Source organism: Malaclemys terrapin, chromosome 2 (assembly GCF_027887155.1).
Source record: "Malaclemys terrapin pileata isolate rMalTer1 chromosome 2, rMalTer1.hap1, whole genome shotgun sequence".
Classification (NCBI taxonomy): domain Eukaryota; kingdom Metazoa; phylum Chordata; order Testudines; family Emydidae; genus Malaclemys; species Malaclemys terrapin.
The window spans coordinates 20,165,819-20,309,997 of NC_071506.1; the positions used below are offsets into that span (position 1 = coordinate 20,165,819).

A 144,179-nucleotide genomic window follows, 5' to 3' on the forward strand; every position below is an offset into this window, starting at 1 on the left:
CGCGCATGACGTGCTGCTGCTGCCAGGGCCGGCTCTAGGTTTTTGCCACCGGAAGAAAAAAAAAAGATGGCTGGAATGCTGCCCCTGAAAATGTGCCGCCCCAAGCATGTGCTTGGTTTGCTGGTGCCTAGAGCCGGCCCCGCGAACAGCATAACCAGGGCCTCCTGAGTGTGACCCTGAAAGGAAGTAGAAAGTCAGAGCTTCTGAGGCACAGAATTTTCTGGAGTGGCAGTTTCTGAGCAAGGAAACTGCCTGCTGTTTGTTTCTACTGTGTTCAGGAAACCAGGACTTTGTGAATAGTCTTTGTAAATAAACCAGATTATACTGAGATTACACCTCATTTGATATGATCAATCTCATCCTAACAGAAATGACCCTGCAAGCCCTGAATATTGGCTAACTTGTCAGGCCTTGGGGACAACAATATGTATAATTCTCTGCCCAATCATTTGGTTTGTGAAAATGGTACTTTTCCTTCTACAAATTCTTATGCATCTTATGCACCTACAAGTTACAGCAGGTACAAGTTTGCATGGCAGGGAAACCCACATCCAAAGAGAGGAAACTATGTGCTGCTTGTTTCATGATCAATCTATCTACTGGAAATTTTAAAATGTTTAACCACCATTAGAGTTGAGACAACTACAGTCTGTTTCTCAACATTCAGCAGGTAGGAACCACACAACAGGTGTGGCTTAAGTTCCAGTACTTCTCAGACCACAGACAGACATTCCACCTTCAGAAAAAGAGGGTAGCTATTTTCAGTAAATTAGTCACTGTGAATTTTTCATTTGGCTCCCATGAGAAGGTTAAGGCTTGGGGACCCAATCTGATTCCTTGTGTAATTCAACTTATTTTGGTGGAGTTACACCAGAGAAGAATTTGGCCCAGCCACTTTGGCTGTCTGTACACGACACACAGAACCCCCAAAACATTTGACTAACTACTCATGTCAGTTGTTCCATCAAGGCTCTGTTGTATGATTCTGAGCCAGCCATATAGGGACTATTCACATGCATAAAGTTTCTCAGGGCATGTTTACAGGACTAAGCCTTGTGTTTCCTGAAAAACCCCAGATAGGCAGTCACTGTTTCTTTTGAAGCATGCTGGTCAAACCAGAGAACATCTCTAAGAATAACTATAATTTGTATTCACAGACAGTTACAATGGCAAACTTTTGTACAGTGCAAAAAAAAAAAAAATATAGAAATAAGAGTGTTTAGTCTAAGTACATGTAACAGATTCTGTCCAATACAGAGCTAAGGCAATGACTTATTCTCACATAACAGAAATCCATTTATCACTCACACTGCCTTTACATTACAGCAGCAGTGACTCTAATCTAGTGCCAGAGCATTCTCGGTCTGTCAGTGAAGGTGCTAAGAAGGAACTCACAGCAAGGGTTAACCACTAGCCTTCACTCAGTTACATGTCTTTATAGGCTTATCTTTATTCTTCCTATCAGAAGTCCCTTTTAGCACTTATAAGACCTCAAACAATGGTGACCTTTTCCACTTGTTTCTCATGTCCTTTGAAAGTTCTCCTCAATACATGGACCTTCCTCGTCGTTCCTTGCTCTTGGATGCTGTTCGCCATATGCTAAATGTTAGTCTTTCCCTGCTGGAAGTTCCTGTCTCTATACAATACAATTTCTCTCCTGTTTTATGTTCTTTAGTCATGTAGAGCCTCTAGTTTTAAAAAGCGTGCACACCATCGTATGCTGTTTGCACGTGAATTTACCATAAGTGCAATAGCCAGTTAGAGGCATAAGTGACCCTTTGTACATAACATACCCATTTATAGGGACAATATGGGTAATTACATATGCCAATTAGCGGTAGGTTCTCTGGCCTGTTCCCTGGCCTTTGTGCCACTCAGGAAACAAAGACTGACTGCATTCCCCTAACCAGAGGTTCTTCAGCTTGGGGAATGCACCAGTGGGCTTAGTGCTGGCATGGCAGGCTCTTAGACCAGCATCCTGCCAAACCAAACAGAGTCTGTCTAGGGGTGAGGAAGGTCAGGAAATAGACACGCCGAGGGCACGCAACTGTAAGGATTTTTAGGGATCCTATCTGACCAGAAGACTTCGGGGAGCCGTACAATATACCTCCCACTGGGTCCCCCCTTAAGCCCATCTATCAGAGCTGGAATAAAAGAAACCACCACATGGATATGAACTCACAAGAACACTTTATTTATTAAAGGAGAAGGAAGGAAAGAGAGGAGGATGGATTAAGGACACTGGAGATTTGGAATATAAGCAAGCACATACTCAATAAAGCAAAGATGTTTTTCTACCTCCTTCAGATACTGCCGGTAGTGAGGCTGCAGAATCCAGACTGGTGAGATCAGCGATGGATACCAATGGTGGATCATAGGTGTCGAAGACAGGTAAGTAACCCTATCTCAGACCCACCCTATCTCTTTTTGAGTCGTCAGAGTGAGTGTCAGATCTAACTAACCGGATCTAGTCCAAGCGTGCACGTCTGCTTCCCAAAAGAAAAAACTAATAAACCCCAAGATGACAACTTTGTTCAGTGAGTGGCTACTGCAGGCCAGTAACCAATGTGGGAGGTGTACCACACCGCAGAGAGAGAGCTTTTGGACACCTGAGCACCAAAGATTCCAGCACTCAAGTGCCCCTGGCCGCTCCCTTCATTTGTTTATATAGAAACTGGTTACTTAGCAATAACTGATTCCCGCTCTTTTCACTTTCCCGCCTTTTGCCCAGAATAGGGGAACAAGAAACTGTCACAACATGGAGGTCACCTTGTTCTTATCCAGACCAAGATGGCCACCTAATAAACAATGCCCTAAAATCCAACTGGGTGTGTGCCTTGCCCAAGAATTTGGCAGGGCTGTAATTAACACCACAGCTATCCTCAACTGGTGGATGGTGCCTTGGGAAACATTGTCCAACCTGCATTTGGGGCTGGAGCCAAACAGAGAATCAGGATGCTAGAGCCAGCCCCTCCTCTCTCTCTGCACTGCCTAGTGCAAAGAATCTGCTACGTGTGTGCAATTATGCACATTTTGTCCCTACATACTTGAGTTACTTGTTTATATTCATCCTTTGTAATTTGACCTAGTTTCCACTTTTTGTAGAACTCTTTTTGAGTTTCAGATCATTGAAGCCAAGGAGGTCTCTTGCCAGACTTCCTATCTTTCCTAGGCAGTGGGGTAGTTTGCTCTTGTGCCTTTAATAACGTCTCTTTGAAAAACTGCCAACTCTCTTGAACTGTTTTTCCCTTTAGACTTGCTGCTCATGGGATTTTACCTACCAACTCCCTGAGTTTGCTAAAGTCGCCTTCTTCAAATCCATTGTCTTTATTGTGCTGTTCTCCCTCCTACTATTCCTTAGAATCCTGAACTCTGCCATTTCATGATCACTTTCACCTAAGCTGCCTTCCTCATGAGCTTTCCATGTTTTGTGCACCCAAAATCTTTTCTTGTCTAGAAAGTCCAAAGGCTTTTTATAGAGGCAAGTCCCAGCCTGCGCCCAAAGTCTCCCCAGTTCAGTACCTTGTTTTCTAACATTTTGCTTCTGTTCACTCACTGGTCTCATGCCATCTGCAGAGCTCCCCTTTCAGGAGCTGTTGTTTCACCCAAGATACTCCCTAAGGGTACATCTACACTACCCACCGGATCGGCGGGTAGTGATTGATCTATCGGGGATCGATTTATCGCGTCTAGTGTAGACGTAATAAATCGATCCCCGATCGCTCTGCCGTCGACTCCGGAACTCCACCACGGCGAGAGGCAGAAGCGGAGTCAACGGGGGAGCGGCGGCCATCAATCCCGCGCTGTGAGGATGCGAAGTAAGTGATTCTAAGTCGATCTAAGATACTGGGACAAACCCCAACATAACTATTCTCGTAGCTGACGTTGCGTATCTTATATCGATCCTCTCCCCCCCCTCCCCCCAGTGTAGACCAGGCCTTAGTGTTTCCACCCTGAATATTGCTTCTCCTCTTGCTACCCTTGGAATGAGCTGGATCTGATTTATATCAGTCTCAGACCTCTCCCACTCCCAGCAGAGAGGATGACTAGAGCTAGATGGACCACACCCTAGTTCTCATTTTCAGGGGTTGTCTACTACCTACAATTCTTTAGTTTGTGTGTGTTTTTTCACCCAGGTGACAGTACACTCTGTTACAGGACATGTGTTGTAGAGGGGAAGCTGGGACTGGTTGGGCAAAGAGACTGGGAAGGGGAACTGCAGGGAGGGAGATCTGGAGCTAGCTGAGCAAGGAGATTGGAACTTGAATGAGAAGCCTGAGGCATGGAGACTGGGACTGAGATGATGAGTCAGGAGTGGGGATGAGACTGGATGGATACAGGGGACAGGATAGAAGGGATAAGGTAGAAGGGTGTCAGGCTTCAGGGGGAACAGACAGAAGGATCTGTGCCTAGTAAAGCACACTCCATTCCAGAGCTAGGAATGGAACTCAAGATTCGTGAATGTCACCATTCCTCTGCTGTCAGCAAACATCTGTGAAATCCACTGGCAAAGTGTGTGTTTCATACCCTCTAGTACTGGTCCCCATCAAAGATGATAACCTACTACTGCTGTCAGACACTTGGTTAGTCACTTAAACCACCACACACACTAATTGTGTGTTTCTCATTTTCTGGGTGCCTTACTTGAGACCCTAGGGTCTGATTTGCAAATGTATTGATCTCTCACAGCAGCAACTGACATTGGGGGTGGCGGAGAGTGGTTGGAATATATAATGCTAAGTATTCTGAAAAAAATCAAGTCTCAAATTGGGCACCTAATAATTTGACTTATCTCTCTGTGCTAAGCTTTCCACCTGTAAAGTGAGGATAATATCAGCCCCTCACCTCCCAGTGGGGTTGTGAAGATAAATAATGTTTGCAAAGCCCTTAGATACTCTAGTGATGAACGCCCTCGAAAATGAGGAAATTAATAATTCTGTCTTCAGAGCAGGGTTTGAACTGTGCACAGCAAATGAGGCTTGGGGCCATACACTGAACAATGAGGAGGAAATAAAATATTGACTAGCTGCTTATTAATTAAGCACCATCCATCATGTGTGGTCCCAAGAGGCAGGGGTCCCATGGAAAAAATAGTATGTGATAATGTAATTAAAGACTGTAGCAAAATGCATAGGCAACAGAGGGATGAATTATCATAGAATCATAGTAATATAGAACTGTAAGGGACCTCAAGAAGACATCAAGGCCAGCCCCCTGTACTGAGACAGGACCAAGTCAACCTAGACCAACCCTGACAGATGTTTGTCCAACTACCTTTTTAAAAGCTTCCAGGGGTGGGAAGCCTATTCAAAAGCATAACTACCCTTATAGTTAGAAAGTTTTTCCTAAAATCTAACCTAAATCTCCCTTGCTATAGATTAAGCCCATAACTTCTTGCCTTACCTTAAGTGGACATGGAGAACAACTGATCACCATCCTCTTCATAACAGCTCTTAACCTATTTGAAGACTGTTATCAGATCCCCCCTTCAGTCTTTTCTCCAAGACCAGTTTATTTAACCTTTCCTCATAGGTCAGGTTTTCTAAGCCTTTGATAATTTTTGTTGTTCTCCTCTAGACTCTTTCCAAATTGTCCACATCTTTCCTACAGTGTATCACTCAGAATTGGACACAGTACTCCAGCTGAGGCCTCACCAGCACAGAGCAGAGCGAGACAATTATCTCCCACTTATATACAAAACTTCTGTTTATACACCCCAGAATGCTACTAGCCTTTTTTTTTGCAGCTGCAACACATTGTTGACACACATTCAATTTTGATCCACTAATCCACAGATCCTTATCAGCAGTACTACCTCCTAGCCAGCTATTCCCCATTTTGTAGTTGTGCATTTGATTTCTCCTGCCTAAGTGAAGTACTTTGCACTTGTATTTATTGAATTTCAGCTGGTTGAATTCAGACCAATTTTCCAATTTGTCAAGGTTGTTTTGAATTCTAAACCTGTCCTCCAAGGTGCTTGCAACCCCTCCCAGCTTGGTATCATCTGCAACTTTTATAAGCACACTCTCCACTCTATTATCCAAGTTATTAATAAAAATATCGAATAGTACCAGACCCAGGACTAACCCTTGAGAGACCCTCCTAGATATGCCCTCCCAGTGTGACGGTAAACCATTGATGACTACTCTTCAACTATGGTCTCTGAGCTTTTGTCACTTGTCCCCTTTGAACCCAGTTTAAAACCCTCCTCAGCAGGTTAATGAGTTGGTGTACGAAGATGCTCTTCCCCTTCTTGGTCAGGTGGATGCCATCTCTTCCCAGCAGACCTTCTTCCCAGAATATCATCCCGTGGTCAAGGAAGCCAAACTCTTCCTGTCAACATCATCTGCACAGCCATGCATTCATCTACAGGATGCACATGGCCCTGCTTGGGCCTTTACCCTCAACTGGGAGGTTGATAAGAACACAACCTGTGATCCTGGCCCTTCACCCTAGCTCCCAGAGTCCTGCAGTCGCTGTTGCTCTGTTCAGGGTCAGACCTGACAGTATCATTAGTGCCCAGATGGATGCGCAGCATGGGTTAGTGATCCAATGGATGGATGAGCTTCGGCAACCTTTCTGTAATGTCTCAGAAGTGGGATCCAGGCAGGCAGCACACCTCCTGGGACACCACATCAGGTCAGCCGGTGGATGCCCCCGTTCACCTCTGAAGGAAATCCCCAACCACCAGCACTCTACGTCTCCTCCTGTCGGGTGGAGTGGCTGTGAGCTTTCCAGCCTTGGGGACAAATAGCTTCTCCACTTCAGCCATCGGAGTCAGCTCCTCAACTGCTCTTGCCAGTACAGCATACCATTCTTCACCTGGATGGATGGGGGACCTGGGGTGGGGAGTGGAGCACTGACTACTGTGCAAGGTGGCCAGCAGTCAGTCTCCTCCTCAGAGAGCAGCCAGTTCTCCTTCCTCTTGTGGTCCTGCTGTAGTCATCTGTAGTCAGCTAGCAGCCTCCATCCCAGATGTCTCCATGTGCATCCTGTTGATAAAGTCTTCGCACTCCACCTCCTCCTGCAGCTCTCTTATCTGCTTCCTGAGGGACTCCACCAACAGACACCTCTCACACATGGCAGTTCCACCTGACTGACTTTCTTTGGTGGCAATATGCAGGCCACATTCCCAGCAAGTCAAGACCCAGGCCTGGGTGGAAGCCGCTGGGATCAGAGTGCCTGTCTGGACAGGTCCCCCACAGGTGCAGGCAGAGGAAAAGGTAACAGTGATGCGGGTGACACACCCTTTTCCTCCCATGCTGGGTTCTTCCTTGTAGAGTACCTGGAAGTTAAGGAAACAAAAAACAATACACAACCTTACCTCCCTGTCTCCTTCTGCTGGCGAATTTAGCTGTCTAACACCCGTAGTCACCCAGCTGTCTTTGTCTTATCAGCCACATGTCTGTTGGCTGTGCAACCTTAATTCTGGCATGTCCTAAATTTTGAATACTTGACTGTGCATCCTTGATACTGTTCTATAACATCCTTTTTGGGCATCATATATATTTGATCATTTTCTATGGAGCAATATTGCCTGACACTGTCATTTGAGAAAACAGAAATTTCCTGATTATCATCCTCAGTGAAAGTATATCCCTCCTCAAATGTGACATCTGGAAGGGACATTATCTTTGGACTTGAAACCATCAAAGACTCTAGACAGCTGTCCGAGACACACCACATTAACCCAGAGACACTAATGATGCCAAAAGGAAAGAAAGCCATGGCACATAATACATTTATACGAGCGCTGTTAAATTATTTAACTTAAATACACTTGCTGTCCCATATACATAGTCTTGCAGTGGAAGTAGAAGCGAAGCCAGGAGCTGCCTTTGTGTAGAAGCCTCTTGGGTTACCCTATGTATGAGGGTGCAAGGAATATATTGGAATCCCAAAGTCATTTACCAACAGACCTGTCCCAAACTACTTTTTTCTGTCTATGGAAATTCAGGCCACAATGCCCCAGTTCCTACTTCTGGTCAGTCACATTTGGGTTTCACATGTGCACCCACATCTTTGCCGCTGGCCACCATGCTCCTATGTACCTTAAAAATCCTACAGCAGTTTCTGTAATAGTAGGGGTTTGCCCCTGTATCTTGATGATTGGTAATTTCCCCTCCTTTGCACTGTGTTGTCCAACTGGCTGCTGCTGTATGAATACAGTTCATGAAGTGCTTTTGCATTCTTCAGAAAGAAAGGTACTCCAGCAGGAAAATATTATTCATCACTAGTTCACATTCACCTTACCCACTCTGCTGACATTCCACGTACCCTATACTCTACTTGAGTGGAGGGCTTTTTAAAAAGCAACACATTCTTTAGCAAATCATCTGTGGAATGTGAGAGGAGCACTTTATGCACATGCTGTTGTGGAATGCAGAGGGAACCCACTGGTCAGCCCTTAGCTAAACAAAACACTCCACTGCACACACAATTCTCCCCCTGAAGAGAGGATGAGAGAGAGGACAAACCACATGACAGATTCAGATTAGTCCCATTGCTTAATGAACTACTGTAAGGTGCTCAGATATTCCAGTGATAAGGACTGTATAAGGACCTATATAGGATAAAATAGAATAGTGCGTGTTTCATGTCCCATTGGTGCCCAGTTCACAAAGATGTGAGTCTGTTATAGCACTCACTTGGAGAGTGGGGCTCTTGAGCTCACTTTATAGACATTTCCTGCCTTTAGCTCTAGAGGACCCCTGGTCAGTCTCTGGCTGCAGTTATTACACAACATTTTCCATGCAAAGCATAAAAAAGGAGGGGAAATAAGACCCTTACAAACAGGATGTTAGGGATCATTAAAAAGGGGATAGAGAATAAGACTGAGAATATATTATTGCCCCTATATAAATCGATGGTATGCCCACATCTCGAATACTGCGTACAGATGTGGTCTCCTCATCTAAAAAAAGATATACTGGCACTAGAAAAGGTTCAGAAAAGGGCAACTAAAATGATTAGCGGTTTGGAATGGGTCCCATATGAGGAGAGATTAAAGAGGCTAGGACTCTTCAGCTTGGAAAAGAGGAGACTAAGGGGGGATATGATAGAGGTATATAAAATCATGAGTGATGTGGAGAAAGTGGATAAGGAAAAGTTATTTACTTATTCCCATAATACAAGAACTAGGGGTCATCAAATGAAATTAATAGGTTTAAAACAAATACAAGGAAGTTCTTCTTCACGCAGCGCACAGTTAACTTGTGGAACTCCTTACCTGAGGAGGTTGTGAAGGCTAGGACTATAACAGCGTTTAAAAGAGAACTGGATAAATTCATGGTGGTTAAGTCCATTAATGGCTATTAGCCAGGATGCATAAGGAATGGTGTCCCTAGCCTCTGTTTGTCAGAGGATGGAGATGGATGGCAGGAGAGAGATCACTTGATCATTGCCTGTTGGTCCACTCCCTCTGGGGCATCTGGCATTGGCCACTGTCGGTAGACAGGATACTGGGCTAGATGGACCTTTGGTCTGACCCAGTACGGCCGTTCTTATGTTCTTAAAGCGGAGTTATATTTACAGAAAGTTACATATGCATTAAAAGTTCTGTGGTGTCAATGGTGATTCTTCCAGATTCCTTCTGTCTCTTGATATTTACTGGGAAACACAGATCAAGAACCACAGAGTGAGGGGCCCTTTCCTGCAGCGTAGATATAAACAAAAGTAAGTAAGAGAAATTCTGGTCTGGCAACTGACAGTACTAATAGCTCATAATAGAAAGCCTAATGGTTTCCTATACTGTTGGGATAGTCAAATTATTATTAATAAAAAAGTAGAACTGATCAAAACTTTTCAGATACAAAACTGTGAATTGTGATGAGATAATGGAAACAATGTTGAAAATATGCTTCATGTTTTTTTGTCTTTTTTATTTACCCATTCAAATAAAAAGGCTAATCTGTTAGAACATTAATATTGTTGAAATATTAAAGGCCAATCTGTTATAAAGTTCATGGAGATAGGTCCTTCAATGGCTCTTAGCCAGTATGGGCAGGGATGCAACCCCAAGCTCTGAGTGTCCCTATCCTCTGTTTGTCAGAAGCTGGGAGTGGATGACAGGGGATGGATCACGTGATGGTTGCCTGTTCTGTTCATTCCCTCTGAGGCACCTGGCATTGGCCAGTGTCAGAAGACAGGATACTGGAGGACCATTGGTCTGACCCAATATGGCCATTCTTATATTCTTATAAAGATACTTGGCCAAGAAGATTTATTGACAAAAGTTTCCTCCTTCACCTCAACTGTAGAATTATTCCCTCCCAAATTAAACTCCCCCAAAGCCAAAATTAATCATATTAAACTATGTGTCCATCACAGACTTGAATCTTTCAAGCCCTTAAGCATATTCATTACTTCCCATGTGTGATTAGTTCTACTCACTTCTCTGATTTGTTTTTAAGCAACTATTCGGAGAAAATCTCCTTCCTTAGAGGTTTTTAAGGTCAGGCTTGACAAAGCCCTGGCTGGGATGATTTAGTTGGGAATTGTCCTGCTTTGAGCAGGGGGTTGGACTAGATGACCTCCTGAGGTCCCTTCCAACCCTGATATTCTATGATTCTATGAAAAACACCAAGATATTGCCCAGCCTACTACAGCCTACTGCATGTTTTTGGGGAAATACTAATATATAAATAAAAGCTACCAAAGCTGTTGTCTAAATATACATTGGATCACAGACATTCAAGGTGGAAAAGCCCTGCTAGGTTATCTAGTTCATCATCTTGCATCCAAGTTATCTGTATCATACTGAGTTAGGCAGACATGGGATCCAACCTTTACAACTGATGACCTAACTAGTCAAGTGCTGTCATGGCAACTGGGAAAGGAGATTACCAGAAGTCAGTTGATAGAATGACAGGTAATGTCACCCACTACACTTCAATCAAACGACACAAGGAGAGGTTGAAAAGAAACCTTCTCTCTGTTTTGTAGGGAACTGATAGTACATTTGTACTGTTATGTCTGTCTGTTCCAGATATGGAGGTTTATTGTATTCTGCTAATTCAGTGTCCAGTCCTGTGAGTCTGGTAACTTAGAAACCACTGACTCCTGCACATCGGAACAGCAGTTTTCATTCATGTCCTTTATTTTAAGCATGAGATCACTGACTATATAACATAGCTCATTGTCATTAATGTTGCTTTTCTTTTGTTTTACCCTGCATAAGATCAGTATCTAGCTTACTCAGTGTTGCTTCTACAACATAGTATAGTCTAAGGTCGAAATGGGCTTAATCTGTAAAGTTCACATATGGGAATAAACTTCTCTATAGTCTAGGCGTGTCCTGAATCTGCAGCTCTGACTGGCCCATTTCAGCGAGAGGGGCTTGTGACGTTGCACTCCATATGCTTTATAAAAATATGTTTATAAGTGTAAATATGATGTAACTGGAATATGCTTTATGCAAAAGGTCTCTTGTAAGGTATCATTACAAAGCTTATAATCTACTGAGTGTGTTCAACCTATTTGTATGAATGTATCATTCTTGTATCTGAAACTAGGAATAGGAAGTATAACTCTGAAGTCCTATTGTAATTATGCAAAGTGTGGTCCATTAATGGTGGTTTAGAATCTTGATGGCTCCCACTGACTAGGACAATTGGTTGTAAATGGCTCTGTTTACCTGCAAGCCCGCCTGTGTACCTGTAGACCAGCCCATGGGTAATGAAAAATTAAGTCTTGCAGTGACATGTGACCATGTTACATGATACTGGAATCCATCTTAACCTGGTGCTTTTCCATTTAGAAGGAGGGTGGGGACCCAGAGAGACAAAGGATTCCTGCCTTGTGGCAAAGCTATAAAAGGGGTGGAGCAGGACAAAGGGGGTCCCAGTCATGAAGTCATGAGAAAGCCCCTGCTTTCACCTAAGATGTCTGCTGGAACTAACAAGGACTGTACCAGGAGAAAGGATTGGGCCCAGACTAGGAAGGAGTCTAATCTGTGAAAGAAGCTTATTGGAACATCTCTGAGGGTGAAATATTATCTGTAATCAGTTTCTTAATGTATTAGGCTTAGACTTGAATGTTTTGTTTTATTTTGCTTGATGACTTACTTTGTTCTGTCTGTTATTACTTGGAACCACTTAAATCCTACTTTTTATACTTAATAAAGTCACTTATTTACTGATAAACCCAGGGTAAATGATTCATACCCAGAGGAGCAAACAGCCGTGCATATGTCTCTATCAGTGTTATAGAGGGTGAACAATTTATGAGTTTACCCTATATAAGCTTTATACAGAGTAAAATGGATTTATTTGGGGTTTGGATCCCATTGGGAGCTGAGTATCTGGGTTCTGGAGAAGGTAGCCTTTTGAGCAGATTTTGGTTAAAGTCTGCAGCTTTGGAGGCATGGACCAGACCTGGGTCTCTGTTGCAGCAGGCTAGCATGTCTGGCTCAACAAGGCAGGGTTCTGGAGTCCCAAGCTGGTGAGGAAAACAGGCTCAGAGGTAAATTCAGCACATCAGATGAAAGTCCCAAAGGGGTCTCTGTGACCGAACTTGTCACAGAGCTATTTGCAAACTTTTTATCTGGATCCAGTTCAGGAAATGAACTTCACAAAGTCCTGGGGTATTATTTATTTATAGTAGGTAAGTCCTTCACAAGTTAGACCTCAAAACTAGATCTGGTTGAAAGTTTTTGCTCAAAACCTTTTCTCATCAAAATGGACATGTCCGTTTTGGATAACATTTTGGGGGCTTTTTGTCAAAAAACTGAAAAATTTCATACATTTGTCAGTTTTCACCAAACGAAAACTGGAATTTCAGTCAAAAATAAAATTCCTGATCAGGTCTATTCACAACCCCTCCAGGAGGAAGAGCAGTATTGTCTCCATTTTACTGATAGGGAAACTGAGGCACAAAGCGTTAAAGGGACTGTGGAACCCAAGACCTCTGACTCATCGCCCTGAGCCTTAACCAAAAGACCCTATTTCCTCCCTATTCAGAGTCGAGGCTTTTGGCTCTGGAGAGGCACATCACAGAATCTAGTCCACTCTCCACTTGTGTTATTGATAGTAATAATAATAATAATAAATACCAATATTATCATTTAATATTTCTATTCTGGGAGCACCTAATGGCCTCAGCCAGGCTGGCCCCACTGTGCTAGGTGCTATACAAATGTACATGGACATTCCCTGCTCCAAAGAGCTTGCAAACTAAAGGAGAGGAGGGGCTATGAGGGGACTTGCCTATGTTTAAATAAAATAACCTTTGTGAGTGACATGCAAACTATGTCAAGTAGGTAGAATCTGATGGTGCAGCTGTCTAGCCTAGAGGAGCTAAACACGGTTAGTTTACCAGCTATTTGTAAGAGAGCTAGCTTTCAATAAGCACATTTAACATTCTGCCTCCAATAGAGCAAGGAGCAAATTAAAGGCAAAAATTATTAACTGCACTTTTTCTGCAGAACTTGCAACACATTACCACATTTGCATTAAATTTGTTAGTCTCTAAGGTGCCACAAGTACTCCTGTTCTTTTTGCAGATACAGCCTAACACGGCTGCTACTCTGAAACCTCTATAACATGCTGCATCTGCAAAAAAGGACTGCATTCAGGGTTGCCATAATTTCTCTTTGCTCTACCACAGCTGTAGTAAAGGGGTCATAGAGTAGGGATGTGGGCTCCCTAGTGAACAAGAGTGACATGGGGGACAATTATGAAGGCAGCACAGATGCCCCCGGTACACAGAGTGTTCTGGGGAAGGCTGGGGTATGTTGAAGGCAGTCTGGGAGTCAGCCAGGGAAGAATAGAGTAAAGGTGAAAGGAATCTTGCAAATGGGAGATCCTGTACCCTGGCAATTCCCCATCAATGCAAGCCCCACAGGCACTATATGGCAGCAGGCACGTTAAACTCTACAGGGGGCCATACAGGCCCTAGCAAACCTGGACTTGGGGAAACAGACTGTCTCCCTTCACACCTTGCATCAGCCCTTGTGTTAGCTCAGGGATGAGTTTGGAGGATTATGGTAGTTGCCTCTGCAACAGAGGAAAAACTTCCCTCAGTACAGAGAAACAACTCCTAGCAGATACATACTGCACACAGCAAAGTGAGGATTCAGTCTATCTAACCTGCTTGGAACTGATGGCTAGGAAGACTGTTTGCTGGAGAAATGGTCCTTACCAATTCAGCGTATAATTGTTAAAAAAAAAAAGACAAGTTCACGCACACACACCCTCCCCAAAAACAAAACAAAGAGGTCATCATCTGTATAAAGTTGTATCTTGCTGTGTAATTGCCATACCAACCACACAATGCCTATTCTTCCTGGAGCTGGAGCTTCTGAAATTCTTTTGTGGAGAAACTTTGTGAAAAACAACGGCAAACCCCCTCTCCCCCCAAGAGCTGCTAAAGAAACATAAATCCTTCCATTTTATATGATTCCATTACAATGCCCTTTTCTTATTTTCCTTCTTTCCTCTCCCTCCCCTCTTTTCTTTATTGTGTACCTGAAACTGGGTTTTCATTGGATTGGCATTTGGGAACAGTTTCCCTGAGCAATCGGATTACAAAGAAACCCCTGCACAGCAAACCCTGTCACACATTGAGCCTTGTTTCCCAGGGAGGTTGCCTGAGCAATGAAACAGCACTTGTGGCCTCAGGAGACCAGTCAAAAGTTCTTTTTAAATCGATACTCCACATCAGCTTCAAAAACAAAGGGACAAATATCTTCCTCATTCTGAACCCCACACCTTGTTTGGTACATGATGTATTTGGCCTAGAAAAGAATTTGAACTACCATGGAAAATAAACTTAAGCAAGCATGTAGACCTGAAAACTAAGGCCAGGGCATTCATAGGTGGTGTGCACCTAATTTCCTTTCACTCTTTTGAAAATCCCAGCCTGTTCTTTCCATTGGGATTTATCGATCAGTGTTTGTTACAGGCCCCCCTCTGTGCTCAAGCCACAGAAGATATGAATGCAGTACATGCCCATTGAGAGAACTATAGTTTAAGCTGCAGCAGCTCATGCTTTTAGCCTTGGAGGTCCCTAGTTCAATTGTTGGTGTGTCAGTCAAGATGACAGTCATCACAACATAAGAACAGCCATACTGAGTCAGACCAATGGTCCATCTAGCCTGGTATCCTGTCTTCCGACAGTGGCCAATGCCATGTGCTTCAGAGGGAATGAACAGAACAGGCAATCATTGAGTGATCCATCCCGTCGCCCATTCCCAGCTTCTGGCAATCAGAGGCTAGGAACACCCAGGGCACGGGGTTGTGTCCCTGACCAGCTTGACAAATAGCCATTTATGGACCTATCCTCTGTGAACTTATCTAATTCTTTATTGAATGCAGTTATCCTTTTGGCCTTCAAAACATCCCCTGGCAATGAGTTCCACAGGTTGACTGTGTGTTGTGTGAAGAAGTACTTCCTTTTATCTGTTTTAAACCTGTTGCCTATTAATTTCATTGGGCGACCCCTAGTTCTTGAGTTATGTGAAAGAGTAAATAACACTTATTCACTTTCTCCACACCAGTCATGATTTTATAGACCTCTATCATATTCCCCTTTAGTCTCTTTTCCAAGCTGAAAAATCCCAGTCTTTTTAAACTCTCCTCATACGGAAGCTGTTCCATACCCTTAATCATTTTTGTTGCCCTTCTCTGTACCATTCCAATTCTAACAGGGAAGGGATAGCTCAGTGGTTTGAGCATTGGCCTGCTAAATCCAGGGCTATGAGTTCAAGCGTTGAGGGGGCCATTTAGGGATGAGGGGCAAAAATCTGTCTGGGGGTTGGCCCTGCTTTGAGCAGGGGGTTGGACTAGATGACCTCCTGAGGTCCCTTCCAACCCTGCTATTCTATCTCTTTTTTGAGATGGGGCAACCAGACCTGCATGCAGTAATCAAGATGTGGGAGTACCATGGATTTATATAGTGGCATTATGATATTTTGTCTTATTATCTATCTCTTTCCTAATGATTCCTAACATTCTATTAGCTGTTTTGACTGCCACTGAACATTGAGCGGATGTTTTCAGAGAACTATCCACAATGTCTCCAAAATCTCTTTCTTGAGTGGGAGCAACTAATTTAGATCCCATCATTTTGTATGTATAGTTGTTTTCCAATGTGCATTACTTCGCATTTATTAACAAGGAATTTCATTTGCCATGTTGTTGCTGAGACATCCAGTTTCTTGAGATCCCTCTGGGACTCTTCGCAGTCTTCTTTAGACTTAGGGCATGGCTACAATTGCAGATGTAGAGCGCTGTGAGTTAAACCAGCCGTTGGAGAATGCAGTAGGGAAAGCACTGCAGTGTGTTCACACTGACAGCTGCAAGCGCACTGGCATGGCCACATTTGCAGCACTTGCAGCAGCATTGGAAACAGTGCATTATGGGCAGCTATTGCACAGAACACCTCTTCCCACTCTGGCGCTGTGGCTTGTGGAAAGGGGATAGGGAGGTGTGGGGCATTCTGGGTCCTGTCCCAACGCCCTGTGATGCATTGCTTCGCATCCCAGCAATCCCTGTGCTTCCATCCACATTTGGCGCCATCTTTCAACCGTTTTTGTACTGCGCGCTCTGTCTTCCCTTTCGGTCTGTGGGAATGGAGCCCAAACTGCTGTGGAATATGCTGATGAGTCTCGCCAGCACATCACATTTGGCAGTCGAGTTACTCTTTAAGCTACAAACTGACAGTGAGGAGTCCGACGATGATGTCGACTCGCGTAACGCATATGAGACGAGATTGCTTGTGACATTCACGGACATACTCACCACTGTGAAACGCTGCTTTTGGGCTCAGGAAACAAGCACTGAATGGTGGGATCACATTGTCAAGCAAGCCTGGGATGACGAGCAGTGGCTGCAGAACTTTCGGATGAGAAAAGCAACTTTCATGGGACTGTGTGATGAGCTTGCCCCCACCCTGCGGCGCAAGGACACAAGATTGAGAGCTGCCCTGATGGTGGAGAAGCAGTAGATATTGCAATCTGAAAGCTGGCAACTCCAGACAGCTACTGATCGGTCACTAACCTGTTTGGAGTGGAAAAGTCGACCGTTGGAATCGTGTTGATGCAAGTTTGTAGGGCCATTAATCACTTCCTGCTACAGGTGTTGGAGGCAGCTGGTCGCGATAAGAACCGGGATGTGGGGGAAAGTGGGTTGGAGGTGACATGGGGGGCACAAAGGAAAGATTTTTGGGACAAGGGCTGCAGGGGGGGTGGGCGCAGTAGTGCTCCGCCTGCATGGCTACGAGCGTCTGGATCGAGTCCGCTTGGCGCTCCATGATGCTTAGCAGCTGCTCCGTGCTTTGGTGCCGGCGATCTGCATTCCGCTGGCAGACCCTCCTTTCACTCTCCTGCCACTCCTGTACTTTTTGATTTTCATTAAGGGACTGCTGCACTACTTCATGCAGCATGTCCTCTTTGCTTCCATACAGCTGCTTCCTAATTCTTTGGAGTCTTTCGGCCAGTGAAAACACGGACGGCTGAGATCTCAAGGTTGCATCTGTAAAGGCAAAATGCAACACTTAACAGAGGCAGCATTGTTCATACCAGACAGAGCAATGATTCCCCCATACTTAAAGACAAGCACAGTCTACACAATAGCAGAATTTGCCCATCCCAAAGTGAGCACACACAATCCACAGGAGCCCCAAAATGGTGAGTAAGCACAGGGGCAAGGGGGACTGATTGTTTCATGGCCGTACTGTCCTCTGGGGTTCTGTGTCTTGGGGAGAGCTAACAGCTGCAGGGGGCCCCTACACTGAACACTGTCCCCACAGTAGTTCATCCTGGAAGATATCTCGCTGCTGAGGGTGACCTGGGAAGCAAGGGAGGGTCTTCTACTACAATGCGGCTTCTGCCCTGGCCCATATGCAGTTTGCCTGTGTGCAGCAATGGTCCCCCTGCCCCTCACGGCACAGTGGCATGGATGTTTTAGCCTGACTGGGACAAGGACCACAGTGGCTTTCCCAAGGAACCTGCGCAAGTGAATTGCCCAGCTTCTGCATGAGACCTTTGAAGAGATCACTGAGGCCAATTACCGTGATGTGAGAGAGCACATCAACGCCCTATTCTGCATCTAGGCATGCATGCAGCCCTAACCCTCCTCACCCCAAGAACCCACACCGAACAACTTCCTTCCCAAAATAAAAGCCGCTTACTGGGCACCTCCTCTGGTGTTTGTCCTTCCCCAAGCACTGGCCGCCGCGACTGGCTACCTTCCTCCTGGCTTGAGAACAGCTCCTGGCTGCATGCATCTAGAGATTACAGGGTGTCTCCCTCCTCCTCAGCTCCCTCGCTCCCGCTTTCCTCCTCCTCCTGCTGCCTTGTTGAACTGGGCTCTAAAGTGTCCATGGTGATCTTTGGAGTGGAGGTGAGGTCGCCCCCAAGTATTGTGTCCAGCTCTTTGTAGAAACGCTAGGTCATGGGGGCAGCACCGGAGCGGCGATTTGCCTCACGGGCTTTGTGGTAGGCATTCCGCAGCTCCTTCACTTTAACCCTGCACTGCAGTCCCAGTTATGGCCCCTTTCCATCATGTCCCTTGATATCTGCCCGAAGGTATCATAATTCCTATGGCTGGAGCACAGCTGGGACTGGACAGCTTCCTCCCCCCAAACACTGATAAGGTCCAGCACCTCGCGATTGCTCCATATTGGGGATCGCCTGGCACGTGGAGGCATGGTCACCTGGAAAGATTCGCTGAGAGCACTCCATGCCTTGCTGAGCAAACAGGAAGGGGATTTTCAAAATTCCCAGAGAATTTAAAGGGCGGGTCTGACAGTTGGTCACCTGAGGGCAGGGTAGTAGAGTTCAAAGTGATGACCAGAGTGACTAGAACAGGCATTGTGGGACACTTCTGGATGCCGATCAGAGTGCATTAACAGACCAGGGCATCCAAACTGGAGCTGCGGTGCTCCAGCTGGGGCATAGCAAGAGTTACGCTGCTCATCGAGGTGGATTACCAGGAGCGCTCCAGCCACGGAGTCTGGGCGCTCTACGTGCCTTGCCAGTGTGAACGTGTCGTGAGTTAGGGCACCCGGGGCTGCTTTAATGTGCTCTAACTCGCAAGTGTAGCCAAGCCCTTAACTATCTTCAGTAGTTTTGTATCATCTGAAAATTTTGCCACCTCACTGTTTACCCCTTTTTCCAGATCATTTATGAATACGCTGAATAGCTCTGGTCCCAGTACAGACCCCTGGGGGACACCACCATTTACCTCTCTCCATTCTGAAAGCTGACCATTTATTCCTACCCTTTGTTTCATGTCTTTTAACCAGTTAATGAGACCTTCCCTCTTATCCCATGACTGCTTACTTTGCTTAAGAGCCTTTGGTGAGGGACCTTGTCAAAGGCTTTCTGAAAGTCCAAGTATACAATATCCACTGGATCGCCCTTGTCCATGTTTGTTGACCCTCTCATAGAATTCTAATAGATTGGTGAGGCATGATTTCCCTTTACAAACGCCCTCTATACTCTTCCCCAAAAAATCATGTTAATCTCTGTGCCTGATATTTCTGTTCCTTACTGTAGTTTCAACCAATTTGCCCGGTACTAAAGTTAGGCTTATTGGCCTGTAATTGCCAGGATCCCTCTGGAGCCTTTTTAAAAAATTGGTGTCGCATTAGCTATCCTCTAGTCAACTGTTACAGAAGCTGATTTAAATGATAGGTTACAAACCACAGTTAGTAAAACTACAATTTCACATCTGAGTTTCTTCAGAACTGTTGGGTGAATACCATCTGGTCCTGATGACTCATTACTTTTTAATTTGTCAGTTTGTTCCAAAACCTCACATGTTATTTAGAGTTTGGAGCCTTCCTTTATATGATTGTATAATGAAGGGTTTTGAAAAAAACATTTACATACGTGCAATGAAGTCTTTACTCATTCCTTGAAATCACTGGGCCAGATTCTCAGCTGGTGAAAATTTACATAGCTCTATTGACCTCTATGCCAATTTGCAGTATCTGAGAATCTGTCTCAAGAGGAATTTTGCACAAGTTAGGATTGAGTAAAAACTTGATTTGGCCCCCAAGAAAGGGAAAATAACCTCTCTTGGTCCTTTTTCAAAGTTCTATTTGAAGTATTAGGTTAAGAAGATAATCTGGTTACCCTCAAGTTACCTCTCTCCTAGTGAATTTGAAAGCAGCAGATTTAGACAGGTGGGAATTTGGCCCATTAGACTTTCCAAGTGCTTCCCTTGTGTTTTGTTCATAACTGGGGCTAATCCAAAGTGAGCCTATTATAGAAGGGTGAGGGTTCAAGTTATTCAGCACAACAAATTTTGTCTACATGACAAAGCCCTCACTGGACACAGGGGAAACTCCAAATGTTATAATAATGTGACACTATTCCCCCCACATAACAGAAAACCAAAGAGAATCTATTTCAACAGACTCTGTACAACATGAAGACAGAAAGGCTGGGGTAGATTGAACAGGCCCTGTGGAAAGAAAGAGCTGGAAGCTGTTCTACAGTTGAGTGACAAAAGTGGCTAGGAAGTAGTTGCTCCCAGATGCCCTGACTGCTCCTCCTCAAGGCCCCTGTTCATTTGTATCATGGAGAATCTGTGAAACCCACTCTTCCTCTACAGCTTCTCATATCCATCTCTCTTCTCCCCTTGCCGTCCAGAGGAGAAAGCATGAATGATACTGAGCTTCCTCCAACCCTGGTGAGAGTAAGGGAGGCTGGGTACAGCTGCATCTACTGCCAGGCTCAGGTCTTACTTTAGAGGTACCTAGACCTTGTGCTGGCCCTTTGCAGAGACGTGAATTTCACCTGTATATAAAATATAACTAAACTCCTGTTTGCATTAAGTGGAGTTAAAAAACATGCATGGAGGAAAGAATAACTTACCACACCCCTTTGGGGAGGGGGAGTGTAATGTGTAGTGATTCTATATAGCCTGTTAAAGAGACAAAATATCCCATGTAACATTTGGCTCCAGCTCTCACTAAACTCAATGGAAAGACTTCCATTGACTGTAATAGGAGTTGGATCAGGCCCTTAGACAGAAAGCTGGGCTTTGTCCTCCCTCCTAGCGAATGCTGCTTCTTTTTTTGCCCATGGACACATAAAACACCCATTTTTGTTTTTCTAAATGCTGTAGACTGTCATTCTCCTCCAACGCTGGCAGAAGACCTAGATTTGGTAATTTGAAACCATTTGGCTTGTTTATGTTTCCCCTCAAAGTCAAACAACACAAGAGCTGTATTTTTCAGATGTAAAAGCCACAAATGGGAAAAAAAAAATCCTTCAGATCATGCCAAGAAATGGAGCTCTTGTGCTGATCTACCATTCTGACTTGCCTTAATCTCCTTGTTATGTAGAGTGAGCGAGGAAGGCCAAAATCTACACAGAAGAACTTAGTGTACCAACTTTTTGCCGATAGCAGCATTCCATAAAGCCTCCTTATTCTTCTGCAGAACCAAACTGTTGCTTTAGGAGCTGCAGGCTTCTGAAATACAAGGTTCTCACTTTGCCCATAGTTTATCCATAACATTCCTTTAGGTTTTGCACACTGCTGACAGAGCTTTGGAGAATGTAAACAGACAAGATAGGAAGAGACTGAAGGAGGTGGAAGTTGCCAATTATTTTTTGGAGCCAGAAGACCTTCGTGGCACAAGGGGATTCTATTCCAATACAAATAGCTTGAGAGAAATGGACTATTTCAGTGCACTCTGATGAGTCAGCTGGGTAGGACACACTGGCAGTTTTTGCACTCCCCTGAGCACAAAGACTGTTTCAGGCAAGCACTCCTGCTGGCACCTAAGAGATAGGTGGGTAAGGGATAAATCCATAGCCCAGCAGAGCTGATCACAGATTAAGGGAATACATTGCTGCATCCTCACCATGGTGGCACCTGGACCTATCCTGAACCTATCCCACGGACTCTTAGACATTAAGGCCAAAAGGGACTTAGCCTGACCTCCTGCATCTTGCAGGCCAGAAAACCTCACCAACCCACTCCTGTAGTAGGCCCATAACCTCTGGATAAGTTACTGAAGCCCTCAAATCTAAAATCGCAAGTGGAGGTTGTGCCAGAAGCTATGACAACAGCACAAGAGTGCCAGACAGCCATAGCCTGATCCAGGCTCAGTGAAGGACTTGGCCTCAAGGTAAAGGGAAACATGGGAATAATGGACTCAAGGAATCCGACACCGGCAATTTGTTGTTGGTGCAGTTTCATGTTAAGCTGTGTGTAGTGGTTTTAAATTGATATGTGTGCAAACCACTGAGCAAGTGTACAAAGGCCAAGGACCAAAAGCTGCTGGTAAAACAGGCTGCTCTTGCTGTCATCAGAAGTTGCACATGTGGATGCCTGTTGAATTTGAATAATTGTAGTCATTTTAAAGATTCGTTTACCAGCTATTTCTCAGAGAGCTAGTTTCCAACAACCACATTTAACATTCTGCCTTAAATAGAGCAATGAGCAAATTAAAGGCAAAAATTATTAATTGCACTTTTTCTGCAGAACTTGCAACACATTACCACATTTGCATTTAGCTCATTTTTGATTGTTAGTTTTCTATGCACAAAGGGCAAACAAATACATTCAGTCATAATCATCTTTACTTCATACAAAGGAGCAACAACACAAGAAAGAACTAAAATAAAGCTGCCATGAGAAAAAGCAAACAATCAGTGTGTGTATGTATATATTCTGTAACATGCTATCTATAAGAATTATCACCCATAAGCACATAGGGGCCAATTTTCAAAAGAGGTCAGCAACCATCTTTGGGGCCTGACTTTTGGTTTCTTCCCCTCCAGGGAAAAAAATCAAGTTTCTGTCAAAAAACGGAATGGCTGAAAACTCAGAATTTTCTGTTTTCAGCTGAAAAAACAAAATACTTTGATACTGAAATGCTGCCATGGGGTCTTATGGGAGTTGTAGTTCAGGTGCCTCTGGCTCCCATCCTCCTCTATGGGTGCGGATCACCAGCTGGACTACCTCCCCCATGATGCATCATGGTTTTCCCTCTTGGTGAGGAGAGGCAAAACACCATGGCAGTCTCAGGACCACTCTCTTCATAGGCGCCGGCTTCCTCTGGGCCGGGGGGAGGTGGGGTGCTCAACCCCCGGCTCCACCCTAGGCCCCATCCCCGCCCTTCCTCCAAGCCCCCACCTGTATCCCACTTCTTCCCACCCCAACCCCATCCCCACTCCTGCCCCTCCTCCCAGAGCTCCTGCACACTGCAAAACAGCTGACTGTGGTGGGCGGTAGGCACTGGGAGGGAGAGGGAGGCACTGATGGGCTAGGTAGAAGGCAGGTGGGAAGCATTGGGAGGGGTGCTGGCTGCCAGTGGGTACCAAGCACCCGCTATTTTTTTTCCGTGGGTGCTCCAGGGCTGGAACACCCACGGAGTTGCTGCCTATGACTCTCTTCTTTCATGTGACTAGTGTCATTTACACTAGCTCTGCAGGAATCATAGAGGCTTCCAGCCGAGACAGGACCTGAATTTCTAATGTAATAAAACAGTCAAAAAAAACCCCTCAAAACAAAACAAAATCAAAGAAACCCTCTTAAAAACAAACAAAAATAAAGAAAGAAAATAAAAAGCCCCAAATAGCTAAAGAAAGAAAATATTTTCAGGTCTTCTTTATCCATCATAAAGAAGTACAAAAGGGCACAAGGCCTTTTTTCTTTCTTTCTTCCTTTGTAGGTCATCTTTAAGTGCTGATGGTACACTTAATGATATGCAAAACAGAGAAAAGGATATTGTCTCCAGAATCATAGCATCTAAACAGAAGGATAACAGCCCCTACTGAGATCTCCATAGCAGCACAGAAATAATTTTTTGGGGAGGGAGTTAAATTATTTTAGTAACTGTGACAGACCCAGACCAGTGGGGTACAGGAGACTGGTAGAAGGCAAATATACTGGTCACTGGATGAGTAGTTTTCTGTTCCCTAAGTGACCAGAGCAGGGGCTGCACTAGAGTAATCAGGAACCTGCTAGAACCAGTTAAGGCAGGCTAATCAGGGCACCTGGAGCCAATTAAGAAGAAGCTGCTAGAATCAATTAAGGCAGGCTAATCAGGGCACCTGGGTTTTAAAAGGAGCTCATTTCAGTTTGTGGTGTGAGTGTGAGGAGCTGGGAGCAAGAGGCGCAAGGTGCCTGTGCCTGTGCCTGTGCCTGTGCCTGTGCCTGTGCCTGTGCCTGTGCCTGTGCCTGTGCCTGTGCCTGTGCCTGTGCCTGTGCCTGTGCCTGTGCCTGTGCCTGTGCCTGTGCCTGTGCCTGTGCCTGTGCCTGTGCCTGTGCCTGTGCCTGTGCCTGTGCTGCTGGAGGACTGAGGAGCACAAGTGTTATCAGACACCAGGAGGAAGGTCCTGGGGTGAGAATAAGGAAGGTGTTTGGAGGAGACCATGGGGAAGTAGCCCAGGGAGTTGTAGCTGTCATGCAGCTGTTACATGAGGCACTATAGACAGCTGCAGTCCACAGGGCCCTGGGCTGGAACCCGGAGTAGAGGGTGGGCCCGGGTTCCCCCCAAACCTCCCAATTGACCTGGACTGTGGGTTCTTCCAGAGGGGAAGGTCTCTGGGCTGTTCCCCAACCCACATGGTGAATCTCTGAGGCAAGAAAATTCGCCAATAAGCACAGGACCCACCAAGATAGAGGAGAAACTTTGTCATGTAACCTATTAGTGACAAAAAACTATTAGTGACAAAAACCTCAGGGATGGGATTTTTACTGAAAAGGCTTCTTAGTATTGGTAGGTTTTGCAGTACATCATGGAAGAAAACACAACAGTGGCTGTGGAAGAAAGATGCAAAGAAAAGGACAAAGGCGAGGGAGAGGGAGATGCAGTGAGCTGAGACCAGAGAAGTACTCAGAGGCAGAGCCTTCAAGGAGGCGGAGTTTGACACCAAAGGGGAGAGAAAGATGATGAGGGATCTGTAGAAGATGTTGAAATAGAATGGGTATGAGTTGGTAAAAGGAGAGAGAGGATCTAAGACTTATAGCAAGGTTGGGAACCAGTGAGGATGGTGGTGGTGTCGATGGCAAGGGAGAAGGGCAGGAGGGGAGATAGAGTGAGGAGGGGGTTAGATCACCCAGGATTCATACCAAAGCAAGTACACCACATTTTAGCAAATTACCTAAATTCCTTACTGTTTCAGTTACAAGGCTATGCCATGTTTCCATCTAGAGCGTCCTCTGAGCCTCTGACAGATGTCAAGGGCCCTACATGTTCCACATTAAAGAGGGCTATAGAAGGTTTCATTTCAATGCCACCTTTGCATAGGCAAAAGGGGGGTCACTAAAGAAAGTTGGCCAGCATCTGAGTGTGGTGCCACCACATACTATGCCAGCCTGGGAACAAACAGAACCTGGCCACCAGCATTTGGATCTTCCACATGGCAGCGTAACCTAGTCAGACTGGGCCATCCCATCAATCAGTGATTTGGGTGAAATCCACCCTAGAGCAGGGTCCCTGCAACAAGCCTATGTACCCTTTGAATGTGACTTAACCCCCATGAGGAGAACTTAAGTGTGCATAAGATTTGTGCTGTCCCTATGAACAAGGGTGAATTTCACACTGTGTGTGTAAGGTTCTGGGTTAGCACCCTGTGACTTTGCCTTGCATCTAGCAGCCTACATAATTATCAACTGTGAATGGCATGCTAGTCATAGTTAATGGCACTGTAAATGGAATACGGGCCCTAAAAGCAGTGTACAATAGAAAGCAGCTAGCATGAAATAAAGCAGATTACTTTTTTGCCTACTGGTATTAAGTAGAATTGGTGTCAGCCAACTGTAAGCACGTATTGTGAAAGACCCGAGTTCCTCAAAAGGGATTTTTACTGTTAAATCCTTTAGTGGTTATGAAATTCCAGTCAGAAGTAATCCCAGGCTAATATGTGATTCTATTTTGGACTTTAAAGCAGCATATGTAAATTTAAATTAAAGAAAGGCAAATTCAGCAGTGGGAAACCCATTTCTACTTTTCTGAATATATCAGGTTTTCAGTTCTGTTCCCTTATTACAAGTGTATTGTAGATGAAGCTGAGAGAATCCATATCATCTATGACTAAATCTTGATGACTATACAGCTAAAAATGAGAGTTCCGTGATGACTTGTGAATGAAAGGCCTGTTTTTCTCACTTCTTTATCAAATAACATGTTCGTAGTGCATTTATCAATTTTATTTTATACTTAGTGAGCAGCCAACTCATGGAGAAACTGAGATATATCATAGATCACAGAAATGTCAGGCTGGAAGGGACCTTGAGAAGTCATCAATTCTATTCCCCTGCGCTATGGTCAGACCAAGTAAACTTAGATCATCCTTGACAGGTGTTTGTCCAATCTGTTTTTAGGAACCTCCAATGATGGGGATTCCACAACTTCCCTTGGAAGCCTATATGTATAAATATATTTTTTTTAGAAACAATATCTTTATTTACCATCTGTCACCATGGTATCATGGTATTCTCCTTTTGTTCTGTACCATGAACATTAGTGGATCTTTGTTACTTAAAAGTTCACTAGCTCCTGTTGCTTGAGGCCATCTAGACTATACTTAAAGTCTCACGTGTAGGAGGGGGTTTAGTGGGTCAAAAAGTGAGAACATGGTGGATTGGTGGATAGATGAGTGAATCAGAAAAATGCTTGAGTGGGTTGGGAGGGAGAAGGAAGAAGTGTAATGGAGGGAAGAAAAAGGGAGAGCTTAAATTATTACATATTTTGTCTGTCTCCTGGTAAATATCTAAGCTTTGGATGGAAAAGGGACTTATCTAGATAGAACCTCCAAATCTTTTGTTGTTGATCTATCACTAATTATGATTTCAGACAAGGAATAAGCAGCAACTGGGGCTTTGCACTCTTAAAAAAACAAAGCTCCCCTTCTCATGAAAATCTTCTACAGACAATTTTTCATGAGGCACCCACTGATCATTAATTAACCCATTTGCTGCCATTGGTACCAACTTGCATTTCGATGGTCACCTGGTTTAACTTATTTCAAACACTAGTAATTGTATCTTACCTTTAAGATACTACAAAAACTGATATATTATAGTGTTCGGAGGTAGCAAATGCTACACTAAAGTAACGCAGACTTGGGCCACAGTCAGATCATTGGGGGAGAATCCTTGCATCTGCATGGAATTCATTTGAAGTCAATAGGATTGCACATAGACACAGATCAGATTTCAGGATCTGGACTTTTCATTGTAAACCTGTGTTTTACAATGGCTTATAACCTTCTCAAGCACTTTCCCTTGGGGCTGAAATATTCCGTTGTTGGTTTCAGCCAAAGGGTGAATTTAGTGGAAAGTCTGAGTAAATCCATTCAACTGATTCAGTGCTGTCAGAATTTACATAAACAACCAAAGTAAAATAAGCACCCCTTTTCTTTTTTAAAATCATTTAAGATACTCTTTTCTCCACCAAGAGAAATCAAAAACAGTGGCGTGTCCCAAACCACCACTAAATCTGAACTCTCCGGATCCTTCCTTGTACAGTATCAGCCTTGTCCTTTCTGAAAGCAAAAGCAGTAGGGGTACAAGTCACCCCTATGCAGAAAGCAAGCACCAGGCTTATGCACCACTTCTATCCTGCTGAGGGTTCAAGTGGGATCTAAGTGATGAATAGGCTTTGTTCTAGCCTTCTCCAAAGAGGTGAATTTCACCCTAGACGAACAAAGGCAAATGTTTCTATTCACCGTAAGAGAACACAAAAATCCAGCTTTTATAGATCTTGAACTCACCCTGTTGTTGTGTCATTTAAATAATAGTGACCCTTTTGTAAGAAAAAACAACATCCTGTTTGAAAGAGGAGCCTCAATATACACCTCTGAATGCAGTAAAAGTCATCAGTGTCTCTCTCACGTGACTTTCTCCCGGTCACCTTGAAAATCTTTCTTAATCTGGGGAAACAAAAGCTTCTTTTTGGAGCCCTATATTATTGTTTACAAAGGAAGCAGATGTGTGTGGCTTTGTTCAGAACTCTCATAGTGATATTTGACTCTTCCCTCACAGAGCTGGATAAACATATTTTCAGGTATATAAAAGGGTGTCATAAGGAGGAGGGAGAGAACTTGTTCACCTTAGCCTCTAAGGATAGAACCAGAAACAATGGGTTTAAACTGCAGCAAGGGAGGTCTAGATTGGACATTAGGAAAAAGTTCCTAACTGTCAGGGTGGTTAAACACTGGAACAAATTGCCTAGGGAGGTTGTGGAATCTCCGTCTCTGGAGATATTTAAGGGTAGGTTAGATAAATGTCTACTAGGGATGGTCTAGGCAGTATTTGGTCCTGCCATGCGGGCAGGGGACTGGACTCGATGACCTCTCGAGGTCCCTTCCAGTCCTAGAATCTATGAATCTATGAATCTATGAATACCCTGCTTTTGGTCAAAGGCAGCAGCCAGTAGATCAAGTAGCAGATGCTACTATGTTTGCGTACTTCCTCTGTCCAAAGGAAGCATAACCCGAGCATCTGAAGCCCACAGAAGTTGAGAAGAGCTCCCTCCTATGGGACAGCTGCCATCTTGGCTGACACGGTGGGTATATCTAGGGCAAAAGGCATGAGCTGCTATAGCTTGAGCTAAAGAACCAAGACAGTCTTTGGCCCGAAACAATCTTTGGCCCGAAACAATCTTCTGTCCTCTGCAGATCAGATGCAGAGGGGAACCTATAACATACTCAGTGGGTTACACTTATTCACATGATATTCTTTAGGACAGATGCTGCTACTCTTAGTCAAATAAGGCATAGTTTGCTCCAATGTAGAGGGCCAGCAAAAGGCCTGGAGCTTGAGTGGTGCATAGGCCTTTGCCTTGGGGGTGAAATTCACTCAGAACATAATGCCTTATTCTGTGAGTAGTCCCAAATGAAATTCTATTGATGGGACTGCTCATGGAGTACAACACTATTCTGCATGAGTAAGGGTGGTAGAATTTAGCACTTTATGCATAAATCATTAGCCACACAAGTACTCTTGACCCTGGAGAAGGAAAGCTTCATGGTTAAAATGGCCCTTCCATCTTGTATTTCCATTTTGAAGCCACTCCAATGACTCAACCTCCCCCACCTACCTAACATGTACTTATAGAAAGGCTGGCCACTGAAAGAGGAAGCTTGTTTGTGCATTCCTAAAACATCAGCTGTGACTGATTTTAGAAGCTACCATGGCATTCCATAGTGCATCCATTCTTTTGGCAGCCTCCCTCTACAGCCTTGTGTTCAATGTGTCACTATCTCACTCACTCCTCCGGGCTGCAGTGTTGGGTGTTTTTGTAGGATTCCTTCCAGTCACATAGAGCAGAGCTGGTTGTTTCTAAGCATTTGTCTAAAGGGAAACCTAGCTGTGAGAGACAGTTGTTTTCAGTGAGCTGAGTGAAAAGTTTCATACATAAACGGGAATTGGCCGATTAGGACATTACTGATGGCTTTGTAGTTGAAAACAAAATCTTTCTATCTCAAAATCTTTGTGTTTTTCCCACTGCAGTTTAGCATTAGCATAAGAAAGTTTTCTCTGGGAAAAAGCGCTTGAACACTCATAAGGGCCTGATCCAATACCCACTGAATTCCCCTGTAGTCTTTCCATTGACTTCAATAAGCTTTGTGTCAGGTCAGTTATGAGATGAATAAATAATCAAGTATCATGTCCTATGTTGCCTTATCCCTGCTCCTGCAATGGACAGATTTCAGGTTCCTTGGGATAAAAAACAAACAAACCAAAACATGGATCCAAGGGTCAGGGTACCACGGATCAAAAATGTGGTGCTTTACCCTGAGGTAAGGTCAAAAATGTATAAGCACAGGATTTATGAGACTATGCTGTTAAGTGAACTGAAAGCAAAGTAGTCACTTTAGTAAACAAAATAACAACCAGGAGAAAAAGATTTACAGACCCACATTTTATATATCTAATTTACAATATAGCCTCTTCAAACCAATTTATATGACTCTATAAAACTTTTACTACAAGCCTGAACTACAACCAACAATGGAAGGGGAATATTTAAAATAATTCTGGGATTGTAAATAGCAAGGGAATCCTGCTTCTGCCTGTGAGAGAACTAAAATCCCAGAGCACACCTCCTGGTTCTCAGCAGGCTGGATGCTCAGTACTTTCTGAAAAACAGGCCCCTCTAAGCTGTCTCAATTTGGGCAACCGAAATCACCAGTCACATTTGAAAATCTCTGTAATATTAAAATAGTGAGTTATTGCAAACAAGAGCAGCATTTATTCATTGTATTTATGTAATGTGAATGATCTGAGCTAATGCTAACTTAGTGTGCTATGTAACGATGAAGCAAACTCAGAAGACTGCTCTCGATATGAGTTCAGAAATCCATTTCATCTAATAATTTATTGACTGATTAATCTGCCATACAAAAGAGGAAGTTGTGGACGCATGCTGTGCTGTTTACAGAACTGTCACAAAAGCGGCAAGAAAGGATGCATTGGCTGGTGATGAAGAACTATAGTAGAAGAATGACTTATTTGCCTTGCACAATGGACTTTTATTGATGTAATACACTCATAAAGGCACAAGACATAGATATTTCAGTCAAACAAACATGAACGGTGTCTCACTTGAGAAGTCAATGATAAGAGTGGAGAAAGTGTTGTAACTGTGTCGGATGTTAGAGAAACAAGGTGGGTGCGGTCCAATCTTTTATTGGACCAACCTCTGTTGGTGAGAGAGACAAGTTTTTGAGCTGCACAGAGCTCTTCTTTAGATCTGTCACTCTCTCATGACCTTTCCCTTTGTCCTCACCCACAACTATTTCACATTTGGGAACAATATATACCTTCAAGTCATGGGCACTGCAGCATGCAGGGGGTCAGACCAGATGATCATAATGGTCCCTTCTGACCTTAATGTCTATGAGTCTATGAGTCTATGGGTACCCGCATGGCCCCACAGTATGCCAACATTTTTATGGCTGACTTAGAACAACGCTTCCTTAGCTCTCGTCCCCTAAAGCCCCTACTCTACGTGTGCTCCATTGATGACATCTTTATCATCTGGACCCATGGAAAAGAAGCCCTCGAGGAATTCCACCATGATTTTAACAATTTCCATCCCATCATCAACCTCAGCCTAGACCAATCCACACAAGCGGTCCATTTTCTAGACACTACTGTGCTAATAAGCGATGGTCACATAAACACCACCCTATACTGGAAACCTACTGACCACTATACTTACCTACATGCCTCCAGCTTCCATCCAGGACATACCACATGATCCATTGTCTATAGCCCAAGCTCTAAGGTACAACCGTATTTGCTCCAATCCCTCAGACAGAGATAAACACCTACAAGATCTCTATCAAGCATTCTTAAAACTACAATATCCACCTGCTGAAGTGAAAAAACAGATTGACAGAGCCAGAAGAGTACCCAGAAGTCATACCTACTACAGGACAGGCCCAACAAAGAAAATAACGGAACGCCACTAGCCGTCACCTTCAGCCCCCAACTAAAACCTCTCCAGTGCATCATCAAAGATCTACAACCTATCCTGAAAGATGATCCCTCACTCTCCCAGATCTTGGGAGACAGGCCAGTCCTCGCTTATAGACAGCCTCCCAACCGGAAGCAAATACTCACCAACAACCGCACACCATACAACATAAACACTAACCCAGGAACCTATCCTTGCAACAAAGCCCGATGCCAACTCTGGCCACATATCTATTCAAGTGACACCATCATAGGACCTAATCACATCAGCCACGCCATCAGGGGCTCGTTCACCTGCACATCTACCAATGTAATATATGCCATCATGTGCCAGCAATGCCCCTCTGCCATGTACATTGGCCAAACCAGACAATTTCTACGCAAAAGAATAAAAGGACACAAATCTGACATCAGGAATCATAACATTCAAAAACCAGTGGGAGAACACTTCAGCCTCTCTAACCACTCAGTGACAGACTTGAAGGTGGCAATTTTGCAACAAGAAAACTTCAAAAACAGACTCCAAAGAGAGACTGCTGAACTTGAATTAATATGCAAATTAGATGCAATTAACTTAGGTTTAAACAGACTGGGAATGGTTGGGTCATTACACTAATTGAATCTATTTCCCCATGTTAAGTTATCTTCACACCTATGGGTCATCTTGATTATCACTTCATAAGTTTTTTTTTCTCCTGCTGATGATAGTTCATCTCAATTGATTGACCTCTTACAGTTGGTCTGGCTACTTCCACCTTTTCATGTTCTCTGTCAGTATAAATATCTTCTTTCTGTGTGTTCCATTCTATGCATCCAATGAAGTGGGCTGTAGCCCACAAAAGCTTATGCTCTAATAAATTTGTTAGTCTCTAAGGTGCCACAAGTACTCCTGTTCTTCTTTTTGCGGATACAGACTAACACGGCTGTTACTCTGAAACTTGTTGTAGGAACAATTGCCTGGATATATAGAGAAAAAGAACTAAAATTTCTTGTACTAAAATATAGTCTGAAATGTCTTTAGGAACCAACTGAAAGCACCTTTCTATGGATGCGACAGATAAGAACATCATCCGTGAATGTTTTCCACAGTTATCTTAAAGAAAACCCACCTCCCCATCAGCATTATTCTTGGCCCAGACTTTTACAGACAAAAATTAGTTGCATCAAGTTTACATACGTTCCTTTTTTATTTCTAAAACTCCAGGTTGCAGTTGCGTCTGCATTAGCAGCAGTATTGACTGGTTTACTAAGGATGAGAAGTTCCAGAAAAGCGTATGGTCTGTGAAGAGCCAGGGAAATGGAGGCAACCGGAATTCCTGCAGGAGTTCTTTCTATGGCACAGCTACTCCTCAACTGCACAATGCTCCCACAGTTTAAGGGCAAGATCCAACTCATAATCTAGAGCATGGGTCAGGTTGGCCCAGGTCATCTTGAGTCAGTGACCTGCTACTTCTCCCTACCCAAGTTTTCAAAGTGGTCTCAAATTTGTGGGGCCAAACTTCTGAAACTTAGGCTCATATTTTCAAAACTTGATGCCCAAAATCAAAGGTTACCTTTGAAAATTTGAGCCTGACACTCTCACCTTTTTGGTTGCAAAGATAACTTTCTAAATATGGCAGGGGAGTGCCGGCAAGAGTCCGTGGGGTGCTCCTCAGGCAGGGGAGTGCCGGCAAGAGTCCGTGGCACTCCCCTCAGGCAGGGGAGCACCGGCAATAGTCCATGGCGTGCCCCTCAGGCAGGGGAGTGCCGGCAGGAGTCCGTGGTGCACCCTTCAGGCAGGGAAGTGCCAGCAAGAGTCCGTGATGCACCCCTCAGGCAGGGGAGCACCGGCAAGAATCCGTGATGCACCCCTCAGGCAGGGGAGCACTGGCAAGAGTCCGTGGCATGCTCCTCCAGCAGGGGAGCGCCGGCAAGAGTCTGTGGCACGCCCCTCAGGCCAGGGAGCGCCGGCAAGAGTCCTTACCACTTTATCTGGGTTCTGCCACCCCGAGGCAGGGTAGCAGGGGTAGGGGAATACAGGCCCCCAGAACTGCACTGCGTTCCAGCCCAGGGCCCTGACAGTGGCGGGGGGAGAGGGTCCCACCACTGGGTCAGTGGGGATCCATCCACAACACGCTGATCAAACACTAACTCACCGCATTGTCCAGTCCACCCCAGGCTACTTCCTACCCGGTCTCTCGAGTGGGTCCCTTTTGTTCCTCCAACTCATCGGGGTATTCAGCTGCCAGTAGCCCCGATAGCTCACCCTCAGTGCGGGCTCACTTGGTTTCGGGTCACTGCCCAGTTCCTCCAGTTCCTCGGGGTACTCTGCCGCCGGCAGTCCTGGTAGCCCGAGTCCTTCCTCTGGGTCAGGTTTCCCCTGGTCCAGGGTGTCCCTGGCTCGGCAGGAGGGTCCACAGGAAGCAGCCAACAGCCTGTCTCCCTCCCTCCCTGGTCCTCCTCTCACTGGTCTAAGGGACCCGTCTTCTTTTGTATTTCCTGTTCCACCCCTCCCCTTCCAAGGCGTAGAGTAGGCTTGGCCTGGCTCCTCCCACTCCGGCTGAGAGAGTGGCTCCTTACCCTCTGGTTTGGAGGGAAGCCACCCCAGCTCCCTACAATACATATTTAGATAGAACAGTGACTTTCAGCAGATCATAACCTTTCCCCTGATACCTCACATGGCCTGCTTTATAAGCAATATCACAATTATACATAAATGAGGAATATTGGGGTTACAGGATGCTCCCCCAAGCTATAGAATGCCACAAGCTGCTACTGGTTTGAATGGCAGAATATTTAGAACCATGGATTGAAGGCGCTATATAAGCATTGGTATTTCTCAAGCACCAGTGACAGAGAACCAGCGGTTCTCAAACTATGGGTCGGGACCCCAAAGTGGGTCGCAACACCATTTTAATGGGGTCACCAGGGCTGTCTTAGACTTGCTGGGGCCCAGGGGCCAGGACCAAATCCCGAGCCCCGTCACCTGGGGCTGAAGCTGAACCCTGAGCCTAACTACAAGTGGAGTATAGTGGAAAGGGACTGAGACTGACTCTATGCATATGCTACGGCTACACTGCAACAGAGGTTTGATACAGCACTTATCAGCATACCCATGCTACTTTTGATGCAGTTAGCTTGCTAAAAATAGCCGTGAAACCACAGCAGCACAGATGTCAGAATGGCCCAGCTGCCCCAGTTCAAGCCCATCTAGGATGCTAAGTACATACTTGGGCAGGTAGGCCATGCCACCATGGCTTCACTACTATTTTTAGTGAGCTAACTCGACCAAAGCTAGCTCAGGTATGTCTGCATGTGCTGCGATCTCACCTGCCAATTGCAGCATAGATATACCTAGAGAGTGCACTTCACAGATATCATCTAAGGAATCCTCACAACACTCAGTGAGTTAGCTAATTATTATCATCCCCATTTTACAGATGGGAAAACTGAATCACAATGGCCTTGTTTCCACTAGCATTTTTTTTTTAAGATCTCCCACTGCTGCAGCTCCAGCAGGGCTAGCAACTGTAGTGCCACTAGGCGGCCTCTCCTTTTAACCACCAAACCAATCAGACCTGGTCTGAGCAGGGTTAGATAACACTATGGTAAGAACACGCGCTCATCACTAGGGCTCCCAACAGTGGGAGATTTGAAGAAAAAAATCATAAAGGAGAGGCAAAATGGAGTGCCCAAGGCATAGAGGGAGTTGGGCTCAGAGAGAGGATAACAACTCAGTAATGCTTTTCTTCCAGCTCCAAAAGGGCTAGCCGGTATACAGAATGGCTTTGCCTTCGGTACATCTACCAGATGGAGTTCACATTCACTTCTGCAACATAGGCAAATCTCACCAATGGAAGAATCCCCTCTCTAGGTCACATCACAAAAGCTCTAAGGAAGTAAGGGGCCTGCAATGTGCAAGCAAGTCATATGCCTCCAAAGTATTGGAAAAAGATTGTCTTGTGAATGATATTTTTCCTTATGCAGGGTTCTTTCCCCCTGCAGTATCTGACAATGGCACCAGCCATTGACCTACTCAGTGAGGTGTGACTATTTAAGTGATGATGCACCATTGTTTTCATCTATATCTTGGAGTCTCTTCGGGTCTGACTCAAAGTCACTTGAGTCAATGGGAGTTTTACAGGTTACTTCAATGGGCTTCAGATCAGGTCCTTTTATGCTTAGCGGCAAGTTTTTAGAAATTTCTAAGGGCTAGTGTGAGACACAACATAGGTATATTTTCTTGTAGCATTGAATGGGATCTGGGTTACATCTTTCACCAGCTGCCAACTTACATTAGCAGGATCTTGGAGGATACATCTTCCCGAGAGCGTCCGCAACTCAACTTTCAATTATTGCTTGCTCATACTTACTGTCTGACCATAGCACTGTCACATCACTGTATGTCAATATAAACATTTGACCGGTGAAGTGCTTACTGTCGGCACCTGAGGAGGATGTGAAGCAGAAGTTATTCCATTAGTATTAAGAGGGACATGACCTTTGCTTTTCACAAATACTGAGACAGGTGAGTGTGGATGATGCAGTGAGATAAAAATGCCTCCTTGGGGACAGACAGAGAGCCATTGGGGGCAGCTAGGATGTTGTGAGATGGTTTATGGAAATATCTATTTGGAACATGAAAGCATTAGCAGGTAAGTTGAGTCAACTAATCTGTGTCTGGAAGGGATGATGAGAGGATACACTCTGTAACAAGTTTAGCCAGGAAGAATAAACTTTGAGTGTTTAGCTGGCTCTGTCATCTTGCTCTCAAAGAAACCTGAGGAATAAGAAGCCCCTTCGTTTCAGGCTGAAATCCCAAAATACTCTTTCTTCCCATGAGAGCTGCTCACTATGTAAACAATGCTGGCTAAGGACACCATTTGTTCCATATGATTTTTCCTGCCTTCCCTTGAAAGCTAAGTCTGGCTCGCCAGAAATTAGCATTCCATTCCCATATTGTGCTCTGTAAAATGTTAAATAAATTAACCAAGTCATCAGCATATATTTCCAGCTGTGCTACTCTATAGGAACCAGCTGGCCTGATGAATGTATTCACATCCATATTTAAAACTCAAAACAGAAAAACCATCTTTTAAATATAAGCAAATAGTATCACCTTATCTCAGCGAGACACCTTGAATGCCACCAGTGAATTTTACTTCACACCCACCGAAATAACTAGATGAAACGTCACACCCACTTTTTTTTTAGCATCTATAATGCAAGATATATTGTATGTCTATTCTGTTCTGATTGAACAAACTAGTGAGGATATCCCCATAAGGAGATTTGTCACAAGGACAAAAATATTTATGTTGGGGGAGAAGCCCTCAGTTCTTGTGAGTAATCCTTAGCATTGCCAAGTTACTAATCATTTTCCACACCATAAGAAAAAGTAATATTTGAAAGGCAACCCGAATTGAGTGATGCTTTAGCATTTGGTGACAGATACGTTTTAAGAAAATAAAATAGGTTGTTTACATTGGAAATGTGTAATTAATATTTTCATGCATCACACTTTGAGGGAGGGGGGATTATTGAGGCGCTAGTGAGGCAGTCAAGCTGTAGAGAGAACTGTACCCAAGTGGTTTCATAAGCCTGTCAAGCATGGAGGTATGGAGGATCTCATTGAGCTTGAATAAACATTCCAGAAAATGTGTCTGAGATGGATAAGGCATTTCCCCCAACAACATCAGCTCAATTCAATGCCTGGTTTTCCTCCCTTTCATTTTAACCCCAGAAGTACCAATGGCGCAACTGACACAGTTTCAAAAGGGGAGGTAGAAGGTCCATGCAGGAACCACTGCATGGATGTTAAAGCATCATTGGTCCCAACGTAATGGACAGTAGTAGCATAGGTTCTGCCAAACTGGAATCCTGAAAGCAATAGTTGCGGGAATTATTAAGTGTAACCCAGCAGCCCTCAGTAGTGCTGTGGCAAACTCAAGTTAATGTATGTGAATAGGATGAGACAAAATTGCATTTAAACTCTGCACCCTCTTAATTGTTGCCTGTTTTTCTTCTATGAATGATTCCCGTATGTCTCAGAAGTCTTCCTTATCTGTCACTTCTGAGAGAGTCAAAGCCCGGGTCCTTCAGCTGATGATCAGGGTTACATTCACCCAATGAGGAAACAGAAGCACCACCATGTGACTTACATGACCAGTCACAAACTAACCAACACAACTGCATTTTCAAATAGGTGAGTAAGAAATCCATGCAGTGGATTGTTCATGATCAATCCATAAAAAGGGGGTGGGAGTGAACTTCCCCATAAAATTTGGTAATTGTATTTGTATAACAATTAAATTTATGATCTGCCCATGGCCAGAAGGCTTTATGATTTATGATCTGCCCATGGTCAGAAAGCAGAAAAAGAGGTGTTAAACTCAAATTATTCACTTGGAATTACTGGCGCACTGGTGTAAATAATTGAAAACAAAATCACAATAAACCAGTCAGAGGAACTGGCTTTTCATTATAAGCCTTCTTTACACACACACACACACACACACACACACACTACCCCCACCTGCACTAAATTGACCCGAGGAGAAGCAATCTAGCGCCTTGTCACAGGGGAAGTTACTTTCTGTGAGCTTTGTGCATATCTGAGACAGGAGTCAGAAAATATCAGAGCTTTCACTTGTGCTGAATTGTTCTGAAGTTTTGTGGAACGTCAGCTTAAGCAAAGAGCGTGGCCTAGAAACTCCACGTTAGATGGATTCTGTCATCTTCTGTGATTTTTGGTGTCTGCCTAATTATGGGAAAGTTAGATTTTTAAAGTTACTCAGTCCTTTAGAAACGTTAGCTTCCTATATACATAATGTGTGCGAGGTCTAATTCAGGCATTAAAGCATCCATACGTGCAGCTGGAAAGGATCGTCATGTCATGAACCTAGTTTCTAGGCAGATATTAAACCCTGTATACACAACATGTGTCAGATTTTCTGCTCTACTGTAGGTGGTGTAAAGGGACTCTAATCTGGCTGCAAATGCCCAGCAGAGAAAAAGATGTAAGCATGCTGAATCCAGGCCCAGTTCTGTGGGCTCAGTCTTGAAACCAGTTAGGTTTTCTGCCCCCACTGCTCCCCTTGGAGGGCTGTTACAGAACTTCACTTTTCTGATGGTTAGAAATCTTAGTCTAATTTCAAGCCAAACTTGTTGATGGCCAGTTTATATCCATAACCTGAATTTAAGTATGTAATTAAATGCTTTGCTGGCTTGGGTCCATACCAAAATTCATTTCCTATGACTCAAACTATGCCAGCTTGCCTGTCAAATGGTGTCTTCCTGTTTGGTTGTTCATTATTCTTTTTATTACAGTTTAGGGCCAAGTCAGTGGAAATATTCCCGTTGACTTCAATAGGCATTTCATCAAGTCCTTCAAAAGATGATGACTTCCATGGGAACGGAATGTCTTAGCACCTTGCTCAATCAGGAGCAGGAGAAAAGGTGCAAAATAACTTCTCTTTGGAGTGACAGTAATTTGGAATAAATGGATCCGAAATTAAAAGAATACGATAGGTCCTCTTCCCTCTGCTGTTATATAGCAAATAAATGAAAGCTCTTTTGAGTGATATGATGGTAAATGATAAGTGAAGATACTGTAGTTTCTATAAACCATGACTATGTACTAAATAATCTTCCACTGTGTAACACCTCTTGATAATTTATGTTAATAACAAATCATTATAATATCTGTAGCAGGCCATAATTAGAATAATTAATTTTCTATTGCAAATAGAATTTTTCTGCTGCATTATGACAAAAGAAAAATTGTTGCAATCTAATGAGATGCCTACACATCTGAATGATAATTGGGCGTATGTGTCTCCTTTAAATGAGTCAGTTCATCTACAGTATTTCACATGAAGGGTTACCATTACGTTCAGCATAATGAAGAATGGTAATTCATTGAAAATACGCCAGTTTATCTTCCTAACCATGCCATTTTCTACATTTGTTTTCCATATATTTTCTATCAATCTTTGATACCAAACTAAAATCGAACTTAAAAAAGAGAAAAACAATGGAAACAAAGCAGTGTCAGGGATAACAAGCCCCAAAATATAAAACACAATTTAAAATGTCCTTGTGCTCCACACAACATTAAGAATTTGTGGAAAACACTCTGGCACAGCTGGATTCCAAATAACCATATTTATTAACAAGGTACAGATATACAAGACCTAGCTACCAATTGTGCACTGCTGCTCTGACAGGGTTCTAATGGCTTCTATAATAGAAGACAGGGAGGTACACTATTTAAAGGGATCTTACCCTATTCCTATACATTGCAGGTGACTTGATATTAGAGTGCTCAATTTGAGACCAAGAAGGGGCCTGATTTTCAGAGGATGAGCATGCCAAGCACATTCTGAAATTCAGCCTCTTGAAGTTGAGCGCGCCAAAACTTGACACTCAAAACCACTAGTCAATTTGCAGGCCTGAATAGCCATTGCATTACTCCAGTTACATCGGTGTAAAACCCAGACCTCCCATGAAACCTGGGACTGTTCTGCTTTGACCCCCCAAAATCCCATGTCCCGAGGGGTTGGCTTGGCTAGACTCCCCACTCCAGACATCGTGGCCTGGTCCCTAGCACACAAGGTCACAAACGTCACTCATATTTGGCCCATCCTCCCCTCCGTAGATGGAGGCGGAGGGGTGGATGGGCCCAATCTGAGTAATGATGCAACCCCATGCACCAGGGGCCAGGTCGCAACACCCAAGGTGGGGAGCGGAGCCCAGCCAGCCCTGCGGGACAGGATCTATTGCTGCGGGGTGAGTACACTGTGGGCTCACTCTTCAGGCGCCACCGGAGGGCCTCCACCAGGGCCTCCCAACACCTGGGGACAGTAATTCAAATGTTGTGAGGTATGAAAACCCCAGCACAACAGGGTCCTTAAACTTGTGCCTAATTATAAATACATGAGCTTGCAAACACATCTCACACAAATGGGCCTATTGAAGTCTACTCATGTGGCTACAATTATGCATGTGCTTAAGTACCTTGCTGAATCAGGACCTACCACTACAGTACCATAGTGCTAAATCAGGGCCAAAGTCGTGAAGAGGCTACCAACCCTCCTAGATGGACAAGGACTGCCTCACAGATAAAATCCCAGATTCTCAGCAGCGTGGCCTGCTAGAGGGCTTTCCCTTCACCCTCTCCACTGGTTCTTGTCACACAGACTGAAAGCAAAAGACCAGAAGTCCAAGGTGCAGACATTGTGATGTTTATTGGGGTTAGTTTCCAGCAAGCATGCAACCCATAACTCTGACGACACAGAGTCTTGTTTTCCAGTGTCCCATCCACCCCCTTCCTTAGCAGGCATAGATATACCTGTAATACATGCCCCTAGTCCCACCGCTTACAATTTATGGTCATGTTCCATTTTGGAGGGTTGTGAGTCTGGGGTCTTCGTCCCACAGCTTTTGTATCCCATAGGAGGGGTAAGAAGTGAGGTTGTGCTATGGTTGTGGTTGTGGGTTGTGGTCAGGGACAGGTACTTCTTTGACCTTTTAGTGTTTTATACTTTCCCCCCCAAACCCTCTTGCCCCTCCTGACTGGTTGCTTGACCTTGCCTTGAGATAGGAGTCGAGGCAGTCTTCAAGTGCGTATATTATACTCCCACCATGCCCAGTAACATTAACTGTTCTTATCTGTTCCAATTATACTAACAAACCCATCTGGCTAGGCGGAAGCAACATACACTGTGTCTTTGTCCTTTGTTCACACATATTAGTAAGAATATAAGTGTATCAAGAATCAAATGGGCAAACAAGACCTAAAATTCGATTTCAGGTGAAAATGGAGGCCTGAATCCTACATTATCACTAGCACTCCTAACATGGCCTACCAGCAACCAATACAGGCAACACAGCATTGCAAATCTTGTGATTTTATTATGTGTTTCACAATATTTGGTCTTTTTTTTAAAAGCCCCAGCTTCTGGAATCAGGTGATTACATGAGATTCTCAGTGTTTATTTTAAAACAACTGACCTTCTAGCAGCAGTGTAGTTGAGAAGCTGACCCAGTTCTCATTTGAGGAATATAGAGCTAAATTTAGATTAGTTTACTCACTTATTTTTTTACCACTGTACCACTGCTTTGTATTCCTCATGGCTCAGAATAAAAGCTTGAAGACATGAACTCAATACTCATACACCAGAAGGCAAATAAAGGGAGCCCAATATTTATATTTAAATATATATTTATTTAATATTTAGGCATATCTCCTGGATGGAAAAGAAAATGAACACTTCTCTTAGGAATATTATTGGAGAGAACAAACTCTGCTTTCAGAAATCAACAGGTGCAGAAGACATATGTACTTTAGTTCAATCAGCTGTAGACATGGAAATAACTTACAGACAGTTATCATGGAAGGCATGGTGGCAGGTCATCTTAGGAGGGGACAACCAGCGAGGAGATGGATAGATGGCATGCTGGGAGGTCAGCCTATGTGTGTTCAACATTAGAGATGGATAGAAAATACTTTCAAATATTCTGCTAAGAGGTCACCAATATTCAGACTGGAATAGATGGACTTTACTTAATATTTATTACAATTATTTAAAATCTCATACTTTTCAAGCCAACCTCACGATGGGCTGGTGGCAGCCTCATGATTTTTGAGCACTCGGGTTTTGCCAATCCTGGCCATGCTATTTTACTATGAAAAGTCCTCAGTGCAGAAGATAGAATAAGAATTAATCAATGAAAATGAGAGGGGAAAGGGTAAGAGTGGAATCACCGACATTTTACATGCTTGTTCTCAGACTGAAGACATTTTAAGAACAAGAGACGCTGACTGAAATATAGGTAAGGTAAGAAAAATACAAATTCTGAAAGGATGTCAGGCAGGAGGGATAGCTCAGTGGTTTGAGCAGTGGCCTGCTAAACCCAGGGTTGTGAGTTCAATCCACTTAGGGGTCTGGGGCAAAATCAGTACTTGGTCCTGCTAGTGAAGACAGGGGGCTGGACTCAATGACCTTTGGGGGGGAGGGATAGCTCAGTGGTTTGAGCATTGGCCTGCTAAACCCAGGGTTGTGAGTTCAATCCTTGAGGGGGCCACTTAGGGATCTGGGGCAAAATCAGTACTTGGTCCTGCTAGTGAAGGCAGGGGACTGGACTCGATGACCTTTCAAGGTTCCTTCCAGTTCTAGGAGATGGGATATCTCCATTAATTTATTTATTTAATTTATTTATGACTCAGTGCACTGCACAGCTTCCTATTGATTCATCTGAACAACCAGACTAGGTGGGTCTCACTGGCTCCAACTCAGAGGCTGTAAGTAGTAAGAGAAAACCCTTTACTGATTTTAAGAAACATGTGTATATATAGAAACTTGGGCTCAGTCCTGCAAACTCTGTCTCATGTGTGCAGACCCATTGATGTCAATAGGACAGTTCATGTGAGTAATCCTTATTCATGGAGATGAGTGTTTGCAGGGTCAGGGTTCTGCTCTGGATTCTTGTCCACATCAATACCTTGTCTAGCTCACAAGAGCTAAGGGGACCAGAATAGTAGAAAGTCAGAACACCATGTATGCAACTCTATATATACCAAACCCACTTCGTAGGTCTCATTCAGAGTCTACAATTCTTGATAGTTCCCCTTCATCTTTGATTCTGGACAATACACTGGACAATTATTTTATTGATGGTTATTATTGTTGTAATACAGAGCTTCCTGTAACCAGAGAAGGGAGAAGAGCCGAAAGTTCCATGAGGTACACTAGGAATCTTACTCCTGGTTAATAAAGTATCTCAGATACTACAGCAATGGGCAGGAGAACAAAATCTTAAGATTTTCATTTTGTTCTGTGTTTGTACAGCGCCTAGCACAACGGGGTCCTGGTCCATGATTAAGGCTCCTAAGTGGTACTGCAATCCAAATAAATAATAGATACTGACGGATAAATAATAACTAAGCCTCAGCTGGAGTCGATCTAGCACAGGAGATCCAACTAAATTACATATTGTCATTGTCTTATGAAAATTTCATTCAAGGATTAGGTTTCTCTGTGCCCCAAAGTGTCTTTCATCTATAAAGTTTCCAAGTGCTTTTTAAACTGTGCATATACAGGAATCACTCTCATACATTGAAGAGGCCCTGTCTTTTGACTGGAGCATGAAAGTGGTGCTACAACGTCATGCAACCGGATTTTAGAAGTGCAGAAAATCCTTTTCACCTGATGCCTCAGGGGGAAATTTAGGCAAGTGGAATTTAACTACCCATGATGCAGTTAGGTTGATAGCTAATATGTCCTAGCCATATTCTTGCAGAAAAGTGGGATCTCACCTAGTGATAGGCATATTAGAAATGCCTAAATTATACTGTATAGAGATTGTACATCTCAGAAGGCTCTGATCTAGTGGAGAAAGGCATAACAAGAACCAATGGCTGGAAGTTAAAGCCAGACCAATTCAGATTACTTTTTTTTTTTAAATAGTGAGAGCAATTAACTTTTGGAGCAAACTACCCAAGGGAAGTGGGAGAGTCTCCATCTTTTGAGGTCTTCAGATGAAGACTGGAGCCTTTTCTGGAAGATATGTTTTAGTCCAACACAAGCTATGGGGATAAATACAGTGGTACTTATATGAAATTCTCTGGCCTGTGTTATACAGAAGATCAGACTAGATGATCTAATGGTCCTTCTGGCTCTAACATCTATGATCTAGCAACTGGAAAATGGTGCCTTGAGACATGAAATACGCTGACACCATTCTAGGGCATTAGCAATGTCCTTATTCTGAGGAAAGGGTTCTTCCTACTGAATCACTAACCTAAGTTTCCACATGTTGTGGGTGCTTCAGGGAGACCTTCCATAAAAGCAGTGGTTTGGCCTGATTAATTCTGAAATCTAACTAATTGCTTAATGTCATTGTTCTGTGAAAAACATTTACTCTTGGCTATCCATTTTTTAGCCAAGGCAGGAGACCTGCTTGCTGACATGCTAAACGCAGGACATTCAAATAGTTCGGGTCTGCTGAAAAACATGATAAGAATCAATGGAACCATTTTTCTGCAATTGTAAACTTTCAAGAGAAATTCACAATAGTTCAGCGAGGCCATTAATCCACCTGTGATTAACAAGCAATTTTTACTGCTGCTCGCAGGCTGAAGCAAGTAGATGCTAATCTCAATCTCAGCACACCTGCGTCATTCTGTGCAGACACCGTGCCGATAGAAGTTAGTGCCACTTTAAAGGTGTGTTACCTACCAAGGTCGGTGAGCCCTAACTTTGACCTCTTCCCCAATACTTGTTTACAACATGCATGTTTTTTCTTTAAAGTTTTATTTCTAAACCAATGTTTCACTACTATAAATAAAAATCACTGCCAACAACCCCTCCATAAAAAACCACGATAGTGGTAGGTACGCATGTGACAGAGTCCACAAGAACCAGCAAGGAAACCACATCTAGCTTCAAGCTTCTAAGGAGTTATGTTGTGTTAATTTCAATGGAATAAGTAGGCCCAGAAAGTCAAAGGTGTTAAGTATTTAATGTTGTGCAGTGACAGGGTCATGGTCAGCCTGGTTTAGGGTTTTGAGGACAGAGACATTAGCCTGCTTAGTCCCCTGGCAAACATGCTAGAAAATTCATGCAAAAATTGTATTCAATTTATACAGTTAATAAAAGAAGTGAGCAGAGATGATTAAATAAAAATCACAGAACAAATTATCCAACAAATGGAAACATTTTTCAAATATGTTTTTGAATATTATTCATTAAGTGATATTTGACCAATTTTAAGAAGGGAATCTTAAAGAAAAATAATTAAGTTTGCGTGCATTTGGGATAAAAAAAAATCTTTAAATCATACAATATATTCTCTTTCACATGTATAAGATTACTTTATTTTCATTGCTATAGACCTGAAAATGAGCTAGATGCTTTCCAAATACAGATGACGTGACCGGCGATTGGGACGCAGAGACACTCCTCAAAGCTAGGGAGGAAAGCCAGGGGAGAGAGAGGATATGTAGAGGAATCACTGCAGAACAGACCCAAGTACTCTTCCCATTATTATTTGTATTAGAGTTGTCCCTAGAAACCCTGCCCAAGCCTGAGGCCCCATTGTGCTAGGCAGTTTACACATTTGTAGTAAGTCCGGAAGAGCAGAGGGTGTGAGGGGAAACAGAGGCAGAGAGCTGACATGACTTGGCCAAGGTCATGCAGTGGGTCAGTGGCAGAGCTGAGCTTAGAACTCAGATCTCTGCGGAACTGCTCTTTCCGTCTCAGCTTTTATTCCCTCCAAACATTATGGTACATTTCAAACTCGGCATCATTTCCAATGGCTTCAGTGAAGCCATGTGTATATTGTGGTTCCTTTCAGCAGAAGGAAGCACTCAGCTCCTACTCCTTTACGTACAATGTTGAGTAGTTCTCCCTCTCTCTAGACTCAGCTACAGCTCAGGGCTACTTTCCCAGTCCTACCAAATGATTAGAGAAATAGAACTCCAGCTCCCAACACCCCCAGATTATGAGGAAGTTTGAATCGGGAGCCCAGTTCTGTGGCTCTTGTCCTTCTCTACCAGTTATAGAAGAGTACATACAGGGCCACATCTTCAGCTGGTGTAAATGAAGTCAATTGGGTGTTGCTGATTTACACCAGCTTAGGATGTGGCCCATGGTGTACAATCATACATTATGGAATGGTTCTATAGTGCGGAAGAAACAGCCATGAAGAGCTAGTACAAGACTACTGAATTCATTTTAAAAAAATCACTTTTAAAGCAATTTCTGATCTTCTTTTGTTTCTAACTATAAGTCCCACAGCTCATCACTCACCTTTTCATAATGCCTCCAGTAACTCCCTTGTTCCACCTAACCCTGGTATATGTCAGCAGTTTTGCCTCTGTTCAAAGGCCCTTCCTCAGCTGGAAACACCTTTTAAAACAGAAAAGAAAGTTGTTTGATTCTAGCTAACTAAATACAGACAGTTCCCCCGAAAAACGGGAAGAAAAACAAAGATTACTTCTTAATCTTTACCCAGGCTGAGTTCCTCCTGCATGCTTGCCTAGACAATACTTTTAAATAACTTAGATCCTTCTGGAAGCTGCATTGGCCGCAGTTTGCTATGGAATGTGTGTCAGGATGTCTGGATGAGGGTTCAATGTAATACATAAGGACCATCCAATCAATAGAGACTGGTTAATCTTCCCAACCAGTGAACTCCAATCCACCATCTCTCTCTCTCCTCCCTCCCACACTTCCTAGGCTATCACCTCAACCATCTTTGTTGCTTCCATTATAGGAGCCAGCAACATCTCTGTTGGACTCTGGTTGTTAGCCAATTCAAATCATGCTCACTCTGGGATGCACAGTGTGCTCTGGGGGGAGGGGTACATTACCCCCACAGCAAGTGGGATTTGAAGTAAGCAACATCAGAGGCGACCCAGAGCCCCTGGCAGAATTGATGGGCCCCATGATGGGAAACTTCAATAGCTGCTTGCAACCCAGCTGCTTTTGAAGGTTTGTGGAAAGGGAGGAGGGATAGTCAGGGTTTATCGATGTGTTGGAGAGGAGAGATAAGCAAAGTAGCAATTGGAGGTTTTCAGTAGGATGGAGGAGCTAGGAAATGATTGGAAGGTTGGTAAAGAAGAAGCCTCATAAAAATTCAGATTAGAGATGGGCCTCGGCCACAAAGCTCAGATCCAGATGTTGTTGCATCTAGTGTCTTGATCTGGGTCCACTTCTAATTCAGAAAAGGCTTCAGAAAAGGGAAACTTCTTATCTGAGGTGAAACAAACCTGAGGCCAGTTTAGGATGCACCAGGCAAAGATATCTCCATTCCAGCCCCTGAAGACTTTGCTGACTATACCTGTTCAATAATGAGTTAAATCTCAACTAGAACAACAAAATAAGGGGCCACAGCTGCAAGCCTTACCCAAGTTGCCTCAGCAAAGTCAACAGGCCTACTTTTGAGAGTCAGGCTCACTCATGTGAGGATTTGCAAGATTGAGCCCTCTTGCTTCTGTACGTCTCTGAACAAACAGAAATAAAATCAGAGAAGCCATGGTGGTGCTCCTCAGAGGGAAAAGAGTTTATCCCTTACAGAAATACAAGCCTGGTTAGAATGCCAGCGCGTGAGCATCTTTCTAGACAGGGAAAGCAACGAATTTTGTCTTTTCATCCGTTTGCAACAAAATGAAATTTCTTTATTTCTGCCACCACTACTTTATGTCACTTCGCTAAGGTGAACTCACCCTACCCCATAGCTACAGTACAACTCTAGCACGGCATGGAGACCAGCAGTTGAGAGAGATTTGTAAAGACACTTCGGTGGGGGAGTGGAAGGGGAAATAGGGACGCGCGTTTTAATAACGCTGAAATGCACTCAGCTCAGCGAACGCTTTGGAGAGGGAGCATAAAGACGAAAAATTATTTGCCTTTCTCTATCACCTTTAATTTGAGAATCAGAAAATGATTCACAGATATTTACTAATGTAGATTTATCGGGATCATCCTTTTCAAAGAAAAGAAGTGGGATATTTTCAGGCATTAACGAAATACAGCAGCTCTTCAACGGGGCACAGCAATGCTATGCAGGGGCCTGATTCAAAGCCCAAGCCAGAGTCTTTCCGTTGATTTGTATGATCACAGGATCATACTGCAGGGCATGATGTGAAGACAGGTTCATCTGCTTCACCACTGCATTAGTCTAATTTTATACCAGTAATTCTCCTGGAAGTCAATAGAGTTAGTGTCATAAAACTGGAGAAATGCAGAAATAAATCAGGCCCTGACACCAACTGAAAGTGGAGGGGGAATTAAAGCACTTGGATGAATGTTCATAACCCCCTCTTGGACACTGGGGTTAACACCCCTATTCTTTTCATTGAGGGTCAGATTTTCCAAAAAATGAAGAAGAAAAAAACTTGGAATATTGGGTGCCAAACTCTGATCATGTGGCCATAAGTGTCACAGTCAGAGTTACTGCATGCTGAGCTCTTTTGAAAAACCTGGGCTCAGTTCTGAGTGCTGAGAATTTGGAAATATGGCTCCACATGAACATACATGGTCAAGATATTGGTTTTACCTCTCATCTGAGAGACACCTTTCTATGACCATGCTGGCCCATGGAATCAGAAGGAAGAATGCCACCTCCCAAATCACAGACACCACAGAGATGGTTCTGGGAAGTCTTCCTATCCAAGCAGTGATCCTGAATAAACCCACTTAGTTTTTGATGGCACAAGATCACAATACAAGGTAATCAGAATGCCGGCCCTTTATTACATTTTTGTGCCTGCTAAGAATAGGACCTTTCCTTTCCAACTAAGGACAGATGGTATGATTGTGATGAGAAGCCTTGGCACAGATCCATAAGCTTTGAAGGCACCAGACTGAAGCAAACAAAATTTTGGCAACTCAGACACTGGTCATGTTCACTGCAGGCACAAAGTCCACTGGGTATTGGAAAGCTGATGAGGCAATCTCACCATCTTTTCCTCCGCCTACCCCATTGCTCTTGGTCTGCACTTCCTTTGCAGAATTAACACGCACTCTTCATTCCCTGCTGGTGTGGCTGAGAATTACAATGATCAACATTCCTTCTGATCTGTACTCTTCTGCCCTGTCTGTCCCAGACAGATAGTGCAAAAGACTTCTAAGCTAGTTTAGAAAATGCTGGCATGGAAGTTGTTTTTTGTTTAATAATAATTCAGATCAGCGCTTCAATTGAAAGTAATTAAACAACCACCAGTTATTTCTTAGGGGTCTCAGTCTCCCAGAAAGTCCAGTGTGACAGCCTTGCTGGGCAGGAGGGATAGCTTAGTGGTTTGAGCACTTGGCCTGCTAAAGCCAGTGTTGTAAGTTCAATACTTGAGAGGGCCATTTAGGCATCTGGGGCAAAAATCTGTCTGGGGATTGATCCTGCTGTAAGTAGGGGGTTGGACTAGATGACCTCCTGAGGTCCCTTCCAACCCTCACATTCTATGATCTTCCTGGTGGCTAGTGGGCAATCTCAGCCAGACCAGGCATTGTTTTCACTGCATGGCTAGTGCTGGTTTGTCAAACACCAACCTGTTGCCAACTCACCAGTGCCAAGTTTCCTTTCCTGCCAGCTTCACTATGTTCATTTCTTAGTAAGTGCTGTGAAATGGGCTACAAAATGCTATTTTTTACAGTTATAGCCTTATGGGTTTTATGACTTCAACTCTTGGTGTTGATCCGGCAATGCTTACCCATGTGGGTAGTCCCAGTTACATCAGTCATTTGGCCCACTCACAAAGGTAAGACCTGCAAGACTGGGCTTTTACCGTTTCCTGCAGACGGGTCTAATTTACCAGCCATTAAAACCTACCAAATGCACAGGGCTTATTTTCTAGTACTATGTTTCATGCTATTTATAAACAACTCAAGCTGAGATTTAGATTTTAGTCCTGCTGACTGAGAATACTTTCTTCTGTCCACCCAGGAAGACTGACTTATTAATGCTGCTAACCAAGTCGCAGCCTGCATCAGGAGGCTCAGGCATGTGGACTAGAACAGGGCGTGCAGATGCTTGTTTTGAACTCCCCTTTTTATGTAAGTGCACACTGCAGAAGAGAACTCAGTGCATAAGTAGAGGCAGCATTTTTCAGATTTGTTCCCAGAGCCCACACACCAGCACTTTGCAAAAGACTTCCAAAGCATTCTGGGTAGCCACAGGCACTGAGTTTTTAGATTTGTCATGTCAGTCTCCAGTAAAATGATATTTATTACAGTGAATTACAGTGTCTTGAGTCAGGCACTGGAAGACTTTTGGGCACCTAATAAAATAGAAATGTTTGTAAGTATGTCATAGCAATGCTGGTGTCAAAGTCCTGAGAACTAATACATTAGAAAGGTCCCCCATGTCCTACACAAGATAACCTAGTAAACAGATATTGCAGGTTAAAAGCAACATGATTCAATAAACATCAATATTCTTCTCACCGCCACCACCTTCACGTTCACTCATGACATAAATTAAACAGGGCTTGTCACAGTTCCGGTAACTGCATTTGTATTTCCCCTCAGTGGTCCAGCAAGGACATCCACTCTCAGGCTTCAAGCTCTAGCCTGCCTTTCTTAGGTGGATACACACATCCCACTATGTTATGACTGGGGTATTTCCAGGCTGCACAGTTCCCTGCCTACCCTGTGTCATCCCCAGCAGAGACATGCTGCCCAGCACTTCCTATGCAAGTCTACTTTATTCTTAAGGTAAAAAGCATTATCAAGAAAGTACATTAAAAACAATAATAGAATCTGCACACAGGCTAATAAGCTTATCAGAGTTCACTCTAACATGGGCTCTGGCAGGATAAGTCCTTCAGCCACTCCACCCAAGGGGATTCCTTGTGGTTACAAGTTCATCAAAGCTTCAGTTCAGAACAAGAACTCAATCTTACAAGGCCTCAGTAGGTCCTGTCCTTCTACCCTTACCTTAAGGACTGGGGCCCTCTGTAGACCAGAGGTCCTGTCCATTTGCTGGACCAAGAAGGTTGCAAGCCAGTTTAAAACCAGGCTGCTTATCCAAAAATATTTCTTTGTCTGTTTGTCCCTAGAGAATCCAGTTTGATCTAATATATGCGGATCTCTCCAGGGGGCTGGCTTCAAAGAGCTGATAATGGAGGAAGTACATGAGCAACCCCCTCCCTATTAGAGAAGGTACATACAATGCCCCCAAAACACATACACAACTGCATTTGAATACAATGTATGCCACAGGTATTAACCCTGATTTGATGAGATTTAACTTAATTCAATAAAGTTTATCTTAATTCCATAAGGGTTGCTCCAGATATTGTCAGTCTGTCAAAAAGCTTTCCAGACAATAGTAACTAAACATATTAAATACCTAGGAGTAAGTGTGATTTGGTGTACAGACTAGGTGAATCAGTATCCACCACTCCACTATATGTCCTAGGGTAGAAATTCTACAACACAATCAGGGAGATTTAAAAAAGCCATCAAGAAGAGAGGACTAGGCCTGTGAAAAACTGCAATGGACAATGTAGTAAAAATCATAGAATCATAGAAGATGAGGGTTGGAAGAGACCTCAGGAGGTCATCTAGTCCAACCCCCTGCTCAAAGCAGGACCAATCCCCAACTAAATCATCCCAGCCAGGGCTTTGTCAAGCCGGGCCTTAAAAACCTCTAGGTAATGGATTCCAGTGCTTCACCACACTCCTAGGAAAATAGTGTTTCCTAATATCCAACTTAGCCCTCCCCCACTGCAACAGGAGACCATTGCTTCTTGTTCTGTCATCTGCCACTATTGAGACCAACCGAGCTCCATCCTCTTTGGAACCCCCCTTCAGGTAGTTGAAGGCTGCTATCAAATCCCCCCTCACTCTTCTCTTCTGCACACTAAATAACCCCAGTTCCCTCAACCTCGCCTCGTAAGTCATGTGCCCCAGCCCCCTAGTCATTTGCATTGCCCTCTGCTGGACTCTCTCCAATTTGTCCACATCCCTTCTGTAGTGGGGGGACCAAAACTGGATGCAATACTCCAGATGTGGCCTCACCAGTGCCGAATAGAGGGGAATAATCACTTCCCTCGATCTGCTGGCAATGCTCCTACTAATACAGCCCAATATGCCGTTGGCCTTCTTGGCAACAAGGGAACACTGCTGACTCATATCCAGCTTCTCATCCACTGTAATCCCCAGGTCCTTTTCTGCAGAACTACTGCTTAGCCAGTCGGTCCCCAGCCTGTAGCGGTGCATAGGATTCTTCCTTGTTGAACCTCATCAGATTTCTTTTGGCCCAATCCTCCAATTTGTCTAGGTCACTCTGGACCCTAACCCCACCCTCCAGCGTATCTACCTCTCCCCCCGCTTAGTGTCAGCTGCAAAGTTGCTGAGGGTGCAATCCATCCCATCATCCAGATCATTAATAAAGATGTTGAACAAAACTGGCTCCAGGACCGACCCCTGGGGCACTCTGCTTGATAATGGCTGCCAACTAGACATCGAGCCGTTGAATACTACCCGTTGAGCCCAATGATCTAGCCAGCTTTCTATCCACCTTATAGTCTATTCATCCAATCCATACTTCTTTAACTTGCTGGCAAGAATACGTGTGGGAGACCGTATCAAAAGATTTACTAAAGTCAAGATATATCACACCAACCGCTTTCCCTATATCCACAGAGCCAGTTATCTCATCATAGAAGGCAATCAGGTTGTTCAGGCATGACTTGCCCTTTGTGAATCCATATTGACTGTTCCTGATCACCTTCCTCTCCTCCAACTGCTTCAAAATGGATTCCTTGAGGACCTGCTCCATGATTTTGCCTGGGACTGAAGTGAAGCTGACCAGTCTGTAGTTCCCCAGGTTCTCTTTCTTCCCTTTTTAAAATATGGGCACTATATTTGCCTTTTTCCAATCATCTCTGACCTCCCCCAATTGTGATGAATTTTCAATGATAATGGCTCTGCAATCACATCAGCCAACTCCCTCAGCACCCTTCGATGCATTGCATCCGGCCCCATGGACTTGTGCATGTCCAGCTTTTCTAAATAGTTCTTAACCTGTTCTTTCACCACTGAGGGCTGCTCACCTCCTCCCCATACTGTGTTGCCCAGTACAGCAGTCTGGGAGCTGACCTTGTCTGTGAAGACTGAGGCAAAATAAAGCATTGAGTACATCACCTTTTTCACATCATGTGTCACTAGGTTGCCTCCCCCATTCAGTAAGGGTCCCATACTTTCCCTGACCTTCTTCTTGTTGCTAGCATACCTGTAGAAACCCTTCTTGTTACCCTTCACATCCCTTGCTACCTGCAACTCCAGTTGTTCCTTGACATTCCTGATTACACCGCTGCATGCTCTAGCAATATTTTTATACTCCTCCCTAGTCATCTGTCCAAATTTCCACTTCTTGTAAGCTTCCTTTTTGAGTTTAAGCTCACCGAAGATTTTACTGCTGTTAAGCCAAGCTGGTCGCCTGCCTTATTTGCTATTCTTTCTGTACATTGGGATGAAATAAATAAAAATAAATACATATATGGAGATATACCTATCTCATAGAACTGGAAGGGACCTCGAAAGGTCATCAAGTCCAGCCCCCTGCCTTCACTAGCAGGACCAAGTACTGATTTTGCCCCAGATCCCTAAGTGGCCCCCTCAAGGACTGAACTCACAGTCCTGGGTTTAGAAAACTAATGCGCAAACCACTGTAGCAGAGGCAAGAACTGAAGCTAGATTTCCCAAGTACACACTTAACATTACACACTACATACACTTGACAGACAGCCTCCTTAAGTGGCTATCCAAAATGTCTCCAAGGATTCTAACTAAGGATTCAATGTAACTAGTAAAGTCCAACTCTACTAGAGAATGCAATTTTACTGGCTTGATGGGTAGTTTCTTAAGACTAAATAGTCTTTGTGCTGTATTCTTGTACACCTAAGTTTTTGTACTAGGATGGGGATGGATAGAAATCATCACAGTGATTCCACTGAAGAGAGAGAATAAGTAGATTCCACCTTAAGGGTTGGTGGCTCAAACCCCAAAATCTTTATTTTTAGGCTACTTTTTGAAGCTGTGCCTCCATTTTTAGCACATTGAAGTTCACATTCCTCCTCTTTTCCTGCAAGAGCATAAATTAACTTTAGACCCAGCAGGCAGTATCTTTTCTTAAGTGACAGCTGCTCCAGCAGGGAAAAGAGAGGCAAGTAGTTCAACTCTGAGCAGCACTGTCCAATCCAGCCAAAACAGCATGTTTTGATGCGTCACTTCTCTCCCGTGGTTGTTTAGTCTCCTCTCTCAGAACACAAAGGAATAGTACTTATTTATCAGTAAATCAGACCTCTGCATTTCCTACTCAAGATTATGCTCTGTGAGACAATGAAATATTTCCCCATGTTTGGCAGCAATGTGAATTGTCTTGCGGGGGATGTCAATATGCCTTTATACAGTTTGCCCACACAGCAAGTTCTCCTTATGAATCAAGAACTATTTGGACAGACTGTAGGCTCTGAATATTTATTATGTGAGCCCCCACTGAAGTCAGTGGGAATATTGCCCAATTAAAGACTGCGGGACTGAGCTGTGTGTATACATTTTAGCCATTTTGGCCCAGATCCTCAAATGTATTTAGGGTCCTAACTGCCACTGATTTCAGTGGAAGTTAGAAGGCTAAATACCTTTGAGGATCTGGGCCTTTGTGTCTATGTTATTGATGAGTCTATACACAGAACTTTGCTAACAATACCTCCATGATCAGTTGTCTCAAAAACAGTGGAGAGTACATTTCTATATTATTTTGCTATGCATAAAATGTTGTGAGGCTGAATGCATTCCTGTTTGCCAAATACATCAAGATGCTTTGGACAAATTGCTAAGGACGAGTACAAAAGAATAGCACAAGCATGTAGGGACAATATCAGAAAGGCTAAGACACAAAGAGTTACAACTAGAAAGGGACATAAAAAGCAATAAGAAAAGGTTCTATAAATACATTATGAACAAGAGAAAGATGAAGGACAGTGTAGGTCCTCTACTTAGCTGGGAAGCAGAGCTAACAGCAGCCTATGTCAAGAAGGCTGAGGTTTTCAATGCCTATTTTGCTTCAGTCACCACTAAAAGGGTTAATTGTAACCAGATACTTAACACAATTAAGATTAACAACAAGGGAGAAGGAACAGAAGCCAGAATAGTAAAAGAACAGGTTAAAGTACATGTAAATATATTAGATTAATTCAAGTCAGCAGGGCCTGATGAAATTCATCCTAGGATACTAAAGGAACTAGTTGAATCATTAGTTATTATCTTCAAGAACTCATAGAAGATGGGTGAGGGCCCAGATGACTGGCAAAGGGCAAACACGGAACCTATCTTTAAAAAAGGAAACATAGAGGACCCAGGGAATTATAGACTACTCAGCCTAGCTTTGATACTTGAAAAGCTACTGGAACAAATTATTAAACAATTTGTAAGCACAGAGAGGATAATAGGGTTATAAGGAATAGCCAGCACAGATTTATCAAGGACAAATCATACCAAACCAACCTAATTTCCTTCTCTGACAGAGTTACTAGACTAGTGTATAGTGGGGAAACTGTAGATGTGATATATCTTAATTTTACGAAGGCTTCTGATGCAATCCCATGACATACTCATAAGCAAATTAAGAAAATGTGGTCTAGATTAAATTATTATATTGTGGGTACACAAGTGGTTGAAAGAACAGTCTCAAAGAGTAGTTATCAATGGTTCACTGTCAAATTTGGGAGACTTATCTAATGGGGTCCTACAGAGTTTGTCCTGAGTCCAGTACTATTCAATATTTTCATTAAAGACTTGGATAACGAGTGGAGGATATGATTATAAAATTTTCAGGTGACACCAAGCAGGGAGGGGTTGCAAGCACTTTGGAGAACAGGATTAGAATTCAAAAGGACGCTGACAAATTGGAGAATTGGTGTGAAATCAACAAGATGAAATATAATATAGACTAGTGCAAAGTACTATGCTTAGAAAAGAAAACAATCAAATGCATAGATACAAAATGGGGAATAACTGGTTAGGCAGTAATACCGCAGAAAAGGATCTGGGTATTATAGTGAATTACAAATGTAATGCGTCAAGAATGTGATACAATTGCAAAAAAAGACTAATATTCTGGAACATGCTAACAGGACTGTTGTATGTAAGACATGGGAGGTAATTGTCTTGCTCTACTTGGCACTGGTGAGGCCTCGGCTGGAGTACTGTGACTGTGATATATCTTGACTTTAGCAAAGATTTTGATACAAGTTAAAAAAGTATGGACTGGGTGACTGGACTATAAGGTGAACAGAAAGCTGACTAGATTGTTGGGCGCAATGGGTAGTGATCAACGGCTCAATGTCTAGGTGGCAGCTGGTATCAAGCGGAGTGCCCCAGGGATCTGTCCTGGGGCTGGTTTTATTCAACATCTTCATTAATGATCTGGATGATGGGATGGATTGCATCTTCAGCAAGTTTGTGGATTACACTAAGCTGGGGGGAGTGGTAGATATGCTGGAGGGTAGGGATAGGGTCCAGAGTGACCTAGACAAATTGGAGAATTGGGCTAAAAGCAATTTGATGAGGTTCAATAAGGACAAGTGAAGAGTCCTGCACTTAGGATGGAAGAATCCCATGCACTGCTACAGGCTGGGGCCCGACTGGCTAAGCGGCAGTTCTGCAGAAAAGGACCTGGGGATTATAGTGGATGAGAAGCTGGATACAAGTGAACATTGTGTGATCTTGTTGCCAAGAAGGCTAACTGCATATTGGGCAGCATTAGTAGGAGCACTGCCAGCAGATCAAGGGAAGTGATTATTCCCCTCTATTCGGCACTGGTGAGGCCACACCTGGACTATTGCCAGGACTGTCTTTACCCATACACAAACTATGCAGCTGAGTAGGGCAGGAAATTTGGGGCACCTGCTGCTCCAGCCTCCAGCAGCCAACCTGATCCCCCCGGCCGGCTGAGCTGGCCATGAAAGCTGTCCCCACCCCTGTTCTGCCCCAGCCCTGCCCCCACTCCACCCCTTCCACTGAGCTACGTCCCGGGGGACAGCAGCAGGGGTCGGGTGCACTCTGCACTCACTGGGTAGCAGGAAGTGGAGCGACCTGGCCATAGCCCGCTCCACTCCGCCGAGCTGAGACGATGGTAAGTCCTGGGGGATGGTTCCCTCTTACTCCCCCAAGTCCCAAGGCTGGGAGCCAGGGGAGCAGAACAGAGCAGGCTGGGGCCGGGTCGCTCCACTTCCCACCGCCCCATGAGTGTGGAGTTAGGCCTGCCCTGCAATCATGTGGCGGCCGGAAGTGGAGCGACCTAGCCCAACCCGCTCCGCTCCACCGGCTCGTGCTGGGGGGCGGTTCCCCCTGTCCCCAAGTCTGCTCCTGCCTCCCACAGACTTTGGGTGCAGCCCCCCCCCCTCCGCGGAGGCCTGGGGCTAGCTCCCCCCATGGGGGGGCTGCGTAGGGCACCACAATGTCTAGGGACGGCCCTGACTATTGTGTCCAGTTTTGGTCCCAACTACAGAAAGGATGTGGACTAATTGGAGAGAGTCCAGCAGAGGGCAATGAAAATGATTAGGGGGCTGGGGCACATGATTGATGAGGAGAGGCTGAGGGAACTGGGATTATTTAGTGTGCAGAAGAGAAGAGTGAGGGGGGATTTGATAGCAGCCTTCAACTACCGGAAGGGGGGTTCCAAAGAGGATGGAGCTCGGCTGTTCTCAGTGGTGGCAGATGACAGAACAAGGAGCAATGGTCTCAAGTTGCAGTGGGGGAGGTCTAGGCTGGATATTAGGAAAAACTATTTCACTTGGATGGTGGCAAAGCACTGGAATGTGTTACCTAGGGAGGTGGTGGAACCTCCATCCTTAGAGGTTTTTAAGGTCAGGCTTGACAAAGCCCTGGCTGGGATGATTTAGTTAGGGTTGGTCCTGCTTTGAGCAGGGGGTTGGACTAGATGACCTCCTGAAGTCTCTTCCAACCCTAATCTTCTATGATTTTGTGATTCAGTTCTGGATGCCACACTGAAAGAAAGATGTGGACAAATTAGAGAGAATCCAGAGGAGAGCAACAAAAATGATAAGAAGTTTAGAAAAGCTGACCTATGAGAAAGGTTAAAAAAAATGAGCATGTTTAGTTTTGAGAAAAGAATACTGAGGGGGGAATCTGAGCAGTCTTAAAACATGTTAAGGGCTGTTATAAAGAGGACAGTGATCAACTGTTCTTCATGGCCACTGAAGATAGGACAAGAAGTAATGGGCTTAATCTACAGCAAGGAACATTTAGGTTAGAAATAAGGAAAAACTTTCCAACTTAAGGATAGTAGGGTGACCAGACAGCAAGTGTGAAAAATCGGGACGGGGGGTGCAGGGTAATAGGAGCCTATATAAGAAAAAGATCCAAAAATCAGAACTGTCCCTATAAAATCAGGACATCTGGTCACCCTAAAGGATAGTTAAGCTCTGGAATAGGCTTCCAAGAGAGGTTGTGGAATCCCCATCATTGGATAGGATTTTAAGACTAGGTTAAGCAAACACCTGTCAGGGATGGTCTAGGTTTACTTGGTCTTGCCTCAGCACAGGGGGCTGGACTAGATGACCTCTGGAGATCCTATCCAGCCCTACGTTTCTATGACTCTCTGCTATTATTAATCATGGCAGTGTGCATTTTGCAAAAATGACTTTATAGAAACTTTATTGAAGCTCAGTACAATTCTTGGCATTCCAGCAGAAATGCTCACCTGTGACCCACAGCAGATCAGCAGTTCTACAGCTGACAGCCCCCCTTGCATTCCTCAGCTCCCTATTGTTGTCATGATTACTGGAGAGAAAGGCAAGGGGTGAATCCAGCACAAAATGGAAACCATGCATTTCACTTACTATTGCCCCTTCCCCAAAGGAAAAAAAAAAGGAGTGTAGAATAGGAATTACACAGACCAAGCACATGGCTTGAAATACCACAATAATGCAGCAGCAACAGAAAGCTGCAGGGGCTCCGGCTGTAACACTGAATGTTCCACATACCAAAACAACAACAAAAGTGACTTCCCCAAACTTATATATTGCCAAATTTCCTTTATAGCCAAGATTTTGCTTTGTACACGAATTGCACTAGTCTGAAATTCACTCGCACAAGATACTTTTCCTGTGGGACCAAAGACCTGGTTGGTTGTTAGGGAGTCACTGTGGGTTTCTGGGTCAGTAAAGACTTTCCCTCTCATGTTATGTTTGTAATATTTCCACCACGAACAGACAAACAGATAATGAGTTCTCTGTTAAATATGATCTTAGTAGCAGTTGTACCGTTTCCTGACCACTGGGTCTTCTTTGCATGTTTAGTTAATTATTTGCATAGCGGTACAAATATATCTACATTATGTGACCTTTGTCTATGCCCATCACAGAGGAAAAAGCCCTTGAGTCATGCCTGGTGGGAGGACAACGAGCTTTTGAGTTGGTTATATTTAGCTGCATGCATATTATCTGGAAGGCAAAGCTCTGTGTAACCAAGAACACGGGCTATGAAGCACTGATTTAAAAAACAAGTTGACATGTTAATCATAGACATTAGAAATGGGAGACTTTAGATCCACTAGTCCATCTACTATCAATTATCGGGAGGAAGGATGGCCTTGCAGTTAAAGACCTGTGTTTTATTCCCAGCTCTGCAAGAGTCTTTCTGCTTGACCATGAAAAGCTACTTAATGATTTAATTTCCTCATCTGTAAAATTGCAGATAAAATATATGCCTACTTCCCAGGGGGCTTGTGAAACTCAGTTCAGTAAGCTTTGTAAAGCACCTTGAGATAATTCATTGAAAGGTGCTGTAGAAATGCAGAGTATTATTAAAAACCAAAACTCATTATCACATACCCAGAACTACAGAAATCATGGAACCCACCACCCTTCTTGCCTTACATCACCTCAGTTTGCTTTATGTTGCATCTCTATGCCCCATCTTTTAACTGCTTTTCGTCTACATTAGCTCTTCAGATCAGGGGCTGTATCTTCTGTGAGGCACATAAAGCAGTTTTGGGCAGTGAATAATTTTTAAAATTAATTGATATGGCCCAAATTCAGCATGCTGGCAACCACAGTCCTCCCAATTCATGTCTCCTCTTTGGTCTTTTTGGCTTCTTCCCTGTCAGAGTACTTTGTAGAACACCTTAACGGGAGAGGACACCTGTGTCCATGCCCTGTCTGACCATGAGTAAGAGCGTTAAGTTCTAGAACTCCTTTTAGCATGTCTGCAAAGGCTGAGGAATTCACATCTCTTTCGGAGAGGTCTGTGTGAAGCTACCCACTACAACAAAAGTGTTAAAGACAAAATTAAAATAGAAAGCAAAAATGGTAATCAAAGATATGGTTTGCATAACATGCCAAATACGAATACTTTGCAAAGCCTGGTGAAATAGGCTTCCCTTAGCCACTTTCTTCTAGAAGCTAGTTTCTCTCTCTGATGTGCCCCAACAGACTCTCCACCCTTTGTCCCAAGAAGTCCCTTGCCCTCGCCCAACCTGCTTATCAAGTCCCAGTTGTTAGAGTTCTCATCCTGGTATGATAGTGGATACATGGCCATTTCCACAGAATAGTATCTGATCAGGCAAACCATCTCCTTCAAATACCACAGCTTTTAGCCCCATACAAAGAATACTGTCCCCACATTACTGGAGGAGGTTCCCTCGCTTTCCTCTTTGCAGGACATTCCCTAGGCCATTTTGATTGCCACCTCCATAGACTCTCCCCACCAGCCAAGGTGATTGGCTTTTGATTTGCATATCCTTTGATTTGGGATGGAGGAATTAGATCACAGCCTCATGCCAGCTGCATCCACTTCTTATTTTAGTGACTGTAGAGGAAGCATGGATTTATTAATTTGCCATCACATATAAATGGCTGAGAACCCCAGTCTCTCTGTCACACACATGACTCACTTTACCAATGTGTGTAGTTTGCAGTTAATGTATTAAAGAGGAAGGATTATCCAATTGTTAGCATGCTAGCCTAATACTCAAGAGACTGGTGTTCAATTCCTCACTCTACTAGGGTCTTTGCTGGGGAACTGAGGCATAGACTAACTAAATGACTTGCCCATCTTTAAAATGGGGATAATAGCACTGTCCTATTTTGGGGGAAGGGGGCAGTTGAAGGAATAATGATTGTGAGGCACTCAGATATTATGGTAATGGAGCTATATAAATACCTTAGATAGGTAAGCACATGCCTAACTAATTGTGTGATTAAGTAAATTGCCAATTCAGGACCTATTATATAGCATTATTCTCTGCCAATTAAGCATAGCATTTTATGAACCATAGTTGTTTTAATGTTTCCTTTAAAAATGGAACTGAAAGGTGGCAAGAAAGAGCTTCTGCTAAGTAAATAGTTGACTAATACAATTTATCCTGTGTTACTGCAGTTGCTAGAGCAATGAGTCTAACAATATACTCAAAAAAATGAGGAGTACTTGTGGCACCTTAGAGACTAACAAATTTATTTAGACATAAGCTTTCGTGGGCTAAAACCCACGTCATCGGATGCATGCAGTGGAAAATACAGTAGGAAGATATATATACACAGAGAACATGAAAAAATGGGTGTTGCCATACAAACTCTAACAAGACCAATCAATTAAGGTGGGCAATTATCATCAGGAGAAAAAAAAAACTTCACTTCAGCAGGTGGGTATTGTAGTTTTAAGAACACTTGATTTGTTAGTCTCTAAGGTGCCACAAGTACTCCTCGTTCTTTTTGCTGATACAGACTAACATGGCTACCACTCTGAAACCTAACAATATCCTGTGGCCTCTACAGGAATATTCTGAGTCTAGGGGACAGTATTTCTATTACTCAAATTTTTATAAATATCTGGAAAGCTCAATGAAATTATAAATTACCCCAATTCAGAAAATTACTATGTGACACTGGTAAAGAATATAATAGCATTTTAATACATAGCATGTTTAGAAACACACTGTACATTTGACTCATAAATGGAATGCAATGATGTAAAATAAATTGATATATAATTTTCATAATAGAACTTTCCTAAAAATAGGATACATAATAATGCCCACTTACCACTGAAAAGAGTTTTCTGGGTTTTTTTTTTATTATTATTATTATTATTGAAATGGGGGAGCTTTACAATGATCAAAAGTTTGAAGTTCTGGCTGGTTATCTGAACTGAGCTTATAACCCATTAGTCAGTCACCCACTATCATCAGTTCTTGCTTTAGACTTGCCCACTGCTACCAAATGCAAGTAGGGGCTCAATAGCCAAAATATAGGATAACTTAATGAAACAGTCTAATACAATAAGCCAGGACTTGGTATCAGAAACTCAAGTTCTAACCTCAGCACTGACACATAGTCTGTGGTCATGGCCAAAGACTGATTTGAGCTGGCCTACTGTGATTTAGCACTTCTTTTGTGGTGGGTGCCATTTCGTGTTTCAGAATCTAAGGTTTTAATTCTTAAAAAATATAAGTTTCGAGCCTTTATGACTGCTGACAGAACCTTCACAATGAGAACTAAGTACAAACACATGCAGTGATGTTTGCCTGAGCCTGAAACAATAACTTTGACAGGTGTGACCTGCTTCCATTCCTCTAATTAGAGGGTTAATTATGCTAATTTAAATGTCTTCAGAGGAATTACTCTCAGAGCAAGACATTACTCAATGTAAGTAAAGGTGCCATTAATGGCCTAGAATTTGTAGGCAGCAGTCACAAAGGGTCAAGAACAAATTCCATGGAAAATGTGAAGGAATATTTGGGGGAAATATTTGCATCACTGCTGTAGACAGAGGAACTGTTGCTTCGGCTTTAGCTCAAGGGGTTCATGTTTTCTGGAGCACAGCATCCAGCTATCACTGTCAAGTTCCAGGAGGCCATGGCATGTAACATAGCCACAGCCACAAAGTTCCTGGATGGCTCCGGATTTGTTACAATATTGTGTGCAATAAAATACAGGCAGAGAATCAGTTGCACCAAAACAAGGAGCAACCAACCACAATCACTGTTCCTGCTACAGCATGCCAGCAGTGCCTGCATCCAGAGTAAATCTGGGATGTGGCCAGTTCCTGGTGTGTGAAGCCCGTTTCCTCTGTTGTGTTATTAAAAGTTCTGCTGGTGAATTCTAGGCTTCAAACAGAAATGACCACAACTTCTAGGAGTCAAGACATCTTCAGTGTTAATCTACAGGGTCAAAGACTGGTTGAACACATAAGTACATGAGTTATTAAGGGGATGATGTGGCGAGTTATATATAGTGAGATGAACTCCAACGACTTACTGCAAAAGATCCAGAATCCTACTGCAACGTTATTGGTTACCTACTGGAATTGTTAGGGAGAGCAGGGAAGCTTATTGCCTCTTACAATGGCTGCCTAATTAATATACGTTTTACTTCAGCAAGGATTATTTTCTGCTGTTCGTTTATGTAAATTGAGCTGCATTTTGCGCCAAGATTAACGGGTCCCTTAGACAACCAGGTTTTTACTGCCTGAGCTAAAAGCTATGAGGAACCATTGTTGCTTTTTTTTTTTTTTAAACTAGATCATTTGAAGCAGAAATATCAACTGGATCCTGCTTTAGAGATGATTCTGTAACTGTTTTTAGATGTAGTAATAATGTCACGTAAGGAGCTGTCAGTAGGAAAGGAGCCATTAGGGTCTCTCACTGAGTGTGCATTGTACATAAGAACACTTGATAGAGATCTTGTAGGTGTTTGTCTCTGTCTGAGGGATAATCATTCAAAGTCATGTTTGATATTAATCATAATAATCTCTTATTACAAATTGAAAACTCCACCATTTATTGCATACAGCATGCATCTGGCCCATTTTCAATCAGAGGAGTGTTGGTTTCAGTATAAGTTAAAGAATAGAAGGATAGTATTCCCATTGATTGATAATTTTGATAAAATGGATATTACCGATGAAAAATTATGTATATTTATAAGATGGAAAGATGTCTCCAGAAGTTTGAGAACTGATGAGTAACAGGCAGTACTCAATTTCCAGTAGAATTCAGAGTTACCCTCCAGTATAAGACTGTCAGATGTTAAGGGAGCATGAGTATTCCCAGTGGTAGCAACCATGTTACCATCAATTGCAGGCTGTGGGTTGAGACTTGGAAACTAGTCACACTGCGACAGAATAGCATGTTTGAAGTCACATATGGATGTAGCCTAATAACCCACCAAGTGAGAGGCAGGACTGCAAAATGGACAGTAATAGAGGCATATTTGTCAGACTTGTTAATTCACTGTTCTCATAACGGATATGAATATGATAACAGGCAAACAGATTTTAAACAAACCTGCTAGATACATCCTTCAGAATGGAGAAGATGAAGGTTGCTGCCTGAAAATTTAGACAGACAGAAAAAAGTTTGGGGATATGTGAAAAAAATGGTAGAAGGCGTTAACAGGCTCAGCTTACTAAGTTTGGCATCAGGCTGTCCATACCTCAGCTTCCCTGCCAAAGAGGGCCTTCCTCAGGCTTGTAGGTGATTTGGCCAAGAGCCAAATCAGAAGTCCTTCCCTCGAGGGCAAGGAAAGTCCAAAGTAAAGCACAATGAATAGCTGCTCAAGGCAAATCCTTTGCCCTCCTTGGGGTCACTGCTCCCTCCAACCTATAAGTCCTTTCCCTTGGCTGCAGCCATCTCCTTCTCCCTTTACCTTAAGATCAAGTTGACCTCCCTCCTGGGACCACACCTTTCCTCTCAGTTCTTCCCTTTAGTTACAAGGATTTCTCCCCACCACCAGTAGATGGCATCATTGGGTAGAGCTCAAGCGCTGGACTCCTCTCTGAAGAAGCTATCTGTTCTCAGCATCAAATTGCTTTGTTTTGCAATTCAAAGGGCTACCTCCTACTTCTGCTTTCTTCTTATTCTCTTCCACAGACATTTTTCAGCCAAACTCCTTGCAAGCTCCATTCCTAGCTCTTTCTCTCTCTCCCTCTCTCTCTCTCTTCATAGGGAAGCTCTCACTCTTTGTCTTAGCTTGGAGACCCAACTCAACCACCAGTTGCTGCTCTCCTTCCCACTGAGAACAGGAAGATTTTCCCAGCAGGCCTCAGTTATTTGAAACTCCAGGGTCCAGAATTCCCAGGGCCCAAGAGGAAGCTAGCCTAACCAACATGCCTAATAGGGAGATAGCTCTTTCAGAGATCTATTGGGAGGGTGGATAGGAATGAGTAGTGTCTGGGTCATCATTGTTGCTAGGCAGATGCACAATTAGCTCTCCACACTCAGAACCAGAAGTTTATGGAATTGGGTGTGGTAGTTTTGGGTATGCTCAATAGGTTTCCTGTTGCTAGACTCAGAGTCCATAATGGCAAGTAGTCAGGGCAGCTGCTTTGCAAAAGGCCATGTGCAGTGGGTGGGTTGGGAGAAGCTGAGGCCAGGAGCAGAAAGCAGGCTGTTGTCCCTAACTTTGAAGCATTTTGCAGCACGTTAGTGATATTGTTAACCCTCCACCCTGGAAGGCCAGACAGTGTTAATTATAGAAAGGGAAAATTGGGAGGGAAAAATAATTTATTTTAATTGTATACTTTGAATGTTGTTTGATTTTAGCCAAACTGTTTTAGTTAAATTGTCTCAACTAGTCTGAGTCACCAACTTTTCTCTCATTTAAATGTGTTGAGGGGGAAAGAGTCATTGACATTGCTGTTCTCAGTTTTGTATTGTTCTTGTAACAGGATTTTAAAAAAGCGACATCAGGATTGGCCAAACCATGGTTCGTGAGCTGCATACGGCTCTTTTACAGTTAAAGTGCAGCTCCCATAGCCCCCCCCCACCCCACCATTGTCCGTCTACCATACTGGAGGGAGGGAGCTTGGGGATTCTGCCCTGTGGTGGGGTTAGCCGCGTCTGTCAGAGATGACCGGTTCTCGCTGAGAGTGGGGAGGCCCACAATTTAAAGGTTCACCCCCGCCACAGCTTGAGTCACGTCCCCCCACACACACCACTCTTACCATCAGTGGCCCCTCCCTGCACCTCCCAGCTGTTTGCTCCGCGTGGAGAGATAGCGGCAAACAACTGGGAACTGCAGGGAGGAGCTGCTGCTTTAGCTCTGGGAGGAAAGGAAGCAGCAAAAGCAGCAGCGCTCTCTGCAACTCTCAGCTGTTTGCCACTGCCTCTCCCCATGGCCTCAGCTCCCGGCTTGCTGGCTCCAGCAGCTGCCGTGTAGGGAGGGAAGCCCAGCAGCACCATGTGACCAAGCAGGGCCAGCAAACCCTGGTAAAAATCGGGGTATGTGACCCCATGTGTCCTCCTAATGCATCCCAGTGGGGAGGGAGGGGTCTCAGGGCTTCAGCCCCATGGGGCGCATGTGCCAAGGCTCGGGGCTTCAGCAGGTGCGGGGCAGAAGCCCCAAGCCCTGGCAGGTGCACCCCAGCTCTCTAATTTCTGACAATTGCCATATGTGGCTCAAAGGGGTCAGTAAGTTTGGCCACCCCCGATCTATACACTTACCTGAGTGGTTGATTAATTGATTAGCTGACTAGCTAACTGAATGATTTCAGCAGAGGAGGAAGAATCTGCATGGATTATAACTGAAGATTTCTGCTAGCAAGTGGAGGGAAGATGTTGCTTTTGACACAGCAGACTGTATAGATTTGATGATCAAAGACTCTAACTGAGACAGATGAACTCAACCTAAGCTTTTGGGAACTCTGAGTTTCTTCTCACTGTGTTTTTGTGGGGACTGACCTGTTAAGATGTAATTTGTTTTCTTATGTTTATGTATAACTGTGAAGATAATGAATGTGGCTTATAAAGCAGCCATATTATGTTGTAAAAATTATTATTATTAATGTTTCTTTATCATAAGATTTTATAAAGTTGATACTTTAAAAATAAGTTAATTCCTTTTGTTCTTCTGGACCTGATTGTGGTGAGGTTGACCCTGTGCAAACCTTGCTGAACATCCTCAGTGACTGAATTCTGGGTCTCCAAGTGCTTTTCTATGAGAGTTGGGTTTTTTCAGGCACTGGAGAAGCACAATGAAGTAAATTCTAGCCAACCCAAAGGTTGCACTAGGCCCAGGTCATAACTCAAACTTGAATCTGGCTCTCCGAGTGACAGTAATTGGGAAGATCCAGCTCTCCCTGTGACAGTAATTGTTGTTTCTGGGTTGTCTGTAAATAATTGCCCAATCTACTCCTTTACTTAAACTCTAAATTATATTATTTTTGTCATTGCGATTCACAGGCATTTTCACATCATTTTTAAGAGTGTCAGCAATTGGTCTGATTATATTGTTGGTGTTTCTGTAATGGCTCCTGCTTTCAGAAGTAAACTCCCTTCCAGAAATCACATAGATGCAGAGACCATAACCCCAAATCAAATCAGTGCCCTTTAAAAATTTACATAAAGAAACAGACTTGAAAAAGCAGGATTTTGAAAGCACAGTACTTTACTAGATAGCAAGTGGGGAAATGGATGTACTTGTTACACTTTGTTTAGTATTAAAAGGTCATATATACTGAATGAATTTTAGGGCCTGGGCTTGCATTCCTTGTATACTTAAAATATTAAGGCAAGGCAATAGGAATTTTCTATGTGCGTAAAATAGAACTCATTTAAAATTTGTACACTAAAAAAATTAGGCACTAGGAAATACCTAGAAGAACCTAAAACTTATCTTGCAATCATTATTCTGGCAAATTGACTTAGTGATGAGCAAACCTCAAAAAGCTCACAGGTTTGGCACAGGTAAGCTTTGAGTAGTTCCTTTTAGGTATGCAAAATCTCCTGAGAAGAGGCTTTCCCATGAGATTTTTGGTACTTCCTCTTTGCAGTAAGGCCTTCAGAAGTGCATGCGGTACTGTCCAGCGCATGTAAGGAAGTGCAGCACTCTGGGGAGGGGACTAAAAATAAATGAATAGGGGAAGAAAACAATGTAACAAACTTTTTCAAATAAACAAACAAAAAGGCTTAAGATTAAAGTGAAAAGTTAGGTTCTGATGTCATACAAAAATATTTGCCCATCACTAATTTAAAATGCCAAGTACTGCCTGGCAGGATGTCTGTCTTCATTTTTAACAAGGTTTGCTGTTTGTTTCTTACAGCAATTAGGTTTAGTGATGAACAAACAAATCTGTTCTCTTGTACTCAATCCTGTATTTGCCTTATCCTGCTCAGTTGACTCAGGTGAGAATTCCCCTTGAACTCAATAATGTGTAGGCACTGAATCACGATTTTGCCCATAAGCAGTGACTTGTCAGAGGGCATCAAAACTCTTCAAGGGAGCCCAGGCCCAAACAATAAGAAGCCCTTCAGGGATGCTCCTAAAGATAAAAGACTCCTCTGGAGGAATGCTAAAGAGCTCTTCAGAGAGCCACTCCAGTCACATGAAGAACTTGGAGAAGAACCTTTTCAGCAATTTGCAGACCTTCAAAGGTGACCCCTATTAACAAGAAACTTCAAATGTTGGATGTGATATGATGATAAAATCCTCTCACTATGTGAAGTTCTTTAAAGGCAGTCTCCCCTCAAGCGACATTAAGTCTTTGAAGTGGCGGTATAGACATAGACAGTAGAATGATGCAGGAAGGTGTAATGTGTAAGCGGTTAGTGCAGAGGGGTTACCAGGAACAGTGCAGGGGGCTCAGAGTGATGTGATCCTGCTTGCTGTGGTTCCATAAGCCGAAGGCCAACCATGAGGACAAGGAAAAAGAAAGACCATTTAGTTGACTTTAAAGGACCTCTTTGTGCACCAGGAAAATTGATTGGGAGACATCAAAGTAAATGTCTTGGGGTTTGAAACAGAAGGGGTGAGTAGGTAAAAGGGGCCCCTTCCATCAAGCAGTATTTGTACAGGATATTGTTTTGAGGTGGGGGGAAGGGTTGCCTTTCTTTCTCTCTTTGTTTTGCATCAGTACAACGCACAGAATTGATGGAGGGTTTTGTTAACATTGCCTCATTTATTCTGGAAGGGTCTGTATCTGTGATTCCAAGCTCCTTGAACTCCTTTAAACAGAATAGATTATGATTTTGCTGGGAGCCAATTCCTCAGATGGCAGGACCACAACAAGCTTAAATCCTTTCAAACCCTGAGCTGGAAAGAAAACAGGCAGTGTTTGATTTTGTTCAGATAATAAGAGTTCACGGTTACGGCTTTATTTTAAAATTGTAGGAAAGGACTAGGCGGGGTTTCATGGGAAGGTGCAATGTGCTTCCTGCCACAAAGAAAAAGAGATAGTAATGGCCAGAGTGGAAAGAAAAGAATTTCCCCTTTAGGTCTGCACTTGAAAGTTGTACATGTGTATCTAGTTTGATGAGGGGAAATATTTTTTACTGGAATCTCTGTCGGGCTGGTGGAGGATGTACATTCTTCTACTTCAAGTCTGGACAGCCTCCAGCCTCTGAGCCAATGGTGCGTGCTCTGCAAGGTTTGGAGGGGTGGCAAACAGCCTCATGGGCCCTCCTTTCTGTGCTGGGAGGAGGGAGAGGGGACGCTTTATGGGCAAATGCGGGGGAAATTATCCCAGCCAATAGTAGGGAAACAATTTTCAGAGTGTAATTTTTGAAGTTCACAACAGCCATTTAAATCCCCAAATATCTGTCCCTGAACTACAAACAGCAGCTTAGAGTGTGACAGAATTTAAAAAATCTTATTTACTTCTCTCACTCTTAGGCCCCTTTCCTTCCAGCTGCCATACATCCCCATTGACTTCAGTGGGGCTCCATGCAGGGATCCATCCCTTCAGAGCAGACTGCAGGGTTGGGTTTTTTTGTGTGGCTTGTTTACATCTTGCATTTGATTTAGCATGTAACAATGGAAAGAGACTATTCAGTTTTTCTCTTTGTCTCTCCTACACTCACATAGTGCTGCGATGTTTGGTTGCACATACTATGAGGGGAATGTTTAAATCTAAACCAAAAACTGTTTTCACAGAAATTTCAAAAAACAAACAAAACCTTAGAGACATTTCCATTTCCAATTTAGTTTTCACAAAATCTAAATGTTGTGCTTAAATCCACCTAAGTTAACACAACCTAAACGTGCCCCTTAAATAACTATGATGCTGAACTGTAGAGTAATCAATATGCATGTTAAATTATCCTACAATTTCTACAACCTTTTAAAACCCTGACTAGGATGCTACATAATTGCACAATTACACGTTAGACAAGAATGGGTTTATCAGATGCACAATACCAATCCAGAAACCAGATTTTGCAATTACATACAGTCAAGCGGCTGGAATTACTTCATGTAAATCATGTGAGGGTTTTTTCCGCTCTAGCTACATGTTTTAAGAATAATAGCCTAACAAAGATCATTTTAGCAAGAGATTATATCTGCTCCACAACACTAAATAATGTTAGGGTTATTTTTGGTGTTGATGTTCCCTAAGAAATAATGACTTTGGTTATGGTTTTGCGACCCTTACTCAGCAGTACACTCTTCACCCTCACAATCCTGGTGAAGTTAATGAGTCAAATTTGTGACAAGTTCCTCCTGGGTGCATGGAACTGGGGTACCACTGAGCCCTCTGGTTTACAACCTGGGCTTCCTCTCACGCTGTGATCTTGTGACAAGCTGTAAATCTCTTTTGCCAGCCACTCATGAACCAGCAATAGAGAGGCTCCAGGGAATACTTGCTTGGATAAAGTGACCTCCCTCCTCTTCCCCCTCCTACAACTCTCCGCCTTCCCTTTCACAGAAACAAAATATCTCCTCTTAGGCCGACCAGCTAGCAAGTGTGAAAAATCAGGACAGAGAGTGGGGGGTAATAGGAGCCTATATAAGAAAAAGCCCCAAATATCGGGACTGTCCCTATAAAATCGGGACATCTGGTCACCCTATCTCCTCTGCTCTCCTCCTATAGCCCTCTACTTGCTCCAGTGATCCCATTCCAATGCCAGATCTCCCTTGTGCCCACTCTCATCCCCTCCCTTTCTCTTACCTATCATCTCTCATTTGCTACTGGGATGTCAACTTCCCCCTCCAATCAGCCCATCATGCCGGCCTCCGCTGCCCACATATTAGATTTTCAAACAAGCTCTTTCATGCTGTCTTCCATGCTGCCCTTCATGCTTGTTTCGGAGGAGCTCCCTCTTACCATCCACAAAACTAACTCATTATCCTCCTTAAAAACCCTCCTTAACATTCACCTTTACCGCAATGCCTGTGAAAAACTGGATAATGGCTAGGCTGTTGGTGTAATGAGAACACTGCCCATCACGCTGGTCAACACTGTCTCGTTGTTTCCTTGTGTTTTCCTGTCTCCATCTGTTGTCTTTTGTCTTATATTTATGTAAGCCAGGCATGAATGAGCTCTCCACTGACATCTAGTGATGAGCTGTGGGAAAAGACTTCAGGAGCAGATCTTGTTTGCATAGACACACCCACTCTGCCTAGGTGCACAGCACGATGGAGTTGCGTTGCCAAAATGATCACTTTTGGCTGGTGTTGGGTTACCAATTGGCAATATGAGGAGAGATGAGCTGGAGTGCCACTGAGAAGTGAAGTCGGGAAAGTAACTGAAATACTTATCTGATTAATTGTATTTACTAAGGGACAACATATCCTAAATTCTCAATTACTGAGGGACAATTACACTCATTGCTACATTTGCTTTCCACAAGCTACTCTTAAGATAACCTTTTATGAGTGATATACCTGAATATTTGGATGCTAATATCTAAACTGTATCAATTTATTAACCTAAATTTCGGATTTTGCAGATTATGTACTATATGTCTTTTATGACTTTTAAACCAAATTATGTTCCTTTAGATAACTTAAACATTATACCCAGTTGTATAGACACTCTTCCCTAAACCTGTGTATTAGATCATTTTAACATCAGCTGTAATAAAAAAAAAATAAATCTGTTCTTGAGTGCAGGGGTAAATAAATGTTACCTTTATTGTAGGAGTATAGAGCAGCAGAACTGTACTCAGCCTGCCCTGATTAAGGGAGTCACCCAAAACTGAAACTCAGTCACTCAGCAGGGGATAGGGATGCCAAATCACAGTAAAGGGCGGGGGGAAAGGTTCTGGTGGTATGGACTGGACTGTGTCTAAGGAGTCTTAGATGCCATTTGACCCCTCCCCTTCACTGTTTAATGATAGCTACCTAGGCAGGGCCGGTGCAAGGAAGTTTCGTGCCCTAGGCAAAACTTCCACCTTGCGTCCCCCCCAGCTCCCCTCCCCGCTGCCCGGGGAGCCCCCCCCCATCAGCTACCCCCACCCAGGGAGACCCTGTGGCAGCTAACCCCGCCCGGGGAGACTCCCTCCTTCCCCCCCACGGAAGCTAACCCTGCCTGGGGAGCCCACCCCAGCTCACCTCGGATCCGCCTCCTCTGTTGAGCACGCCGGCGCTGCTCTAATTCTCCTCCCCTTGCAGGCTTGTGGCGCCGATTGGAGGAGACTTAGAGTGGGGGCTGTGTGCTCAGCGGAGGAGGCAGAGCGGAGGTGATCTGGGGCAGGGAGCGGTTCCCCTGTGCGCCCCCCTCTGTTACTGCAGATGGTCCTACCCGCACCCCCCTCCCGCCCCAGCTCACCTCCACTCCACCTCCTCGCCTGAGCGGGCTTTTAGGCGCCCCCAACCACTAGGCGCCCTAGGCGGCTGCCTAGTTTGCCTAAATGGTTGCACCAGCCCTGTACCTAGGCTCAAATGAGGGTCTTTGTTTTGCTGAGTGATCACTAGAGCTGAAATCACAGCCTGTGCTAGCAGTGAGGTTCCCCACTACTCACTGAAATAATGAGAACTGGGTTATGTGGGGCAGGGCCGGCTTTAGCAAGTGTGGGGCCCGATTCCTGGGGGGGCACTTCGGATTGCTGGCTGGGGGAGAGGGGGCCACGGGGCTTGCTGCGTTCCGGCCAGCGGTCCAGCCGGGGTCACGGGGCTGTGGGGCTGCTGTGTTCCAGCCAGCGGTCCGGCCGGGATCGCGGGGCTGCGGGGCTTTCCGCGCTCCGCCCGGAGCTCCAGCCAGGAGAGTGGGGCTGCGGGGCTTGCCGCTCTCCAGCCAGGGTCACGGGGCCATGGGGCAGCCACGCTCCAGCCGGGGTCACGGGGCTATGGAGCAGCCGCGCTCCGGCCGGGGTTGTGGGGCCACGGGGCTGCCATGCTCCAGCTGGAGCTCCAGCCGGGAGAGCAGGACCATGGGGCTTGCCGCGCTCTGGCCGGCGCTCTGGCCAGGGGAGCGGGGCCCCCGAAGATGAGCGCCGCCGGGGTGAGTGCGCGGGCCCTCTTAGGCACGGGGCCCGATTCCAGGGAATCGGGCAAATCAGCCTAAAGCCGGCCCTGACGTGGGGGGACTTCAGACAGTGATGTTGCAGCAGAGAGGCAGGGGTAGCAGAGGGTTGCAGCAGCGGATATGATGGCAGCAGAGTGAATGGCAGCAACTGTGAACCAGCTGCAGTGGTGGCATAGCAGCTGAGGCATTCCTTGACATTCCCCCCCATCCGGCCCCTTGAGTGGGAGATGAACTCAAGTGAATGCACCTCTGAACTCTGGGTCTTCGCTGAATGGGGTGCAGTGGAAGGAGGGAGGAGTGGCAAGTTAAAGGATCATTTGTTTGTTGGAATTTCACACCGAAAGATGAGAAACTGAGGCAAAGGACGGGTGTTTGTTCTTGTTCATTTGCTTCCAAATCATGGTTGTATTATTTTCCCAAATTAATGCTGGGTTCTTTCCCCTTTTTATTAAAAGTTTTCTTTGCTATATACAGACTCCGTGCTTGCGAGTGGGGAGGTATTGACTCTTTGAGGCGCCTGGGGTGGTGGTTAATTTTCCCAGATTACTGGGTGGAGGCTCGAGCCGGTTCTGAATTGTATTGTTAAGAGCAACCCCAAGAAATTGGACCCGGACCTTGTTGCTGCCAATTCCACCTGGCAGAAGGGCTACACTTAGATTGTAAGATCCTTAGGTAAGGGACCGTATTTTTGTTTTGTGCTGTCCGGTGCCCAGCACAATGGGGTCCTGGTCTATGACCGAGGCCCCTAGGCACTACCAAAATAGTAATAATTATTAATAATAGTCAATATGATTTGCGGTGGCAGAATAAGGCCATTTGTTTTAAAGAGGTACAGACCCAATTGACACAGCAAGAATGTTTAGTGTGTGTTTTCTAACCGTCAAGATAAAAATATTCTGTCTTTCCACAAACAGCATAAAGGTTGTGATACAAACTGAATTTTAAAAAAGCAGTGAAACAAAAGAATGACACTTCCTGCTAACCTCCTACTGATATGTCAACAACTCCGGAGTGCTCACAGCAGAGCGCGATCAGTGTGTCTATGTGTGTGTTGCAAATCTCCAAGGACAATGGAATGTCAACCTTATAGTTTTCAATTTACTATCTTGTGTCAGTTGTGTCATACAATACTCACATACCCGCAAAATGAGGTTATTATGTAATGGGATGTTTTTTCCAGCTCTTGTTTAATCTGCATGCTAGTACTGACAGCCCTGAAGATGAAGCCAAAGAATAGATGTGTGCAACAAAGGCAGTGGCTATATTAGCTTCCCTATGCAACTCTGCCTCAACCTTTACCCAGAGGGACCATGTCGTGTGTTGTTCAGTCTCCACAACCTTTCAGTCCATGGCATCTCTATCGGGCTTTGTGTCTGGCAATAAGGATAGCAGTTGTGGTTAGATTATAAGAACTTCAGGGCAGGGATAATCTTTTTGTTCAGTATTTGTACAGTGTCTAGCACAATGGGGCCCTGGTCTATTATTGGTCCCTCCTAAGTGCTACTGTACTATAAATAGTAAATACTAAAGAAAAATTTCAGCTAAAGTTAACTTTCAGTTAAAATTTCAAAAAAGTTATAAGCAACTTAAAATAGGGTCTTATAATGGGAATTGTCAAGCAACCTTCATAATAAACAGTGCCATGAGCCCCTCCTAGAATAATGGTTGATTTTGTGTGTTATGGATATGTCCACAGGGAATTGGTCTAACAATATCATGATGGGCATTTTGCTATCAAGCCAATGTACTTTCTAAAGGGACTTCATGGACTCATTGCCATATCTATAATCCAGAGATTGGCATGAGTAGTTGCTATTTTTATTTATAATTATATATAATTATTATTATTATTATAACCTGCTCCTGCACCATCAGCTTTCTGGAGAAGGTTTCTGTCATTTATAACAATGCGACCCGCAGCCCGAATTGTGTATGTTTCATTTTTTCTTCTTCTATTTTCCCACCAAGATCATTGTTTAGTCTTTTACCTTGTGCATTCTCTATAACCTGCTTAGATTCTACAACTTCCTCAACCGAAATATAACAGTCTGGTTTCTGACTTAGGTTTTTTCTCCATGTGAAAATATTACTGTGTTGGTTGGTTGGTGCTATTGCCATTGTAATTTAATTTACTGAAGGTGAAAACAAAACCTTGAAAATTAAGACCGAACATACTCTGGAATTTCAAGAAAGGATGTAGCCTTCAGAATCTTCAGCATCCATTTTGGAAGTAGTAGGACAATTATTTTTATATAAAATTGCAAGAGGATAAGAAGAAAGAAAAATAGAGCCAAACTGTCTAATCCTTTCTCAGCTCAACTTCCCACTGAAGTCCTGCATAAGGGCTGCAGAATTGGGCCCTAGCACAGGTAATGAACATTTTTAAACTGAAGAACAGCCACTGTCTGGGAAGTCCTGTTCTGAAAACTCCTTTTGCATCCCTAGGTTGTTAAAATATTAGTGCTCTGCTGTTACAAGATTAGAGCACTGGTGTGCTTATCAGAGACCTGTTCCAAGATGTAAAGTAGTAGCCGTGTCTTGGATTGGTATATACTACTGGACTGGTCTGTTCTGCTAGCAAACTTGACTGTCCTGACCTTTACAGCACAAAGAGCTGGTCACCTTAATGCTGAATATATCGCTACGGGCGAAAGGCATTATTGGAAATGTGGATCTTCTAGTTTTACCTGAACACAGTTAAGCTTGGAATTAGGATCCTGCCTTAGCGCTTGAGTCTCAGCCTGAGTTTCCCCTAACTGCATCGTGTCTGAGGAGCACAAGTGCCCAGATAAATCAGAGATGGACAAAGAGTATCTGAGGGCATCTAGATCTTAAACCACTAGGACTAGGACTTTGAATGTGGAACAGAAACAAATAGGGAGGCAGTTGAATTTGCAGACCACAAGGCTGATTTGGTTGCAGCAGCTTTTATTGGCAGAAATGGGTTGACGTTTGCTGCAGCAGCTTCTCCTTCCAGAACTCGGTTACATTCTGCCCTAGAGGCAGTGGCAGCAGTCTAATTTGTAGGGGACAAAGGCAGGATTATGGTGGCTAACCCCTGATCTGAAGGCCACGTTGGAAAGAATTGGGTCATGTGTAGGTGAATTAGAACCAATCAAAAATGGGGGGGGGAGGGAAATTGCAAATAAATTGTTAAGATTTGATTGGTTGCTATTTATAGAGTCCTATTGTTTGCTATTTGTGAATATTCGGCTCATCCCTGGGGATTTATGAAAATGTTAAACTCCCTAAAACATCACAGGCTTGTACCAGAAGTGTGTTAACGCTGTTTGTTATGTGCTATTCTCTCCTGTTTAATACCATTTTATACACCACAAAGCCAACAGTTTACACATATCCCGTCGTCCAAAAATTGCTTGTTCAAACTCCTCACTCAATTCTCACAAATGCTGAATTAATTGTCAACATCAGGACTGGATTTCAAATCATTCACAAATCAATCAACAAAGCCAAAGTTTTTCAGTGTTTTGGTTTGACAAATACACCTCTACCTCAATATTACGCGACCCGATATAACACGAATTCGGATATAATGCGGTAAAGCAGAGCTCCGGGGTGGGGGGCAGGGCTGCGCACTCTGGCAGATCAAAGCAAGTTCGATATAAAGCGGTTTCACCTATAACGCGGTAAGATTTTTTGGCTCCCGAGGACAGCGTTATATCGAGGTAGAGGTGTACTCTTCAACCCACTCCAATATGCATCAGACACAAATGGAAAGAATTCAAACTGCCCAAGTCTGAGTGTCACAGGTCAAACAGTGATTTTCCATAGATGAAACAATAGAGGTTTGTGCTTTGGGGGCAAGAGAATCCCAACATCATCATGGAATTCTGAAGGATCGTGGTGTCTAGAATAATGATGAATGTGAAGTCCTATGGGACTACGGATTTGTTATAGTTTTCTGTTATGGTCTGAATTTTATAAAGGTCTTTATCACCAATGACTACAAAACTTTGGTATTAATTCAGTTAGTGATATCCTGGGAGCCATGTCTTTCATATCAGAGAGTTTGTGTCATCTTCATGTTTTCTGTGGGGAAAATTTTTATGTTTGATTTGTGTTTTTAAATGCTGCATTATTTACTGAATCTTAAAGGGGACATGTCACTTCCCAAAAGAGAGGGATAGCTCAGTGGTTTGAGCATTGGCCTGTTAAACCCACTGTTGTGAGTTCAATCCTTGAGAGGACCACTTAGGGATCTGGGACAAAATCAGTACTTGGTCCTGCTAGTGAAGGCAGGGGGCTGAACTTGATGACCTTGCAAAGTCCCTTCCAGTTCTAGGAGATAGGGTATCTCCACTAATTTAATTTTTTATTTAAATTTTAAAGCCTATAGAATGAATATCAGTAAAATAAATGGGAATCTTTCAATTGAATTCAATAGGCTCTGGATCAGGCAGCTAGTGAATTTGCCGTTTTTATTTTTTAAAAAAGTGATATTACAAAATAGCCACCTGATATTGGAACCCAAACCCCATCCATCCGTTTTTCATTATTTCTACTTCCACGCTTGCAGAAGGCGGGGAGGGGGGAAAGGATGGAATATAGCCAAAAAAAAGTTAACTTTCCAACCTCAATACATTTTCAGGTGCTGCCCAAAATCTGAAGAGAGGTATGAGACTTTTAAAGTTTTATTTTCTCTGACCCAGTTGCCCACCCTTAGTCTCAAGATGCATATTAAAATATTTTGGTTTTTTTTTATTACTAATAAAGCAGAAACCCAAATGTGCTAGGTGCTATACAGACATGTAGGGAACCACAGAGACTTTAAGAGTTTACAATCCAAAATGAATAACCAGACATACACAGGGGTTAAGAGGTATGTATGTCTTGAAGTTTTCACTATTCTCAGCTGCTGCTCTATATTACTATTATTATGCCCTGATCATGCATACAGCTATGCACATATTTAACTTTACTCCTCTAAAGACATCACTGGTAGTTGGGCGCCCCTGAGGATCTGGGCCTGATTGACTTCAAGGGGACTACCCAAGCTTAGAGTTAAGCAAGCACATGTTTGCAAGATGAGGGTAATAGCTGGCTAATTTCTTATAGGTGTTATGATAGCAAGTAAGTCTTAAGGAGGGGAAATGGTATCACTAGCACAAGACAAATATTCTCTTGTATTTATGCAACACTGAAATTCAACTTTCCCTCCCTCTTTTTCTGCCCTTCTGTTGGTGGCATTGAAACCAGAAAGGAGCTTTCCTCTCTTGAATGTTCTTACAGAGCAATTCACTTACAGACAAAGCACACAGAAAGCTCTGTCATTGAAGAGTGGGAATGGATCTTATCTAAGGTATTTAAATGGCGCCCCATTACTGCAGTATCTGAACACCTCATGGTCTTTACTGTATTGAATTATCCTCACAACACCCCTGTGAGGTAGGGAAGTGCTATATCTTATTTTGCAAGTGGGGAGCTGAGGCAGAGAAAGACTTAGTGACTTGTCCAAAGTCTGTGGCATCAAACCTGCATCTCCCAATGCCTAGCCTAGCACCCTAGTTGCTCAAGCATCCTGCCTCTTGTGTACTAGGGGAAAAGTCCCTATTAGAGAGATTTTATCTTCCTTGTTATTAATATAGTTAGTTTTAAGTCACAGGTGATCTTTTTGCAATTGACTGCTATGATCATTTCATTAGGCAATTTCAGATTCTGTTTAAGGACATGGAGGCATATTCAACCCTCTCTGTAAGGCACCTTCTAGATTTATGGCATTGCATTAAATATGCATCTTCATCTTGCCTGGTATGGCCCATTTCTGAAGTTACAGGAATCTGGCCCATTGGACCAGGGGACCCACACTGTCCTTGATCTTTCTTTCTTGTCTGACATGCTTGAACAACCTCTTCTTCTTGTGTCTCACATCCTTTGCCAGATATCACTCATTCTTTGCCTTGGCTTTCATGATTTTGTCCCTATATGCTCATGCTATTCTCATGTTTACTTCCTTGATGACACGCCCCTCCTTCCATTTCCTGTATGTATCCCTTTTGGTTTTTAGATAGCTAAAAAGCTCCTTGTGCAGCCACATTGGCCTCTTGTGGTCCTTCTTACCTTTTCTCTGCATCAGAATAGCTTGATGTCAAGCCTCTGGTATTACATCTTTTAGGAACTGTCAACCCCCTTTGACTCCTTTTCTTCCTAATTGGTCTTTCCATGGGACCTTGCCTACTATTCCTCTGAGTTGATTAAAATCTGAAGTCCAGAGTCTTTGTTTTGTTTTTTCTCACATCCTCCTTTCCATGGGATCTTGAATTCTATCATATCACGATCACTTCCTCCCAAGTTCCCAACCACCTTCATGCAACTAATTCATCCCTGTGGTCCAAACCAGATCCAAAATCAATGACCCCCTAGTTGTTTCCTCAACGTTCTGAATCAGAAAGTTGTCCCCCACACGTGCTAAGAATTTACAGCACATATTAAGTTTTGCTGTAATAGTCCACCAACAGATAATCAGGGAAGTTAAAATGCCCCATTAATACTAGCTCATGTGTATTAGATAATCTTGTTACCTGCTTGTGGAATGACTCACCCATTCCTCTGTCTGATTTGGTAGTCTATAACAGACTCTGACCATGACATTGCTACTATTCTTTTCCCTCTTTTTCCTCACCCAGAGCTCTCAGTAGGTCTGTTGCTCACTTCCTCTTGCATCTTGAAGCAAGTGTTTACATTATTGACATACAGCGCAACACCTCCTCCTTTTTTCCCTTACCGAGCCTTTTGAAACAAGCTATACCCCTCAATGCCGGTATTCTGATCATGGGAGTTCCCACCAAATCACTGTAATGCCAAGTTAGTTATAATTTTCTTCATATACCATGACTTCCAGTTCATCCAGCTTCTTCCCCATACTCCTTGCATTTGTATACAGGCCTCAAAGATATTTTTGCAGATTGCTTTCCTTCTTGCCTTTTTAATGCAGTTGTGATTTCTAGTCCCCTCTCTAGAAATTAGCCCCTTCCCCACTTCACTATTCATTACATTTTTTGCTTCCTTGTATGATGTTTTCCCCTTTTTTAACTGCCATTTTGCACTCCTCATTCCATCACAGAAGTGAGTTATGGTTTTGGGGTACTTCAATAGCTTAGGAATGGCTACAGTAGCTGCTGCTATTATCCCCTTTATTACATCATCATTGAAATTCTCTATGTTATCACTCACACGAAACAGTCACAAATTCAGTACATTTACTTGTAAATAGCTCCCAGTTAGCTTTCTTAAAATTCCAGGTGGGTAATTTTCCATTACCTTCAACCTTACTTTGTCCTTGAAAAGTAATAAGTTTAGGGAAATGATCACACCCCATTCCTTCTTCCATGTATATGTCCCAGTTGCATTTGCTTGCAATATCTTCTATTATAATTCCTCAGTCTAAGCAAGAAAACCTTCATCTGCTGCATTAAATCTATTTGTGGTGCCATCATTTAAAATCCCTAGGTTGTTTTCATCTATGAGCATTACTAGGCATGCACCATTAATATCAGTTGTTGTCCTACTTCCCCACAACTTATTATGATTGTTTAGATCACTGCATATAATATATGTTCTTTAGCATTCTTCACTGTTTCTTGTAATTCCGAGCTTTCTGATTTCCCACACAGGTTATAGATATAATAAATCCTTAGAGAAGTTTTCTTCCACATGTGGATCTTAACAGCACTTATTAAACTACATAGAAGTAGAGAACACTATCCCTTATGAAAGTACAAACATCTCTACCTCTATCTAGTTTTTGGTCTTGCCTAAAGGCAATATATAATAGAATTTTAACAGCAAGCTTTTCAACAAACCATGTTTCCAGGATACATAAGTTATCAGGTTTAGTTCTCATTTCCACTATATTTTCTTTTAGTTCTTGCCCATGTGCTATCAAACAGTACACATTCCAACCAAAGACTGAGATTCCCATACTAGTCCTATTTCGCCATTACCCTCATGCAAGATTGCATGACAACCCGCTTCTTTACTCAACTTCCTTTGTTTATAGTCCTCTCACAGCCCCTTCCCAGCTGGGCTTCATCATCAGTTAAACCTGGCTACCCCTTCAGATGGAGCCTGGTATGTTAATTGGCTTCTTAGGCCCACAGTAACCCATTTCTTGCTTGTATGGGATATACGCAGCATCGTAGTCTGTCTGTCTTTAAACTGCATGATTGTCTAGCAAGGATCATCCCTTCTTGAACCTCTGGAAAGGGCCCAGTAGATTATGGGTTTCCACATAAACAAATAATAACAACACGATCTAACACTGCTGCTGTAGTTTGAACGAGACAGGATATACTTCTTCACTTCCTGCCTTTGCTGAAAGGATGATGGTGATGTGTACAGTTGTCTACAGTTGGAAAAATCAGTGCTGGTTCAAGCAGATAGTTTTAGATGATAGTAAGCAACTTTACCAAAGACATTAGAGTCTAGTGTACTGCCTGTGAGGCTTTCTTGGGGTGTCCAGTACTGCAAGTCACCTTGTTATCTGCCTACCTCCAGCAAGACGAAAATTTTCTTGTGCTTAACTGGGTGTCAACTCCCTGACATCACCAGTCTGTTAGTTACCCATACAATTTCCTCAGGGCTCTGCCAGCCCTTCCTTTGTGTTGCAGGTTAACAATAGATCACCTTGAAGTGTTCCTCTGCAGTGTCTAGCCTTACCCACTGGACATTCACAGAAATCACCAGATAAGCTGTCCCCAAAGGAATAATGCACACACCAGCTTGTTCGATTCAACTCTGGATCAGAATATATCTCACTGCACTGAGATATATGTATAGTGAAAACCATCATACATTTATTATCAAAGATTAAGAATGAAGAGATACTGAGTAAGGATAATAATGGAAACAGAAATGATTATATATCTAAAATAAACAAAAAATAACATGCTTCCTAGTTTCTCCCACTTAAAGCCATCTCCCAGCATCTCCAACCAACATGGTTGGGATCCCTCTTTCATCAATGCAAAAGCACAGCATTTTTTGCTTCCTTGGTTAAGAATAAAGAGGTGTCTTTTTGCCTTCTCCTTATATCCCCAAAGTTCATTGTTTTGTCCCCAGAATCAGGATGAAACCATGGTTTACTCCCTGGTGCGCTTATCTTCCTGTTGATGTTGTACGCAAACGGTCTTCCACTGTGTGACTTTACAATCCCTATTTCACATGTGAAGTAAGGCAGACCATTGAATATACATCTTTTGTGTGGTCAGAAGGTAGCCTCTGGACAACCTTCTGTGAGTCAGACTTTAAAACATATTTCCCAGGATATATACATAACTCCTTAAATATCATCCATACATACATGTCACAATGATTATGAGGGTCAGTATGACATAAGCTTTTATTAGAGATCTCACTTGACCCTCTGTGGATAAAATACTATGAAAGCAATGTCAAAGCTCTGAGTTTTATCAGGCCTGTCAGGAATAACTGTTACAGAACAGTGAACACTTTGCCAGTTGGCACTGAGGGGTTCTTAGGGTCACACCTTCTTTGGAGTTTGACAGCTCCTGGAATGCTGGACTGAGACTCTAAGGGACCTACCTTATGGACTTTCTGAGCTTGCTGTGTGTCCAGGGCAGGGACAGAATAGACTGAAAAACACCTTCAAAATCCAAATAGGGAGGCTTCTGATCGGGTGATTTATATAGACAGTTTCCTGAGTCAATGATGAGCGTGAGATGCTCAGCCCCTTTGGTAGGAGGAGACAGCCTGACTCAGAGACAAAGGGACAAGGCTTAGTTTTATTGGGGGGCTGAGAGAGAAGGAGAATGGCTCAGGGAGTTTCTTCATTTTTGAGTTTGGAGCTGAGAGAGAAGGAGAATGGCTCAGGGAGTCTCTTCTTAGCTCCAATTCCTACAAAGGGAGACTGTGAACTGCTGGGGGATCTGGTGTGTGGTCAGACAGCTCCAGCTCAGTGTCCAAAGAGTCAGGGAACAAACCTGGCACTGGCTTCCTAGAGCCAGGCAAGATCTCCACAAAACTCCATACCTGGAAAGGGCCCTGCCCCACCCAGGTTTGAAAACACTATGAGTCCCCTTTCATTTTCTTTAAGTTGGCCAACATTTGCAGTGCTGTTACACTCATCTCCAGACGCACCAGAGGCTTTCTGTCTGCCTGGGAACGTGCCAGGAAGGAAGCTGGGACGTGTGGCACAATTGTGAATGGTGGAAGGTGGGGAAGTTGTTATAGTATTACTGTTCTGGCATTTATTAGTTAACCTTAACCCTTTCCTTCTCTAGAGACTCTGTTTCCTGTCCCCTTTTGTTACACTGTTATTTTTGGGGTGTTGCAATTTGTTTATTGGTGTTTGTATTTTTATATTTTGTTTCCTGTGTATTAGGTTATACTCCTTGTTAAGAGTGGCTGTACTGGTCATTTTCCCAAGGGACAGCACCCCTTGTGTCCCAGGCACAGAATGGAGTCACCTTGGGTGGAGGCAACAGGTGGTGCAACAAAACACCCAGGACCCAACCCATGCGAGGAGCGGGGAGAGGCTACTCTGATTAGCAAGCATCAGGGAGGAGGCTTGAGCCGTGATTTAGGGGAGGTGCTAAACTAATTACCAGGAGATACGAGGAATTTGAATTTCCACCATCCCTAAGACAAGAACAGACAACCCTGCCAGAGACTTGTCATTTTGAGCCGAAGATGATCCTCAAGTTAGGTTTTAGAACTTATAATTATTATACAAGGAAGCCATTTGCAAATACCCTAATCCCATTAAATCAAATGGAAAATACCCCTTGTGGGTACATACGATTTTCAAGACTTGAACAATTTGATTAGCAAACTGTGTCCTTTTGCTGTTGTTTTAAAAAGCAACTCAGATTTTAGAAAGATGACTGTTTCTTAATTACTAAACATTAATTACTCTTCCAAATTAACATGAAATCTCCCTTATCGTCTCAAAAAAAAACCCAATCATCAGTCAGCATCCTTCAAATTAAACAGAGCTAGCCTTGGTTTCTGAATCTGAAAAACTTAATGTGAGTCAGGATTATTTTCCGGAACTAGTGTTAAAAATAAGTATTGTTAATGCCTTTTCTCCCCTTCACCAACATCTGTTGCAAACCCAGGGGTCTGAGTTAATTTCAAAGCAGTGCAAGAGTGTTGACATAGTTACTGTGCTTTGCAAAGTCCTCTGATGGAGTAGTTCAGTTGGCAATTAAACCCTGACATATGTTAAAAGATCAGAACTACACAATTACTTGCTAGCTGTTCCTGGCCTCTCAACCCAACCTCTTCTTCCCAAGTAGGCTCCACATAGTCACTGAAAACCCTATTCATAGTCCCTTCCATAGCAGCTGTGTGTGACTTCTGACATTCTCATTTTAGCCCTGTCCTCACAGCGATTAGGTTTTTATTGTGCTTACATTATACACCTCAGAACTGTGCCTTTTTACTTTTCATAGTTTCACAAAGCTTAAGGCCACAAGAGATCATTAGATCATCTAGGTCTGGCCTCCTGTATCACAAGCATTAAATTTCACCTGCATACCCCTATATTGAGCCCAATAGCTTTTGTTCTAACTAAACTTTTCAGTCCTCGGGGCCCTAAATTGTTGTGTGCCACAGGCAGAGAACAGGAGACATCAAGGTGCCACCAATGCCCAAGGCCCCTGCAATGATAGGGAATTGATTAGGTGAGATATGCCTAGATGAGCCTAGCATTCACATTTGCACAGCCTCCCCACCAATCATTTTCAGTTATGCACCCTAGCCTTTCATTACATTTGTGCCTGGAACTCCATTGTCCAAAACATCTTGCATTATGCTATTGCGTCTACGAACAGCTAGCATCTGGCTTGCTCTTAGTTCTTCTAGTTTAAAGTCATTTCCTGCCTGTCTCTCCCCAGTTCCCAACCTCTCCCCACACCCAGAAAAACATAATGGAATTAACTACATTCACTGCCATCATATTGGTCACTCTGCTTATGTTTTCTACCCCTTCTCCCACCCTCCTGCTGTCTGTCTTGGCTATTCAGGCTGTACGCTCTTCCGGGCAGGAATCATCTACTACTCTTGTTTGTACAGTGGCTACACAATGAGGCTCCATTCTTGGTTGGTCCTTAGGCACTACCATAATAAACATGATTAATTATAAAGCTGTCACTTTATTCTTTTTTAAATCCCTCTTAAAAACTTCCTTCTACCACAACGAGTAGAATTCATTCCCATCTGGCATTAGTTAGAGAAGTGATGAGCTGTGATTTTTGCTTTTCCACTAAACTCGATTTGTTTTATTGTGAATTCACCACACAGCTCCACCTCCCTCATCTGCTGTCTCATCCAGTTCTTGATCCCTCTCTGTCATGTAGATTGTAAATTCTCTTAGGCAGGGATGGTCTTCTTGGTTGTCTATCTTAACATTACCAAAGAGCACTTTATTTTTTATTAATGGAGATATCCTATCTCCTAGAACTGGAAGGGATGTTGCAAGGTCATCGAGTCCAGCCCCCTGCCTTCACTAGCAGGACCAAGTACTGATTTTGTCCCAGATCCCCAAGTGGCCCCCTCAAGGATTGAACTCACAACCCTGGGTTTAGCAGGCCAATGCTCAAACCACTGAGCTAGCCCTCCAGCAGGGTAGTATCACTGCATTTTACGACTCTCCATTCTGTCCTCCCTCAACTTGTCTCAAAGTAGCAAGAGTAGTTTATTCTCTTACTCTCAGACATTGTTAGTTCTTCCTTTATCCTTGAAGTCTTGCACTTAAAGAGTGCAAAATTGTAAATCAGCATTGCATTTGAGTTGTGAGTGCCCCACATACAGTATAATTCTTCTGTCTGAAAGAGGTTATCTACAGAACAGACCTTTGATAAATAGGGATGCGGTACTGTATATGTAAAGCTACAGAGGACACAGCAGAACCAAAAGTTTTGGTTAGTAGTAACTTTGATAATCGAGGCATTGCAACAAATGAAAGTCATTCTCAGAATCCTCTTTGTTCTTCTGGAAATGCCTGTTTAAGTAGTGAAATCCAATATTTGATATGTGTCTTATCAGCTGGCTGCCAATGAATTTTAAATTTTAAATTACTATCAAGTGTAAGTATTTGTATTTGTCAAGCTGAGAAAAATAGATTGTTAAAAAAGTGATAATTAGAAAACATTGGCTTTGTGTTCACATTCACCCACTACTCCAGATTAATGCAATTATATTCACGATGACTGAAGACACAATATAAAATTTTATATATTTAGATGGAGAATAACACTATCTACAGAAGTGGTCAATAAAAATGAAGGGTTTTATTCTGGGCTTTTAATATGCATGGAAATAAACATTTGAATGCTGACCAGATTTCCTTTCAATCTGTATAAAAACTAGAGCGGGGAGTATATGCTGTAACATTGCCTCATGTACATAAATAAATCTAGTTTGCTGCACTCTGTTTTCAAGCAAGTAAATCCCTACAGTTGACTACAAGCTGTTCTATCAGATGCCTTTGCAAGGTCAATGTACAGTGTAACGCTATATTTATTGCTAGCCTGTGAAAACTGAATATCATTTAAAACTTTCATCATTGCTGCAATTTGGCAAGGGTTTCTTCTAAAGTTCATGTCTAGAGGGATTCTACAGACATTTGACTCAATGTCTCTAACACCAATTTAAAAAAATCTGTATTCTTGATTGCTATTGATGTTTAATATTAGTTTCCTTTAAGTGGCTGTAATAAGGAAATACAAGATGATTTTCAGTTTATTGGAGGTAAGATTTTGAGGGACAGAGGGGGTTATTTTAAAGGAGAAAGTTAAGCATGTGCAGCCTTACCCATTGCAGAGGAACGTATTATGGGAGACCTGCCATTGGCCACGGGCTATTCTGTTTTCACTGCCAGCTCATTAGTTAGTGGTTCACATACTCAGCAGCACCATGTTTTTGCTGGTGGCTGCACTATTTGTGGCTCATTCGGAGCTCCATTGCTTTAAGGCAATGACATTCCCCACGGAAAGTCACTGCACGTAGAGCAAGCAGTTTTAATCAACTGAACCCTTCAAAAGGCAAATTTGATTGATTTTAATGTAGTGTTTGTATTGCAATAGCATGTAGGAGCCCCAGTCATGGACAGGACCCCATTGTGCTAGGTGCTGTACAAACACAGAACAAAAAGATGGTGCCTACCCAAGAAATAAGAAATAGCTCAAACCAATTTGTAACATGTGGGCACATTGGAGGGAAGGCTGAGCAAACTATTTCTAATAGTTTTCCCCATTTCTCCACCTGAAAAAAAAATTTTTTTTGGTTGTTGTTGCTATCTTAAACAAGTATTTCTGTAGGTTTTAGGATGAAGAACCCACATATGCCCTTCCCCCTCCCCCAACATGGCCCCTGCTCCTTCCTACTGAATTCCGATTGGGTTTTACCAGCTTCCCCTAATCATTCTCTATTAAAAAAATATACACGGTTAAATAAAATGAGGCTGGGTAAGAAGATAGCTATGTATTTGATTAATTTATTAGGACTTATATATTTAGCAATGTCTGTGCTCAGGGCATACGAGTATAGAACTGGATGGTACCATCTTGGTCAACAAGTTGAGTCCCCTACATCTGGGACGGGATTGACCCTCTGGATCTAAAAACTATGAGCACCTGCTGGCTGAGATACAAGGACTCAGTCTGTTAGCTCAAGGGCAGCAGCAGACTCACAAGTGGTTATATGTGGCACTGCCATGAGAGAGGGACAAAAAGCTAGATTGTGTTATTGTGTTACACATGACAAAAGTGCCTGGTGAAACACCAGGGCTGTGACAGCCCATCCCTCGTCATTTTCCTTGTAATTTGTACCTCTTCCTAATTGTAAGTTCAGCACAGCAGAAGCATTTTCTCCTGTCTGTACAGTGCCTGGCATGTTAGGGGCACTGCTGCAATTACAGTAAAAAATAATAATATGTTATAACTCTTGGCCAGTTTAAATAGCTCAGTCCTCAACTGTCGTCACTCAGGCCTAAGTCACTCCAGTTTTGTCAGTTCTATTTATCATACAGCATAGGATCTGCCACCTGTATTTCCCCTCCGTGGTTCTGCAGGGGCACCCATTCTCAGCTTCTGCCTTCTCAACTGTTGCTTCTCTTGGGTGGAAACTGGTGTCTCACTCCCTTCTAACCAGGGTATGTCCAGGCTGAACAGTTTGCTGTGTATTTCCCAGCAAAGTCAGTCTGCCTAAACAGACCTGCGTGCTTTCTCTTCAGATACTGATAACATACCTGTAGCAATCAGTCTAAGTTACCACACAGCTCTTTCTAAGCTAGGCTCCTTTATTCTTAAGGTGAAAAGCATCACAGAGAAAACATTAAAGCCAATAAAAGAACCTACATACGTGCTAATAAGCTCACCAGAGTCCACTCTATGGATTCTCAAAGGCCCAGTCCCTTCAAGTCTACCCTAAGGATTAGGGCCCTCCATAGACCAGGATTCCTGTCAGTTTCCTGGATCAGGCCCAGAGTCTGTTTAAACCCAGGCTTTTTATCCAAAAGTCTGTTCTCTCTGGAGAATCCAGTTTGAACTAATATATGCATCTCTCTCTCCAGGGGTGATGGCTTCAAAGGTTGATTATGCAGGAAATACATTAGCGTCCCCCCTCCCTACTAGAGAAGATACACACAATGCCACAACAATACATTTAAAATGCAATTGTGTATACAATGTAGCCCAAAGGTATTAACCCTAATTCAATAAGGTTTAACTTAATTCAGTAAAGTCTATCATAATTCCATAGGGTTGTTCAGGATATTACAGGATATTGTCAGTCTGTCACAGTGCCAAATGTGCTTAGATTCCAAGTGGTAGCTCATTATTCTTATATTATTCTCTAGTGGAGCATACCAGTGGTTAGAGCACTGAAGTGGGACTCAGGAGAGCTGGGTTCTGTCTTTGGCCCTGCCACTAGGCCGCTGGTTGACCTTGGGCAAGTCACTTCACCTCTGTGCTTTGGTTTTCCCACCTGTAAACGGAGACAGTGATACTGACCTTCTTTTAAAGTGCTTCACTATCTGCTGATTAAAAGTGCTATGTAAAAGCTAGCTGCTATTCTCATCCTTTTCAGCTACTACACATTGGATGAAACATTTAAATACTGAGGAATACGTTTTTAGAAGGACTGAGGGTTCAGCCTCCATTTTGGCAGCCGCAATGCAACGGGTGCATATTTTGTGGGTATAAGCTTTATGCAGAAGAGGACATTGGAACTTTAGAAAATTTTGCTCTGTAGGCCTTATCCATGCAGCACATGTATCAATCAGCTCATATTTTCTGTTCTTCCATATTAGCTAATTCACTGTTGTTTAAACTATGATTACTTCAGGGATTAGTTCTTCCAACAACACTTCTAATCACAGGGGGTCAGATCCTCAGCTGATATAAATCAGTGTCACTCCACTGATGCCCCAAGAGCTTGTGATGGGGTGCTTGACTCACCACTAGAATGGTGCCTCCTCCTGTCCATTCTGGGGAATAGCTTTGCAAGGTCAACACCCCTTCCCGCAGTTGCATGCTGTCTCTCCGCCTCTCTCTCTTGGTCTGCAGCCCCTCTCTCACTCCACGAGCTGCAGCCTCCTCTTTCTGACTTGGCCTCCTGGCAGGGGCACACCAGAACACAGTGGGGCCAGAGGGCCATGGCCCTATCACTTTTTACTGGCCATAAGGTGAGTGACGGAGGGGAGGGGGCAGAGGTCTTGGGAGGAAGTGGGGGCACAGGAATGAGGCCTCGGGGGAAGGGGTGGCATGAAGGCAGGCCTTCGGAGAGAAGGGGGGCAGTGCACGGTTCAGATGCCAGTGGCCCCACATTTTCAGGGAGCTTTCCCCGCTCCTGCCTTCCGGCCAGGTCACCCTATGTGTTTCCCCCTTCCAGGGTACCAAATTTTTCCTTCAGCAATCCTGGGCAATCTTCCCATTCACTGCCGCATAGTGCCACTCCCTCAGTGGCTGACAGGGGAACCCGAGCCCGCCCTATACTCCTTACTCAGTGACCCGTTAGCCAGGGGTCAAAGTTTGTTCTCTCCTGGACCTTACTGCCTTTCCCTGAGCCCTTACCTTACCAAGTCTGCCTCTCTGGGTTTCCCAGCTTCACTATTTCCTCCTCCCAGGGTGCAACTTCAGGCTACATGTCTCTGCAGCCTCCACCTACTCCTCCCTTCTCCCAGGGAGTGACTGCAGCCTATTTCCCAGCAGCCCCTCTGCTTTCAATTTCTTGTCTTTATATATCCAGTCCAGCTCGTTCCTCCTCAGTTTTCTAATAATAAATTCCTTAGCCATCTTAGTACTTGTTATCTAAGCCATATTTAGAGGGCTTATGTAGTAATACATCACGTGAAACTTTGTTGAAATCTTTCTGAAAATCCAGATATAAAATGTCTACAGGGTTCCTCTATATGTAGGCCAATCATTATTCCATTTAAAAATGTAATCAAAATTGTCATGATTACCCCTTCACAAATCTATGCCATCTCACACTTATTACATTTTACTTTTCCAAATGTATCCTTAAGCTATCCATAAATATAATCACAAAAAATATGTCATCATATAACTGTCAGATTTACCAGGTCTGCCTTTCAGACTCCTTCCCAGAATCTCCCCTTTTCAGTGATGGAACTATATTTACTCTTTTCTGGATGCTTACTACTGTCTTCAGGGACAAAACTCTTTCTAAAAGTATTTAATTCTTCATCTATTTTATTCCTGACTTCATGTAACGTAGCTTCATGTAACTCATCAGTATCCACTGTTATGTCTAGTGTACCTTATCCAAACACTCATTAAGACCCCAGCTCTTCAAAGGTATTTAAGCACTTAACTCCCCCTGAAATCAAGGGTAGTTAGGTAACTATCTTTGAGGATCTGGGCCTTAGAGCGTTAAACTCAATCTGAGAATCTGTAATTTCACCATTTTTTCTTAATCTAATAATAATACAGATATAGATGGATTTACTCACCTTTACACCTAGATACAAGGATTATAAAACTCTTAAAAGAAATGACTTATTTCTTCATTTGGCACAAGAAGAACTAATCTTAAGGTTTTCTTCCAATGATTCAGTGGTCACCTTTTATATCTCAGAGCATCTCACCATGACTTCCTAGCACTCTTAGAACACACTGACAACCAACGTCCCTCCTGCTGTTCTCTTTCTTTAGTCTAAATTTAGGCTGTAAGCTCTGTGGAGCAGGGGGCACTTTTTTTTTTTTTTTTTTTAAGTGTTGCTGTTAAGTTTTTGCTTGGAAGGGAAGATGTGATATTGAGGACTGTGCCTTTAAAGTCTGAGCTGCCTAGATAGAATCTGGGCAGGGAGCTGCAGTGCTCTCCTTACTATATACAGGCGGTGGGATCAAGGCACAGAATAATAATAAGCACTGCGGCCCAGATCCTCAAAGGTATTTAGAAACCTTTGAGGCTTTGGGCCTGAGTAACCACTGAACACCAAACAGCTCTTCCCTTGGGCTCAAGACCAGGTTGGGAGTGTTTGGTCTGGTTGGGAGTGATTCCTTTATGTTTCAGATCAGGGTCATTTGGCCCCTTTGCTTACATGGAACCAGATGATCTAGTCTGAGATGACTCAAGTTGATCCAGAGCTATCACTTCACTGTTTAGGGGAAATTGCTGATGCATTCTGAGTGCCCCTTTCGTGTTGATGAATAATGTGTTATCTCAAAGATATTTCAAATACAGCATCCCTACATATTTGTCCCAGCTACCATGTTGTTCAACTCATGCATAAGGCCCCATGGCAATATTCCTAAATGTGCAGTAGAGTATCATCAGGATGGTGATAATACAATTGTCCACTTCTTGCCCTGTGGCCCATTCTAGCTCATTCTCAGCTCTGGAGGGATGCTTGGATGATATTGCCATTGGGATGCATCAGAGATGCCTCGGTCTCAACCTGGGGAAAACAGAAGGCATACTAGTGAAAAGGTTTTGGCTTCATTATGACCGAGTTCTCTTCCTTTGCATCACAGATGGCAAGCTCAGAAGGAAGATGGGGTAAGAACCTGGGCGTTATTTTCACCTATGCCTATTCCATGCAAATCCATGTCTCTGGACACGGTACCAAAATTTTTCTTTGAACCATGTAATTTACACAGGGGTTGCATTATTTGCTAAATGCGAAGTAATACACACTGGAAAACATAATCCCAATTACATATACAAAATGATGGGGTCTAAATTAGCTGTTACCTGTCAAGAAAGAGATCTTGGAGTCATTGTGGATAGTTCTCTGAAAACATCCGCTCAATGTGTAGCAGCAGTCAAAAAAAGCGAACAGAATGTTAGAAACCTATAGGAAAGGGATAGAAAATAAGACAGAAAATTTATCTTAAGCTGACCCTGTTGGTTTTTAAAATCCTTGATGGGGAGATACCTGGTTATATTCAGAAATTCCTCTATGAGCCTGAAAAGATCCCTATTCAGGAAAGCATCTCTATTCAGTACAGCATGTAAGCTCAAGTGCTCTCATGAATCAGGACCTTTGATACAATCAGACTCTTAAGGTCTCCACTACCAAGCCTGGTCAGCTGTGTAATCAAGCTCTGCCGGTGGCTTCCCATTTGGAAGTTGCTCTCACTGGACATCCAGCTAAGGCCATCTCCCCCCACTTTGTGGAAACAACCCTCAGACAACACTGCTCTTCAGCCGTGTTTTGGTTATTGTTGGCCCCTGTATAGGACACGCCCTTTGTTCTCCATGTGATTTTTTTTTTCTAATGTCACATCCTGACTCTGTTCAACATTTTCTCAGGCATATTTTGTTTGTTTGATGATTTTTTAATTATAACTTTTTTAATTGAACAGCAATCTTCACATTTCAGTTGAGATCTTTTTTTTATAAAATAAAGCGTTATGGCCGGGGGGAGGGCAGGAAGAGGAGTATATATAATGACCAGATAGTGCTTGACTTAAGAAGCTGAAGTCTGCTGGCTACTAGCAAACCACTACAGGAGGAGTTAGCCTATAACTCAGTTGATAGAAGTGTAAGCAGAGTCAGGATGAGCTCTACCCTGACATCTGGTGGTGAATTATGGCGAGTGTGGAAAAGAACTCCAGGGGCTGATCTTGTTTGCATAGGCACACCCACTCGCCTGGCATGAAACCACAGCAACTGAAAGTGGTTACTTTGGCTGGTGTGGGATCCCCAGTTTCTCTGTTATTGGGGCAGGAAGAATAAAGTTTTGTTACCCTGATTCTGTGAATCAAGGCCAGTGGAACTGTTGTATGACAGAAGGAACTGAGTGAGTCATTCACCATTACCTAGGTAGCATTTGCTTGTCAAGGGGCATGGGTTACAAAATCCAGTGAATTGAGAGAGGATGGGGACAGGTATTGGTACCTGGTGGTGTGGGTCCCTTTTGTGGGCCTGAAACACCAATTGCACCTCCTCCTCTCTCCACTGTTGAATGTCAGAGCTAACTTTGATTCCCTTAGGAGTCTAGTTACAGACTGCTGAGCTGAGTTCACTTTGGGCCAATAGTGCACCTGCACTGGGGCTCCCCTACTACTAGCTGAAATCACTAAGAGCTGAAATCACAAAAGAGCTAAAGCTATTTAAGAGCTGAGATCACTGAGGCTGTGTTAACTAGTGGGGGAGCCTGAAGCTATATTGCTAAGCTAACTTAGCTTAGCGGGGGTGAGCGGAGTGGCTGGAGGAGCAGCTAGCGGAGCAGAGCCTTGTGGGAGCGGCCCAAGGGACGGCTGGAGCGGAGCGGAGCGGAGCGGCTCACAGGTCGGTGAGCGGAGCGGCGCGGCGCGGCTCACAGGTCGGTGAGCGGAGCAGAGCGGAGCGGCGCGGCTCACAGGTCGGTGAGCGGAGCGGAGCAGCTGCCAGAGCAGTTCGTGGGACGGCAGGAGTGGGACTGCGGGTGGAATGGAGCAGTTCGTGGTGAAGGGTGCGGTGGAACCCCACGGAGAAGCAGCTGGTTGGCCTCGGATCACGTAAGGTGCCCCTTAACACCCTGCTCACCCCCCCTTTTTGAACTCTGGGGCTGCACTGATCATGGACAGAGACTTTGGGGGGTTGTCGGACTTTTGGGACTTTTGTGATTCTTGGGTTGCTGGACCCAAGAGACTTTGGGATGGGTGGACTTTTGGGACTTTGGTGATTCTTGGGTCGCTGGTTTCAAGAACCAATGGGAGAGGACACGGCCCAATTTGCTGGGGTGGGTCTTCGCTCATGGTTTGGTCTAAGAACTCTAGTTCTGGTGTTTTTCCAATTTAATGCTGATGTTCTTTACCTCATGTTATTAAACATTTTCTGTTACACTCAGACTCCGTGCTTGCGAGAGGGGAAGTATTGCCTCTTAGAGGCGCCCAGGGGGTGGTATGTAATTGTCCCAGGTCACTGGGTGGGGGCTCGAGCCGGTTTTGCATTGTGTTATTGAAACGGAACCCCTAGATACAGAACCCGGCCCTTGTTGCTGCCAACTTAGATGGGCAGAAGGGTTACATTTTTGGGGGCTCGTCCGGGATCCCCTGGGTCAGTACCCCTCGCAAGCACCTTTTGAGTGTTCACCTGCATTGGGAAACAATTGTGGTTATATTTTGAGGAAATTGCTGTTTGTATAATGGCTAATATGTCGGGTTTGTTGGGCCCCGGCCCTGCAGCCTCTAGCTCAGGGGCCACAGCCTCAGCCAATGATTGGGCAAAAGCACTGGGGCAAATATTGGAAAAGGTTGTGTTGTCCCATGCTAGGTCAAACTCTTGTCGTGAGTTAAGGTTATTTGCTGGGGCAGAGGAGTTCGAACCCTGGTTGGAGCATACCACTGAAATGCTGCAGGAGTGGGCCGTACCTGATGCAGAAAAGCGAAGATGTCTGATAGAGAGCCTTAGTGGCCCAGCATTAGATGTGATTCGCACCCTGAAGCTCATTGACCCTGGGGTCAGTGTGAAGGACTGTCTAGAGGCCCTTGATCATACCTTTGGGAGTGTAGAGGGCCCTGAAGACAGTTACTGTAAATTCCTTAATTCCCGACAGCAAATTGGCGAGAAGATTTCAGCCTATATACAGAGGCTGGAAAGACTGCTTCAGAGAGCTGTCATGAGGGGTACAGTGACTGCTGAAGAGATGGATCGGACCAGACTGGCTCAAATTGTAAGAGGAGCTCAATATCAGAACTCGATTCTACTCCATCTCCGGCTAAGAGAACGACGGGAACATCCCCCAAGTTATTCCCAGCTGATAAAGGAGGTCAGAGAAGAGGAAGAAAGGCAAGCTGCCAGCGAGTTTTGGGAAGCCCAAACATTGGAGCCAGCCGGCACAACACCACTGCAAATGGCCAGTGTACTGATGGTGAGCACCACAGAGGAACTTGCCCAACAAGTGCAGGTCCTGACAGAACGGATAGCTGAACTGCAAAGCACCATTGACCAAGCTAAGACTTCCGGGAATAAGGAGCCTCTGACCGTGGCGATGGAGAAGTCAGCATTTAGAGCCACCATCCCATCTGGGCGAAGAGGGAAAGGACAATTCTTCTGCTACCGATGTGGTCAGGATGGACACAGTGCTGCCAAGTGCCATAATGAAGAAAACCCCTCCTTAGTGTATGGAAAGCTGAGGATCAGTTGGGAGAGATCCGGTAGCTGCCAAAGAGTCCGGGGACAGGGACCACCCAGGCCTGCAGGATTTGAAGATCCCCCCAGAAAAGACTGTCCAGCTGGGATCCCCGCAGGACTGATAGGGCCTCGAGCAGAGGTCATGGTGAAGATTGAAGGGGTGGAGTGTAAAGCCGTGCTTGACACTGGATCTCAAGTGACTATTATATTTCAGTCATTCTACCAACAAATGCTTAGGCACCTGCCTATACAGCCACTGACTGGCGTTGGTCTGTGTGGCCTCAGCATGGATGAATACCCCTACCAAGGGTATGTCATAGTGCACCTGGAATTCCCAGAGGAGGTTGCTGGGGTAAGAGAAGAGGTGGACACAGCTGCATTAATATGCCCTGACCCTAAAGGGACCTCTGATGTGTCTGTGCTGATAGGGACCAACTCCAGTCTCTTCAAGGTGCTCGCGGATTACTGCAGACGACGGGCTGGGGACCAGTACCTGAATACCCTGATGATCCATACGCTTTGTGCTGAAGCCTATAGGAAGATTGAGGGTGCTAAAAAGGAGACATCTGAGCTACCGATTGGGGCGCTGAAGTACATGGGCACAACCCCGTTAGTAGTGCCTGCAAGGACGGAGCAAGAAGTGCTTGTCATGAGTACTCGGCTGAAAGGCAGTAAAGGGGCATTAGCAATGGTAGAGCAGCCAGTTGAAGGAGAGCTCCCGGAAGGAGTGCTGGTCCCCAGTGGAGTCATAACCCTACCTGCTGAAGCCCAGGAAAAGGTGACTATACTGATTGCTAATGAAACAAGTCGAGATGTTGTTGTGAAGCAAGGACAAAAGATAGCGGATCTCTTTGAGCCTGAATCAATTGTAAAACCCCAGTGTGAGACTCAAGTTCCGCCAATAGACCCTGCAAAGTTTGACTTTGGAGATTCACCGTTGTCCGAGGAGTGGAAGGATCGCCTGAGGAGGAAACTTTGTGAAAGATCCAAGGTGTTCTCATTGCATGAGTGGGATGTGGGATGTGCAAAAGGAGTAGAGCACAACATCAGACTACATGACTCTCGACCTTTCAGGGAGAGATCTAGGAGGATTGCCCTCTCCGAGATGGAAGATGTGCGACAACATCTTCAGGAGCTGGCTGCGAATGGCATCATTACAGAGTCCCGCAGCCCATATGCCTCACCCATTGTGGTGGTCCGTAAAAAGAATGGGAAAATCCGGATGTGTATTGACTACCGCACCCTAAACCGCCATACTGTGGTTGACCAGTACACAATGCCCCGAGTCCAAGATGCCTTAGACTGTTTGCTGGGAAGCCAGTGGTTCTCTGTGTTGGATCTTCGGAGTGGATACTACCAGATCCCTCTGGGTGAAGCAGATAAGGAGAAGACAGCCTTCATCTGCCCATTAGGGTTTTATCAGTTTGAACGCATGCCCCAAGGGATCTCTGGAGCACCTGCCACATTTCAACGTCTTATGGAGAAAGTTGTGGGAGACATGAATTTACTGCAAGTGTTAGTTTATTTGGATGACCTGATAGTGTTTGGAAGAACCTTGGAGGAGCATGAAGAAAGACTTCTTAAAGTGCTTGATAGGTTAGAGGATTATGGTTTGAAGCTTTCAATTGACAAATGCCAGTTCTGCAGGACCTCAGTGAAGTATGTGGGTCACATCGTGTCCCAAGAGGGTGTGAGTACTGATCCCGATAAAATAGAAGCCCTCACTACATGGCCATGTCCAAGTAACTACAGAGAACTCAAGACCTTTCTTGGGTTTAGTGGCTACTATCGAAGATTTGTGAAAAACTATGCTACGATTGTAAAACCTCTGAATGATCTTACCAGGGGATACCAGTCCAGCAGGAACAAATCTAAGACCAAGAATAAGGGAAGGTCCCCAAAGCCTCCTGTGCAGAGACACTATGGCCCCTTCGAACCCTTTGGGCCACGGTGGGATGAGAGATGTGAAAGGGCTTTTCGAGAAATCATTACTTGCCTAACTCATGCTCCAGTCCTAGTCTTTGCTGACCCAAGCAAGCCATTTATCCTGCATACTGATGCCAGTTTGGAGGGTCTGGGAGCAGTACTGTACCAGGAAGTGGAAGGAAGACGTAAACCTGTAGCCTTTGCCAGCCGAGGACTGTCTGATAGTGAAACTCGCTATCCCACCCACAAGCTGGAGTTCTTGGCCTTGAAATGGGCCATCACTGAGAAATTTCGAGACTACTTATATGGTGCTCAGTTCCAGGTGTGGACAGACAACAACCCACTGACCTATGTGTTAACAAGTGCTAAGCTGGATGCTACAGGGCAAAGATGGGTGGCCGCTTTGGCTAGCTATGACTTCAGCATTCAATACCGATCAGGGAGAAGCAATGTAGATGCAGATGCATTGTCCAGGCGTCCACAGGCACCAGGAGTTGCTGTGATACCCACAGATGGAGTGAGGGCTATTTGCAGTGTGAGTCGCCGGGAGCCAGAGTCCCATGAGAGTCTTCATGGATGTGCTGCAGAAGCTTTGGGCCTGCCCCCTGAATGCGTGCCTTCTGCTTCAGTGAACTATATTGCGTTGGACCAATCTCCTTTGCCCATGCTCAATGCGGCTGACTGGCAGGAAGCCCAGCTGCAAGATATTGGCATTCGTGATACACTACTTGCCAAAAGGGAGGGGCGAAGCCCAGCTGTGGTTGTCCCACCTAACCCGGAGGGTAAACTACTATTGAGAGAATGGACCAAACTAAAACTGATTCAGGGAGTGCTACATCGAGTGACCACAGACCCTTTACAAAAGCAACGAGCACAGCTAGTGCTGCCAAAAGAGTACAGAGCCCTGGCCATGAGGGCCCTGCATGATGACTTTGGACATTTAGGGATGGAGAGGACCCTGGAACTTCTTCGTAGTAGATTCTATTGGCCCCGGATGGCTGAAGATGTTCGTAGGAAATGTGAGACTTGCGCTCGATGTGTTCAAAGGAAAACTCTGCCCACGAGGGCTGCATATCTCAAGAACATCACCAGCACCAAACCTTTGGAACTGGTATGCATCGATTTCTTGTCTTTAGAAGTAGACAAGAGGAATATTGGGAACATTCTAGTAGTGACTGACCATTATACACGATATGCGCAGGCATATCCCACGCGTGATCAGAGGGCCACCACGGTTGCTCGAGTACTGTGGGAGAAATATTTCTCAGTTTATGGATTTCCAGCCCGGATACACTCGGATCAGGGGCGGGACTTTGAGAGTCATCTTCTGAAGGAGGTGCTGAGGATAGCAGGAATTAAGAAGTCTAGAACAACGCCTTATCACCCGCAAGGTGATCCTCAGCCAGAGAGGTTCAACCGAACCCTATTAGATATGTTGGGGACTTTGCGACCAGAGCAGAAAGCAACCTGGAGCCAACATGTTGCATATCTGGTGCACGCCTACAATGCCACAAAGAATGATGCTACAGGAGTTACCCCATATCTCTTAATGTTTGGACGAGAACCAAGATTACCCATAGACCTGTGCTTTGGTGTATCAGAGGATGGAGATAGCTATGAAACTCATCAGCAATATGTATCCCGACTGAGAGAAAAGCTGCGGGATGCTTATCACTTAGCTACATCTGCGGCTCGGAAGAACGCCGACCGCAACAAACATCGATATGATGCTAGGGTACGTCTGCAAGAACTCCAGCCGGGGGACAGAGTTCTGCTGCGAAATTTGGGTATTGCTGGCAAACACAAGATAGCCGACAGATGGAAGGCAATACCTTACTTGGTGATGGAAAAGCTAGGAGACCTGCCGGTCTACAAGATCAAACCTGAAGAGGGTCCAGGGCAGACAAAGACAGTGCATAGAAACCTTTTGCTCCCTGTGGGGGAATTGGTAGGCACCCCGTATGAGATGGGCCACAACAGGGCAACTGGGCAGAACGAAGGTGCTGGACCAAAGCCGCCCTCCAACGTGGACAGCCAGCCCCCTGCAGCTAACCTACCCCCATGCAGCACATCTGAGAGTGAGTCTGAGGAGGAAGACACAACCATGGTGTATCCTGGGATGGAGACAAGATTTCAGTCTCGATCGGCTGAATCAAAAGAGAGCTCCTCTTCTTCCATCCTAAACCCCATGGCAGAAGTATTTAGGCCCATTCCTGACACCCCTGAGCCACTGGTGGGACCCCCATGTGATGACACACCCAGGTTATTGGACAGTGGAGACATACAGGTGGAGGATGTCCTGGGCACCTTGGACCCTCCACTGTTAGAACTAGAAATGCAGGGGCCTATGCCAGTAGCCGAGGGACCCTCAAAGGAAACCTCTCCATCCATCGTTCAAGAGGCTGTCCCGCCCACCACGGCAACAGAGATTCTCAATAGACGAGACAGGGTAATAAGACCAGTAAAACGGTTGACTTATGATGCACCTGGGGTAACTAGTGAGGAACCAATATGTTTAGCACACAGGCTTGTGGAAGCTAAAGTGGGCTATCTGAGGCCCTTTGGAGGGAACCAGTGAGTTGTTATAATAGGGAGTGTGATTTGTCGGGACGACAAATTTTCGGCTGGGGGGAGGATGTAAGCAGAGTCAGGATGAGCTCTACCCTGACATCTGGTGGTGAATTATGGCGAGTGTGGAAAAGAACTCCAGGGGCTGATCTTGTTTGCATAGGCACACCCACTCGCCTGGCATGAAACCACAGCAACTCAAAGTGGTTACTTTGGCTGGTGTGGGATCCCCAGTTTCTCTGTTATTGGGGCAGGAAGAATAAAGTTTTGTTACCCTGATTCTGTGAATCAAGGCCAGTGGAACTGTTGTATGACAGAAGGACTGAGTGAGTCATTCACCATTACCTAGGTAGCATTTGCTTGTCAAGGGGCATGGGTTACAAAATCCAGTGAATTGAGAGAGGATGGGGACAGGTATTGGTACCTGGTGGTGTGGGTCCCTTTTGTGGGCCTGAAACACCAATTGCACCTCCTCCTCTCTCCACTGTTGAATGTCAGAGCTAACTTTGATTCCCTTAGGAGTCTAGTTACAGACTGCTGAGCTGAGTTCACTTTGGGCCAATAGTGCACCTGCACTGGGGCTCCCCTACTACTAGCTGAAATCACTAAGAGCTGAAATCACAAAAGAGCTAAAGCTATTTAAGAGCTGAGATCACTGAGGCTGTGTTAACTAGTGGGGGAGCCTGAAGCTATATTGCTAAGCTAACTTAGCTTAGCGGGGGTGAGCGGAGCGGAGCGGCTGGAGGAGCAGCTAGCGGAGCAGAGCCTTGTGGGAGCGGCCCAAGGGACGGCTGGAGCGGAGCGGAGCGGCTCACAGGTCGGTGAGCGGAGCGGCGCGGCGCGGCTCACAGGTCGGTGAGCGGAGCGGAGCGGCGCGGCTCACAGGTCGGTGAGCAGAGCGGAGCGGAGCGGAGCGGCGCGGCTCACAGGTCGGTGAGCGGAGCGGAGCAGCTGCCAGAGCAGTTCGTGGGACGGCAGGAGTGGGACTGCGGGTGGAATGGAGCAGTTCGTGGTGAAGGGTGCGGTGGAACCCCACGGAGAAGCAGCTGGTTGGCCTCGGATCACGTAAGGTGCCCCTTAACACCCTGCTCACCCCCCCCCTTTTTGAACTCTGGGGCTGCACTGATCATGGACAGAGACTTTGGGGGGTTGTCGGACTTTTGGGACTTTTGTGATTCTTGGGTTGCTGGACCCAAGAGACTTTGGGATGGGTGGACTTTTGGGACTTTGGTGATTCTTGGGTCGCTGGTTTCAAGAACCAATGGGAGAGGACACGGCCCAATTTGCTGGGGTGGGTCTTCGCTCATGGTTTGGTCTAAGAACTCTAGTTCTGGTGTTTTTCCAATTTAATGCTGATGTTCTTTACCTCATGTTATTAAACATTTTCTGTTACACTCAGACTCCGTGCTTGCGAGAGGGGAAGTAGTGCCTCTTAGAGGCGCCCAGGGGGTGGTATGTAATTGTCCCAGGTCACTGGGTGGGGGCTCGAGCCGGTTTTGCATTGTGTTATTGAAACGGAACCCCTAGATACAGAACCCGGCCCTTGTTGCTGCCAACTTAGATGGGCAGAAGGGTTACAGAAGTGTGGCTTATCAGAGTCCAAAGTTGGGTTCTATTCTTCACACACACACCCCCCAACGTGTTTGACATAGATGATCCTCATGCTATACTATATGCATCTGTAGAGCCATTGATCTATTATAGTATGAAAACAGGACCAACATACGCATGTCACTAGCTCTATGTTAAACATTTTTAAGGCGGTGAAAGAGTTAATGTAGCAGAGAGGACACACAAATAAACGTTGGAGATGCCTGAGTGTCTCTCTCCCGCCAAGCCTTGGCAACTGGACTCCGTATTGTACCTTACTGCACATACCAGCAGTACAGCTACAAGTGTAGAAACATCCAGCTACATGGGGCTTGATATTCCACTTTACTTTCATACATCATTTACAATTACTGTAGCTACAGCAATCCCACCCTGTCAGCATAGATATCTCCTTACCAGGAAAGCAAGAAGATTTCTTTTTAAATAGCCTTTCTATTGTGCATTTTCATTTGAATACGGTTATCAAGTAGCTGCCTTAGTGACTTCAAACGTGCTGCCAACAACTCAACCTTGCTCTGACATTGCCTACGTGTTTTCCTCTCTCCCTCTCCCTGCCTCTCCTCTGCCTGTTGCCATCAGCTGCTAGTCTATAGCTCTCTCTGAAACGCATCCAACAGCATGAAAAAAAAAATCACAATAAGAGGAAGTTGGCTACAACAACTCCTGGTGGTTCCATCCACCGCAGACTCTTCTGGTTTGTGAATTGAATGGCATTTGGAGGGACATGCAGCCATGTCTGGTACTCCTGCTGCTACCACTGCTGCTCAGTCAAAGGTCAGCGATGTGCTGTCTACCTCAAAGAAACTCAAAGCATGTGATAGCACCACACTGCTAGCTACCAACCTAGCAACTAATAACAAAGGGCCAGAGGCCCACATGCCTTCCTCTGCTACCACCAGCACACTGGAAAAAGACCATTTTAAAGAGGAAAAATACTGAGTAAGACTCCCGGAACTGGTCCCACAGAGATGACTAAAGCCAGTGTGCATTATACTGCTTATCTATTCCCTTGTGATTCCAGCCAGAAGAGACTCAATTGTTTATGGGGAACATGGCAGAAAAATTGATAAAATTGACTTTTAGCATGCTTACAGAACATTAGTGGCCTCCCCTCCCATTTGTTTCTTCAAACCAGTGGTATAGACTGCTAAGAAGCAGATTCTAAGCTAAACCATGTCCTTGCCTCAGGGAAAATGGAGCCTTTCATCTCCAGGGTAATGGTTTCATTCCAATCCATTGACTGATAACAGACATCGTCTGATCGAGGTTTAGTGACCTGTGTGAAATATGGTCTCAACCCAATTACCAGGGGAGAGAAATCCATAGTTACCTATTTAAGGTATTTCTAAGGCACTCTTCACAGTGGTATCTAAGCTGAAACCCAAAAATCACCACTAAAGCCATCATTCTTATTGGTTCCACTCCTGCTGTCCATTTAATGTTCTGTGGCATACTGAGGTCTTCAGTCTCCAGGCCTATCCAGTCTGCCACCTTCTACAAACACTATAAAACTCTGGGAGGGGGAAAAAACCCAAAGGAAATATCCTAGATTTACATTCAGGTAGGTGACAACTTGCAATGACCAGGGCTATTATAACAAAGGTAGCTTACCCCTTTAAGAGTCAGAGGTCTGCAGCCCTGGTCAATTACTAGACCCACCTGGAAAGGGAATGATTATAAAAAATAGCAGTGGTTCAGCTGAGAGGGGACGGCAGGAAGGGAGAGTCTCCTGCGGTGCTTCCTGAGGAAGGAAGGCTGCAGCTGCTAAGCCCGAGGAGTTATGACTGAGTAGAAAGCCCCAGCTGGAAGACTGTTTTCCTTCTGTGAGACTCTGGTCATTTGGACAATAAATGGATCCCAGAATGAAAAGCTAAAGACGAATTTGATGTGGCTGATAATTCCCCAGCTGCACCAAAACTACGGATACTGATGGACTCATGTCGCCTCCAAACATGGGGATGGGTATCACAGGCCAGGGGAGGCTAGCCTCCCCCAAACAGCCCTGCATGGTCCCACCAATGCTCCACCCCAACCCCCTCCTGTTTCCCGCTTGTGCTCTTTCCCCATGGCTGGGCTGGGACTAGGGGCAGCTGGGGCCGGTGCTAGTGCTGCCCGGTGCTCCGGGGCTGGGGCTGCGCTGCCCGCCCTACGCTCCGGGACTTGGGGCCATGCTACACGTCGGCCTGGTGCTCCAGGGCTGGGGGCTATGGAGGCTATGTCACCCACCCATCTGGCGCTGTGGGGCTGGGGCAAAGGAGGGGGTGCAGCAACCTGGTGGGGGAGCTCTGGACTCTGGCAGGGGAGGGATGTGGCTTTGGGCAGAAAGGGCGGGGCCAGAAACTAGCCTTCCCGAGCCAGCAGTTCACATGCCGTCCATGCCCACAAATCACATGTGCAGGCACTTGATGCTAAAACATCCATCATTCCTTTAACTCTGCCCTTCCTGGCTTGCTTCACCGCCTTTCCCTGCTATGCTGGTTTTTAAGGCCCAGTCCTACAAAGAGGCACATGCATGCTTAACTTTAATAAGCCAGTGAATAGTCCCATTGAATTCAATGTGAATTTAATTCAGCCGTGTGAATCTAGCCTATAGTGGATAGTCTACATTGCAAAACAACAACCACCACCACCACCACCACCACCACCAAATGCTGTGGCCTGGTTCAACTGCCTTGGGCTCACGCTACAGGATTAACAATAACAGCATATATGTTCTGCCTCGGGCTGGAACCCGGGTTCTGAGACTCCCCAACACCGGGTTTCAGAGCCCCGGCTCCAGCCCAAAACAGATTCACTATACTGCTATTTTAAGCCCTGTGGCGTGAGCCCCAGGAGCCCAAGTCAGTTGACCCAGGCTTTGAGCCTCACTGCTCTGGGGTTTTTTGAAGCGTAGACATACCCCAGTAAGAGAGTGTCCCTGTGCCGAGTGGCTTACAGTCTCATTACAATGTGGTAGAGAAAATGGGGAAGGACGATGAGAATAGTAGGAACATATGGTTATAGAGAAAGACTAGCTAGGTGGCTTTGAATAGGGCAGGCCAGAAAACAAGAATTCTAATTTACAAAACATGTCAAGGTTTTGAAGTGTGTTTTTTGTATCATGTTGGGACAACGAGACCTTTCAAAATGTGTCATACCCCCACACCTCAGAAGTCAGAGAGCACACATACCCCATCAATAGTCTGGGAGTCAGGGTACTTAGCTGCTGGGGAGACTCAGTTGAAGTCACTGCTCTGCTCTTACTCAAGCAGAGAGTTCATTTCTCCTTCTGGAGCTGGTCCACTTTGTATAACTCATTTAATGTTCATTGGGCTAGCAATCAACACCAACTGTGTAGCCCAGTTGTTAGGAGCATTCACCTTGTGTGTATGGGAAACCTGGGTTCAGGTCCCATCCAGAGCAGAAAGTGGAAGTTAGATCTCCCATAATACAGGGAAGTGCCTGACTGAACCAGGCTGTTGGCTATTCAGGGCTCTCTCTGGCCAGAAACTCCATCCTGAGACACCTTCCCAGTAAAATGTGTTTTGTTAGAGAATTCCTGACCAGCTTTAGTTTAGAATCAGTCATTAAAATGACATTAAAATAAATTGAGATAAACAAACAAAAATGTAGAGAGCAGAACAGTAGATTATTCTTGGATATGAAACCAACACACTCAGACAATCCTAGTACAAGCTAGTGGTTGGGCCATTATTGCAGAATGTGGAAAGATCTCTTTGTACTAAAGACAGCTATTTATTTTGAGGTTGATAAATTCTTTGCCAACTTTGTCTAATGCTGATATTTTGGCGTTATCCATTCAAAATCATTTCAATTATTAACACACACATATAAAGAAAGTAGAAACTAGAAATACAGAACAACGTATTCCACCTCACATTGCTCTGTTTTTCCCAGGAGTCTGATGGAGAGAAAGTAATTCTTAATAATTTTCTCCCCCTCTCCCCACTTTAATTTAATTCAATGAAAGGTAACCAGTACAATTATTAATTCATAATGTTTATTAATTCATAATGTAAACCAGCAATTTCTTGTGCAAAGTCAGGTAATTTAGTTACAGGATCTCTATTTCCCCCAAACAGGACATCATTATCTGTCATATTTTATAATAGCACCATCTTTCTTCCATTACAGAAATTACTTCAATCTGATTCCAGTTTTCTTGAGGCAGAGCACAGATAAAAAGCTTGCTCAGCATTCATTAAATAGTTTTAAACTTGGCTACTAGACAACTGATGCTTAAATTTAACCTTTATGAAGGGCTACTTATTCCAGAGAGACCATCCACCTCTAAAGTTGTTCATATCAGTGTTTCCCAAAAGTTCATCCAGCATTCCTTAAGGCATATGACTGCTTTCTTAGATCTGGAATGTATGTTCTGAAGCACGTAGGTTCAACCTTTTCTTATTATGTTATGCAGTTAGGGCATGATCAAAAGCTCCCTGAAGTCAATGAAGACGACTCCTATTGGTCTTGGATCAGGCCTGTAAAAATGTCATTTGTGCCTCTTCCTTCAAAAGATTGAGGAGTCGAGCTGGCTAAACATGGCAGAAACTGTTTGTGAAATTCTTTCACATTCCAAGTGGCTAATGAATTCATCACAGTGAATGAAACTGGGCACAACCATTTGCACCAATGAGGGTTGTTGGTTTTTTTGCATGAATACTTTCACCTCACACACAAATATTTTACAGGTGCATTCATTATTTTCTACTTTTTATTTGTTATTCTTTCAATCAGGGAACAGAAACAACCCAATGTGACTTAGTGACCACTCCCAAATAGGCCAACACCCCATCCCCATGAACAACAAAATTTAAGACAAAATTTGCAGTCAAACTATTTGATGAATCTTTACAAACAGATGTGCAGAAATCAGGATTGATTCGTGAACAGAGAAAAGGAAGGATAATTCATTTCACAATTAAAAATCTGTCTGTATTTAGGAGTGTGTCTCTGCAGACTACAGCTGTACAAAGAATTTGCACCACCTGCACCCAGTGATAAAGCATGTTTGGATCTGTTTTTAGAAAAGAAAAATGTATGGACATTCTGCTCTGTCCTCGAGAATTTTACTGTTTACACAAGAATGAATTTACCATCAAGAGGATAAGAGTTAGTTGGGTTAATTCTTGAAAAAGTATAGCTTGGGCCAGACAAATTATAAAATGTTGTCCTTGGGTAAATTCATTAATTCTCCCTCCGGCTTCTGAAAAATATTTGCATGTTTAAACACAGGATGGAGGTAATATTGAAGATGTTATAGTGCTATAGGAACTGCCATACTGACACAGATTGGAAGACCATTTAGACCAGTATCCCCTCTGGTCCCAATAGCAGCTGGCACCAGTTGCTTCTGAGGAAGGTACTATCATCCAGTTCTGCTCCTTCCATCTCAACTAACAATATATCAGAAAGAGAAGTGCTTCCAAATGGACAGCACAAATGATCAGAAGAATGGAGAGAGACTTCTTTCTGAAGAAGTTACTGCGTTTCGGGGCACTAGAAAGTCCATCCACCTTCCATGAGGGTCGACACGTCCTCTGGTCTTCTGGTCTGGTCCTTCAGTTTCTGGTCTGATGTTTTTCCAATTTGGGCCCATGTTCACTTGGATTCTGATACATTTTCACATTCTCCAGTACTCAGCTTTTCTCCAATCAGCATTCACCACATTACCCACTGCTAGTTTTATGTAACCTGTACATTATGCATGAACAAGCTTCAAGCACCCAACTTTTGCATTCTTGCTGCTGGTTTTGGAGTTTCTGTGTCATGTCGTTCTGTGTCACCCACGTCCTGGGCTTTCCCAGAAAAAGGGTTTTTAAATTTATCTTTATATATTTGTGTACCTCTCATTTACATCTTCCGACATGACACATTACTTATTTTGTCAGCAATAATACCATTTTAAACAAATCATCAATTTATATCAGAGAAGAACTGACAAAATCACTCTAATGCCATGCAAGACCTTCACCACATAAGAGTTAATCGATATTCATTCAACATCCTTAATTACAGATTATTTAAGTATAGCTATCAAAGTTTTTAGTCTTACCATTAGCAATCCTTCATTTTCTACTTCAGTATACAAATGTTATCCTGTTCTACCCCTTAATCGATAGGTGGGGGAGGGGCCTTGGACACGACACTAAATCAATCATGTGATTAAGTATTTGTAGAATCTATGCCTTACACTGCAAGCTCTTCCAAGGAAAGATCTTGTCAATTTATTTGTCTATAAAAACAGCACACTTGGTATGCTCTGTAAATAATAGAAAGTGGGGCATTCTTTTAATCGTAGGCAAGTATCAACTTAAAGAGGAAATCCCCTTAATGTTCTGGGTCCAATCTTCTTCTTGAGCCAGAGGCAGGGGAAGCTATCAGAACTTGCTTACTAATGGAGATGCTGTTTTAAATCATATGAGTGAGGCCAAGAGTGCTTTGGCTTTCTGGCATCACATGGCACCTCATGGTGGTAGAAATGTGGTACTGCAGCAGAAACTGCAGTATCCCTTTATCTTGGTTAAAATTTTCTTGTCCTTTCCCCTGTTTTCTTTGCTTGGACAGAGAGTGTCAATATCCTTTTCTCTTTCTACAGCAAGAAAGGGCAAAGGGGGATTATTGTTTTAATAGGGTTTAGGGAAAATAAGCCAGGGGTTTTAGGAGGAGGGCTGTAAGAAGAATATGGCAAAGTGAAGAGGGGTGCTTATCTGAAGTCAAAGGGAGAGGAGCTGGGGGAAGATAGAATTGTCAACCAGGACTTCATACCCGAGTACCTATTCTAGATCTAGATTATTCAAGTGAGAGCCCCTAGCCCAGCTCAGTGCTTATTATGGTGTAATGGAAGATATTGCAACTCTTGAACTTGTAGGTGTTAATTAAATCTATTCTTTCTTAAATGAAACTTTAAAATAGAAAAGCACCATTCTTGAAATAAGAAGAACAGGAGTACTTGTGGCACCTTAGAGACTAACAAATTTATTAGAGCATAAGCTTTCGTGGACTACAGCCCACTTCTTCCACTTCATCCGAAGAAGTGGGCTGTAGTCCACGAAAGCTTATGCTCTAATAAATTTGTTAGTCTCTAAGGTGCCACAAGTACTCCTGTTCTTCTTTTTGCGGATACAGACTAACACGGCTGCTACTCTGAAACCTGTCATTCTTGAAATATAAATCGGTACCAGCCTGGTTCTGTCCTTTCTCCCTATCCTAAGCCATTATTCCTCTGCAGGCCAGGTTTCCTGCACTGCAGCTATTGTGTGAAGATAATGGGGTATGGAATCTTCCTTACCAGTCCGGTGGAACATTCACTCCCTCCAGCTGTTCTTATAATGCTTGTTATTGGTAGCAGCTTAGCTACCCCACATTAGTCTTTAGTTCCTCTAGAACTCTTGGATTAATCCTGTCTGGTCCAGATGCTTTGTTAAAGCTTCATTTCCTCAGTATTCCATCACCACCATTCAGAAAATACTTCCGACTGTGACTCTCCTGTAAAGAGTACCCTTTGCAGAGGTATCTTCCCCTGTCTCCTGAAGTGCTAAAGAGTGCTAAACAACTCTCCAGTCTCCATATTCTCTCTGATTTCTCCATTCACAGCCTGGTATGTACATAATACACTGATTCTCATAGTTTCTTCTTACTTCCAATGTACTTAAAGAATTTCTCATTTGTTTTTGGCTATTTATCCATTAGATTTCCCCTACACACATTCTCTCTCTCTCACTTTAGTATGCATTCTGTTCCCACTGACACTAGGGGTGGATTTCCATTTTAATAAACTCTTCTAACCTTTCCATTCAACCACACTGTTTTTAACTTGTTTTTTAAACTTTTTCTTTTTCCATTTGATGGTACTACATACCTTCTTGGACTCTAATATGGCATCTTAAGCAGCTTCCATGCTGCTTCTAGGAATTTTAATTTGCTAACATTTCCCCTTAGGCTGATTCTAACTTCATGGTATTTGAGGGGGAAAAATCTCCTCTCTGGAAATTAACATCACAGGGCCTTCTAGATTGCTAATGCATGTCATTCCGATATCAATGGGGCTGTGAGAAATATATGTCCTGCAATGTTAAAATGCCAGTTGCGTATCATGCCATGTTTGCTATCATTATAATAAAAAAACAGGCAAATATTTGGCGTGGGAACTATATATATGCTCACTGGGTGTGAGATATGGGACGTATTTTAGGAGAGAGCCATTTTCATCCCCTGAGATCAGTGGAGTTACACCAGGGATTATTACACATATACCCAGAAGCCCTAACTAAGTTTGGGGCCTGTATTGTGCTAGATGCTGTACAAACACATACCCTGCTCCAAAGAATTTACAGTCTAAATAGATTAAAAGGATTCTATATCAGTGAGGCAAAGGAAAGAATGTTTTCTATCAGTATTTATCACAGTAAGATTCAGTTGCTGCTTTGTAGTTATTGGGAATTCTGCAGCAAATCCCACAATACTACAGGCACAAAAACACCACCACATTTATCAAAAGCTGCTGCAAGAATTAAAGTTTATGCTGAATTGGCATAGAATTCTAGAACCCACTCCTCTGACTCCTGGCTGACTAGGGGTCCCTGTGTCACAAGAGCTAACGTCCATGCACGTGTAGATATCCACAAACACCCTCAGAGTTTGGGAGAGGTGGATGGCCTACAGTCTGCCTACAAGAAGTGAAAAGCAATAGGCCAGCAACATTTCTCGATGCTCATCCTATTTACTTTGTAAAGTCTTAAATAGACTGTAACATAGGTTTGAAAACACCAGTGGCTGGCCACCAACAAACTCTGGGGCAGATTAAGAATAGTTGGTACCATCCTATATTTTGTTTAAAGTAGACTGTTTATTATTCTATGCAAGTCCACATGGGATACAAAGATCCCAGCTGAATACAGCTTCTCTCAACTCAACTTATTTGATTATTATTATGCTAGCAGTTGAGATCCGGGTCCCATTGTGCTAGATGCTGTTCATACACATTATAAGAGACTCTGCCCTAAATAGCTCACAATTTAAGTAGCCAAGAAACAACATTTCTCAATTTTTACAGATGGGGAACTGATACTTAGTAAGATCAAGGCCCTGATCCTACAAACAACTCTGGGGAGGCAGAAACATGGCCCCATATGGAACCTCATTGACGCTAATGGGACTTGAGTTGAGTGCAGGGGTTAATTTGTACAAAGTAAATTGCAGGATTTCGGATTAAATGACGTGCTCACAGTCACACACGAAGCCTGTGGCAGAACCTGGAATTGAACCCACCTCTCCCAAGTCCCAGGCCAGCACCTTAACCACAGCCTCAGTATTAGTCAGTTATTACTTACCATCAGCATTAGCCAGTTGCAGGTGCACCAATGGAGCTACCCACCAGAACTCTTTAGCTCCCATTCAACAGCCTAACTACAGAGCATCAGTGTTCCCCAGGAAGTATACGGAAATGTCTAACAGTGACAAGACTCTCTATTGCAGTCCAATACCCTCCACTGTGATCTCATGTCAGTCCTGAGGATTTAGCACACTTCTGATCCTTACTAAACCAATAAAGGACCAACACTGCCTGACTATGCATTTAGAAGATGACAAGTTTATAATGAGGATTAGCTTTATCAGTCTTAGCCAGAAGAGGATTAAGATGTCCTTACCACACTTAAACAAACAAGCAAAAAAGGAACATCTGTTAGGGAAATTTTCTACAAGATGTAACAGATACGTTTTGTTATTGAAACACATCTGGGAAGCATTTTAAGATTTAATTATTTAGCACATCTCACTGCAGAAGAAACAACAACACAGATTTACTGAACCAAAACAGCAAATTCAAATTGCATTTGAAGTCAGCGGTCAATGGAATAGTGGACACACATTTTTGCAGAATAGGATATAAGACAGTTCTGAAACTGGTCCAATTCAAGTACTGAACATTAAAAGGGAAATTTGGATTGAGCATCCAGAACAAATTGCAAATAATTTTCCCCAAAGGAAAGGATGGAAGTCCCAACACCTGGGTCATTTAAAAGAGTGTATGGAAAGGCACTGGTGAATATGTTATATAGGGAAGCATCCTTCTGACAGAAAGATGGACTAGATGATATAAAATCTCTTTTTCCATCACTAATTTCTGATTTATTAAGAAACTTTCTCTGCATTTCAGATTATATTGTAGAAATCATGTGCTATCAATCATGTCCTCAGACATGAATTCGGGGAGAATGCCATATGGAATCACATATTTTGTTAAATAGGGGGAATTTATCATGGAAAACAGACAACTACAGACAGAAAAAAAAAATGTTTCCACACAGCTTGAGTCCCAGCTTCATTTGCCTTATTTACCAGTGCTCACACTCTGTTGGGAATGTACGGCACACAAAGACATACAGTGGCTGAACAGTACATTGCAAGTGAACAAATTATTACAGAGAGAAAAACAAGTAGTATTAATTAGGCTTGTTTGTCTCTGATTAAATGGATACAAGTATGGGAAATATGAAGCGTGTATGATGGTGAAATGAGACAAAAAATTGGCAATGCAAAAGTTGCTAAGAGTTGACAGGATAGGGATGGGTTAATTAGAGTTCTGTGCATCCAACTCAAGAACCTAATTCTACTCCAGGATATGTAAAGGCATTGCCACTCCAATGGAAATTGTGTATGCATATTAGATGGCAGAGCCTGGCAATAAGGGCCTGATATGGGAACTGGAAAGACAGAATGGAGAAAAATGACTAAGTAACTATAGTTTTCTCTCCTCTTGAAGATCTACTATGGAACTAAGAATTTTCCATTTCAGCATAAACTCCCACTGTTCTCCACCTTTACTGATCTTTTCTTTGCTCCTAGCCACCTTGCTTACTGCATTTGACTTTGGACTTAGCTATGATTTTTCTCATGATCTTTTTAAAGTGTTTTCATGAAAAGTATTTCCTTCAAGCCCAGAGGAAACAAAACAAAAATCACCACACAGTCAAGAGTTACTAAACTGAACAGGGTTCAGTCTTTGTCCAACTATGAAGCAGAGACGCAGTCTTGAAGACTGGGACTTTCATCAGGGGCTTTGAGATTTGGGGGTCCAGCTGAAACAGGTGCTCAAACACTATTTAAATCTCTTTGGCTCTTCAAAAGCACAATTACTAGAACTGCAAAAGTTTCTGTGTCATTTATGATAAGCATAAAGGCTGGAAGTTTAACTAAAACATAGCTAAGTCCTGTAAGGTCTTCTCTCCTCGTCCGCATGCCTAAGAACTACCATCCCCACCCTCCATTCCAAGAGGTGAGGCGTGAGGGTAGACACTACTGTTGTAGTATTGAGCTTCTTTCTGAATCAGGAGACCGAAACAAACTTGTCACTGTTGATGGACAATATCACTGTAACGTAGTTTATCTGTCAAGAGCCTGGACTGCTTTCTTGTCAATGTGTGGAAGAGACAGATGACACTAGATCTAAAGCATTCCCTTGATATGTTTCTTTACCGCATAGCTTCAGTAATAGGATGCATATTGGATACCTAAACTATAAACATGGATTAAGCAGCAGACAGATCAAGTATTTTAAAAAGAAGAACAGGAGTACTTGTGGCACCTTAGAGACTAACAAATTTGCCACAAGTACTCCTGTTCTTCTTTTTGCGGATACAGACTAACACGGCTGTTACTCTGAAACCAAGTATTTTAAGTATCATGAAACAGCTGACTATCTTGCTAATGCTAATCTCCTGCATCTGAAACAATGCACCTGTATTAGTCCTAGAAACACAACTGTAAGAGCAATGGGCCTGAAACAACACTATAGAAAATGACATGTCACATTAAAGGAGCACTTTGTTTTCATCTGAGGATTCAAAGTGTTGGTGGCGGTCCATTTACTACAAAGCCCATGAACGGAAACCTTGTGAGCTTCACAAATCACATTTTCTTCAGAAACCATGAACACTTTTTCTTCCAATTGCCATAATGTTGACTCTAAAACAGACTAGATGCTATCAATAGGTTTTGACTGATGTTGTGAAGATGATGTAAGTACCTAACAGGAAATAACATTCCATCTGATAAAATAGCCTTTGTTACATGTACTCGCACATCCTGATTGTAATGAAAAATCCTGGATCTGGAGTAGTGTCTCGCCATCTGGGGAGGATTTATGCACTTATCTGTGGTTTGTTCATTATTATAATTTCAGTCACTGTTTGGAATTAAAACATCACGTGCAGCCATTTGTTCTCTCTTCTTTACAGCCAGATGTGCCAAACTTCTGGAACTTTGCATTAAACCTTCTAATCCTATTTTATGTTGCTACCCAGCTGTAATCCATTGTGTCTCTGCGGTACACCTGTATTTGTTCTAAATCTGTGATTTAGCATGTTTTTTTTTTTTTTTTTACTGTTGACATAAGTACACTGGAGACCCTAGTAACATCTCATATAGCTCTGGGGTAATATGCACACACACACACGAAAGCTATAAATACAGCTCTGCAAAATATCTGACGTCATTTTTGGGTACGTTTACACTGCGCACTCCTTTTGGCAACATGTAGAGTACATACCTGGCTAGCCCCCCCCCCCCCCCCCCCCCCCAGCACAGGTATAAACAGCAGTGTACATGATCAGGCACTGCTTAGGTGAGCAAAGACACACCTGAACCCTGTGGGTATGTACCCTACAGGGCTCTCTACTCCCCCATCTGTACTCCTATTGTTAGTAGTGTGGTGTCCCAGTGCCTCCTCACTGCTGGAGTCTTTCCCCACCTCAAGGAGCTGTCATAGCTCTGTGGCAGAAGTCTTGCCCTGCAACGGGGAAAGCCTCCAGCAGGGAGAAGGCAGAGGGGAAAAGGTTGCAGCAGCTCCCCACTGCCAAATCTTTCCCCACTGCCTGCCACCTGCCAGAGCCTTTCACTGACACGTGTAACTACACATCGCAGTGTGGACACAGCCTGCTTTTCACTGCACCGTGTACTCACACAAACCCTGCATGCCACCACAAGAGGTGTGCCGGATGGACATACCCTAAATGTGATGTGGAATTTTCTAATTTGTGTCACACTTTATATGAAGGATATATTTAAAAATACTTAATGATTAAGAGATGTTTCAATAAATGGTAAATCAATTATTATAGACTGCTGCAGAATCCAACAGGTCACTTGTAATCATGGCTTATGACCATCTATAACCCCTTCTACTGATGTGACTATAATCCTCTATAAACATATATTCATATCAGTAACATGCTAACACCTATTAATCATTTAACAACTTTTTATAAATAATGCACCCTTAAATTTAAAGTGTGGCCAGACTCATTTTGCCCGCTGCCTATTGTTTTTTTTAATGTTATTACTGTAAGTTTAGAACATTTGAGTACGGGAGCTCAATTTACTAAAGCATAAATCAAAACCAATTGTCACTATTTCTGGTATGGGCAAGTAGTGCATTGAACACTATTTCTGTCCCCTCCCCCCCGATAAACAATGAAGCCTCACCACCATTTTCAGCAAGTGATAGCCCATTTATTTCCTGTGCGTGTGTGTGTAGACCAGGGATCAGCAACCTTTGGCACACGGTCCATCGGGGAAATCCGCTGGCGGGCCAGGACAGTTTGTTTACCTGCAGCGTCCGCAGGTTCAGCCGATCGTAGTGCCCACTGGCCGCTGTTTGCTGTTCCAGGCCAATGGGGGCTGTGAGAAGCAGCGGCCAGCACATCCCTCAGCCCGCACCGCTTCCCGCAGCCCCCATTGACCTGGAACAGTGAACCGCGGCCAGTGGGAGCTGCGATCAGTCGAACCTGTGGATGCTGCAGATAAACAAACCATCCTGGCCCACCAGCGGATTTCCCTGGTGGGCCATAGGCCAAAGGTTGCCGATCCCTGGTGTAGACAGATAGAATGATATGACCATTAAATTATATTAGGCCTGGCTAATCCCACTTACTCTTAACGCTGTCCTGGAATACAGGCTAATGTCAGAGCATACCCATCCAAGTCCTTATCAGGCTTGATCACATGAGCTTGCAAGCTCTGATGGAAGTCACAGCAGAAGGTGGGAACATTGCCTATAAACCATATTTTAAATCAATTTTGAGGGAATTGGAATAATCATTGTGCAGGGAAGAAGTTCGGCAGAGAAATATGGCCCTAATGATTTGATGTTGACGACTGTTGACTATGAAACAGGAACTTACCCAGATGTAAAGTTCTTACATTCCTGATTTGGATGGCTTCCAAGTTAATACCACTGAGAACCAGCTGAAGGGCCTCGAATAATTATAGTAATGAATTATAGTTTAACGCTCCATGGCAAGAACTGGGAAAATCGGTAATGAAGAACATGATTTCAGAGTTTTCTGGTGTTATTTGGAAAGCTCTTTCCCATTGTACTAGCCATTTCTTCTATCCCAGAGAATGATTAGGTGGCATTTTTCAGCATTATACAACGCTCAGAGTAATGCAGCAGAACTGCCTGTTGAGTGCCCCAGACACAATGGTAATTGGCTCACTATGTATCAGGCACCATGTGTCTACCCTTTGTGTTTGAGGCTGGGCAGTAGCCAAAAAAAAAAAATGTACATCACAACACAGCTGACATGAACTGCATAACAAACAGAAGCAGATGTGCCTTATTACACAGTAAATGTATGGGAGGCGAGAGCAGAATGCAGAAAAAAACCCCAAAACTACAAACCCCAACAACTCCAAAACAGAAGGACTAGGAGACAGAGAAAGGCACACTGTGTAGGGTCATAAATAAAGTAGCATTTGAAAAATCACTAGAGCATACTAATCATGAGAGTCTCTGGTCTGGAGATGCCTTGCGGGCATCAACCGCAGTGAACATGATGCAATGAACGTTACGGTTTCCAGTGAGATATTGTTGACACCTGGGATGCTTGAAGCAAATCTGAGGCGATTTCCAGCATTATTGATGAGCCAAAGAATCACTATGATCTCCCATCCACCATGTGCCCCCATCTCCCTGAACAGCCCAAGTTCAGTTCCATGGTGGGGGTGGAGGAGTAGGGAATGTGCCAAGAACTAATGTGTGTTTTAGCTTGTAATTGATTTCACTTGTCGATGATGGACCTCCCAGAATTCAGGATGTGTCAGAGTTATAGAGAAGGTTGGTTTGGGTTATGGCATGAGGTTAGAATGCTCTAGACCTAGGATGCTATTAAAGCTATGGAATGCATTAGTACTTTGAAGGATACTGGCTTCTGAATTTTCTGGACTGCAATATTTTTTCCTATCTTTATTATTGTGAGTAGTATAAAAGTGCTCTTGGAAGCTCCAGCCAAGACAGGGGCCCCACTGTACTAGGAAATGCACATACTGTACACATAGTAGACAGTACGTGCCCTAAAAAAAGCTAACCATCTAAATAGCTGTGACAGACAATGGGTGGGAGGCAACTAGGCACAGAGAGGTAGAGTGACTTGCTCAAGGTTACGCAGTAAGTCAGTGGCAGAGCAGGGAACTGAGCCCAGATTGCCTGACTCTTAGCCTTGGTCTACCCTGGGGGAGGGAGGGATGGATCTAAGTTATGCAACTTCAGCTACGTGAATAACATAGCTGAAGTCAACATACTTAGACTGCTCACCGTGGTGTCTTCACTGCAGTGAGCTGACTGCTGCCGCTCCCCCGTCGACTCTTCCTGCGCCCCTAGCGGCGGTGGAGTACAGGAATCGACGGGAGAGCGCTTGGGGTCAATTTATCACGTCTAGATTAGAGGCGATAAATTGACCCCCGCTGGATTGATCGCTGCCCGCAGATCTGGCAGGTAGTATAGACATACCCTTAGATCGGTATCTGCTACATTGGCGCTGTTCAGTTTTGCGATTAAATCTGAACATTTAAATATAATAAAGTTGGTTTAGAAACAAAGAGAAGGCTCTGAGATTTGCATCAATAATAATACCAGCTCTTATATACTGCTTTGCATCAGTAGATCTCAAAGTACTTTATGTGGCATAAAGTGGGGATAATGACACTTCTCTCCTTTGTAATTTATGTACCTATGAGCTGCCTCTATAAGTGCACAGAACTCCCAGTGAAGTCAATGGAGGTTATGTGCATAGGGACTACTGAATGGAGCCTCCAGCAATTTCAGCCAGTGACACAATACTTGATGGGGCTTAATTGTTTCAACAAGACACATACAGTTAGGGTGCTGAATTCAGCATTTTGTTCCATGTTTGTACAGCACGTAGGCACAATGGGGTGCTGGTCCATGACTAGGGCTCCTTCGTGCTGCTGCAATAAAAAAATGAATAAATAATAACAGAAGACTCATGTTTGGGCCCCAAGAACTGATTTGCATTCTCAGATACAGAATTGTTTACTCAGATTTAAAATTAAGACCCCAGTCTGCAAAACATTTGGGGATCTCTTTGGATGTAAAACGTTATATAAATTTGAGGCATTATAATATTAATAGCCAATCCATTCACTCGCATCATGAGGAGTCCCCATCTCACAGTTATTATCTATGACAGATGACCATAGTTGGATAGTAATTAAAACAAAAGAGATAATTTCTGCTTTGCAGTGTTGCCTATCTAGAGTCAAAAGTTGCCTAGCAATGTCGTAGCAAAGTGTCAGTTTGGAAAATGGAGAGTTATTGATGATGGAATCCAAATTTTCTTATGTTTGATATTCAGTGCATTGTCACACACAAAAATTCATTCATAGTTTCCCTAAAAGCAGAAAAAATGGTTTTGCAAATGACTCTCCAATGTTATCTTGATTAAACCTTATAGTTATTTCATAAAAGACCATTTCACTTCTTTGTTTTCTCATTCTTTACATTCCTTTGAAGCAAAATGGCATTTTTTTTACCTGTGGCACTGTAATCCTAAAGACCAGGAACAGCAGTAAGCTTATTAAAAATTACTAAGAGCCTCTTAGGTAAAGTGCGAGAGATGGTTGCCTATGCTGTCAACAAATTTGGAGGTTTTTGGTTTTTTTAAATACTCATTTAATTTCTAGGCACCTACAGAATTTAAGCCACAGGACAGAGAAGACAGGTTTTCAGGCCAGAGGCAATATATTTTTAAGAAAGCATTTGGCGTTGAAGGCAGGAGGGAAGGGTGGGAGGTAGGGAGAGAATGAATAATTATATTTTAGGTTCTCTTCTTTCTGATATTGCTTGTTGTTGTGACTCACCAACCAGCAGTGTTTCAGAGAGAATTTAGCTATTCTACAGCTGTTCAAGGTTTGCCCACAAGGCTGTGATACTAGAGACAGTCAAAGAATTAAAATAAGGCCTGGGAGTAATGTGTGACACTCTGCATATTCCCATGACTGGGGGCGGGAGGTTAATTTGCAGTGTCAAGAATTATGATGCACACATTTATATTCCTGTTTTTTCCAAAAAAACCCACATTTTCCTGAGCATTCTAATGAGAGCATCGATCTGTAAAAATATTCTAAATACTCACAGAATGTATTCATAACAGACAACTTCTTCTGTACCAGTTTAATTCCACAGCTTACAAAAAATAATATAAGCTCTCTGGCTAGTAAAATATTTATATATTACACTCCCATAACCTATTATTTATGAGCCCAAACAGGGAAGATTGCAGCTGGTGACAAAAATTTCATCTAGCTAGTAAGAGAACAAATTGCTGTTGAATTACTAACGTGAAAGCAACCAGAGCAGCACAAATGATTTGTTTAGTAAAATTCTAACCCGTCTGTGAGCTGAAGTGTAATATTCCTACCGGATAGCCCAGATAAATGCTGTGCATTATTACAGTTCAACAGGTGGCCAAATAGCTATCAAGCTGTGCTTTAAATTTCACAGTAAACCAGGAGAGAAGATAGGATAGTTGCTTGGGTAAAGGTGAAACATGCTAAGCATGATTAAAAATTTAGATTTAATGGATGTCCTTGTCCTATTCTTAGCACCTCTGGAAGAGATATTTCTGGTTGTGGTAACATTTACTGATTGTTTTAGTGGTATTATAAATCCTTGGAGATGCTTATTAATATGGCCAAGCCTTCCTTCTCTGTGTGTTTTAAAAGGAAGGTCATCTTCCCAGGGAATTGAAATGTTATGTTTAATTAAGTTATTAACTATGGTACACATATTGTTGTGACAGTCTTTATCCCTATGTCTACCTCTTTTTCAAGGCTATGATACGTTTTGTAGAAACTATGCCTTATAAAAGGTATCATCTGAAAACTCATAATTTGCTGCTCATTATTGTCCTGGTAAAATATGTGCGGCAACATTGTATGCAAAGTTATAAAATTCTACCATATGACCATACTGAGACATGCTCCAAGTTTAGAAAACAGACACAAACCAGTTCCTCTGTGACAAAAGGCAAACTGATACCTCAGCCAGGTGTCAGCAAAATCAAATGGACTATCACCTGGTTAAGCAGCCATTCTTTGGCAGGAAAAAGGGTCTGAGAGAGAAATTGACATCTTGTCAAAGAAACATCTGGAGGTTCCCATCTTCACAGTTTTTCTGTCTCCTGAACCCCAGCTGGAGATAATTCTCAAGGAAGGGGAAAGGTATAAAGAATGGGGGAAGATGCCCCAAAATCTCTCTCCCTTCATCTCTACTCATGGCATTGATAACACTTGAAGGACAAAGGAAGCATCACTGGACTGGGGAGGGATCCTGGCAGAAAGAAATTCAGCCAGTTAGACTGCTGCAACATGTGGTGAAGGACACCTTTGCTTTGAATTCACTTTGCTTGTTAAATTAGGTGTTAGTTGTGTTTTACCTTTTATTTCTTTGTAACCAATTCTGATTGTTATGCCTCATTACTTGTAATCAGTTAAAATCTATCTTTCTGTAGTTAATAAATTTGTTTTATTGTTTTATCTAGACCAATGTGTTTGGGAAACTCCATTTAAGATAGCAGGATTTTCTATTAATAAATGACAGACCTTGTAGGAGCTTGTGTTGTCCAGAAGATGGTAAGCAGAACAACACACATTTCTGGGGGAAGTCTGGAAATGGAAATTTGCTGGTGTTGCTCTGCAGTGTAATTCAGGAATGGCTGGCTATAGCGCTCATATAATATAGCGCGGAGTAATTTACATGCTGGAAGCTCTGTGTGAGCAGACCAGGAGGGGTTGCAAAGGAGTGTAAAAGGCATCCCAGGATGAAGAATTGAGGGGACAGAGCTATTCAACAGCCCATATTGTACCTTGGATAATGTCACAATTATATATCTGGGAACCATCTAAATCAGAGCTCTCCAATCAGCTGTAAGATTATTAGTTATACATTTTGTACACCTAGGACTGGAGTTTCATATTTTCTTGTATGGGGATTGGAGTGATTTAGGAGCTTTCCCTCCTCCTCAGTACTTTTGAAGAAAGATTTTTTTTGGAGGAGGGGGATAAACAGGGGAGGTGCATCATAATTTCAAACATTTACTCCTCTTCATCCTCTGTTCTTTGACCCCAACCATTATCCTCCCTCCACAGTTGATCCTTCTCTGCTCTTTGGGCCTGATTCCCTATTGCCCTATGTCTAGTGTAGTTGACTGATATTTTACACTTACTATGCACTGGTGGAAATGGTGTACATGATTGCATAGGGTGCAGTGCAATGCTGAATCAAGTCTTTGGACAGTTAAGGTATTTAAATAACGTTAACTTTGCCTTGTAATGACACTGAGTGATGTGGGGGTAATCAAATGTGTTTTTGAAAGTCAGCTTAATCTAACCTGAGACCACACACTATAAAGGCATTTATTATAAGTGTATTGTTACTGCAGGATGCTTCTAAAGAGCAGAAGTAAGGTTGTTTGGGTGCCTAACTGTGCCCTTCCATATCTTAATAGGTTTGGATTTCTTTTCAATTTAACATTAACTCTGAATTTCCTGAGCTTAAACTACTTGTTTTTTACCCTGAATTACTTTGTAAAATTTTGCCCTCAACCTTAACATCCATATTAACAATTTTTTGTCTAGTAAGGAATAAAATTAGGATTAAATGATTTTCAAATCTTGTGTTGTGAACAACTATATGGATCTGGTCAGTGCTTTATTTAGTACTCTTAACATTCTCCAAATATCTGAACAGGTAAAAAAAAAAATCTAAGTATCCTATTATGTACCACTCTAAGATTCCACAATTTTGTAACAGAGAACAAAATAATATGATAGTTTGAAGGGAAGATAAAACTGGTAGACTATCCTAAAAAGCATATAAGAAAATAGTTACCCAAAAGAGTTAGACACATTGTAAGTGTATGCGAGAGTAAATACAGGCTAAATCTTTGACCATTTAGTATTCATCGAGGGGAAAAGCTTTACATTTTCCACCAATTAGGAAAAAAGGTTGGGCTAGAAAGTGAATTTCAGAAATACACATCCTGGGGGGGAAACATGTTGTAATATTGCGCCAGATCCTCAGTTGATGAAAATTGGGGTTGCTCCATTGAAATGAATAGATTGTAAGGGCAGATGAGATCATGAGACCATCTGGTCTGAACTCCTGAACAACACAGGCCATAGCATTTCAGCCAGTGATTCTTCTACTGAGCCCATAGATCTACTTTGATTTACAACAGCTGAGGTTCTGCTTTCAGACTGATAACAAGATCAGTAGCTTTGCTCTGCAGGAGACAGAATGTAAGGAAACATTTTGGGAGTTGGTTCACTATGTGCAAGAAATACTTACAATTATAATCTGTTCTGGCTGTGAAGGTGTCAAGAAACCAGGCAGTCCCCTCAAGTACGTGGTTCAATGAAAAAGTGAGAAGCGCAGCATTTCAAGGAATCCGGAGAAGACAGAGACAAATGTCTAGATAACAAGGTCAAGTGGAAGGTGTCTTTGTTGATGAATATATATATATATATATATATATATATATATATATATATATAAAAGTCATGCATGGAGTGAGTGTCTGATTTTTAAGAGGATTTTAACCAGCATCTCATAATAAAACATCAAGCAAAGGAACACAGAAGCAGCTAAAACATCTGTAGGAACAGACAGCTCAGTTTATGGAGGGTGTGAACATCAAACCAGGATACAAAAGCAGAAAAAATAAAGGGACGCATTTCTAGAGAGATCAGATAGTGTTTTGTGAAATTATCCCTTTACTGTGTGGTTCATTTTTTTTAAGCTGATTTTTGTGTGTCTAGTTTCTTTTGTATTGCACTGGAATAGTCAGTAAGGAGAAACAGAATGTACCATTAACTCTATATGTGTGGGGGGTCGAGCTATAAGAAATGTGGTAAAGTCTGGAATCTTTGGGGTGGTGAATTCAATAGACTTGCAGGCCACTCCAGTTCAGATCTAGCTGAATCTGGTCTCAGCAATGAAGAGGTGTTGGATGTACCTTGTAAATAAAGACCCACTTACCTAATTTATTTTGTGACCCACTTACCTAATTTATTTTGCTTCTTACCTTTTTTACGTGTGTAGGTGCTTACTCTGATCCAATTAAAGTCACTATAGCTAATTAAAGAAGCATATTGACTGGATTCCGGGAAAAACAACATGGAAAGCTGTCCAGAGATAATGCTTTAACTCCTATATAGGTTATGTTGAGTGGATTAGCAAGAACAAAGGGCCAGATTTCAGTGGGAGTTAGGCACCTATGAAAAAAAAAAATCACATGAGGCACCTACCTGAATCTTTAGGTGCCTAAATCCCTTTATATGTCTGCCCCCAAATGCCTACAAGAGAATATTACCACCCAGAGAGGAGAGAACTCTGGCAGAGACTTCTGATTTAAAATAGCTCCTCTCAGAATTGGGCAAATAGTTCATGATTAGGGCCTGACAAAAAACTTGAATGTCATGGTTTCAGATATTTAAATCTTAATTTTCAGATGCTGTCACAAAGCATGTATGTATTTAAAATATAAACATGTAAAGCCCTTAAGTGAGCGTTTCTCAAACTGGAGGTCCCGACTCAAAAGGCGGGGTCGCAAGACTATTTCGGGGAGGAGGGTGCAGTATTGCCACTCTTACGTCTGCGCTGTCTTCAGAGCTGGAAGGCTGGAAAGGGGCGACTGCTGACTTGGAACCCAGCTCTGAAGGCAGTGCCACCACCAGGAGCAGCACAGAAATGTGGGTGGCATGGTATGGTATTGCCACCTTTACTTCTGCACTGCTGTTGAGGATGGCACAGCCTTCAGAGCTGGGCTCCCGGTCAGCAGTCACCCCTCTCTGGCCATCCAGCTCTGAAGGCAGCACAGAAGTAAGAGTGGCAATACCATAACCCCCCTTCAATAGCCAGATTTCACAGGAGAGACCAGATTTCAGGTCCGTGACATGTTTTTCATGACTGTGAATTTGGTTGGGCCCTATTCATGATAAATTCCTCTTGTGTCTCCACTAATGGTTTGTAAACAGATTTCTATTTTAGCAGATTAGTTTCATGTTTGAAATTATTTGCCAGATAATTTCTGTGAATAATCCTTGCCCAGTAGCTCATTTCTAAGCAGTTGTAAATCATTCTTCATCTTTTTCACTTTGTCCTGTCAATCAGACTCAGCAGCTCTTTTTCTTAGCCTTCAAGCATTCATGTCAAGTGTATCTTCCAGACTGACACCAGCCTTCTTAATCTCCTTCTTCAGTGTGTCGAGCCACATTTTTCTAGGTCTTCCTTGTGATCTTTGTCCCATGAATACTAGCTCTTGTACGCTCTGGCCAACATATCCCACATCTCATCTTCTCACATGATCCAGCCATCTCAATCGATATGTCCTCAGCTTTTCTGTCTACGTGCATCATGGCTCTTACCACGCGAGTGCATAAACTGTCAGCTCCCTTCTTATTATCAGCGTCCACAAGAGCACTCTTATTTTGGCAGTGCAAAGTAGTTGTTGTTCTCTCTTCCTCATTGGACAGCATTCCAACCCATATGCCATGGCTGGCCTAATCAAAATCTTAGGCACTTTGCTCTTCGTTTACCTGGCATATTCTTATCACAGAGAATTCCTGCCAATGCCCTACATTGACACCAAATGCTCTTCCTGAGGCTCTTAACATCATCATCCACGTCCCCATCATGGCTCAACACTGAAACAAGGAATTTAAATTGTTGCACAGATTTTAATACTATACCATCCAGTTTTACTGGCTTCTCGTTTTCCTTCCTAAAAACAGCTGTCATGGTCAATGTGGATTTGAGGATGAGCTTTCACTCCTTAGAGAATGCCTCTTGTGGCTGGGGTAATACATAGCTTCTGACAGCTAAACAACTAGCACTTGCCTTCTCATGTCAGAGGTGTTCTTAACTGAAAGTGGGGGTGTAAAAGGTGGGTATCTGGCACCTTATAGCCGGATTGCTCTGGACAGATGGGGCTGGTTAGCAGGGCCGGCTCTAGGATTTTTGCCGCCCAAAGCAAAAACAATTTTGGCCGCTCCACCCCGTTCTTTAATTACCCCACCCCCGGCCCCGCCTCAACTCCGCCCCTTCCCCAAGTCCCCAACCCTGCCTCCTCCCCCCAGGCTCTCAAGCCTAGGAAGGAGGGAGGGGGAGAAGCGGCGCCCGCGCTGCGGCCATAGACTCAGACTCAGACTTTAAGGTCAGAAGGGACCATTATGATCATCTGGTCTGACCCCCTACATGCTGCAGGCCACAAAACTGTCCCTACCCTTTCCTTGACTCTGCTGATGAAGTCCCCAAATCCTGTGTCTTAGTGACTTCAATTGGCAGAGAACCCTCCTGCTAGAGATCCCTGCCCCATGCCTGGGAGGGGGGGGGAGAGTCTGGGAGGGAGGGGGAGACTCCGAGTGGCCGCGGCACAGGCGCCGCTTCTCCCCCTCCCTCCCAGGCTCCCAAGCCTGGGAGGGAGGGGGAGCAGTGGCGCGCGAAACGGGTTTGAGAGCCTGTGAGGGAGGGGGAGACTCCGAGCCGCCACGGCGCGCGAATCAGCTGTTTTGCACGCCGTGGCAGCAGCAGCGGAGGTGAGCTAGGGCGGCCGGGGCACATTTTTAGGGGCGGCATTCTGGCGCCGGCCATGCCGCCCCTAAAAATGTACCGCCCCAAGCACCAGCTTGTTTTGCTGGTGCCTAGAGCCGGCCCTGCTGGTTAGGCATTGTAGGCAGTCCAGCTAGAAGAAGGGACTCACATTTAAAAGGAAGAACTTTAGGTCTGGCCAGCTGATTTATAAAAGTTGTGCCAATCATACATGTTTTGTGCATCTTCATCTTCAGGGAGTATATCAGTTTGTTGCAAATCCTAACTATGCAAAATGCCACTGGCCAAATTCTCAGGATCCAAAAGGATAGTGGGAGTGCCTCTATGACTTTAATGGAACTATGCTGATTTACACCAGCTGAAGATCTGGCCCAATACGTTTTGATAGAACAAAAATCAAAGTTTTGTTTCCAATGCCCAACTGGGTAAGCAGAACTCTTAGATTCAATCAGGTCTCCAGTGTGAAAACCCACAATTATGAGTTTGATTTTTGTTTACCTTGAATGTTCTGCAATAATCACTTAACATTTGGTGTTATTACTAATATTCTTGCCTGTAAACTCCTTCTCTGGAATGGCCTCAGTGAGCAAACCCAATGGGGAAGTGAAATCATTTACATACTGAATGAATAATCATTGCCTTTTGTGGGGGCAGAGTGGGAGATAAAGGGAGCTATTTCTGCAGCTCTAGTGCATATCAATGGACCATATTAGGAAAGACTACTGGGCAAATTGAGGTAAGTACTAGATAAGTAAATCACATTGGAGATGATTCTTAAAAGCCTGGTATAAACCTATGAACGTTCAGCTAATTAGATTGCTCTTGGCTGAAAATTCAAACACTTCCATAACAGTGAAAGATGTATCTCGTCCAATGGTACGTCCAAAGGACTGAATAGTTACATGACTGGGGTGGGGGTGGGGTGAGAAGGAAACTTTAGAACAAAAATTAAGAATCCACATGCCTCTTGCTCCGGAGGGTAGGAACAGATCATGATCTAGGTAAGACTGGCTATAAATATATCAAAGCACCAGCAAGTCATTTCAAACACCAGCATTTTATGCCATATGCCTACATGCATGCCTCTTTTGGGTATTATAATGAAACTCTGACAAAGTTTGTATCGAAGCTAGTCATTGGTCTGGACAGTCTCCCATTTTGTCACCACTGAAATCAGACTGGCAAGTTCAGATCAGTATGCACAGTTTTCACTCATACTTCACTCTGCTTCCAAGAAGAATCCCTTCTTTGGGGACACAGACAGACAGGTGTCTCCAGCACAATCAAGTTCACTATGGATGGTATTCATCCCAGTACAGAGGGCCAGCAGAAAGGTCTATGTTCCATTTCTGTCCCACTTAAGCACAACTATTTACTTCAACTCCCATCTTTATACCTACATTTTGAATCCCTTATTCTGAATTGCCTTAAGACGAGAAGTGCTAGCAGCCAAACACAGAAATCACTTAGCTTGCGTAAATGATAAAGACTCAAACAGTCTTCTGCAGGAAGTTTTAGGCAAATGGCCTTGTTCCCTCTAGAAGAATCCAGTTCAATACACTTGTTCTCACAGGAATAGCTCCTTTTACTACCTCCCAAGTCCAGGAATAAACTAAATCAAATTCCAAGTCACATTTTACCCTTATTTCATGAGTTTTATGCATATGCTATTTGCCTAAAACTTCCTGCAGAAGCCTGTTTGAGTCTTTATCATGTACATAAGCAAAGTGATTTCTGTGTTGGGCTGCTAGTGCTTCTTGGAAACCTGTTTTTTAATTATTATTATTATTGTTTGTTTTGTTTTTTCATCTGTGAGCCCTGCACTAAAATTCACTTAATAGAAAATAATTTTCTCTCCTAATAAACAGTGTCAATACTTAGGACATACATTTTCTAACTTAGGTACCCATCCATAGATGGGCACCTAGGTTAGACACCTAAATAAGTGAGACACTTCAATAAAAAGTGCCTTGAATTTCAGAGATGCTGGTTGTAAAACGCTGGAACGATCCAGTCACAGTGCATTGTTTCTTTACTGTTGTTGATGGCCCTGCTGTTACAGCCTCTTGTTTTCATTTCTTTTATGTTTAGTGCTTCCCATGTGTTCTATAATTGTCGGCCTTCTAACATAATCTACAGCCTTGCTGCATACAGCACAGAACATCACATTACCATCACATGAAATTTGTTCTTGCCAAACTCAGTGACACAGTCTTTAGGGGCGATGTTTTAAAGTTTTTGGCAAATTTTTATAACTTTAATTACTCACATCTGGAGGCTGAAGTGAAATTTGAGATGCATTAAAACACAACCCCCTATATGCCGTTGAGTAACCTCTATATACCGGAAGCAGTTTACTGAAGTATGTCTAGCTATGTAAATTCAAAGAGCATTCAAAAATCAGCCATAAGAGGGAGAGGTCGCACAGATTGAATAAGTGACACTGGTACTTCCAGTAAAATTTAGTTAATTGTTAATATATGTTTTAATTTTTTCACAAAATATAAAAACTCAAGATTCTCTGAAAAAATGCAAATTCCACCTTTTTCCATGGTGGACAGATTTGTATTGTCTATGCTGGTGTTGTGCTCAGCAACTCTGAAAGCGAGGCCTCCTTTAAATTAGGTGTCTAAAGGTGCCTACCTTTAGGCATCTACATTTTACAAGTTTGGCCTTAGTTTCAGGAAATCTGTAAAAGATTAATTTTAACAATTTCTGGCCAACCCTCTTCTCACCCAGCACTTGTGGGCTTGTGAATTAGGCTATTCTCACACACCCAAAAAACTCACACAACTTTCAATCCAACTTAACACCCATTAGAGGATAGCCCTTAGGACTTATACTGCACTGGCAGGGTGATAAACTACAGGCAATATAATCAGAGCCAGTGTGTCTAGTAGTTATAGCAAGGAACCTGAAAATCCTGAGTTCTAATCTTGACATGTAGCTTTGGGTAAATTTCAATTCCTCCATTCTCAGTTTACTCACCTGTAAAATGTGAACAACTAATTACTCATCTCTATCTTGCAAGGATACTATGCAGTCCAGTTTATATTTGCAAAGCATTTTGAAGATGTTTAATACTAAATAGCATTATTTCAAGAAAGAATAGAGGCAGGATGATCTACTGGTTAAAATTCTAGCCTGGAACTTGAGAGACTCAAGTGCAGTTCCCTGTTCTGTTACAGGCACTTAGGACTTGTGTACATGGCACTGTAGACAAGTCTATGGAAGGTGTGAATTACAGAATGCTCTAGCATGTAGCACTCTGACTGCCCTATGTAGACTCTGCTGGAAAAACCAAAAAGGTCTCTAGTTTGCATCAATGTAGCCCTGTTTGAAACAGGACTATGTTACTGTGTACTAGGTACTTTTCAGCTTCCACTAGGACTCTAAACAGGGCAGTTAGAAAGCTACAAGCTAGAGCACTCTGTAATTCACACCCCCTGGAGGGACCGTCTGTGGTGCCATATAGACAAGCCCTTAGTCTCTCAGTGTCTGGGTTCCCCATCTGTAAAATGGGAATATTGACTCTTCCCTACCTCACAGGGGTGTTGTGAGGACAGTGCATTAAAAATTGAGGTCCTCAGCCTTAGGGAGCCACATCAGTACACGATACATCTTTTCTATCTGCTGGATTTTTTTAGTATTCAACTGCTTGCACATTCCAAAGTTGCAGCCTTATTGCTAGGCAAACTACTTCCATCTCAGTGGAACACCAGGACATGACATATATCCAGGTGTTAACTGAAAGTGTTCTAAAAGGACAATCAGGAATGAAGTGATTACAGAGATGGTATTTAAGTAGACATAATTGAACTTCCCAACTTCCCATTAGTGTGAAGGGGGCGGGGTGGGGGACTTCACACTTCTTATTTTAGTGTCTCTGAAGGTTCTTCAAGACAACAGTTTGTCTTTTGGAGGCTCTCATGGTCGGCAGAAGAGCTAACAGTTTCGTTAAAATTAAAGCTTAGATTCTCTAGGATGAGGAAAAAACGAACATGCAAACTCCTCCATTGGAAATGTGCACGTAGCCCTAAATCCTTGGCATTCATGGATTTTCCATTCTTCTCATTTTAAGACATGATCCTCACACTCCCTGACAGGAACTCCTAATTCATTGTCAGAATCCTCAGACCTGTCACTGGCATCACCTGTGTGCTCTAATCTGCCTAAGGGCCCACTGAGCATTATACCCTGCCCAGTGACCTTAGTTAATCCCAGGTTAATGATAGTATATTCTAGTGTTTCTTAAGACATTTGATGGTGACAGTGACTACAATTTAGTGGAATACTTTTGATTCTAAGTGTCATTATTAATACAGGAAAAGGTGAGTGAAACATTTAAACCCTACAGACATGTAACGTAAGCGATAACAAATGAGACTGTCATAATTCAGGCACTAATTCATATGAATGCAGAATTCCACAGTGCTCCAGACTGTGTGGGATACTGAATATAAAACGGTGCTAATGGATTCATTCAGGCAAGCCTATAGATATTGTTATATTGATGGTGTGTGCCCCTGGCTTCATGCAGAACAAAGCCCCACCGTCCCAATAGGGATAGCTAAGACCCCACAGGGCTGGGCCCTTTCTGACCCCCAGTCCCTTCCCTTCCTCTTAAACTTTGTCTCCATTTTTTTTTTTTTTGGAAGGGTGGGAGGCCTCAGTTTCAGATTTTACTCCAGGCCTCCAAAAACCTCTGTGAGGCCCTGCGGTTCTGGTGTCTACATTTTTAAAAGGATGTTGAAAAAACGGCGAGGGTACAGAAAAGAACAACTCTCTGAGACACGTAGAGTTCAATCTGTTGAGGTGATGTGATTAGTGAATAAGTACCTTCACAGGGAGAAAATACCAGGCATTAAAGGGCTCTTTAATCTAGCAGAGACAGTCATAACAATGGCTGGAACACATACAAATTCATATTAGAAATGAGGCCCAAACTTTTAAAAGTGAGGTTGTTTTACCACTGGAACAAACTCCCGGGTCACTGCTTTTCAGGATATAGTTCTCTGCTCTATAGGTGCAGCTTGGTCTCTTTGTCACTAGATCTATAACCTTGCATTTGACTGTATTAAAACACATTTGATTTGAATGGGCCCAGCTTGTCAAGTGATCCTGATCCCTTTGTATAGCTGCCGGTCCTCATCATTATTTACCTTTCTACCAGTCTGCATGTTATCTGCAAATTTAATTAGCCGTGGTTTTATATTTACTAATGAAACTGTTGAATGGCATCGGGTCTAGTACCATTCCCTGCAGAACCCAACAGAAATGACCTAATCCAGTGATGATTCCCCATTGATGACTACTTTGGGATCTGTCCGTTAGCTTGTTCTTAATCCATTTAACATCCACCTTATTGATTCTGTACCGGGCTAGTTTTTAAATCATAGTGTCATGCAATACTAAGTCAAATGCCTTCCAAAAGCCGAAAAATACTCCATCTACACAGTTACCTTCATCTACCAAAACCTAATCTCAAAGAATGAAATCAGGTTTGTCTGACAAGACCTATTTTCCATAAAACCATGTTGACTAGCATTAATCATACTTCTGTTCTTTCTGTATTGATACACATCGGGGGGTGACTCTTTTGAACATGGCTAACAAGAGTGAAAATTCTGCACTTATGTAAACAAAAACATGGTGCCATTTATTCATTGCATATACACACACACACAATAGAAAACATTAGTTAGTCCTAGTAGTAATTACTTAAGGAGTCCAATCTTCAAGCAGCTCTTAATGAAATGTTCTAACCCCACACTCAAATCAATAGTTAGACATAAATGCCCATTTATGCTTCTAAAATTCCAACTGGAGTATCCAGCTGGGCTTTGGGCATCATTTTAAGAAGCCCACATGTGAAAGCTGAGCTCCAAATCCCGGTTTCAAACAATGGTAATTGCATTAATCTTTTTGTATTATATTAGCATAACTGTGCAACTCACTCTTGTTCTCACTGTATCTGTCTTTGTGCCAGAACATTAGCTATTGCAAAGAACAGGTTCATTTGCAGCTGCAGTTCTGTACCCTGCTGTTTCACAACAGCATTAAATAAAGTCTTTATGCCAGCCTCTTTGACTATGGTTTTCAGCTGCTTGCTAATCACCCTCTAGCACATAGGGAACAGGGCAGAAAAGGCAAGGTCACTGTAATTTTATAGTAGGGTAGTACGAAAATGGAAATCATTACCTCTTCCAGAGATTTTAGAGTGGAACTTCTCAACAAGTGAATTGCAGATTTAGGATTTAACTTTACAATTAGGCATGTCCCAAGTACAGCACCCCAGACCACTGGGTCTGATGCAGACTGAGCTAAATTTAAAAGTGATTTAAGTCAGACTCCTTACACACATGAATACTAGCTGTACCTACTCCACCAATGTTTCTCCTTCTTCAGTAGGAGCTGCAGATACTTAGTAGGTAAGTAGAATTGTATGATGGTTAGGGCACTAGGTTGGAATTTAGGAGACCCTGGTTCAGTTTCCTGCCCCTCTACAGACTTTCTGTATGATGTTATGCAAGTCACTTAGTCTCTCTAAATTAGGGTTGCCAACCCTCCCAGTTTCACCAGGAGTCTCACAGAATCAGGCTCTATCTCCTGGAGGCTACTGAAGCAAATCTGGGAGATTTCAGGACGCTAAAAGTCTGGCAGCGCAGCAGGGCTAAGGCAGGTTTCCTACCTGCCCTGGCCCCGCCCCGCTCCCAAAAGCAGCAGGCACATCCCTGCAGCCTCTGGGGTAGGGGAGGAGGTCTCTGTGTGCTGCCCCCACCCTGACTCCACAGTTCCAATTGACTGGGAAGTGTGGTCAATGAGAGCTGCAGGGATGGTGCTAGTGGGCACGGGCAGCGCACAGTGCCTCCTATCCCCCTGCCCCCCCCCCAGGGGCCACAGGGATGTGCTGGCTGCTTCTGGGAGTGGCGCTGGGCCAGGGCAAGCAGGGATACTGCCTTAGTCCCGCTACACCACCGACCGGGAACCACCTGAGGTAAGCGCTGCCCGGCCAGAGCCCGCACCCCTCACCTCGTGCCCCAGCCCTGAACCCCCTCTTGCACCCAAAAGCCCCCTCTTTCACTCCAACCTCCTGCCCCAGGCTCAGCCTGGAGCCCCCTCCCACACCCCAACCCTCTGCCCCAGCCTGGTGAAAATGAGTGGGGGGCGGGAGAGTGAGCGATGGAGGGAAGGGGACGGAGTGAAGGGGGAGGGTGACCTCAGAGAAGGGGCGGGGCAAGGGTGTTTGGGTTTGTGTGATTAGACAGTTGGCAACCCTACTGTAAATAGTGATTAACAGTATTTCCCTATTTCATATGGCTGTTGTGAGGATAAATACATTAAAGATTGTGAGGGATTGTAATGGGGACCATGTCAGTGCCATAGACAGGTGTCCAAAGCTGGACACATCACCATTCTGAGAGTTTGGCCCCCTGTGGCTGCATTATTGTTAAGGTACAGAGAGACTAAATCTAGGGTTACCATACGTCCGGTTTTTCCCGGACATGTCCGGCTTTTCAGCAATCAAACCCCCGTCCGGGGGGAATTGCCGAAAAGCCACACATGTCCGGGAAAATGGCCGGCACTTCCTCTCCTGCTGCAGCTCTGCTCCACTCCCCCTCTCTCAGATTTACAGAGCCAAGCTGCCCGAGCCAGCGCTACTGGCTTCGGGCAGTCCCCCCTGCCTCCGGACCCCGAGCCCCCAGCCAGGCACTTCTCCTACCCGGCTCCAGCTGAGCTGCTCCCGCGGTGCAAGGTCCGGAGGCAGGGGGGGGCTGCCCGAAGCCAGCAGCTCGGCTCTTACATTCTGAGAGGGGAGGAGCAGCTCAGCTGGAGCCCAGGTAGGAGAAGTGGGGTCCAGAGGCAGGGCTGGGGGGTGCTGAGCGGGCCGGGGGGCCGGCGGGGCTGGGGGGTGCTGAGCAGGCCGGGGGATGCTTGGCCGGGGGTCCGGGGGCTGGCAGGGCCAGGGGGTGCTCGGCCAGGGATCGGGGGCCAGGCCGGGGGGTGCTGAGCGGGCCGGGGGGCTGGCGGGGCTGGGGGGTGCTGAGCAGGCCGGGGGATGCTCGGCCGGGGGTCCGGGGGCCAGCGGGGCCAGGGGGTGCTCGGCCGGGGGCCGGCCCAGGCTGGAAATGCCGGGGGGGGGCAGCCTGGGCCGCTCCTCCTCCCCCCACACCCCCCCTTACCTGCTTCAGGCTTCCCGCGAATCAAATGTTCGCGGGAAGCAGGGGAGGGGGCGGAGTTGGGGCGGGGATTTTGAGCAGTGAGCGGAAGGGGGCAGAGTTTGGGGTGGAGCACTCCCAGAAAAAAAAAAAAAAAAAAAAACTCAGTGCCTATGGTTGTGGGTGTAATCAGATGGGCAAGTGACATTATCTGTGTCTTCGTATTATTATGAGTACAAACCTCTGCCACTTATTTGAACCTGTACAGGGGAAGCAGAGAGTGGAAACCTGGTTAAAACAGGGAAGAGTCTGACTCTCATCTCCTGGTGCCTCAGTTATCCATGGGTAACCCACCCTAATGGTGTGGCTCTGTCTCTCCCTCTAGTGCTGGAAAGCATAGAGATTTATGACTGGATTCAGGCTTTCGGGGATGGGTATTTACTTCAGGCAGTAGAGGCTATTGCTTTTAGATCCCAGGAGTCAATCCTGATTTCCAGTGACCCAGCCATACCCACCTTCATGAAGCACTTTGGCGCTCCTTGGACAGCAAATAATTATTACAGCCATATTAGAATCTAACTTCGGGGATTGTCTATTCCTCAAAGCCAAAAATATTACTTCTAGAGTCTATGAGATGAACAAAAAATAATTCTTTAAAAACCTCAAAGATACCTTCATTACAATGACCCCAACCTAGTAATATATACCCCAATTAAGCAAGGTACGTTAGCATATGGCTACCCTTAAGTACGTGAGTAGTTCCAGTGAAATCAATAGTGTACAGTTATTGAAATCCAAGGACTATTTGTATGTGAGACACACCCAAGTACCAAGCTGAAGTAAGACTAAATTACCTATCAGCATAGGTCAGGTGTTCAGTGTACAAATGCATCCATACCACAATTAGCAGAATTGAGAGAAGTGTCTGTCTTAGGGCTTGTCTATATTTACGCGCTGGTTCGGCGGCAAGCAATCCAACTTCTGGGTTCAATTTATCGCGTCTTGTCTGGACGCGATAAATCGAACCCAGAAGTGCTCCCCGTCGACTCCGGTAATCCTGCTCGGCGCGAGGAGTACGCAGAGACGACGGGGGAGCCTGCCTGCCGCGTCTGGACTGCGGTAAGTTCTAACAAAGGTACGTCAACTTCAGCTACGTTATTCACGTAGCTGAAGTTGCGTACCTTAGTTCGAATTGGGGGGTTAGTGTGACCAGGCCTTAGTTAGCACGAAAATTACACAGCTCCCCCGGGGAGCTATAAGTTCTGATCCCTACTTTGCTCTAAACAAGTAATTATTACTTTGTATTTGGGTTTGCAATAAGGGAGCCTTCTGTGAAAAAAATATCTTGGGATGATAGAATCTAGCCCTGCAGGTTTCCTGGGGCATCACATTATGCTTTAGTTATAGAAGTAACGGTTTGAAATTACCCTTCGCTCTACTGTGTGTGAGTGTGTGAGAGAGAGATTACATGAATTCTCTTGTCTCAAATTGGGTTTTCAAGCCATCTCCTCCCAGATAACTTTTTCTATATTAAATATCACACCAAGGTGTGAGCATCAGAGACGGGTTAGAGCATTCATCTGGTCAGCTTGGACACTTGAGGCTATCTGCTCTGGCCAAGGGAACTATATTATCACATATCTATCAAGTAGCATGCGGAAAGAATTCTTGATAGAAGCACCTTAACGTGGCCCCCAAACACTCCACACAGGGACTAGAATTCTGGATTTCCTATTGGATTTTGGCCCATACTGTTTGGGCTGAATTATAATTCTAGAACAAGAGAACACAAGGAACGAGTGCTGTGCTGGAAGATACTATGCATGCATAATGGGCACCCAGGGGAGCATGCTATACAATGGCCCTTCCTTACCCTTTAAGCAAGCTCTACCAGCACACCCAGCCTAATACTGTCAGGGCTCGTCTCTGTACAGGGGAGCAGCAGATGGGGACCCGGCCCAGGATTCTACAGCATGGAGCCTTACAGGCTCCAGCTCTCCCACTTAAGTACTTTGCAGTTAGATTATAGCTGCTTCCTGCATGGTGGATTGGGGAGAGGATCTTTTATCTTCTCCTCTCCTGTATCAGCACCACCTCAGCCATAATTTGCCCTTAGTGGGTAATTTTTGGAGGGGCCCGCATCAGGCACCAAATGTGTACAGCATGGATAGTGGGACTGAAAAAATGAGAAAGCAAGGTTTAAAACTAATCCTGAAGAAAAAGTAAGGTATAAACAAAGCTCCAGTGGACTCCTTTGTGGTAGGGCTCTTTCTACTTTATCTTAGTATAATAATCATTTATTAATCGAGAGAAAGGCAGCTGAAAGCCAGGGGCACAGTAAGTAATGCATTGCCTCAGTTTTGTACCATATGCATCATATGGATGTTAAAAGAAAGGAACCCTTTCTATCACACACCAGAAGTAAAATTAAGCAGGGAATGTACAGGAGCTTAACAGTGACTAACAAGTGAGGCTAGTCCACTGGGAAACTCTATCCTGGGATGCAGTATCTCCAAAAAAGATTTGGGGATCATGGTGGATAATCAGTTGAAAATGACGCATGATGCATGACGCTAAGGCCAAAAGAGCTAATGCGATCCTGGGATGCATAAATGGGAATTTTGAGTAGGAGTAGAGAGGGTATTTTACCTCTGCATTGGGCACTGGTATGATCACTGCAGGAATCCTGTGCCACACTTTAATGACTTCCACAATTCAAGGAGGATGTTGATAAATTGGAGAGGCTTCAGAGAAGAGCCACAAGAATGATTAAAGGATTAAAAAATATGCCTTATAGTGACAGACTCAGAGAGCTCAATCTAGTTAGTTTAACAAAGAGAAGGTTAAGGGGTGAGTTGAATACAGTCTATAAATACTGTGACAAAGTTCCTCCTCTATCTTGGTGGGTCCTGCGCTTATTGGCAGATTTTCTTGCCTCAGAGATTCACCACATGGGTTGCAGAACAGCCCAGAGACCTTCCCCCCCTGGGAGAACCCACAGTCCAAGTCAATTGGGAGGGAACCCAGGCCCACCCTCTACTCCAGGTTCCAGCCCAGGGCCCTGTGGACTGCAACTGTCTATAATGCCTCCTGTAACAGCTGCATGACAGCTACAACTCCCTGGGCTACTTCCCCATGGCCTCCTCCAAACACCTTCCTTATTCTCACCACAGGACCTTCCTCTTGGTGTCTGATAACGCTTGTGCTCCTCAATCCTCCAGCAGTTCACGCTCAGCTTCTTGCTCCCAGCTCCTCATACTCCCACCACAAACTGGGTGAGCTCCTTTTTAAAACCCAGGTGCCCTGATTAGCCTGACTTAATTGATTCTAGAAGCTTCTTCTTAATTGGCTCCAGGTGTCCTAATTAGCCTGCCTGCCTTAACTGGTTCTAGCAGGTTCCTGATTACTCTAGTGCAGCCCCTGCTCTGGTCACTCAGGGAACAGAAAACTACTCATCCAGTGACCAGCATATTTGCCCTCTACCAGACTCCTGTACCCCACTGGTCTGGGTCTGTCACAGTACCAACATGGGGAGCAAATATTTAATAATGGGCTCTTCAGTTGGAAGTTGAAGCTAGACAACCCGAGACTGGAAATAAGATGTAAATGTTTAACGGGGAGGGTAATTAATGTTTCCACTGGGGTCAATCAGGAATAACACCAACAAAGTCAATGGAGTTATGCCAGTGTATATTAAAGATTAGAGAGAATATTTTTGGCTGTATATGTTCACAAAGGAAAGTTAAGCAGTTTCTCATTATATGGAGAAAAATCTTAACTTGCCTCTGTGTCCCTATTTCTTCTACCCTTCCCCCCACCACACACACACACACACACACACCCTTACGTTGTGAATTTCACAGCTAGTGCATCTTTGTTTCCTAAAGACATAAGTGAGTAAAGTGGCACAGTCTGAGCAATAGATAGAAACATCTGCTTCTCTCCTCTTGGTTTTGAAGCAGCCTCCTCAGGCATATCATCTAATGCAGTCATTCTGAAAGAGGTCATTCTTCTCATTTAAGCTCTTAAAATACTGTAGCCTCTATCTTGGATAAGAAAACACTCGGAGAAGAGAAGAAAAAAAATAAGATCATTATGCTACGTCTCTTATGGAAAGTCTGGAGGAATGATCAGAGAGGATTGTGAATTAAGGAGCATACGCCCTTAAAAAAAAATGAAGTGATGCAGCAGCCATCATCTTGGATTCTCCTTTTAAAGTTTCACCACAGTCGCTAAGCTTAAGGATCAAAAGTAATTGTATTATCTTCCTGTTAGAGAAAAGCAAAGCAATTTGGTCTTTGATGTTTCAGCGTCTCATGACGCCTCTTCTGCCTACCCTCAGGACAGATCCTGTATGGTGCGGGGAGCCTTCCAAGAAGACCTCAGTACCTCACAGGATTGGGACCTTTTCAGGGCCAGAGCATAGGAGTCACATTATTTTGGCTAGTTCAAGGGAGGAAGGTTGATCTTGTGGTTATGGCACTAGACTGGGACTCAGGAGATATAGATTCAAATCCTGACTATGCCACTGGTATCCTGTGCCATCTTAGACAAGTCACTTAACCTGTCTGTACTTCAGTTCCCCGTCTTTACGTCAGAGATAATAATACTTTCCTTCTTCAACCTTTGTCTATTTAGATTACAATCCTTTTGGGGCAAGGACTGTCTCTTACTGTGTTTGTGCTCCTTAGCACAACCGGGCCCTGATCTCAGTTATTCCCTCTAGTTGCTGCCATAAAGCAAATAATAATAATATTCTGAATTTCTCTTGCCTGTATCAGCCCTAATATAGGTTCAATCCTGCAGTCCCTGCACAGTAAAACTACTAAGATCAGGCAAAAAGGGACTCTTTGGGGACTGCTAGCCCTGCTAAGGAATATTCAACACGTACTTCTATGCTGATCTAAAGGGTTCTCATTTCTCTCCCTGGTTTATGAATTACAGTGCTCGCAAACAGCCTTTTCATTGTTTGCAGAAGAGAGCATCAAGATTTAAAACATGTGCATTGCCTGCTGGTTTTACCTTTATATATCAAATCAAAAAAACACCAAAGTAAAATAATCCAGCAAGGGACAAATTGAACACGTGGATGCACACATGTGACTTCACTGGGAGATGATACAGTGTACAAAGGCAGAATTTGGACAGATCTGTGGATTATAGAGCACAGACACTTTGAGGTTTAATGCTTTATTTGTGGGTTTGCATAGATGCTACTGTGATCTCAGTTTGTAAGATGAAGAACAGGAGTACTTGTGGCACCTTAGAGACTAACAAATTTATTAGAGCATAAGCTTTCGTGGACTACAGCCCACTTCTTCGGATGCATATAGAATGGAACATATAATGAGGAGATATATATACACACACATACAGAGAGCATAAACAGGTGGGAGTTGTCTTACCAACTCTGAGAGACCAATTAATTAAGAGAAAAAAAAACTTTTGAAGTGATAATCAAGCTAGCCACAGACAGTGTGATAAGAAGTGAGAGAGTACTTACAAGGGGAGATAGAGTCAATGTTTGTAATGGCTCAGCCATTCCCAGTCCTTATTCAAACCGGAGTTGATTGTGTCTAGTTTGCATATCAATTCTAGCTCTGCAGTCTCTCTTTGGAGTCTGTTTTTGAAGTTTTTCTGTTGTAATATAGCCACCCGCAGGTCCTCACACACAACTATTTCACATTTGGGGACAATATATACCTTCAAGTCAGCGGCACTGCTATGGGTACCCGCATGGCCCCACAATATGCCAACATTTTTATGGCTGACTTAGAACAACGCTTCCTTAGCTCTCGTCCCCTAACGCCTCTACTCTACTTGCGCTACATTGATGACATCTTCATCATCTGGACCCATGGAAAAGAAGCCCTTGAGGAATTTCACCATGATTTCAATAATTTCCATCCCACCATCAACCTCAGCCTAGATCAATCCACACAAGCGGTCCATTTCCTGGACACTACTGTGCTAATAAGCGATGGTCACATCAATACCACCCTATACCGGAAACCTACTGACCGCTACACTTACCTACATGCCTCCAGCTTCCATCCAGGACACACCACACGATCCATTGTCTACAGCCAAGCTCTAAGATATAACCGCATTTGCTCCAATCCCTCGGATAGAGACAAGCACCTACAAGATCTCTATCAAGCATTCTTAAAACTACAATACCCACCTGCTGAAGTGAAAAAACAGATTGACAGAGCCAGACGAGTACCCAGAAGTCACCTCCTACAAGACAGGCCCAACAAAGAAAATAACAGAACACCACTAGCTGTCACCTTCAGCCCCCAACTAAAACCTCTCCAGCGCATCATCAAAAATCTACAACCTATCCTGAAAGATGATCCTTTACTCTCACAGATCTTGGGAGACAGACCTGTCCTCGCTTACAGACAACCCCCCAACCTAAAGCAAATACTCACCAGCAACCACACATCACTGAACAAAACCACTAACCCAGGAACCTATCCTTGTAACAAACCCCGATGCCAACTCTGTCCACATATCTATTCAAGTGACATCATCATAGGACCTAATCACATCAGCCATACCATCAGGGGCTCGTTCACCTGCACATCTACCAATGTGATATATGTCATCATGTGCCAGCAATGCCCCTCTGCCATGTACATTGGCCAAACCGGACAGTCTCTACGCAAAAGAATTAATGGACACAAATCTGACATCAGGAATCAAAATACTCAAAAACCAGTGGGAGAACACTTTAACCTGTCTGGTCATTCAGTGACAGACCTGCAGGTGGCTATATTACAACAGAAAAACTTCAAAAACAGACTCCAAAGAGAGACTGCAGAGCTAGAATTGATGTGCAAACTAGACACAATCAACTCCGGTTTGAATAAGGACTGGGAATGGCTGAGCCATTACAAACATTGACTCTATCTCCCCTTGTAAGTACTCTCACATTTCTTATCACACTGTCTGTACTCGGCTAGCTTGATTATCACTTCAAAAGTTTTTTTTTTCTCTTAATTAATTGGCCTCTCAGAGTTGGTAAGACAACTCCCACCTGTTTATGCTCTCTGTATGTGTGTATATATATCTCCTCATTATATGTTCCATTCTATATGCATCCGAAGAAGTGGGCTGTAGTCCACGAAAGCTTATGCTCTAATAAATTTGTTAGTCTCTAAGGTGCCACAAGTACTCCTGTTCTTCTTTTTGCGGATACAGACTAACACGGCTGTTACTCTGAAGTTTGTAAGATGTTTGCAGGGATAGAATTTAAAAGTCCATGTAATTTCCACACAAATACCTAATGTGCACACACATATTTGTATTTCTCTCACACACCCTGTGGCAGGGCAGGGGTAAAACCCCCCTGAAAGCCCTGCCAAAATGCTGGCTGCAGCCTGCTCTCTGGCCAGGTGTAGAGATGCAGGTACTCAGCAGGGAGCCCAGCTGCAAGCCCTAAGGAGGGCTGGTTCAGAGGAACATACTGAGCTAAGTAGTGACAGCTGGGCTGGAGCAGGAGAGGGCTATAAAAGCCCTGGGCAACCCTTAATGGGGAGGCTAGCCTGGGAGGAGACAGGAGGGCATGATCTCTGTCTCCTTACCAATAAGGAAGCCTCAAGGGCCAGTAGACCCTGGGGAGGGTCTGTGGGGCACTAACTGTTGGGGATCTGGGAACTGCACAGGCACTGTATATATAGACACTTGGGTGATCCAACAAAAGAAGGCGTGGAAGGCTCTTTATAATACCAGCCTAAACACAGGCTGCAGGCCCAAAAGTGGGAGAGCCTGCTCCAACCCTGTGACACACCCACATACAGTTATGTGCATTTGCCCTGCTGATGTTGGGGAACTTGCAGGGGATTGTGGCATTTGCCTCTGCACTACTCTCTCCCCACCTTTTGCCTCCAATAAAAGCACAGCACCTAGAGCAGTGGCTCTACCTTTCCAGACTACTGTACCCCTTTCATAAGTCTGATTTGTCTTGTGTGCCCCCAAGTTTCACCTCATTTAAAAACTACTGGCTTTCAAAATCAAACATAAAAATACAAAAAGTGTCACAGCACACTATGACTGAAAATTGGTTTACTTTCTCATTTTTACCATATCATTATCAAATCAATCAATTGGAATATAAATAGTGTACTTACATTTCAGTGTAAAGTATATAGAGCAGTATAAATAAGCCATTGTCTGTAAGAAATTTGAGTTTGTACTGACTTCGCTAGTGCCTTTTCTGTAGTCTGCTGTAAAAGTAGGCAAATATCTAGATGAGTTGATGTACCCCCTAGAAGACTTCTGCATACCCCCTGCGCTACGCATACCCCTGGTTGAGAACTGCTGACCTAAAGAAACTGCCGCAAACTCCCGGTAACAGGTTCGTCATCTCCAGAGCCTCCCCCAATGGGCCTTTCAGGCACCCTGCCCTCAAATCTATCTACCCAGGTGTGACGTTATCGACAAACTGGGACCGTACAGATAATTTTTGCAACCAAGTTCCTGTAGTGGCACCAAATCTTGTATAAAGGGGGTCAAATAAGGTGCCTAAGACAAGGTTATGGTTTGCTGGTTATGATTATGCTCTCTGTATGCATATATCATGTTTGTATTTAAAGTTATAAGTATTGGCTCTATACTGTCTGTATTTCAAACTTGTGCTATTCTTTTGGGTGACACCAGACAATTTGGCATCAGCACTGCCATTAAGGACCATCAGGTATACAAACGACCCATTGAAAGAAGGCAGATACACCTTGTGACTCAGCAAGGCACGCAGGGACATGCCTATGGACAAAACTCTAAGGTTTTTTCATGCCATATGCTGGAATGCTTGTCTTTGGGACAAAGAAAGCAGAGACCACATGGCAAGATACTATAAAAGTCTGATGCATGTCCTCCATCTTGTCTTCAATCCTGCTTCTTACCTCTGGAACTGACCCAAAGGAACCCTCCTACCAACAGTACAAGAAGAAGAACTCTGCGTGGACTCCTCCTGACGGTCGAAATGACAGACTGGATCTCTACATAGAGTGCTTCCTCAGACGTGCACAGGCTGAAATTGTTGACAAACAACATCACTTGTCCCATAACCTCAGCCGTACAGAACGCAATGCCATCCACAGCCTCAGAAACAACTCTGACATTATCAACAAAGGGGCTGACAAAGGAGGTGCTGTAGTCATAATGAACAGATCGGATTATGAACACGAGGCTGCCAGGCAACTCTCCAAGACCACATTCTACAGGCCACTATCCTCTGATCCCACTGAGGAATACCAAAAGAAACTACACCATCTGCTCAAGAAATTCCCAGCTACAGTACGGGAACAAATCTACATGGACACAGCCCCAGAATCCCGACCAGGGGTATTCTATCTGCTACCCAAGATCCATAAACCTGGAAACCCTGGACACCCCATCATCTCAGGCATTGGCACTCTTACAGCAGGATTATCTGGCTATTTGGACTCTCTCCTCAGACCCTACGCTACCATCACTCCCAACTATCTTCGAGACACCACCGACTTCCTGAGGAAACTACAATGCATTGATGTTCTTCCTGAAAACACCATCCTGGCCACCATGGATGTAGAAGCACTTTACATCAACATTCCACATGAGGATGGACTACAAGCTGTCAGGAACAGTATCCCTGATGAGGCCACAGCACGCCTGGTGGCTGAGCTTTGTGACTTTGTCCTCACCCACAACCACTTCAGATTTGGGGACAACTTATACCTTCAAGTCAGTGGCACTGTATGGGTACCCGCATGGCCCCACAGTATGCCAACATTTTTATGGCTGACTTAGAACAATGCTTGCTCAGCTCTCGTCCCCTAGTGCCCCTCCTCTACTTGCACTACATTGATGACATCTTCATCATATGGACCCACGGAAAGGAGGCCCTTGAAGAATTCCACCTGGACTTCAACAATTTCCACCCCACCATCAACCTCAGCCTGGACCAGTCCACACAAGAGATCCACTTCCTGGACACTACAGTGCAAATAAGTGATGGTCACATAAACACCACCCTATACCGGAAACCTACTGACCACTATACGTACCTACATGCCTCCAGCTTCCATCCAAGACACATCACACGATCCATTGTCTACAGCCAAGCCCTAAGATACAACCGAATTTGCTCCAACCCCTCAGACAAAGACAAACACCTACAAGATCTTTATCAAGCATTCGTAAAACTACAATACCCACCTGGGGAAGTGAGGAAACAGATTGACAGAGCTAGAAGGGTACCCAGAAATCACCTACTACATGAAGGCCCAACAAGGACAATAACAGAACACCACTGGCCATCACATACAGCCCCCAGCTAAAACCTTTCCAGCGCATTATTCAC

The 144,179-nt window shown here is 43.8% G+C and overlaps 1 long non-coding RNA gene across 1 annotated transcript; it reads right to left on the reverse strand.

The window, feature by feature from the left end:
- Positions 1 to 17,385: 17,385 nt before the first annotated feature.
- Positions 17,386 to 92,378, reverse strand: LOC128831068 (uncharacterized). Its single transcript, XR_008443736.1, has 3 exons — positions 92,285 to 92,378; positions 46,187 to 46,285; positions 17,386 to 17,471 (listed from the first exon to the last, which is right to left on the reverse strand). It is a non-coding gene; the product is annotated as an uncharacterized LOC128831068 (long non-coding RNA).
- Positions 92,379 to 144,179: the final 51,801 nt, after the last annotated feature.